Source organism: Capra hircus, chromosome 4, assembly GCF_001704415.2.
Source record: "Capra hircus breed San Clemente chromosome 4, ASM170441v1, whole genome shotgun sequence".
Classification (NCBI taxonomy): Eukaryota; Metazoa; Chordata; class Mammalia; order Artiodactyla; family Bovidae; genus Capra; species Capra hircus.
The window spans coordinates 51,250,338-51,388,057 of record NC_030811.1 but is presented as its reverse complement, the minus strand read 5'-3'; the positions used below and the strand labels follow the sequence as shown (position 1 = coordinate 51,388,057).

General features: G+C 50.8%; 11 protein-coding genes, 3 long non-coding RNA genes and 1 other non-coding gene across 16 annotated transcripts; 13 read left to right on the top strand and 2 right to left on the bottom strand.

Annotated features, from left to right (window-relative positions):
- Window positions 18,891-22,051, top strand: HOXA13 (homeobox A13). The gene is made up of 2 exons (XM_005679360.3): window positions 18,891-19,835; window positions 20,555-22,051. Exons 1-2 carry the CDS (start codon window positions 18,914-18,916, stop codon window positions 20,797-20,799), a joined length of 1,167 nt encoding a protein of 388 aa, XP_005679417.2. The 5' UTR covers window positions 18,891-18,913; the 3' UTR covers window positions 20,800-22,051.
- HOXA11 (homeobox A11) lies at window positions 33,780-37,516 on the top strand. Its single transcript, XM_018047092.1, has 2 exons — window positions 33,780-34,654; window positions 36,078-37,516. Exons 1-2 carry the CDS (start codon window positions 33,934-33,936, stop codon window positions 36,308-36,310), a joined length of 954 nt encoding a protein of 317 aa, XP_017902581.1. The 5' UTR covers window positions 33,780-33,933; the 3' UTR covers window positions 36,311-37,516.
- On the top strand, window positions 44,892-48,651 carry HOXA10 (homeobox A10). Its single transcript, XM_018047091.1, has 2 exons — window positions 44,892-45,893; window positions 47,097-48,651. The coding sequence occupies exons 1-2, from the start codon at window positions 44,927-44,929 to the stop codon at window positions 47,369-47,371; spliced, it is 1,242 nt and encodes a 413-aa protein (XP_017902580.1). The 5' UTR covers window positions 44,892-44,926; the 3' UTR covers window positions 47,372-48,651.
- Window positions 49,686-49,770, top strand: MIR196B (microRNA 196b). Its single transcript, NR_129632.1, has one exon. It is a non-coding gene; the product is annotated as a microRNA 196b (primary transcript).
- Window positions 50,357-56,847, top strand: HOXA9 (homeobox A9). Its single transcript, XM_013963366.2, has 2 exons — window positions 50,357-54,368; window positions 55,452-56,847. The coding sequence occupies exons 1-2, from the start codon at window positions 53,789-53,791 to the stop codon at window positions 55,688-55,690; spliced, it is 819 nt and encodes a 272-aa protein (XP_013818820.2). The 5' UTR covers window positions 50,357-53,788; the 3' UTR covers window positions 55,691-56,847.
- On the top strand, window positions 58,260-64,405 carry HOXA7 (homeobox A7). Its single transcript, XM_018047090.1, has 4 exons — window positions 58,260-58,784; window positions 61,897-62,075; window positions 62,420-63,007; window positions 63,980-64,405. Exons 3-4 carry the CDS (start codon window positions 62,629-62,631, stop codon window positions 64,318-64,320), a joined length of 720 nt encoding a protein of 239 aa, XP_017902579.1. The 5' UTR covers window positions 58,260-58,784; window positions 61,897-62,075; window positions 62,420-62,628; the 3' UTR covers window positions 64,321-64,405.
- LOC108635848 lies at window positions 66,799-92,284 on the top strand. The gene is made up of 3 exons (XR_001917969.1): window positions 66,799-66,866; window positions 78,990-79,093; window positions 92,112-92,284. It is a non-coding gene; the product is annotated as an uncharacterized LOC108635848 (long non-coding RNA).
- Window positions 69,053-73,684, top strand: HOXA6 (homeobox A6). Its single transcript, XM_005679275.3, has 2 exons — window positions 69,053-71,901; window positions 73,243-73,684. Exons 1-2 carry the CDS (start codon window positions 71,460-71,462, stop codon window positions 73,500-73,502), a joined length of 702 nt encoding a protein of 233 aa, XP_005679332.1. The 5' UTR covers window positions 69,053-71,459; the 3' UTR covers window positions 73,503-73,684.
- Window positions 75,162-78,138, top strand: HOXA5 (homeobox A5). Its single transcript, XM_018047088.1, has 2 exons — window positions 75,162-76,100; window positions 77,109-78,138. Exons 1-2 carry the CDS (start codon window positions 75,206-75,208, stop codon window positions 77,357-77,359), a joined length of 1,146 nt encoding a protein of 381 aa, XP_017902577.1. The 5' UTR covers window positions 75,162-75,205; the 3' UTR covers window positions 77,360-78,138.
- Window positions 88,353-90,661, top strand: HOXA4 (homeobox A4). Its single transcript, XM_018047089.1, is given in 3 exon segments — window positions 88,353-88,712; window positions 88,714-89,050; window positions 89,604-90,661. Coding segments are annotated over 3 exon segments (960 nt in total). The 5' UTR covers window positions 88,353-88,436; the 3' UTR covers window positions 89,951-90,661.
- Window positions 96,260-104,603, bottom strand: LOC108635847. Its single transcript, XR_001917968.1, has 2 exons — window positions 104,484-104,603; window positions 96,260-97,236 (listed from the first exon to the last, which is right to left on the bottom strand). It is a non-coding gene; the product is annotated as an uncharacterized LOC108635847 (long non-coding RNA).
- Window positions 104,591-111,397, top strand: HOXA3 (homeobox A3). Its single transcript, XM_018047086.1, is given in 3 exon segments — window positions 104,591-108,116; window positions 108,118-108,289; window positions 109,695-111,397. Coding segments are annotated over 3 exon segments (1,332 nt in total). The 5' UTR covers window positions 104,591-107,762; the 3' UTR covers window positions 110,501-111,397.
- Window positions 115,106-118,048, top strand: HOXA2 (homeobox A2). Its single transcript, XM_018047085.1, has 2 exons — window positions 115,106-116,296; window positions 116,932-118,048. Exons 1-2 carry the CDS (start codon window positions 115,918-115,920, stop codon window positions 117,669-117,671), a joined length of 1,119 nt encoding a protein of 372 aa, XP_017902574.1. The 5' UTR covers window positions 115,106-115,917; the 3' UTR covers window positions 117,672-118,048.
- Window positions 118,149-122,256, bottom strand: LOC108635846. Its single transcript, XR_001917967.1, has 2 exons — window positions 121,972-122,256; window positions 118,149-118,615 (listed from the first exon to the last, which is right to left on the bottom strand). It is a non-coding gene; the product is annotated as an uncharacterized LOC108635846 (long non-coding RNA).
- HOXA1 (homeobox A1) lies at window positions 122,331-125,071 on the top strand. Of its 2 annotated transcripts, XM_005679277.2 has the most exons (3): window positions 122,342-122,790; window positions 122,994-123,088; window positions 123,558-125,071. In XM_005679277.2, the coding sequence occupies exons 1-2, from the start codon at window positions 122,443-122,445 to the stop codon at window positions 123,051-123,053; spliced, it is 408 nt and encodes a 135-aa protein (XP_005679334.1). In that variant the 5' UTR covers window positions 122,342-122,442; the 3' UTR covers window positions 123,054-123,088; window positions 123,558-125,071. The 2 variants fall into 2 exon arrangements, with proteins under 2 accessions (XP_005679333.1, XP_005679334.1); XM_005679276.3 differs by having other exon boundaries at window positions 122,331-123,088.

Genomic DNA, 137,720 nt, shown 5'->3' with positions numbered 1-137,720 from the left:
AGGATGATGACAATAATAATTCTTAGAGTTGTTAGGCAGATTAATGAGTTCATATTTGTACAGTGATTAGCACTCTGTAAACACTCAGTGATTTTTGTCACATACCTAAAGCTTAATACAGCTGGAGACCCTGACTCCTAAAGGTGTCTAGCTAGCCCTAAATGCTTGTAAACTATTCTGAAAAAGAGACCCAGGATACCTGTGGTAAAAATATGCACAAGGATCACCTAGTTTAACTCTGGTCTTATTATTGATATTTAAGCTTGATAGAACTGTACTTGGGAATAAACTAATCTCTCTCAATCTTTACTTTCCTTCATTTGTGTTATATGTCCATGGTCACATTCTGAAAGGAAAACAAGAAAGAAGGAAAGAAAGGGAGGTACAGAGAGGAAGGAGGGAGGGAAAGAAGAAGGGGGAAGAAGAGAGGAAGGATCAGGTTGAGAAGGCCGAATTGTGATAAAAATTCTTATTTTTAAAAGTATTTCCCATGAGAATTAGAATAATAATGCCAAATGTTCAATAAATAATGCCAAACTCATAATTTCCTGGACCTTACAGTTTCTAGAAAATCTAGGTCAGAAGACATTGCTGGGCCAGGTCAGCTAGGTCTCAGACCTACAGAGAAGCAATGGCTGTAGCCACCGGATAAGCATCTGCCCACCAGCATCACAGAGACCGACTCCCACTTCCACATTGAAATAGGCCCTCCGCTCCCTGATAGCATCAACAGCACAGGTTGCACAAAACTCAGCCATTTCCCACTTCAAGACCAGGTATGACAAGGAAAGGAGCTTTCTTTCACTCGGCACTCAGTTGTATCTGACTCTTTTCAACCCCATAGACTGTAGCCTGCCAAGCTCCTCTATCCATGGAATTTTCCAGGCAAGAATACTGGAGTGGGTTGCCATTTCCTCCTCTAGGGATCTTCCCGACCCAGAACCCAAGTCTCCTGCACTGCAGGTGGTTTCTTTACCACTAGCGCCACCTAGGAAGCTCTTCTTTCACTCAAGCCTGCCTGAAAAGGTGAGGCCTGGATCCCCTTCCTCCAGCATCTAAACACGCAGACATTTGTCCTGGATTCAGTATGTCTAATGGTTTGGATTATGTGCTCTAGAAACTATAGGCTTCTCAAAGGCTTCATGAAGGTGTTCCAAGTGGAGGTTCAAGGCAGCCCTGAGAAGGTGGTCATGACCCAGCTGGCCAGAAGGCCAAAAAAGAAGAGCCTGGCTCCCATCCTGCTTCCCCAGCTCTCTGGAACTCTACAAAGATCATTTCAAGCAGAGCGCTCCATTTTTTTTTTTTTTTTTAAAGAAAGAAAGTGTGATTTTCTTTGCTACTCAAAAGGGGAACACAGTAGGTTCCTACTACTGTAGGAACAGTAGCTTCCTAACCTACTGTGTTAGCACTTTAAGAACTGAGCCCCCGCTCTGAGCACTCCACTTTTCCCCTGAGAAGTGCCCACTTCACCTAGGCCTAAATCAGTAATTCTCCACAGGGGGATGATTATGGCCCTCAGGGAACATTTGGCAAAGTCTGCAGACATTTTAGATTGTCACAACTGGGGTAGGGTCTACTGGCATCTAGTGGGTGGAAGCCAGAGATGATGCTAAACATTCTGCAGTGCACAAGACACCCTCCACAGCAAAAAATATTCCAGGCCAAAATGTCAATACTGCCTAGATTGAGAGATCCTGACGTAAACCAAAAGCCCACTGCCTTGGAGGAAGCAATCCCTCAGAATTCTCCAGCAACCTAGGCAGAGAGCAAATTGGAACATGGGGCTGGTGGGGAGGAGCCCAAGAGAAGGCTTTCTCGGGCCCCACACTAAGAATGCGGAGGTCCCAACATACTCCTTCCTCCTGCTTTGCCTGCAGAACACAAAATCCTGGCATCTGAAAAGATTAAACAAAACCCATGATTCCCAGCCCCTCAGGCTGCATAACCCTGCCCCTCATCTCCTATTTCCCTCCTGCACCCCCTCACTCTTGGAGCACAGTTGGAAATTCAAATTGCAATCTTTTACTGTCCAGCCCTCAAAGGCTCAGCCTGCTTCCTCTCCCAGGGACAAAGTCTCCTCAACGTCCTGCCTCCCTTTGAGATGAACCCCCCAACCCTGCCTCTCTCACCAACTGTAAGTTTGTCTTCCCCACCTCCCTCTACCCCGCCTTCTCTCTCTAATTAAACCACATCCAGGGTGTTGGGAGGGAAGGGGAAAGGATTCTGAAGACTTCCGTGCTGCAGGTTCTGGGGGCCTACAGCCTCATGTTTTTTTGTGAGGTGCCAGCCACGCTGTGATCATTAAACCCCACCATGGTGGGGGGATTTTCTTGCTGCTGTTAACCTGGGAGCCAGCTCCATTCTTGTTTATCAGACTTAATTCAGCTTGGTCAGGTTCCAAGTGTTGAGGTGGAGATTAAAGGCAACTGAAGAATCCAATTAGCTGCCCAGTCTTCTTTAAGCCAAAAAATCAGGTCACAAACTAGATCAAAGTGAAATTATTTCTTGACAGCTCTGTTCATTAAGGGGAGGGTGGGAGCTCATACTGGTAAGCTGGGCTCATTATGGGGATTGGCATTTTAAATACAGTTATCTCCCCCAAATTATATGTTTCAGAGGTCACAGGGAGAAACCGAGATTATCTCATGCGAAGTCTCTATTTGGCTAATAGAAAACAGCCGAAGAACGAGCGAGTATATAACTTCTAGGAAAAGACTTAAACAAGGCCCCAATTTTCCTGGGCCGGAAAACCAAATCTGGAAACTGGAATTGGCAACAATCACTCCCAGCCAGAGAATTCCTCCTCTGGGTGATCTAGAGAGCTGAGAAAGCTAATTTTTCCAGGTGGCCCTATATTCACCCACTTTCATGAAAGCCCACCCCTTTTCCTGGCTGGGTGCAGTGGCAAGGGAGGCCCCCTCGCTGCCCAGCCCAACCTCCCCCCAGCACCTGGACCCAGGCAGCTTTGAAGAGAAACCACTCACCATCTCTGGATTCTGCGTCCCATGCAGTGTCATTTCCAGCAGCAAGAGATTCCCGTTGGGCCTTCCCGTGTTTCTGTGGGCTCTTCTGAGGAGGCTGTAGAACATAGGAAGAGGAAAGCAAGGAAGGCCATGATCAGATTCATTTCCCATAGGAAGGATCAAATATCAAATTGCTGTGAGGGCATTTAGAAGCCCTCAGTTTCATGTGAGAGAAAGAAAAATTACACTCAAGAGAGCAGAACAGGACATGTGCCCTCCTTCTTCTGTAAGCACTGATTTTGGACTAAGGAAATCAGCAGAAACCATGGCTCTTCCCCTCCCTGTTCTCTTTTGCTTGCAAAATTCCTGCTTAGCTTCTCAGGCAACCAGGAACCTCTAGGTTAGAAGATAGCATTTTTAGGCTCTCCAGGTCACAACCTTGTAGGACACTGAATGTGGTTAAGTTTGTAGGGGTTTTTTTTTGGGGGGGGGAGGAGGGGTGGAATAGGTTGTGACCACTTCTGGAGTCTCTGAGGTCTGAACCACCAGTGAGAGACCCCTCCTCAAACTTCCCAGTCTCTCCATCTCATCCAAGTAGGGTCTGGGAGTAAAGTCACTTGTACCTGGAGGTCTGACCCTCTTGAGTGGAGTAAAGATAGGAGAGAGAAAGAGAGAAACGGGAAGAACAAGGAGAGTCTGAAAGCTTCTATGAGAGCTTCTGTCTGTGCCTCCTGCCAGGTTCTTGCTGTCCCCAGATTTCTAGCTGCTGCATTACTAAACAAGTCTGGGAGTCCTGAAGATTTTATTATGTGGAGGCATCCAAGTCATGGAATTTACTTTGGGGTTGCAGCCACTCAGGACCCCCACTAGGCTTTTCTTCTCCCTTCCATCTCCCTTAGCAAGAGCCTGCACCCTCAAGGGAGAGGTGGGAAGCTCACACCTTGCCCAATATTGAGAGATCTAAGGACCCAGACCCCCTGAGCTCAAGTAAGTGCAGCCCAAAGGGATTCCTCTTGGATGATGCATTTGAAGCAAAAGCAAATCATATATGTCTCCTGGGTTTTGTTTTTCTTCTCTGTGTATTTCCCCTCATGGGATTACATCATCCTTCTAGATCCTTCCACACCCGCCTATTCTCCATGCCGCGGGGCTAGGGTGCAACAGCGCTGCCAGGTCTTAGAAAATACACGCTGGATCCTACACGGATTTTCTAACGTGTCCCAGAAGATGGAATGAACGCCCAATGTTTTCGTTTTGTTTTGTTTTAAATCAGTGGCTAAAAATGAGTTTCAAAATCTGGTTTCCGAAGGAGAAATGAGAGGACACAAGCCCGAGGTTGAATGTTGCACTAAGTTAGCCGGGACCCAGTGATTCCCATAGGGCGTCTGCCGGCCTCCAGCAAAAGAGGAGCCTCCTGCAGCCGCCCCCGCCCGCCTCTCAAAAGGCCGCGCTTCAGGGGTTTCCGGGGATCGCGCTACCAGAGGTGCACCCAAGCCCTGGCACTCTGGCCAGAGCCGCTCCTGCTGCTCCACACGGCGGCCTTGTTTTTGTCCTAAAAGCCTGGGCTGAAATAGAAAGCTGGGGAGTCGAGGCTGTGGTTGGCTTGCACACGTGCGCCTTGGTCCCTCAGGGGGCCGGTCCCCGTCCTGGACTGCAGTCCCTGTGCTGGTCACTCACACTCGGCTGGCGGAGCCGCTGACTGGATATGGGGCCCGAGATGTACGTGTCGCGCGGTGGGAGGTGCCAGCACAAGGCCTGTACCAATTTCCCGGAGAACCCTGGCGCCACCGGGCCGGGTGGGGATGGGGGCGCGGACATGCCGGCCCGGGAGGGGGTCCGCCATCCCAGCTGTTCTCTTGGCCCCGCAGCAACCGGGACCCAAAATAGCCAGTTCACCCCGGGTCAGCCCGATGAGAGCCGAACCCGCACCGCTCCCTAGCAAGGGATCAGGGGCCCAGGGCCTCTGCCCAGCGGTCGCACTTTCACACGGAGCAGTCTCGCAGGGGTGTTGCGGGTGCGCGGATCGCGGCCTGAATGGAAGGTGCGGAGAGTGCGGATGAGACCCGAACGGCCGGGAAGAGCTGCAGCGCTCGCTCCTGCCCAAGCTGGGGGCTGTCCGCGGCCGCCAGGACTCCAGGCCACCAGCCCAGCCCCCTCCGGCTGCTAGGCCCGCGCGCCAGGCCCGGCCTCCAAGGGCTCCGGGCTCCGTACACCCGCGCGGGCCGCTCCGGGCGCTTCTCGGCCGGCGCCTTCTCTCTGGCGTGCCCCTGAACTTGGCACAGACGCCGCCCAATAGACACTTCGAACCACACGGGAGAAAAAGAACTCAAGAAAGAAACCACTTTGCCGTCATAAACGCTACGAGGCACTCTCCAAGTTTTCCTGGCTTCTCGTAAAGGTGGCTGAGGCCGTTTACAGTAAGAGCAGAATAATGTTTGCGACTGTACGACATAATTATCTCCAGACTTGCCTCTCCCCCGCTCCCAGCTAGGGTTTTCACCAGCGAAAGCGGCTAATGCATTTGCACACATTAAACATCTTGAACGCATAATTACAGGCTGCAGACAGCCTGAACAATAAAATATCTCGGCTCGATATTTTTGGAAGCCTTTTGCGACTGTGCCTGGAATAAATAACAACCGCTTCCTATGTCCTCAGCCATCTAAACTGCAGGCACCGTAATTTCAGAGCGCCCCCACCCCATCCCTTCTGGTGCTTTTGAGAAAAAGTGCCTGAGGTGAGGGGGGATCTGTGTATGGGAAGGAGGGTGCAGCTTCCTGGAGAGGTGTCCTGCCATGAGGGAGGGCTCCCAGGGCTCTGTGCCTGGGCAGGGGTGACTGGAATAGGGAGAAGAAAATAGGTTCCCAGCCGGAGGCCGCCTTCCTCATTTGAGGGATGTAAGTGGGGCCCTCTAGGCCTTACAGCCTCTGGACACTGCTCTCTCCATCCTTTTCCTCTTCAGAGGCTAAACATTTTGGAGAAGGAGCTGGTTATCACCTCCCCCACCTCGCAACCATCCTGAGAAAGGTGTCTTTAGATGGGACTTGTTCCTGTTACCTGAGAAATCTGCTGGAAAAGAAAGAGCTTCCTATTGAAGCAGCAAGATTGGGAGGAGGAAGCTGGGAGTGGTTATTTTCTCCCACCGAGGCCAGGGACGCTCTAGCTTCCCTTGAGTCTTACTTGCTGTGTCTGTAAAATGGAGATGATTATAATAACCACGGGACCTACTTCACAGGTTGTTATGAGGAAGCACTTAAAATTTTTTTTATTGCCATATGACTTACATATATAGCGAAGCATAAAAATCTTAAGCACCCAGCTCACTGAATTTTTATATGTGTATATACTTGTATAACTACTACCCAGATCAAGATACAGAGAATTACTAACCCCCAAAAGGCTCCATGAAGAAGCACTTTTAAAACTAACTTTAGTCAGCGATAACATTATTGTCTCTAACTCAAGAAGTCAACACCCTGGTCAAGTATGTGGAGCCTCTTGACCCTCAGCAACAAAAATTGACAAACCAAATATATACAGAAAGGATATTTACTATTCACACCACGGTTAAGGACTGTGAGAATCCCTGAACTGAAGGGTTCAGAGATGGATGGGTTTTTGTCTACAAACCCCCAGGCACACGGAGATTTGGGGGAAAATTGAAGATAAGACTTCAGTTCGTTTTGAGACCATGGGGTTCTCCTGTTGCTATGTGCAGCTGGGACTTTATATCCTGGGCTGGCATGCTCAATTCCAGGTTAGGGCAAGCCCAGCAGAAAAAGGCCTGAGAACCCCTCCCAAGGGATAGGAATCTGAGTTGATTCCTATAGGGGTAAGGTCTAAGTTTTGGGGTGTCTTATTTCAGTGTCTCCTCTGAGTACAAATTTAGTTTGATATGTGGAGGGAATTTCCTACAGGCGTGTTTGGCCGTGAGATGAACAGGGCACCCTATTTCCTGACAAGTGCTACCCCACTGGCTAACACATGAAATTGGTACAAATTGCAAACAATACAAGAGAATTTACAGCAAAAAAATGAATTCACATCTGACCCTCTGACCCCCAGTTTACGCCATAGGAAGCTGCTGTTATTGGTGGCTTGACTATCCTTCTAGCTCTTATTACACACACACCTCATTTTTTAAACCACACTGGTAGCCCTCAATATGCATGCTGCCCTGGCCTTGGATATTTTTCCCTAAGTAACTGTCCAAGACAATTCTCGATGACACATGTATTGGTTCAGAAAGTTATGTTCAGCCCTGGTGACTCAACCCAGCTGACATTCATGCTAACCTTGTGTGGCCTGGCACGGGGGAAGGGTCATTATAGCCTGGATTCTAGATCCTGACATACCTCTAAAGGACTTGGCAATCTGCAAAACAATCAGCTAACTTGGCTCACCACCCATCATTAGCAGCAACCCCAATCACTCCTTGAGTGACCAGAACCATGCTGGGGGAAATAGTCAAGGCACTGACCGTGGCTTTTGATCTACAGCTATTCTCTGGAGGCAGGGGAAATTGGAAGTGCCTCTTGGAATTTTTAACTATTTTGTCTAATAGCTATAAAAACTGTGCTCCCGTCATTAGCCCACCCTGGGTGTCTGCCTCCATCGATCCTATTTCCTCAGTCCTTCTTGGGGCCCAATAGGATGGCTCTCGTCCTGGTCCCCACCCAGGCCTGAGCAGAGGCAGGAAGGAACAGTGGGACCGCAGCCCCAAACCTTGGACCCCGCAGTGTCTGCCAGAAGACGTCGGAGGAAACGCATTTACCACCTAGGCGACCTTGACGGCAGCCGATTAAAGTTTAATCCGAGGTGTGTCCTCAACCTTGCCGTGTCATTTAAACACATCAAAGGTCATAAAAGGATTCCAATGCCATGAGCGGGTCCAACGCGGGCCTGCAGGGAGTCAGCGTTTAATTCTGATGGATTTCCACAGCCAGGATTGGGAGCACGGGGCGTGGCGGGGGGCCATAAGAAAGAAAGAAAAAGGTTTGCTTTCCCAGCGGGATTCCAGCCTTCAAAAAGCGGCGGGGGAAACCGAGTCTCCGGCTGGGGAACAGACAGCGCCCTTCAATTCCGATTAACTGGGAAGACATCTAGTGGGAAGAGGTCGCAACTGCAGCGGGGTCTCGCGAGCATCCTCGGCCTCTGCCTGCCGCAATCCTGACTACTGCTTAATTGTGAGGGTGGGAGGGCCGAAAAGAGAAGACCCTTTCTCCTTGGTCGTGCATTCGAAGCAGGGGACTATCTCAAAGTTTTCCAGTTAGGGCAGAAATCCCACTCAGTGCCGAGACACTATTTCTACCTCGGAGAGGACAGGTCCAGCTCTCACTGGCTTTCCAGTCTCCAGGTTGTGGTCCTAATCAGCCAACTGAGGCCACTTGGACCCAGGTTCCTCTGATTTTCATTCAACCCTTACTAGGGATCCTGAGCCCAGAGCCAATAGAGTGGTGGAGTGCACGTGTGGGCTCCCCTCCAGGACACTGAGAGACTCTGGGAACCACAGAGAGCGGCAGAGTTCATGGGAGGCAGATCCCCTGAAGGCCATCCCACCCAGTTATCTGCTTTGAGCTCTCATCACCCTCAACCTACTGGTGGTGGCCAGGCAGACTGCAAAACTGAGGAGCCCAGCTGCCCAGGTGTCCATCTGCCCAGCCAGATGCAGTGTGTTCTCACCGCATCTGTGTTGTAGAGCTGTTGCACCTTGCTCCATCTTCTTCTTCTTGCCCAGACTGCCTCATTTCTATGGAGGACCTGGTGCCTTTCAGGACCCTGGGAGAATAAACCCCACTATGAGTGCCATCTATTACATTAGCTCTCCCAGCTGCACCAGTACCTCTCCCTAACGTGGAGGTGGGCAGAAAGACAGGCAGATTCTGGGCAGGCATTCTCCTCAGAGATGCCAATTACAGCTTCTCTGTTGGCAGCTTCACCTGTTTAAAGCAAGGTCTTCTCCTCGGGCCCTCATGGCTGACCGCTTTAGCTGGATCTAAGTTTTCCCTTCTGCTCCACTGATTGTGGCACACATCATCTGAGAATTACTAGGGAGGAGGACCAGCCTCAGGATACTTTCCAGAGACAGAAGGACAATGCGTGCGTAGGTGTCACATTTCTGTGTGTGAATCCTGGGACTTCCTGGATCCACTGATAGACGTTCCAGGCGCTCTGGGGTGGGGCCTGAGGGGACAGTGATGATGCTGAGAGTTGCCCTCGATAGGAAGACCCTGTCTTATGCTCATTCCAGGGCTGTCAGAAATGTCCTCCTCCCTCCTTTTGCCTGCCAGGTTGCCTTCTCCAAACTCAGCTATGTCCAACTCTTTGTGACCCCATGGACTATACAGTCCATGGAATTCTCCAGGCCAGAATACTGGAGTGGGTAGCCTTTTCCCTTCTCCAGGGGATCTTCTCAACCCAGGGATCAAACCTAGGTCTCCCATATTGCAGGCGGATTCTTTACCAGCTGAGCCACAAGGGAAGCTCAAGAATACTGGAGTGGGTAGCCTATCCCTTCTCCAGCCAGTCTTCCTGACCCAGGGATCAAACCAGGGTCTCCTGCATTGCAGGCAGATTTTTTATCAACTGAGCTATCAGGGAAGCCCAGCTTACTATACTCCAGGGCTTAAACACTTCCTGATTCTCACAGGAGGGTTTAGGGAACCCTGTTCTTTGGCTTTGTGTTACCCTAACCCCCCCCCAAAAATGAAAGTAACTAGAAACGGTGGATGATACCATCATAGGCAAATGCTCTGAAGCCCTTTACCAAGGTGTTAGCCAGCCCTGTCACACACTGAAGTGCATCTTCTTCCCTGAAGTGCATCCCCAAAGGCGTATAAGAGGTATGGTTCTTTCTGCCTTCTCTTCATACCTCTTAGCTGGGTGAATCTTATTCCTCAGGTAGACAATCCCTTAGGTTTTATTGAAACTGATATAGACCATTAGAGCAGCAGTGAGTGGAGTGAGGTGGAGGGGAAGGACTGCTGCTGATATAACCAGCCTTAACTTTAGGGAATGAAAAACTGAGTCTTGGATCCTGTAGAAAATGAACTTAGGATCCAAGGGCCTGAAACAATCTGGGTCCGATGCAAGCTCTACCAGCTGATGTGTGTGCTTGGAACAGAGCTGACCCTTCACTCCCCTGCACCTACATGAACAATTCAGACAGCCCCCCTCCCAGCCCACTTGGCTAAGTCAGCACTAGACCCATGGCTGGATCCCACAGCCCCAGCTAGCCCGGTTTGCTCTGCTCCCAGCTCAGACCTTCGGGGATGTCTATTCCTCTGGGTGACAAACGAGTCTGTTTGCTCTCAGTGACATCAAATTACTTTGCACCAGCCAAGGGTCCCATGACCCGACATAACCCCACATTAGGTCCTAGAAATGTAAAGAAATATGGCCTTTTTAAAAGTGACTGAGAGCACGTAATTGCTAGCAGGCTCGAGAGGTTGTCCCAAGTATGGCTCAAGTCCTATGACAGGGCAGCGGAGACCAGCCAGAATTCCTTGCTTGGGCTCCCTATGGTCAGAAGGTTATGCCCACATTTAACTCTGGACTCTAATCAGTTTTAGAAAGCTCAGATTATTTTTATGAAGTTAAAGAAATTCCAGGGAGACTTGCAACCTAAGCATCTTTTCCATACCAGTGGCTAGGGAGGTGGGGTGTGTGTCGGGGGTGGGGGGGCCGGGGGTGTTGGGGGAAGTCAGGCTTCCGCAGAGAGCCGGATTCTGTGGAGCTTTAAAAATACGGGCCTGACTTGGGCGGCCATGGCTTGGCTTTTCGATGAGAATTATGGTTTCCTTGGAGAAGGAAATGGCGATCTACTCCAGTATTCTTGCCTGGGGAATCCCATGGACAGAGTCTGAGCCTGGTGGGCTGCGGTCCGTGGGGTTGCAAAGAGTCGGACATGACTTAGCGACTGAACACACAGACACACATAGCTTCCCTACTTTTTCTTTTGCACCTTCCCATCTCCCCTTTCCTCTGTCTCCTGGCTTTGCTGCAGTATCTTTCTTCCCTTCTCCCTCTTCCTCTGAATCTTCCCATTTCTGCAGTCTCCACCCTGACCTTGGCCGGAACCTTAACCCCCATGGTGAACTCCATCCTAAAATCAGGAGACCAGGGAGCCCTGAAGGAGCTGCCCAGAGATCTGGCAGGGATTGATCTTGCTGATGACCTTCAGGCTGCAGAAAGGGACTCAATGCCAGGGTCCCCAGGGGCTTCTGCTAGCTGTAGTTGGGGTTGCCAGAAAGGTATATAAAAATCTGTGCACATAATTTCTTCTCTTGTTTAATTTACACATCCCTAATGAGTTTAGCCAAATAGTTCTTTTCTCATGTAATAAGGAGTTGTTTTAGCATACATTAACATTTTAGCATCTATTATTAGCATAAAAATATCCCCGAGTAAAAGTGTCCCAGATATTTAACAACTCCTCAAAAACATTAAGGAGCCATAAACACTCCAAATGCAAAATAACCCAATACTCTGCCACAGAAAGAGTGACTGATATCCACTGAGACAAGCAGGATTAGAATTTATTAAGTAACTGGTTGGTGCAGGATTTTCAGATTCAACGGTTTGCTAGTTTCCATTTTTACCTTCTTGCTTTTTAAAATTGCCAACTCTTTAGATTAAATCATGTTTCAGAGGAGGATCATGTGCATTGTCAATTAGACCACCAAATTAAAACAAACCAAGCTACGACACCATTAGCACTTCTTTTTAAAACATATTTTACTGTTGAGATTTTTAAAAAATACACAGAATTGAATTTCTTCTTGAAAACTGTGGTTACTGCGATGATATATCAACCCAGAAAACCTTTCCCTTAATCATTAGAAATCGTTCTTTGCTTTCTAAAAGGGGAGGAGGTGTGTTGAAATGAGAAATGGTTATTTGCCCAATGAGAAGGAAATATACGTCAATTTAGGACATAGAAAGGACAGAGGCATGGTTTTCATCTCTCCCTCAAATCCTGATGCCGCAGTAGAAATCTTCAATTAAAGGATGACATGCTTATGGAAAAGGGTAACATAAGTGTCTACATACGTATTTTTGATGAAGAGACATAAAAATTCAGGCGAGATGCCCCACAAGCCACACTCCTTCTTTATCTAGATTTTTCTCTGGTGGACCCTCAAGTTCTTTCTAGATTGTAATCAGAACAATTCAAGTTCAAACACACTGACCTCTTACCGTCAGACAGAGGAAGGATTCCTTTTGTTAAGTAATTTTGTTCAACCTTGAAATTTATTTTCAGAATCCTATGTTGGGAGTGGAATGAGGTGATGTCAGGGATTTACTTTAAAATACTCCAGGAAAAAGAAAAGAGTGGAAGTGAACAGTGAAACATGAAAGGCAAAATGATAATAGGGGTTGAAACTAAGAGTTGGGTATATAGGGGTTCATTGTACTTTTCTCTGTGTTTGGAAAATTCCATAATAAAGTTTTTTTTTGATGTGTTAGGCAAAGGTGGAAAAATTATCCCTGCCAGGGGGCTCAAATAAAAACGTAGTCCATCGGGTAGCACCTGGAGTTACCCTTTTAATCTTCGTTTTTCAAGAATGGTAAACGACCTTGCTCCCTTTTTCATTTCTCCGGAATCAGCCGGCCATCCCCACACTTTCTTTCCGGCAATCTCCCTTTCTCAACCCATAAACTGAGTATCCAAACTCGAGGTTTGGGGCTGATTAATGGAGCTTCCGTACTCAGCTCCTCTGAACAGAGTGTAAATACCCATAAAAACTAATATCAAAAGTTTTTATTGAGCTGCTTCGTTTCCCTGAGCGTTGGGCCGAGCGGGGCCAGAGCGGCGGGGCAAAGGAGCGGCGGCTGAGCCACAAGAAATGTCGGCGTTTTTGGTTGGCTTGGCGCGGCCCCCAGAGCCTGCCGGAGTTTCTGGGGAGAACATCCAAACCAGGTAAATGCCAATCCAGGGTTTGCCTTCCCCTGGGGACAGGTGTATTTGGAAAACGGCGGCGGGTAAAGGAATGGTGAGTGGATGGAAAAATCAGCAAGGGTAGGGAGACGCCAGCCACCCCGAAATATGTCACCAGACTGGTCGGACAGGGTGAACTATTCTTCCTCAGGACTTGGTAGGATACCTGCGTTTCACCCACAGGACACTGGATGTCCGTGTTCACTGATGCGTGAATCTGTGAGTGCCTTATGAGGCACACGCATCCTTATGATTACCGCATATACCTTGCCTGTAAAAGTCTGATCACACCTCTCTGTTCTGAGTTCCCCTTTCTCGTGGCTGTGCTAGTGAGTTTCATCCCTTAGTTGCTCGATGCGTTAAGAATCTGCATCCCGGGTCGGGGACCTGGGAGTCTTTGGGGAGGAGCGAACTCCCGCGGGCCCAGGCCGCGTGGCCGCTGGTCGTCTGCACCGGTTTCTCGGCGAGAAAGCTGGGGGCTCCGTGGGGCCAGGTTTACTGTCCAAGCCCCTGTTTCCTTCAAACGTTCGAATGTCTTCAGTGTATTTGTTGACATAATGAATCCACAGCCCCCCACCCCCCCGCAAGAGCCGATTTCCTGTTTTGTTGTGGGGCCCGAGTGAGCTTCGAGCGAGGAAGGGGGTGGGGGCCGGCGGGTGGGACTTCTCTTGGGCTGTGGCAAGGCCGTACGGACAGCGTCGGGACGGAGATCTCTCGCCTCTTTCACTCCCGCCGCAACCTCCCGGGATTCCTCGGCCGTTCTGCGCTCTCCCAGCGGCCCGGCGGGGTGACGGCGAGCTCACTCCCCTGGTGGCGTGGGTCCCGGAGTCCGCCAGCTAGCTGAGGACTGCGCGAAGACGCTTTCTCCCTGCGAGGAGCGCTTCTCCGGGTTCCCTCTGCTTCTAGCGCAGGCTTCGGTCCTTTAAGGGGAGGCTGAGTTTCCAGGTCCAGTCAAGAGCCAGGCAGCGGCGGCAGCGTCGGGGGCAGGCAGCACTCAACCTCATCGTCACCCAGGCCACCGCCACTGGGCGGAATCACCCATCCATCCTGAGCCCCAAGGCGGCCGGTCTCAGAGGCGGGAACTCCACCTTCACTCCCAAGTTTGCACCAAACTTGCAGAGTCTGGGCGCCGCTGGCTGGCTGGCGCTGTGCAGAGGGTCCTCAAGGGAGCCTGGGAGACTTGGGACTAATTGTTCTAAAACAGGGATGGTGCCCCTCTCCCTGCTCAGGGACTTCCTGTGAGAACTAGAAAGGGCAGTTCGGGAAGTGGGGTCCTTCCTGACGCTCTGAGCACTGGTGGCCTTGAAGGTCTGGTTCTGGAAAGAACCCACCAGGCACAGCTGCTGCCTCCAAACCCTTACTTCCCTCAAAATTCACAGGATGAGGTTATTTTTCAAGACAAAGTAGGGGTCTTTGTGGATCTTCTTAGACCTTGCACACCCTCCCATTTTCACCATGTTAGCGTTTGGTCACCACAATGCCAAGTGACTTCCCACAGCCAGACACTGTTCCTATCACCTTGGGCCTTGTGCTGCCTTATTCATGTGTCAAATACAAAACACACACACACACACACACACACACACACACACACACACACACACAAACCTAAAGCTTGAGCAAGTGACTCAGGACATGCCATTTCTCTGCCTACTGGCCAGCATTGGCCCAAATTTCTTGAAAACCCACACCTTCTCCTTAAGGAAGAGTTCAGCTTCCACAAAACCCACCGAACAAAGCTGTCCCTCACCTGCATCCCAAAAAGTCCAGTTGATTACAGTTTTGGAAGTGCTGTCCTATTCAAGTGTTTTTCCTTTTCTCCGTTTCTCTCTTAGCTAGCCTCAGCTCCTCAGCCCTTTCCCCTTCTCTGGGTCTTTCTTCCTTTGCCATTATCTCTGAGCCCCTATCCCTTGTGCTCTGGGAGAGAGAGGGTTAAGATCTTCTGCAAATGCAGCTCGTAAAGCTGCTTGGATACATTAGAAACACATGAATATCCTGAAATACAAAGTGTCTTTAAAACCAACCCAGGAATGTTTATCCTAATGCTGGATGGATGCAGAGAAATAGTGCCAGAGAGCAGTGCTGACAGGCTCCTCGGAGTTAAAGTGAGAGCAGGTAAATTTCATTTGCTAGTGAAAATCAAACTCGATTAATACCTGGGTTTCCCTTTGTCCTCTTCTCTTCCAACCCTGGGAACCCAGGGCTTCATGGCCCAGGCTGGCAGCGAGTCCCCCCCCTCCATCACCCCATCACACCTCCCCCAAAATAACACCCAGCCAAGGTATTTTTCTTCAGCTCCAGAGCAACAAAACCCCTCAGGGCACCCCAGCCTGCCCTAGAAGGTCTGAAGCCATGTCTGCCAAGGGGCTGGTAAGAGAAAGGATATGGCAACTTCTGGAACAAAAGCTGCTGGCCTCTGATCTTGCCATTGCTGCCCACTGAGGGCCCCTCTATAGGAAAGCAGGGAGCACGGGGCAAAACCCACCTCCACTCTACCGCCCTCTTGCCCTCTTGCTCAATGGGCCATGAATCTGCTGTTTCCAGAACCCAGTGGGTGCCTTGGCTTTCCAGCCTAGCCTACAAAGGGTCTGAGGATAAAACTGTCATTGCCAAGATTCAAGTTGAGGCATCTCTCTGCAATCCCACAGGAATTCCTGAGCCTGGTAGACCCTCCCCCGCAAAAAAAGCAGAGGGACAGTTAAGAAGGTCTGGGCCAAGAGCTGGGCAGGCAAGAGTCTTGACCTTGCCATTGGAAAGAGTCTGTGCTTGCTTCCCAGAAGGCTCTCCAGTTCTTCACTGCCTTCCGACCTTTCCTCTTCCAGCAAGCTGGTTTGGTGGCTGCCTGGAAGACTAAGAGGCTAAGAAACAATATTGGGAACTTATAATGCATCTCTCAGCAATGGACAAGAAGATGGAGAGAAAGAGGTTTTCTTCAAAGTAAGGAGAAATTCTGGAAAACCAAAATTATTTACAGAGCTAATCCAAATTCTGTAAACCATCTCCACTAGATATAACTCAATATCTAATGGGACCTGCAGACTTTTAAAAACAGTGAAGGCGTGCCAGGACATCACTAAGTTGTCTGGTAGAAAAATCACTTCATGTAGATTGAGATCTAAGACAAGAAGGAAACAGGCAGGCTGCCTCCCCGTAAGTAATCACATCTCAAGAGTTTTCAAAAGTTGATATTTAGAAAAAGAAAATATCCCCATAACCTGATCACTAAAGATCCACCTCAAAGCGCAATAAATAATTCAGGCCTGCCTGAAGCCCTTCCTTAGCGGGGTCACCAAGCTTGGGTAGCAAAACCTAATTCAAGATGCAACCCAAAGTCTTCCCCTCAGTGCCGTCCCTCCCAGACAAACCTGCTTGGGGCTCCTCAGCAGAAAAAATGAAATCTTGTCTCACCATTTTTGGTGAGGAGGGACCCAGTTGGCTTTGGCAGTCTGTGGAGCTGGGACCCTTCCTCTGCATTCAGAGCTTGGTCTGCGGCGAATTGGGGAGAGTGCGGGAAGAATGTGGAGCTGGCCTTGGCCGCGGTGTGCACCGGCAGGCAGCTGCGCCATGCCATGGCCAGAGGTGAGCTGGCACAGGCGCCGGCTGGTGGGGGCTCTCAGAGCAGTGTTTTCGTTTTTCCGGGTCTGGCTAGAAGACAGAAGAGGCACGAAGCTCCGGCCAAGAGCAGGGCGGAGGCAGAGAAGAAGAGTCTGTAAACACTGCCCCCAAAACTCCGAGAAGGCAGTTTAAAAAAAAAAAAAAAAAAAAAACCTGGGTAACTAAACGGAACCAGAAACAGGAGGAATTCTAAAGGAAAAAGGAATCAGGAGTGAGGGGAGGTGGGCGGTATTCCTTTAGAAGCTGCCGGAGTCTCCAGGCTTGCAGGGCAGTTCTCACCATGGCTAGACTGCAACTTTCAACTTGACCTTGGCCTCCAGCCGTGTCTGACCTGTATGTAAAACAGCCCTCAAGTCCTTAGGAACTGGGCCCTCAAACCCTACCCTGTCTCTTTGTCATCAAGAGTTTTACAATGCCACTTGGAGGAAGGAAGGGGGGTGAACGGCCCGGAAAGTAACACAAAAATCAAGTCCCTACAGGGGCTGGTTCTTTAGGCTGCAAATGGCCAAGTCAGGGAGGAGGTAAACTGGGGGCAAATCAATATTTACCCGGAGCTACTAAAAAGGCAGGAGGGAAAGGGCACACTGGGTATGTGTATGGCAGGGGGGAGCGTCATAGAAGGTTTTATTGGGCAACACTTACATTGGTCCGGACAAACCCAGGATCAGGGTGGATGTGGATAAAAGCCGGAGCTCAGCCTCCTTGGTTCGGACACTTCAGGAAGATCAGAAACTTTAGAGAACAGACTGGAGTGGGGATGTTCACAGTGCCTTGAGCTTAGGGCTGAGTCTGCAAGCTGAAACAGGAGGCAGGTCCAAGCCTGGCTGTTCACCAGTCTGCCTGGGATGGGAGTCCAGCACTCTTCCCAACCCTTCTGTCCCGATAGAATGCACCCACTTTCACTTTGAATGCAAGTCCCCTTTCTGGGCATCTGAGCAACTCACAACATTCACAATTGGAGATGGAAGTATATGATCCCAAAGGCACAGGACCCCAGAATTCCTCACCAAAATGTGGCGGCCGCTTGGCTCTTCCAGCATCAACACCCCACCGTGCTCTCAGGAAAGGGCTGCATTCCCCAGGCACAGAGGGCAAAAGGCTTCTTCAGCTGGTTCATGGACAGAGGAGGGCCAGGCATCCTCTCTGCCGGCTGGAGACAGGGCTCTTTCCCAGTCCTACCTGGGGAAGGTGGGGAGGGAGATGTGAAATGGCCCCAAAGAGTCTCTTTCTCTTGTCCAAAAACAGAGTGTGATAGAGAGTGCCCAGGTGCCTGGAGAGTCAGCTCCGGCCCAGGCTCTGTGAAGCCTCATTAAACCCCAGAAGAGAGTCCCAACTCAGCACCCAGCTGGGGCCTGTTCCTCTTAAACTTCCGAGACAGGCCAGACTGGCCGGAGACAAGGGAGCACGGAAAAACGATGCTCAGAAATCGGTCTCTCCATCTCAAAGCTTCTGGAGGAAGAAGAGTTGCTACTGGGACAAAGTGAGGAACAAAGTCTGTATATAAATGTGTGAGTGTGACACCAAAGTACACTTGGTTGTGTATGCGCTTATGTCCGTGTGTCATTGTGATGGGTCATCCGGAGCCTGTGGGCCTAAAGGCGAGTCTAGGAGATTGCCCACCAACACTGTGGACAGAGAAGGGGAGAAAGCTTCTACATGCAGTCCGAGCTTTCCAGTGGAATGTCCTGGGACTCATGAGCCAGGCGCATCCGCAAACGCCCCGCCACGGCTCCCCGGAAAGAGCCAAATCGCGACGCTGTCGAAGCCGACAGCCGAAAGCGCAAATGTCGGTGCAGGCGTCTCGCTGCAGAAAGGCGCGCGGATACCTGTAAAGAAAACGGCGCAAGAGGCCCCAGGAAACACCCAGCCTGGTCTGCGCCACGCTACTTTACCGTCCCCAGATGCCCGCAGATTTACCTGACCTGTCCCCACCGCCTCTGGTCGTCACCCAACATCTCGCCCCGTCCCCTCCCCACCATACGCCGCTCCGAGCCCCACTGGGAGAGGGGAAGGGAAAGCGAACTGCGAGGAAGTCGCCGATGCCTCTCCTCCCCGCCCGCCATGTCCTCCGCCCCCACCCTACCGCACCCCCCGCCTCTCCCCTGGGTGAATGGTGCGCGGCCGCGCGGCGGGCGCTGGCGCTGGGGACGGCGCGGGCGGCGGTGGGGACGGCGAGTGTACAGGGCAGAGCCGGGCTTGGAGCCGCCCGCTTTGCATACGCCGTGGGCGGAGCGGGAGGAAGGGGGGGCCGGGCCAATGGGCGGCCGCCTGGCGCGACCCCGCGGGGCGCGATCCGCCCCCCTCGCTCGGGCCCCGGCCCCGCGCCGCGCGCTCTTCACTTCTTGGGGGCTTTTTAAAACAGCGCCACTGGGGTCTTCTCCATGCGGCTCGTGCTATGACAGCCTCCGTGCTCCTCCACCCCCGCTGGATCGAGCCCACCGTCATGTTTCTCTACGACAACGGCGGCGGCCTGGTGGCCGACGAGCTCAACAAGAACATGGAAGGGGCGGCGGCGGCGGCGGCGGCGGCGGCAGCGGCGGCGGCGGCTGGGGCCGGGGGCGGGGGCTTCCCCCACCCGGCGGCTGCGGCCGCGGGGGGCAACTTCTCGGTGGCGGCGGCGGCCGCGGCGGCGGCGGCGGCCGCGGCCAACCAGTGCCGCAACCTGATGGCGCACCCGGCGCCCCTGGCGCCCGGCGCCGCGGCCGCCTACAGCAGCGCGCCCGGGGAGGCGCCCCCGTCGGCCGCCGCCGCCGCTGCCGCCGCCGCCGCCGCTGCAGCGGCGGCGGCGGCGGCGTCGTCCTCAGGAGGACCGGGCCCCGCGGGCCCAGCAGGCGCCGAGGCCGCCAAGCAGTGCAGTCCCTGTTCGGCGGCGGCGCAGAGCTCGTCGGGGCCCGCAGCGCTGCCCTACGGCTATTTCGGCAGCGGCTACTATCCTTGCGCGCGCATGGGCCCGCACCCCAACGCCATCAAGTCGTGCGCGCAGCCCGCCTCGGCCGCCGCCGCCGCTGCCTTCGCGGACAAGTACATGGACACCGCCGGCCCCGCGGCCGAGGAGTTCAGCTCCCGCGCTAAGGAGTTCGCCTTCTACCACCAGGGCTACGCACCCGGGCCTTACCACCACCACCAGCCCGTGCCTGGCTACCTGGATATGCCGGTGGTGCCGGGCCTCGGGGGCCCCGGCGAGTCGCGCCACGAGCCCCTGGGTCTTCCCATGGAAAGCTACCAGCCCTGGGCGCTGCCCAACGGCTGGAACGGCCAAATGTACTGCCCCAAAGAGCAGGCGCAGCCTCCCCACCTCTGGAAGTCCACTCTGCCCGGTAAATGGCGCCCCCTTCTCAGCCCCGGTCCTCCGGTTCCGCCCCAGCTTCTCCTCCGCTCGCTCCTGGGTCACCCTCGTGCCACTCTGCTCTCTCCCTGGCCTGTCCTAGTGGTGCTGCACCCCTAGGAGCCCGACCCTGGCAGGCTGGCTCTGCCCTCACTGCCCTGGAGTTGGGCTGGTCCTGGCTCTCCCTGGGTGAGGGATGGCTGGGAAGAAGCTCGTGCGGACCCTCGCTGGCTTCCTTGCCTTCTGCGCTCCGCCCTCGCCAGCCCCTGACATGGACTTTAAGCATGGGAAATTGACCTGGAAATGGTTTATCAAATTGCCCGTATTCATTCTCTCAAAAGTGTCTTCAGTGTAGAAGCATCAAGTGTTGGGGCTTTGGCGATATAGAAAGGAATCAGGAATGGAAGTATTGTCCCCTGAGCCTGGAGGCTAAGATTTGAGCCGCTGGGCCAGGAGATTAAGCGAAGCCCCGCCGCTGTGCGGGCAGAGTGGCCCAGGCTGGGGTAGTAATTGGATCTCGGCGATTTCATTTCAGTACAGAACTTCCCACCCTCCCCACTGACCCTCCAGGTTTTGGCAGAAGGGCTGGATTGTACAGCGGGTGGCAAAGGGCAGCCGGGCACTGCAAGGCGGTGGCTCAGAGAGAGCTGTCGCCTGTGTCCTGGCCTGGATCCGATGCCTCTTTAACTTGCCTTCTTCCCTATCTTCCAGACGTGGTCTCGCATCCCTCAGACGCCAGCTCCTACAGGCGGGGGAGGAAGAAGCGCGTCCCTTACACCAAAGTGCAATTAAAAGAACTCGAACGGGAATACGCTACAAACAAATTCATTACCAAGGACAAACGGAGGCGGATATCAGCCACGACGAATCTCTCGGAGCGACAGGTTACAATCTGGTTCCAGAATAGGAGGGTCAAAGAGAAAAAAGTTATCAACAAACTCAAGACCACTAGTTAATGGATTAAAAGTGGAGCTAGAGAGCAACTTGAAGAAATTCTTCAGAACTCGTTGCTTTGCCCAGATAATGGTTATAATGCTAATAATAATTGAAGAATGGGAAAGAGAAAGAGACACTGGCATTTTGCTTTTCTAAGGGGGATCTCTTTCTCCTGTGGAATCTACAACTCTTTTAAAACTTAAAGAAATGGTAAAGACTGCCAGTTCTCCCGCCAACTCCGACAGACCATTAAATGACAAACTCTAGAGTCAAACATCAGCCCCCCAAATACGCAATTTCAGATAAGTTTACCCTTTTACTGAAATCTTGTAAGTATTTATGTGACCGTTATATTTTAGGACACTATGTTATGTGATAATGATCAATGATCGGAAAGTTGGTTACAAATGCAAGAGGCTGTTGTAAACATCTGCTTGTCTTCTGGGTCACCATTACCATCCCCTTTGCATGTTAAGTGACTGCTCAGGTAAATCTTAGTGAAATTCCTACCGTTGTTGTATATTCTGCAAAACCCGTCATGTATAGATTTAGAAAGGAAAGGAGAAGAAGGTACTGAAATAATGATCTTGGACTATTTACTATGAAGGGGCAAAGGGAGAGAAAGCTCTTCCGAGGATCGTTTGTCTTGGGAGTAAATACAACCATCGGAGTGAGCCTTTGAGGCCATAGGAGAACCCCGGGTTGGGAATGTCCTTCTGATAATAAGTTTTAATTGCTTATGACAAGGTTTTTTTGTGGCATTTGGACAATATTTTCTGCCCCAATATAATCTACTTTTCAAAGGATTTGATACGTTTAAAAATATTTAAAGCATCAGATAATTCACAGAATTCACTTTATGTCAGATCTTCTGAGAGGTCCCACCCTAACATGGTGGCCTTTGGTTTGAATACAATTAATTTTTCACGTAAATTGATATTTCCCAATATTTACAAACATTGGCTAGAGAAATATTTTGTTTTTATTTTTAGAAAACTCAAAACGGAAATCCATTCCCCCTGAAACATTTAGATGTTTACATTCTATATTTTTGATCTGTTAAGGGATTAGTATTTTTTCCTTGTTTATTGTGTTATGAGACTGCATTAGAAACTTTAGGGGTTCATCTTCACAGCACATTTTTAATCAAACAGTTATTTCAACCAGCACATTCATTTTGTCCATATTCACTATAAAATGCTATCTTGTAAATAAAGACATTCAGCACACTGTGAAAATGTATTTGTGCACCTGCTTTTCAAATATTTCTACTAAAAATAATAGTTTTTAAAAAGCCTTAGACCTGTAGATAGTTGATATAGTAGTATTAATTATGTTAATAAAATAGACACTGTCATTAAAATCTGAAGAAAATAGTCATTATTTTTCTATGCTAAACATGCACTTCACAGAAAGAAAAGGAGCCGGTGGTTTGTCCTATACAAACCAAGGACCATTCTTTTCTATTATTATTCAGCTTTTTTTTTTTTTTTGCTACAAATTTTTTAAGCAAAGGGAGAAATCCCCCACAACTAAAATCCTAAAAATTTAGATAAGTGCTTTAAGAAGGTTAAAGTGTCAGGTATTCTGAAAAGAAGAGAAAAGAAAGGAGGAGGAGATAGTATAAATTCCCAGGCTCCCTGTGGAAAATGAAAACCAGTTGTTTAGTATCAGTGATGCCCAGGCTGTCGTATTTTAAAATCTGATGTTGGGTCTGCATGTGTCTGAAAGGGCAGGTTTTGATATTTGTTGAAATGACAGGACTAGGAAAGGCCTTAAACCTTGACCTTGATGAAAAAAGACAATTTGTGACCTTGACTTTTGACAGCTCATGAATTGGCCTCAGCTGGATTAGTAGATCAAGGGCGCCACCTCGCGTTGACAAGCTTCCTTGTAATTCTTCAGCTTCAAGGGAATCAAAAGGTCTTACCTCCTTGACTCCTTGTTTTAGAGATTTAGTACTCATTTCTTTGGCACCAGATGGAGCAAATTTGAATATATGTAAGTTATACATGTGCCTGTATATATGTGAATATATATCATATGTGTATACATGTATACATTTGCATATTACTGCTTGTGTGTGCTTGTATATATATTTGTAGAATCTGTACAGATAGAGTATCGTTAATTACTGATGACCTAAGATGGTGTAATTTAAGGTGATTTGAGTGTTGAGATCCAAAATGTACCTTACATGATGAAGTTTTGCTCCTTTTCTTTAATGGCCAAGTTTGATTTGTATTCATAGCAGCTTCCCCTGCATCAGGTTTCTGCAGATCTGCTTTAAAGCTGTACATTTTTGTTACAGTCTAAGAGGTGTTCTTAAATAACCTTTCTTTCTTGGCCCTCACCCTCCAAGGTGGTCTACCATCCTAACTAGAGCTGTAAGGGATCTATACGGTAAATAAAAAGTTTCAGATGCCTTGCTAACTCTAGAGCTCTAGAGTTACATTTCAGAAATTCAAAGAAACTCACCTCTTAAGAGGTCAGTATGGAGAGCTTAAAGATCTCATAACTATAAAATGACCATAATATGGATGCAGAAGGAGAGTTATCCTGGATAGCTCTGAGTCGAGTGCTGTGCCTGGGTGGTGTGCAATCTTATACTGATGTTTTCTAAGCTGCCATTTGATTTATGGAAGAAATATATACATTTAATATTAACTACCATCAAAATTATACTGGCAATAACAATCATATGTACTACTTATTGACCCCTAATGACACATTGGATGATGTGTTTAGAGTCATAACTAATACATATGTATGTTTCTATACACATAAGGTGATGTTTTTGTCAAAAACATGCTATGCTGTGCATATATGCATTGAAATGTTGGTGGAACCAAGATCTTTAGGATGCAAAATTTTGAAATGAGGTGAATTTTCTTTATGTTAAGATGACAGTAATTGTGAATCGAGTAATCTTATTCATCATTTTATGGAAAACAATATCAGTTGATAACAAACTAGGCTGACGCTGACAGAAACTTCTCCAACCTGAAGACTTAGAACTCCTTTATAGATGGAAAATTATAGAAAGAATCTCTAAAGCTGTCTAAAAACAGCATGGTCTTGAAACATACACATGGAATGGTCTTGTGAAGTGCAATCAAGTTTTGCTGCCCTGAGGATTTTCACTCCACTTGTGGAAACAAATGAAAATGGTGCTTCAAATCAACCTCCCCACATCTTGTTCTACAGCACTCCATTTCTAAATGAGCTGCCACCAAGCCAGAGTAACAACTTTCTCCCAAAATGTTTAAAGTGGTGGAAAATCCCCTCAAAGCTGGATCAAACTGTGTGTTTACGAACAGCTCCAAAGGGGACTCTTCTGTTGATGGGGGATATTTTTCTTTAGATCTAAGAAATATTCTGAGCCTCAGGCCTAGGAAGAAGGCCAACAGCAGCTCTGCAGCAGGAATACCACCCTTTTCACAAGCCATCGCCACTGCAGGAACTCTGGGTAAAGTAGTTTTCTTTTTTTTTCTCCCTTCAGTTTTTGAAATTAATGACAGAAGATATTTCAGAGGTTGTTTTTCTCTTTCTCTCTCTTCTGAAACAGTTATTGATAATGTTGATTTTACCTTTTATTTAAAATTCTCATGGATCTACCAGATAACCTGAAGTAAGCATGGAGTGTGATGGTTCCCTAATACCCAAATACCAATTAATCTAAACCTTTAGAAAATAGACATCCAGGAGGATGCCAGCCGCCATATAGAAATAATGCCAGACACTGGGATAGCATTGTTGAATCCCTGATTCAAGTATATTTTTTTTCCCCAAAAGGGATACACTTTCAGAGTAAGAAATTATAATATGGAAACAACTAGACACCATTTCCATCTATCAAATTAACAATGATTTTTAATCCTGTAATGGACTGTCATGTTACCATTTTTTAAAATTGTAAATATGGGACTTTAAAAAAACTACTCTTTCCATCTGCTCTTAATACTGTCAAATTTATTAAGGTATTTTAAGTGGATGATTGTAAAATGCCACTTTGCATTTCACTACTATTTATGCCTGATGCAGAGCTTAAGCCATCTATTTTAACTGGTGGGGGTTTTTTGTTTTTTGTTTTTAACAGAAAACTAAAATTTTCAAGAAAGGGTGAGAAAATTATTCTTTTTAAAAATTCAACCTATTTGAGATATTTTCTTAAAACTTCGCGAGGCAGCGAAATTCAGCTGAGGAGGATAACGTATGTGTGCAGGTAGCTAATGACACATTTCACCGTATATATGCGGATTACATCCTGCTGAGTGTGTTTGGAGGGTTTGGTGAGGATGCGGGTTCTCGCTCCCCTCTGCGAATTCCCGAGTTTCTTTCGTAGCGGAGACGAAGACTGCCCGGGACTGCTAAGCGCCAGACCGGGTGGGTTCAGAGGCGCCCTTCCGGATTTGCGAACTTCTATGGAGGAGACGCTAGGGGCTCGCTGATTTATGCGCATTCCTTTAAAGTTGATCGAATGCGTGTCAGCAGCCCAAGACCTGGAGAATCAGAGAAATGTGCAGCGAGTTGCTCACATCCCATTTTTCATAAGCAGAGATGTAACGTTATCCAAGAGGCCTGGGGAGATTTATGCTTCGGTTTAGGACACGCACACAATAATTAAGTTCTCATCCGCCAGGCCGCCGTGTAAATAACAGCCGGCTTCATTCTTTATGAAAATACCCACTTACTGATCGGCTGTTTCAATCCTAGCGCATCTACCTACCTCCCGACCAATGTCTGAAAGGTGTTTGCTATTTTTAATTTGATTTTCAAGGGAAAGAAAAAAAAAAAAAAAAGAGGCTGGCACAGAAAAACTCCGTGGAAGCAGCCAAGGCCTCGCCATAGTTGATTTCATTTCTGCCTGGCTCCGTCGCGCCGCCGAAGAGCTGGATCCACCGGGAAGCGGTCATCACGGCGAGGCCTTGGGGATGTGCGAACCTTGGCGGGCAGTCGCGCAGCGGCGCGCGGGCCTCCCCCTACCCCTCCCTCGGTGCAGGGACGGAGGACGCGCGGGAGAGGCGCTGCAGCGGACCCGGGAAGCCACCCGATGCCGCGCCCCTCGTGGGCCGAGGAGGCTCAGAATCCTCCGCGCGTCGCTAAGAACACTCTCCTCAAAATGGAGGCGCAAAGCTTCAGAGAGCCTGCCTCGCCCGGACGGCCAGTGGCCGGAGGGGGCGTGCAGTGGGACGCTAGCCGAGGTCAAGGCCCAGGTCCCCCAGCCCCGCGCGGCGCCCCGCAGCTGCAGGCTGACGTCACCGCCGCCCGCGCGGGCCTTCGCGGGTCTCGCTGGGCGTTATTTGATGCGGACAAACCGAGTCCAACGAAAGTCTTGGTGCGGGTCCCTCTTCTCCGCTCCCGCCCCTCCCTTCCCACGAGAATAATCGGGTATTTAATCTCTCCCGGTCTTAATTCTTGGCAGCGTGGAAGGTGGTTTGCAACGGGAAATAAAACTTGACAGGAGCATTTGCTCTAAAAGGGGTTCTGAGACGGGCTTAAAAGAAACTGTGTTTTTCTCCACCAAATACTTCCGCTTTCTGAGCCCCGGCCTGACGGGTGGGGTGGGATCCGAGGGAGCCCAGAGCGAGCCGGGCACGTTGCGGACCCAGGCGGCCTAATTCGGGTCTCCGGCCCCGGGGCCGGAAAGCAAGCTCGGCCTCGCTGCGCCCCGTGCCTCGGCCGCGCTGGACTCGGCTGTAGGTCCTAGGTCCGGGGCTGCCCGCAGTCCGAGGCCGGGACGGGGCGCATGGGAGGTTGGCACGCGCGGGGGCCCGGCTGGCATGCAGAGTAGTACCCTGGCTCTGGCTGAGGGCGGCTGGGGCTAAGGGAAAGAAGACGGCGCTGGGGTGAGAAGCGGGGGGCGGGGGGGGGTGGATGGACTTAGATCGCTCGACTTAAGCTCCGAGCCTTTTGGCCTAGGGGAGATAGGGACAAGAGCTCGCGAAGGCGATGGAGAGACCACTGCTGGGGGCTTTGTTCTGGCTGCGGGTCTGCGGACAATGCACAAAATGGAGGGGGAAACCGGGTTGAGGGGCATGCGTGGGTGTCTGGGCTGCTATTGGGTGGGAGAAGTTGGAAACCTCAGAACCCCCCTCCTGGCAGCTTAGAGAGCGCTCTCCTCTCGCGCCAGAAAGGTCAGGTCCTCTGCGCCACCGCCGTCTCCACGGCCAGGGCTGGTTGCCGCGAGAAGGCGCAGGACACGCAACCGGCCGGCTGCAAGCGGGTTCTGATAACCGGAGATCGCGGACTGGAGGCAGCCCTTTCCTGGTGACCAACTCTTTCGCCTCCAGCCATATTGAAGCGGAATTCGCGCAGCCAGAGATGGCCCAGGCTCTGTTCCCGTCGAGTCCCAAAGAACTGAGCCCGAGGAGGCCTAGCCGGGGTGAGAGGCAAAACCTGCAAGCTCAGTCGAGTGGATGCGGCTGGATCTGAGTTCTGACCTCTGGGAGAGACAGGGAACCTGGCAGGGGCCTGCAGGCCCGGTGGGCGGAGAATAGGATGGGGAAGCAAGGAGCCTGCTGGGAGCCTCTCCTGAGGCCCCCCGAGTCCAGGTCTGCCCCCTCAGTACATGGCAGACCTTTGGTGAGAACTTGCATGTGCCTCTTCTCCTGCCTAAAATATGGGCCACGGAGTGAGGTGCACTCTGCCAAAGGTAAAACTCTCTGACTCCCAGCCCCACCCCCCACAATCCCTTCATTGTGCTGAAGAGAGGTGGGGGGTCCCTTCCCTCTGCCTGCAGCAGGTCATGACTTCAGGCCTAGTGGTCAGTCGCTTAAATCTGGTCCTCCTCTGAGCTTACTGCTCCAGATGAATCAAAGAGGCCCTGTAAATGACTGATTTTGTCTTTTTTTCACAGCATATAGAAAAGCAGGGCTTTATCCCTAGGGCTGCAAGTGTGGAACACGGTCTTCAGGGGACAGTAGGCAGAAGGATTGTGCGTGAATAGGTACCATCACAGAACTATTAGGGCCCATGGGGGAGACTCCTAGGGCAGGGTTTGAGGAGTCAGGGGTTAGCTCTTCTCCAGCCTGGAATATGAGCCATGGATTCAGGCTGAGTAGAACCAGAGGAGCCTGGGGGAACTGCCCTCAGTGGTAGCTGAAGCTTGGGGTATAGGAGCTTCCTGTGAGCCACAGCGTTCAAGACTAAGACATGCTCCAACCCCCACCCCAGGACCAGAGCTGGCCTTTGGGTTGAGCTGCCCTCTGGCTTTTGTCCTCTTTATTACAGATATACTTGGCTGGGGAAACCCCGTTTGGGGCAAAGTTGCAGGGAGAATGGAAGGCAGACACTGAGAACCAGGGCTTTGCCCTTCAGCCCCCACCCCCTCATCTGTTCCCACTCAGTAGGGGAAAAAAAAATCTTTAATGAGTCCACAACAATAAAATAAAAATAGTTCTTCTCAAAGGAGGTAACTCTCTTTCTCCCATCACCTTGGGACACACTAAATAGTAACCAGATTGCTTGGTTGTCTGAGACCCCCTGCTAAACCTGATGCCTCAGTAGCCACGGGAAGGATGTGGACTTCTTCAGATGTTTAAGGACCTTGGAGATTTAAACTGTGAGTCAAAAAAAGAGTCAACTGTAAGTTCAAGTTCAAGGCATTACCTGTTCCTGTGCTTTAGGGAAGGGAGGAAGAGCTTGGGGGAGGGGGGAACAGGTGTCTCTCCCAGCCAAGGAGATAAATTAACCCCTGCATCCTTAGTGACAGAAGGAGGTCTCTTGATATTTTATTGAAGCCTCAGTGTCTCCTCTAGAGAGTGTCTTGAAATGTGAAAAGTTGGCCATAATCCGCCAATAGACCATTTCCTAAGAATAAATTCTAGGAGATCTCCTGGGCTTTACCAAGGAAGACAGATAGATGTGCCTCCAGGGTATCTCCCACTGGGACACAGAAAGCCCTCAAATGGGGACCTGGCCTCCAACCCTCTGAAGGGCTTGATAGCCATTTTCATCCTGGGTCCTCCAGCTGGTTCTTGCACCTGTGTGCACTGTGCAAGCATTGCCACAATCTTTGCTATGGTTTTCTAGAAACAGGTGTGACATTTGGGAACAGAGGATGGTAGGGGCTCAGATCAGAATTAAAAAAAAAAAAAAAAAGGTATCTTATGTGATCCACAAACAACCAGAGATCTTTGGGAGTGAATTTTGGTCTGTCAGGTGGGCCTTGCCCCCTCCCAGGCCAGCTGCCATCCAAGATTGCCAGGCCTAGAAAATCAGGAGTTGAGTTCCAAGAAGAGAAGGGACTGTTGATGAGAGACGGAGGGAGAGAAAAAGAGCCTGGTAGGGCCTTGGAATAGAATGTTCAAAAGAAGGAGGTGAGAGGTCCAATTCAGACCCCTGGTGGAAGCCTGAACTGGGAGAAGAATCAGGAACCTAACCAGCTTCCAGAGAAACTGTGTTTTCCGAACCGAGTGCCCTCCAGTGGCACATTAGCTCTGGCTCAGCGTAGGGGAAGTATCAGAAGAGGCAAGAGGCCACAGAAAGGGAAACTTGGCTGGAAAGGGGCAGAGCAGGTGACTGGCAAGCAGGAGCTGCAGGGAGATAGAAGATAGAGACAGACAATGGTTAGAGAGGAAATGGAGTGAGCGGGCAGCCGGCTGTTGGCATTCATGTTAAGGGTTATGCACTGAGCAGTCTGAGGGCTGCAAGTGCAAGCGCCGAGACTTTGCATTCTCAGATTCAGGGACAATGAGCCGCTGCCAAAGTCCAAATCAGCCCCAAAGAGAGAAGAAGGCAGCGTAGGAGCATGATCAGTTAGGGATGAGAAGCCCAGAGTCTGGAGGCACTCCCTGCCCCCCAGTTCTATCCTCCCTTGGAGTGAACAGTTGTTAGGCTGCCTATCAAGTGACGGTCCTTTCTGCTCATCTCCCTTGAATGACTATGCTGGAAATGACTCTCCTCCCTCCCCCCACCACCAACACACATGCACACACAGGATAACTCCAGTGAAAAGGCTCACTTTGCCCTGGTGCGCACTGACCATGCCAAGGTTACCCAGCCTGGGCACTGCCAGCAGGCACCCTCCGGCTGCTTCCCAGACCCCTCGGCTGCAAGAAGAAGGGGAGGCGGCAGTGCTGGGTAGATGCACCTGGACACACTTTATTCCCATATCCCGCCTGGGAAGAGGCGTGGAGTGGAGTGCAGAGCTCAAGAATCTCCGGCAAGACACACTCAGCCCGCCTGCCGAGGAAGGTCTGGGAGGCGTTGCAGAATCCCCCAATCCCTGACTTTTAGGGCCAAATCAAATGAAGTTTGGAAAGACTTGGTCTGCTCTGCTGAGCAAATCGCCTCGTTAGCCGTTTCCGCCTGACGAGGCTGGCTCGGGCGCCAGCCTTCTCCTGTCCGGGTGGCCATCTCCAAACGCTGCACTGGGAGCGCGGCCCTGCTAGGGCTGCCTAGACCTTGAAGTTTGGAAAAACAAGAAGAGATTGAAATGGCTCCCTCCCTTCTCCGCAGACACACACGCACCGTCAGGCTGCCGCCACTTCCTGCCTTTGTTTTTCTTGCTCCAAAACATTTTTGGCCTCTCACATTAGCTGCCATGGGGCTCCGGGTTGACGATAAAAGGAAATACACGCTGAAGAGTGTTTTCTGGAGATGGTCCTGCACAGTGGAGCTTCTGAGAAAGAACAGCTCGTGGGAAATCAGTCTCCAGGGCCAATGTCACAGCCGTGCCCATCTTGGACTCCTCAAAAAAAAAAAAAAAAAAAAAACTCGCACTTGGCCTTCCAGGGCGGACTTATACCCCATCGGGTGTTCTCTCCAGCCGGGTGGGCTCAACTTGGCTGTTGGGCCTCCTGCAAAGTGGAAGAGTCAATTAGGCTCAGAGCAAAGTTAAAACCAAGGACCCAAAGCTCTGCCTCCCCAAGGTCTGGTCTGGTCCTCAGAGCTGCTCCCACTTCTGAACACCAAACACCTCCCCCCAAAAAAATATTCACAGCATGAGTATATTCCAGGCCAGAGGGGGAGAAGCAGGCAAAGCTGGGAACTGTGGGCAGCACTGGGGATCTGAGCACCCCCTCCTGTCCTTGCTGAAGAACTAAAAAGCATTCACAGCTCCAGGCAGTTTCCCTTCTTCTGGCATCAAAAGCTTTTATTCTCTACTATCTTCACAGCAGCGCCCCCATTTGCCCCCTTCCAGGCTGCAAGACCCTACCTGCACCCCGTTTCAGTTCTGCCAGTGGCTCCCAGAGCACCTTCCCTACCCCCCGCCTCTCCTCGGGAATTTGCCTTTGTCTCTTGCAGACACCCATGGGATCCGGACTGACCAGCACCCTCTCAGCTTGGCTCTCAAGAAAGTGGGAGGCACTGGTTCTGTGGAAGAGAAGGTCCCTATACCGACCTTTCTGCGGTGAGCCCCCCTCTCCCTGGCATCAAGGGGAAAACTGATCTAATTGGGAGAGGGGCTGTGTGCAGCCAGGGTTGATAGCCTGGCGTCCCCCGCAGCCACTGCAGCCGGTCTGCTCAGGCACAAGCTGAAGTTGACTGCCAACACTGCTATAAAACCCCAGGTCTGTCTAGAACTGTTTTCGGTTCTCCTAGACGCCCCCGGGCTCAATTATAGTCTTAAAAGCCCTAATACAAGTGCAAGAATTTGTTTGCCTTCACCCAGGGGCGGGGCAAGCCCCGCAGTGGTGGCGCCTTTGTTATGGCAAAGTCACTGAAACCCCTCAAGCATTCCTTTTGTTCGAGGGTCGGGGTGGCGGGGACTGGGTGGGCTGCTGGGAGAGAGTTGGAAAGAGCCAAAATCAGCCTGGGAATGACTTAAATACTGCTATTTGAAAACCTCGCCTTCTCCCTTTTATATTCAGTCTTCAAGAAAGAAATGCTGTAGAGAAATAAATATTTTGCCTTGTTGGTCGCCGATGGAAATAGAAGTTGTTGTTGTTGTTGTTGTTTTTTTTTTGCTGCAGGGCAATCCTGCAACTATGATTCCCAGCTTTAGGAGGTCTCAAGCTACCCTTCCCAAACGACCTTTCCCACCAGACCTTCTCACTCACACCGATACTGCCCTCTGCACAAGCCATTGTGGACAAATACGTCAAGCTGAAGATGCACAAATAATTTTAAGTTCAGCTCATGGATTCAAGGGGCATGGAAGTTCTTGCAGCAAATCCTGAATAAAGAGTTCATTAAACCAATGTGTCCCAGTAGTTTGATTTGTGATACGCAACCCCTGTAAAGGAGAGGGGTAGGAGCCACATAAACATGAATGCTAATAAATTAGTTCACTACAGAGTAATTACCCGATATTATTGATATTTACAGCGGGTATTCAAATGCAATGGTGGGCCATCATTTGGAGAAAATACATAATGAGAAATTTCTTTTCCAGTGCAATACATGATTAGATTTGTTATTGAGTCAGTTACAGTCAGCTCAGCAATAAATAAATAAATCGATGTTGACACTTAAATACCAAAGATCTTAGAATTTATACTCTAAATCTCCCCAAGATATATAAATACCTTCAGCTATTTCCTGGATGGGGAAAGGGAAAAGGTTATCCTTTTTCATTTTTCAACTTTCCTTCAGCCGCATCCAGCTCCTTCCAAGAAGATAGGTGTGGGGAGGCCTCAGAGCCCGGCCCCTCCCAGCTCCTGGCCCTGCCTGGCTGCTCTATGCCCTCCTCTTCTGCTTCTCCCGAATATTGTTCATTCAGTCCTGAAGGATGGCAAGCAGTTTTCACCATCTCAAGTTTCTGTCTTTCCTCTTCCCAAGAAAACCTAGACTCATCCTAGCCGCCATGACCTCTGTATCTTTAGTTCAGACCTAGCCTTTTCAAAGCGTTCTTTTCATCGAAGGTGCTGGGAGTTTCAGAAGGACATCTCTTTTCTTTGGCATTGTGTCCCTTCCGTGGGATGAGCAGCAAGAAAGGCCTCGGTCCTTTTGAGTTTCTGCCCTGCACATCCCTGGCCCTCAAGCTTTGCAGAGGAAAGGAGGCGCGCTACCTCTTTCTCAGCCACGGCTCCCGGGCCCTCGCCCCCTGCTCATTTCCCCCCACTCTCCCTGCAGGTCTTGAGCTCAGATGTGGGCTTCGGGAAGGTGCAGCATACCCAGGAGTAGTCTCCTCGGATGTCAGCGCCTGTGAAGCCGCCCAAGGCTCGCCTCAACCGCGTGGTTTCCCGAGTCCTCAGCTCCGGAAGACCCGGCGGGCGGATCAGTGCGCAGCGGCGCAGCCCCCGCGTCTCTGGCTCTGTTGAGTCCCTCCGAACCCCGGCAGACAGCGAGAAGGAGCGGGTTTCTCCAAGGGCAGGGCGTGGGGGTGAGGAGGCCGGCAGGGAGAATGAAAGGGAGGTGGATCCCGGGTGAGACGAAGGCCCTTCCGGGACCTGCGGATCCCTGACAAACCGCGGGGGAAGCCGCCCTGGTTGTTGGTGGTTTAGGGACGGAAGGCACTAAAGCGCTTCGGAAGTGACCATGAATGCGAGCGTGTAATCAAGTCACCGTGCAAATCGGGCAAGCCACGAGGCAGTCACATCCACGGCTGCGAACCCTGGCCCCGAAGGGGGTCCAGCCAAGATCGGAGGCAGAGGTGGTTTCCAGAGCAAGCCTGTGGGAGGGGGACAGCGCAGAAGGAGGTGCGAACGCGAGCCTCCAGGCAGATAGATTCCAAGACCACGCACGGGCCACGCAGCGACGAGCTCCCACCCGGCCACCCCCAGCCTGTGGCATCCCTCACCCGGGGAGAGGTGGGTGGCAGTTGAGCTCTCTCACCGCCCTCGGCGCACTCAAGGGCCAGCACCGTGCAGCTGAGCACAAGCAATTGGCACGGGGTAGCACCCAGCCTCGCCGCGCGCCGGGAGGCCCCCCAGCCAACATGAGTTACACCGGCGATTACGTGCTTTCGGTGAGAACACCGAGTGACGATCTGTTGCTTCCCCTGAGGTGGCTACAAAGAAAGGAAGCCGGGGAGGGAGGGGGGGAAAAAAGGAAAGGGGAAAAAAAAAAAAAAAAACCGGACTCGCTCGCAGCTTGTCAATTTCAACATCGGGTCACATGACCAGCACCTCCCTGCTAAGGATGGGGATAGATTTCCACGTCAGCTTACGTCTCCAAATTTCTACTTCACGGATCCGCTTCAAAGAGGCAGCTGCAGTGGAGAATCATGTTAAGCTCGGCTACTGCGGAGAGCCCAAGGTAGCCCAATGATGGATTTTGATGAGCGTGGTCCCTGCTCCTCTAACATGTATTTGCCAAGTTGTACTTACTACGTCTCGGGTCCAGATTTCTCCAGCCTCCCTTCTTTTCTACCCCAGACCCCGTCTTCGCGCCCAATGACATACTCCTACTCTTCCAACCTGCCCCAGGTCCAACCCGTGCGCGAAGTGACCTTCAGAGAATACGCCATTGAGCCCGCCACTAAATGGCACCCCCGCGGCAATCTGGCCCACTGCTACTCCGCGGAGGAGCTCGTGCACAGAGACTGCCTGCAGGCGCCCAGCGCGGCCGGCGTGCCTGGCGACGTGCTGGCCAAGAGCTCGGCCAACGTCTACCACCACCCCACCCCCGCCGTCTCGTCCAATTTCTATAGCACCGTGGGCAGGAACGGCGTCCTGCCGCAGGCTTTCGACCAGTTTTTCGAGACGGCCTACGGCACCCCGGAAAACCTCGCCTCCTCCGACTACCCCGGGGACAAGAGCGCCGAGAAGGGGCCCCCGGCGGCCGCGGCGACCTCCGCGGCGGCGGCGGCGGCGGCGGCGGCAGCGGCCACGGGCACGCCGGCAACTTCAAGTTCGGACAGCGGCGCCGGCGGCTGCCGGGAGGCGGCGGCGGCGGCGGAGGAAAAGGAGCGGCGGAGGCGCCCCGAGAGCAGCAGCAGCCCCGAGTCGTCTTCCGGCCACACTGAGGACAAGGCCGGCGGCTCCAGTACGTATAAAAGGCAGCGCGCCCTGCGCTTTATGAAAGGGGAGTTGGAAGTCTAGCGCAGCACCGCTGTTAAATTTTTATATGCTGTTTTATAAGCATATAAGGTTTATGAAGGGCCTTTAGGTTTTCCCCCAACAAAACTTTGTTATAAAAGGCGGGATCACGTGGCGAGTGCTGAAATTGGCCGTGAAATACCCACCGGCCAAGGCATGCCTGCAAAAAAAAAAAAAAAAAACAAAACACAAAAAACCTCCCTTTTCCCCTTTTTTTCCCTTCTCGGCTCCCAAGCCTAGCAGCTCGACCCCGCTCGGGGCCAGCTCGGGGCTGGGGAGCCGGAGGTGGGCGCCTGTAAATTCTCCTTGCAAGGGTTCGGGAGCCTTTGATAGCGAGGTAATCCGGAGATTTTTATAAAAGCCATGTGTTGCGCCGGGACTCCAGTCCCGGCCGGGATTCAAAGGCATCGCTGTTTAACGATGGCGCTAGGAGCGTGTTTAACAGATAAAATAGCCCGCTTAGCTCCAGCAATATATTAAAAGAAACAAATTAACCCAAAGTTGGCCTTTTTGTCCAAAGGAAGCCATTTTCCTTGGGCGCAGTGGCAATTACGTGTGCTGCCTTCTGTCCTACTGCATGTTACGATTGTTATTCAATCTGTCAAAAGCGGGTTTTTTCTTTACTTCTGGTGGTGTTTTATTGAAAGGGGTGCAAGTCGAGCCTGCCCGCAGCTCTGGGAAACCCCTCTGTCCTCCAGCCTATCGGGGACAGCACCCCAGCCCTGCCAGAGCACCAGGATGGCTGGGTGGCCTTGGTCCTTAGGGAAGGCCCGGGGTAGGGGGCTTCCGCTACCCCCTCCCCAACCCGCGGAAGCCAGGGGGCTGGCCGGGGAGGCAGGAGCTGATGGCCAGGACTTAAGCTGACAAAAGACCCGGCAGCTGCCCCCAGATGTTAACGAGGGCCGAATCCCGCCGTAGCCGGTAAAGTCTGGGGCTGGGGCCGCCTTTACTGCCTCGGGACTCGGCCGCCCAGGTGCTGGAAGGTGAAATGGTCGTGGGCGGCTGTTTGTTTAGTCTGGCCGGGCTGGAGGCAGCCGGCACCCCCCACTCGCTGCTTTGAAAGCGGTTTCCGCGGCACTAACTCGCCTGTTGCAGTGAGGAACCCTCCTTTCTGCTCCGGAGCAGAGTAAGCAGCTTCCCTGGGGGCCTATCTAAGGAGCTCGCTTTTATCCGGAGCTGAGCCTCCTCCCGCAGCCTTTCCCCCAGCCGGCAGTAAGAGCCTGAAGGCAGGGACCTAGTGGGGGGACCTTGCTTGGGCTTGGGTCAGGGCTTCCATTCCCTGAGGCCAGCCCTTTCCCTTCACTTGGAGCTCTGGGATGGATTGCAACCGTCACACCTGGCTCACTCCCTGCCTCTTTCGGCCTTCACAGGTGGCCAAAGAACCCGAAAGAAGCGCTGCCCCTACACCAAGTACCAGATTCGGGAGCTAGAGCGCGAGTTCTTCTTCAGTGTGTACATCAACAAAGAGAAACGTCTTCAACTATCCCGCATGCTCAACCTCACTGACCGTCAGGTCAAAATCTGGTTTCAGAACAGAAGAATGAAGGAAAAAAAAATTAACAGAGACCGTTTACAGTACTACTCGGCCAATCCGCTTCTCTAAAGGCTCCAGCCAGCTGGACCTGGGTGGGGGGCTTCATACACAGGAGATTATATGCAGATTTTGCCCTTGACAAGGTCAAGGCACATGGTGACTTTTCAAGAAAGGAGATGTGCAAGAGAGGAAAGGCAATACACGGAGACAGCCTGGAAGGAGGCTGCCCGGTGGTGGTGAAGATTTCTAATGATACTTGGATTCAGAGAGTTGTGCACCAACAACGAGAATGAATGGTTTGGGGCCTCTGGTGGTTCACCTTTGGAGACTGCTAGAGCTATGGGCTGGGTGTGGTCTCCATCAGGGACTGGGCACCCTTCCCAGCCCCCCAGGGAAAATGATCCCAACCCAGGACCCTCCACATGGAGCCTGGTCACCTCTAGGACCCCTGTGTCAAGATCGCCAAAGCCAATTCAGTTTGGGAAAAGGAGAAGAAGGAAAGGGGAGGATTCCTAGATGTCGGATTGGGGCTGCTTTCCAAAGCTAATGTGAAAGATGACTGGATTAAGAGGTTGATGCAAGGTGGGAGAGAGCTGTTGATCCTTGAGGGGAAAACTAATTTACCATCCCAGGTGGCATCACGGGCTCTCTACTCTTCCTAGCCACTCACCGAACTGTCCTAGGCCCGAGCTTCTAGCAGTTGACTGCCTTCTGCAACCCACCTAGTTTTTCCTACCGACGAGGGTCTTCGTCTGGCCTGCCACTTTAGGCCTAAAGCCTAGTGGCAGAGCAGACCATTCCCTGAGGTGGAAGACATCAAAAAGCCTAGAGGCTGCACCCAGGCCGCTGGCCCCCGGATCCCTGCAGGAAATGCCTGTGGAGTGCGGCAATTTGGCAAAGTCTATGCCACACTTAATTCAAGCTTGGATTTGCTCAGTGAAGCGGTGGGCCTGGCCAGCAGTCCACAGCTATAAGGGGCTTGAGTCTCCCAAACACCCAGTTTCCACGCCGCACTCTGCCCTTCGCCACCCCAGAACTGAGCTTGGAAGCTTTCGGTGACCTTCCAAGAGCTCAAGAGTGATTTGGAATTATTTTAAAAGATAAATATTATATTATATATATATATTTCCCTGCAAGAACCAAAGTGAATTTTAAAAGATGCAATGTAGAGGGGGGGAAAAAGATGATGAGAATATTTAAAGGCTCTATCTGTTTACAGTGTTCCACGGTTAAACTCACTCACTGCTAAAAATATTTGAATGTATGCTTCATACAGGGATGGTGTTCAAAAGACTTGTAAATAAAGGAACCATAACCTATTTTGTTTGAATACTTTTTTTTTCCCATTAGTTGATTGCCTTTGGGGTATTAGAGGGGATGGGAAGGGTGTTGGGAATGGTCTTTTTAATTTTTTGCAATATTTGAAAAGCATTAGGGAGATACTCTGAGGTAGTTCAGCCAGTCAGGGTCTGGGGACCTCAGCTGAGAAAGGTAGACACCCTCCCACTAAATCTCCTCTGCCTCCACATGTGAAGAAGCGTCTGGTGGCTCTGCATGTAAAGGGAGTAATGCCCTGTCCTCCGTTCTAGCCCACCTCGTAAGTCGCACCATGTATATAGGCGACGGGGCACAAGGAAAATAAAGACTGTGGAAACTTGAGTATTGGGTCCTGGTGTGACATTCCTCTCCCTACTCGCCTTTTACTGCCAAATGTCACCCCCACCCCCCCACCCCCCCACCCCCCCACCCCCAGCACCACTGTCTCCTTAGGAAAGAGGCAAGTTACGAGGCCCCTGAGGAAGTGGGGAGGTGGCTTATTCAGGGTTTAACTCCATTAAAGCCAGGCTTAGGAAGTCAAGGTGAATGACCAGGTCCTTTGGGGAAGTGGGGGTCTCAGGAATGAATGGGGTATCCCAGGGCCTGGAATATGGGGCTTCATCCCCTCAGACTGACCCAGCCCTGAGAGAAAGCCTTGGGACTTGAGTTGGCCAATGGGTCTGATCCCAGGCTGGGCTCACTCATTTCCAGACTAGAAGGCCTGAAGTGGAAACACTCTAGGGTGCCCTGGGGAGCCCTTCAGCAAGGGGGAGACTGGTCTGGGTACAAAGAGCAGACTCACAGGAGTATCTAAGGGCGCTTTCTCCCCAGCTCTCAGCTGAGGCTGCCTTTTCCCTTTGGGAAAAGAAAGATGCTGGTTTTCTTTGTTTCCTGCCTTTGAACTTCTGCCTTAAATTTGGACATCACCCATAACCTTGAGGGGCAGGGTGAAAGGCCAGTGCCTTTTGTTTGTCCACCCCACCCCCACCCTCCACCCTCCACCCCACCCACCCTCACTGCCTCCCACCCCACCCCACCCCACCCCACCCCACCCCATCCCACCCCACTCTATCCTATTCTCTCTCCCTAGCCACCCAGGCAGGATCAGAGAGAGCAGCAGAGGGGATGGAATTTGGAGACAGGCCCCAGACCCCAGACCCCCGCTTTGTTTATTTGTTTGTGTGTTTGTCTAACTGGCGCGACTGGGGAAATCAAGCTCAAAGGGAAATGGGACAGACCCCGAGATGAATGTCTAGGTTGATAGACACACAGAGGTGAACAAGGACTCTCCTGCGGGGCAGGGAGGGAGCGGACAGGGAAGCCCAGGATTTAAGGAGAGACTTCCTTTGGGACGGTTAAAGATTAACCAAAGTCTCAGAAGTTGCTAGGGAGAGTCTAGCCAGGAGGACTGTTCGAAGGCGGGCGGCGGCGAGCGGGCGCGGGTTTGATTTCTGAGCCCTATAAAAGCCCATCCTCCGATGGCTGTGACAATGTGGTCGTAAACCCGTCCGGGGCCGGCCAATTTGCATATTTGGAATGCGCCGCTATAAACCCGGCTGGGGTTTTGCAGCAATTTCTTAGATGTAAAAATGAGATCTCTTTAGCAGCGGGCTGGGCACATTCTCTCCTTCTTGTCTCTGCCTTGAGCCTGCTCTCCTCTCCCCGCTGCGGGCTGGAGTTCGGGCCGGGTCTAGGCGCTCGGCCGCCACGAGATGGCGCACTTCCGATCAATGTCAAAGCCGCCGGGGAGCGGGGAACCCCAGCGCGATTCTTGGCCTTTGTTTGCTTCTGATACTAAGAGCAGCACGTTACCTTATTTCACTTGTCCCGCTCTCCTCCGTATCAAAAAAAAGGGGGCTCACCTTCAAGAAGTGGTTGGTGCTGTAATTTAAAGCAACGCGCTTTCTCTAGGCCTCGCAGGCGTCGCGGCGCGGAGAAGCCAGCTGTCCCTTGGCAGTGATTTCGGAAATGTGTCAAGGTAAGAGGCCCCAAGTTTAGCAATTTCAATCTGGCTGGGGCGGGAGCGGGGCCGGGTGTCTGAGCAGGGCTGGCGAAAGTGGCTGGGTGTGTGAGCTCGGGGGTGACGCTATAGGCGCTCAACCCACCCCACCCCCCTTCTCCCAACGCTCCCTAAGGTTGGAAAGCAGGGGAGGCCCCACTGGAGAAGTTGACGGTTTTAACTCTCTGCGCCAGCATTTCACCTGAGGCGATCTTTAGATTTTGTAGAAATACTCAGAACGGGATGAACAGGGATGGGGAGCATCTTCCTGGCTGTGCTGGCATACAGGCTTATGGTGGTTTAAAAAAAAAAAGGAGATGGCGGGACTGGGGAAAGCAGAGTTTCTCCTCTAAACAATGAAGTGGTCAGCGACTGTGGTCACTGGGGCGGGCTTATTCCCTGGGGCAGAAGTCAGGGAAGTAGCTGATTTCCTACTAGGTGCGTTCTCTAGGTTTGCCCAACAGACTGGAGGTAACCTTTGTTCCAAAAAAGGCCAATTAGGAGAAGTCGCATTATATTTTTGAGGCTGCCAGAGAAACCTGTGTTGCTTATTTGGACTGTACCGCTATAAACCTGGCTGGAGGTTTGCAGCAATTTTCTTAGATGTAAAAATGAGACATTTTGCATATTTTGTGAACGTGCAAAAATTGTATTGGTAAATACATTTCCCCAAGGCTGGAAGTGGGAATAAACTCTGATCAAACAATCTCTCCATCAGAGTTGTCATAAAACAAGTTTAAAATAATCATGTCACTTACATTTCGGAAGCCAAACTCAAATTCCCTCTTTTTCTATATTTAAATTTTTTATTCCAGTGTGTTTTCATTAGTTTCTTGAAATGATTATTTTCTTTTTACAAATATACCGTGCATGGGTTAGTGGGGTGGGGGGAATCTTAGAGAAAGTAGATGCTGCTGTGTATGAGTGTATAATTTTGCCGATCACAGTCACCAGGCTTTATTGAGTATGGTCTCTCAAACTCTGCCAGAATAAAGCAAGGAGTGGGCGCCCACACAGTGCTCTTTGCAGCCTGAGCCTTTCCTAATATCGTTTCCAGGCCAGAGGCAGTTTATGATGGACAAAACTGAGGATACTGCAATTGAGGGGTGTATGTGAGGCATGTACAAAAAAAGTCTCCAACACTTCCCCCATCAGGAGAGAAGGGCCGGTTCAGTGGTTGGATTTAGAAAAAACTTTTAAGCAGGTTGTTTAGGGATAGGTTGTTTAGGGATAGGTTGTTTAGGGATAGGTTGTTTGATTCTAAGAAGACATCAAATACTGCATCCCTGAAAATGCTGACATTCTTAAAGACGAATGGGAGAATCAGGTCTTTGCTCCTTCCAAAATTTAAACTATGCGGTAAATACATGAATTGAAAAAGTCCAGAATTTTTGTTAAAGCCGAATATGTCAAAGTAGCATTTATTTTCCCTCTCCGGGGCTGCATCTCCACTCCACAGCCGATCAGATAACACTGCACCCAGAAAGCGCTGAGAGCAACCTCCAGATACGAATTGTTTACTGGCTATCTCAATCTCAGTGCCTGGTATTCTTTGTAAGATTTTTAAAAATAATATCAGTTTATTATTTCTCGTAGTTTGCAAGGGCCTACTCAGGAGAGGGAATGCAGTTTCTGTAAACTGCAGGGTAATTCTCAACAGAGGGCTTATTTCACTAGCCTGGCATTTACTTCAGCTCCATAGCTGAATGGGGTGTAATGAACCAGGTAGAAATGAGCAATATTTACTCCTAAATAAAATGTGGTCCCCGGCAACTGCACAGGCCTGGTTGAAGCAGGCAGACACTAGAGAGTTTTAGGTCAAAGGCATTCTGACCACCAAGAGAGAAATTCGGCAGTTGGGAAAGAGTAGGAAAGAGAGAAAAAGGAGGCAAATGGACGAGAGGGAGAGAATATCCAGAGGCCGACCATTGAATTGCTTTTCTTAATTTCTTGGGGGTGGGGAACCCTGGGAAAGCTGAGATGATCAATAAATGGAATATTTTATTGAGGAAGGTAACACCTCGGTGTTACAGTCTGGGGAGTGTGGAGCCTTGGGGGCAGTCGGGGATGCTGGGAGCTCCGAGACTAACTGAGAAGGCAGCAGGCATTTGACTTGAGCTTCTGTTGTGTGGATATCTTCTTGTCCAAACCAGCGGGGCAAGCCAATCTGTGTCCCAAGTGCATCCATAGGTTCTCCATTCACTCTCGCTCTCGGCTCAGCAGTAGAGGCAGAGTGGCCGACCTGGGCCAGAGAGAAGATCCCACACTGGCTTACTTATTCTGTTTTGTTTTGTTTTTCCCCAAGCAAGAAACAGCACAACTCAACATCCCATTTGGCTTATTAGAAGCGGGGAAAAAGATGCTAGGGAGAAACATCCAACTCTCCCCAAAGGTCCGTGAAGACTCAAGTGCCAATGCCATGGTCTGTGAGCTCACAGCCGGCTTTCCGCCTTCTCTGCTCTTCAGCTGCGGTGGCCTTCTCATAAGACGAGGCACCAAAATGATTATTTGTAACCTTGGTTGGAGTGTGCATGCTCTTGGATCCCAGTCAGCCTAGAAGGCCATTTGGCCACCCTACAGAGCTCTGACTAGACAGGGCCCGAGCGCCTACAGCCGGGAACCCAGCTTGTCTTACAAGTCAAACTAGCAGGGCTACTGAATTCCCACAAGGAAAAGGCTTTGGGGGGGGGAGGGGGATGTCTGTGAATTCCCTGGAAATGACTGGGTCAAATTGTGGGAATACACAGATTTGCATTTTTCACAGGGTAAGAGTCGGAACATGGCCTTAGATTTACCAAAGGGGGTCCAACTTTCAAAAATATTAAGAAAGACAAGTTTAGATCATTGTCTTTCACTTTATTTTATTTAGCCTCCACTATCTCAAGCATTTTTCTCCTGTGGCCACCGGCCCTTCTGAACCTGTGGCCTGGGAAGATGCTTTTTGCATAATTTTAACTGAAAACAACCCAGTCCTGGCCCACTTGCCTGCTGGGGCTCATTCTTCTCTAGGGACCCTCTCCTATGCTCAGAACCTACTTCCCCCTGGGCAGAAATTTCCTGATAGGCATGAACTGTACTAAAGGGCAAAGCCCCCTTCTCAGCCAGTCCTTGGCTTTGTGGCATTTCCCAGTAGCACTGCTGAACACAACAGTCCCAGTCAGTTTCACTCTCCTGACAAGCTGGGTAAGGACCAAGCCCATCTGGGGAAAGGTCCTAGGCTGCCTTACTCTGAAACTTCTGGTCCTCAAGTTCGTTGACCTCGTGGGCCTAGCCTGATGAAAATTTGCCTTGGCCTTGTGCGTTTGAGGCGTTTGAGCAATATGGAGAGCGAAGGACATTTCCTGATCTTGGCACCGATCCCTTACTTGATTCGGCGGCGATGCTACTGCCGCCTCAAGATCCTGTCGAATTGGAGCGAGTTGGCGCTCTCCTTTCCTACCTCTCTCTCTTTCCTCTCCCTCTCTCCTCTCCTCTTTTCCTTTCTTTCTCTTTCTGTTCCTCTCTTCTCTACCCCAGAGGCCCAGTCCGCGGAGCCGGTCTCCCCGGGGCGCAGAGGTAGAAGTGGCTGGAGCGCAGCGCAAGCAGTGGCGCGGCCTCCGGGTGCTGCGCGCCGAGCGGAGCAGCCGCTGCCGGCAGAGACCGCAACTGCGTGCTTACATCTCAGAAGCCAGCGCCGGGGCTCTGCCGCCTGCTCTCCCGTACGCTCTCTCTGGGTCCTCTCAGGCTCGGCTTCCTCCTCCGACTGGGTTCATACTGGGAAGAACAAGGCCAAGTGCCTGGCAAATCACTCGGGATGCAAGGGTCTTTCCCCGCCGCCGCCCGCCGAGGCCTGAGCGGTCTGCTTCCCGGGATGCCGGCGTCAAGCCCGCTGCAGGGGCCGGAGCTGGCGGAGCGTGCAGGCCTGGGGCATCCTGGAGAGCTCTAGCCCTAGCCCGCAGGCCCGGGACAAGGCAGCGACGTGCTGGGCTCCCTGGATCCGGCCGGAAAAGGCCGCGTTTCCTGAGACAAGTATGAGGCCCACACTTGGGGGGTAGCGCCCTGAGCCGGCCCTTTCCAGTTCACCGAGAGCGCGGTCCCTACGACCAGGGAAGGAGGAGGCCTGGGTGTCTATTGAGCAAAGGGCCTGGCCTCCGAACGTGCCTATAACTGGGCCACAAGCCCAACAAGGCCTCACAGGGAACGGATTTCCTCACCGCGGGCCTCGTTAAAATGCTCACACCACGGGCGTGAGGGCTGCCCCATCCGTGGGTTTGGAGGGGAGGGGGGAAGAGGGGAGGGGACAGAGGCAGGAGTGTGGTGACACTGGTTCTTGTAGCCTCCGTGTGCGAATGCCAAGGCTAAAGGGAGAATTCGAGAATTGGGTGGCAGAGGTGTTCGTTGGCCTACCCCACCCAAGTTTCCCCCTCCAGGTCTTCCCCTCTGGGTAAGCCAAAGACCCTCAAGATCAACACTTTTTTCACTTCCCCCCAAAAGGCGTATGAGCTTGGAGGCTGCAAGGGTGATGTGGCTGTGGGGTGCCTGGACCTGGCTCTGGCCTTGGAGTAAGGGTGGGGAAGTCTTTCAGCCAAAGCTGTCAGTCGCCTCGACCCCTCCACTGATGCCAGCCCACCAAGGTTCACCAACAGGAGCTGCAGAGAAGGCAAGCCAGGTGAGCACACCATAGGCAAAGATCCTAACAGGATCAACCCACTGGCGGAGGAGGACTGGAGCAGGTTTGGGGCTGAGAGGCCAGGGCACTGCATTTTGGGGAAAGTTCGGTGAGCGATGCTAGAAAGAAGTGGCTATTGCCAGCTTCCATTCTCCTCTGGATTTCGGAAACTTTGAAAATCCTGGTGATTTTAGGACTAGGTCCCCCACATTGGGATAGAGCTCCGGGTCTGGGGCTGAATGGGAAGAACTTGGGGCACTGAGGCCCCCCTTAGTGTTTTAAGAGTGCACCCAAGTCTGGTGGCTGATTCGAAAAATTAAAACAGGGAGCCCCAAAGGAGGGCCGGGGTGCGCACCATAAACACCCCACTTGTTAACTGCATGGGGCCCAGGGGCCCTTCAAACAGACCCCAAAGGAGGGCGCGCGTCCGGGCATGGGCGGAGCGAGCCCAGGGGCCAGGCCCCCCACCAGCCACGTTGGGGCAGCCCCCGTCGCTTCTGGCCTTTGGGTTGAGGTATCGGGTGTGCGTCTTGCGGCCCATCAATACAGATTACATATTTATATCAATCGCGGGCTTGGAGGGCGCCCTCGGAGAGCGGCCCCGCGCCTACGAAACCAAACTGGGAGTGGTCGCGCGGAAACTCTGGCTCAGGATTGGCTGCGGGCGCCCGCCGCGGTGCGGGGGGATTGCTAATCGTATTCAGCATGTTTTGCACAAGAAATGTCAGCCAGAAAGGGCTATCTGCTCCCTTCGCCAAATTATCCCACAACAATGTCATGCTCGGAGAGCCCCGCCGCGAACTCTTTTTTGGTCGACTCGCTCATCAGCTCCGGCAGAGGCGAGGCTGGCGGTGGTGGCAGCGGCGCTGGGGGCGGCGGCGGCGGCGGCGGCTACTACGCCCACGGCGGGGTCTACCTGCCGTCCGCCGCCGACCTGCCCTATGGGCTGCAGAGCTGCGGGATCTTCCCGGCTCTGGGAGGCAAGCGCAATGAGGCGGCGTCGCCGGGCGGCGGTGGTGGCAGCGGGGGCCTGGGTCCCGGGGCGCACGGCTATGCGCCGGCGCCTATAGACCTGTGGCTGGAAGCGCCCAGGTCGTGCCGTATGGAGCAGCCCGAAGGGCCGCCGCCGCAGCAGCAGCCCCAGCCGCCGCCCCCACCGCAACCACCCCAGCCCCCGCCGCAGGCCACCTCGTGCTCTTTCGCGCAGAACATCAAAGAGGAGAGCTCCTACTGCCTCTACGACTCGGCTGACAAATGCCCCAAAGGCTCGTCTGCCGCTGCAGAGCTGGCCCACTTCCCGCGGGGCCCGCCGCCCGACGGCTGCACCCTGGGTACCTCCAGCGGGGTGCCAGTGCCCGGCTACTTCCGCCTCTCTCAGGCCTATGGCACCGCCAAGGGCTACGGCGGCGGCGGTGGCGGCGCGCCGCAGCTCGGCGCCGGCCCGTTCCCCGCTCAGCCCCCGGGGCGCGGCTTCGACCCGCCACCCGCGCTCGCCTCCAGTTCGGTGGATGCAGCCCGGAAGGAGCGAGCCCTCGATTCGCCGCCGCCCCCCACGCTGGCTTGCGGTGGCGGCGGCGGCGGGGGCTCGCAGGGCGACGAGGAGGCGCACGCGTCATCCTCGGCCGCGGAGGAGCTCTCCCCGGCCCCTTCCGAGAGCAGCAAAGCCTCGCCCGAGAAGGACTCCCTGGGTAAGCAGGGCGCGCTGAAGGGCTCCGCAGTCAGGCGGGCTGGCAGACAGGCAGACCCAGAGAAGGGAAGGAGCAGAGAGCCAGGAGTCCGCACAGCAGCCGGCCGGCCTTGGCCCGAGCTTCAGGCAGGCTGACCTTGTGAACTTGCTTTTTTAATATTTGGGCGTGGGGACTCAGTAAAAAATTCATGTCCCGGCTTAGCTCCCCACACTCAGACGTTCTTTGCTCTCGCCTCCCCTCACTCCGACTGGAGTCGAGGACACCGGCGAGCAACTCCCCTCTTGTGCATGCCCTTCTCCGTGCCCCGGAGCACCCAAAACCGAGTCTGGGCCCAGCCTGCGAGGCGCGGCCCACGCGGGGGGGAGGGGGAGGGAGGGAAAGTGGCTCGCCCGCAGATAGCGCGGATGTTTGTAAGGCATCCAAAATAAGCAGCCGCCAGCACCAATAAATAAGCCCATTAACCGGCGAAGTTCGAGTTTACGATCCCCCTTGCTTTTTTCAAACTTGCTTGAGGGGCGGGAATCCTCGTTGCGGGGAGAAGAAAAGACAGATCCGTCCCGGACGCCTGGGCCCTGATCTGAGAGTCAGAGTGGGGTCATTTCTCTTCCCCTGGAACTCGAAACCGCCCAGACTGCACGTCCCTGGCTCCTGGAGAGACGTGAGGGAGGGCCCTTGACCCCAATCAGTTTTTTGTGCCTTCTCTAGCTCCCAGCTATGCCCTTCTCCCTCTCCTCAACAGGCCTTGGGTAACCACCGGGCTGGAGTGAGACACAGCCACGTTGCCCGCCCCCCCTTCCAAGTGGGCACTCCTGTCCCCCTAGCCTGGGGGTTGCAGGAAATGCTTGTCTGCCTTGGGGCGAGAGGCAAAAAAAAAGGCGTTAAGTTCAAGATATACAGCCTGCCCTCCCAGTCCGTTCCTTCTGCAAGCGCATGGCAGCTTTGTGCTAAAACAGGTGTTTGGGGGGGAAAGTGGAGGAAAATGTAAGAGAGTAGGTGTAGATGGGAGGCCCACTCGATTTTACACATGACTTTTGGAGGAACTGCTCTCCCTCGGCAAACTAAAAGGGGCGGAGGGGGGAGGGATAGCTCTCTCTGGGTGACTCAGGGCATCCCTCATATTGTAGAGACGACCCGAATTCCCCCTTGCGTGCACCCCGCATGGCCTCGATTTAACCTTCCCCTCTTTATTCTCTCAAATGCCAGGCACTTCCAAAGGCGAAAACGCAGCCAACTGGCTCACTGCAAAGAGCGGCCGGAAGAAGCGCTGCCCCTACACCAAGCACCAGACGCTGGAGCTGGAGAAGGAGTTTCTGTTCAACATGTACCTTACTCGAGAGCGGCGCCTAGAGATCAGCCGCAGCGTCCACCTCACGGACAGACAAGTTAAAATCTGGTTTCAGAACCGCAGGATGAAACTGAAGAAAATGAACCGAGAAAACCGGATCCGGGAGCTCACAGCCAACTTTAATTTTTCCTGATGAAGCTCCAGGCAATGTGGTTCTTTTCGCGTCCAGAGACCCGTTCTCCTCCCTCTTGTCTTCGGCTCTGCCCAGGAACTCGCACCTGTGCCGGAGCCCCCCATTCTTCCCTCCCACACTCGCCATCTCGCTGGCCGTTACATCTGTGCAGGGCTGGTTTGTTCTGACTTTTTGTTTCTTTGTCTGTTTGCTTGGTGCTGGTTTATTTGTTGTTTTCTGGGGGAAAAAGCCATATCGCGCTAAAATTCTATAGAGAGATGCTGTCTTAAGTGTCAAGTGGTGACGGGGATGGTGTGCTGTCTCGGGGTTCCACTGCTTGAAATGGCCTCTGTCCTCCGCGTGCAGCTGGTTTCCTGCGGGGCCAGCGACCTAGCCGGAAGGCGGAGGTCCCATTGTAGGCAGCTGAGGTGTCTGGCCTGAGGTCAATGGTGCAAGGAGCCGCCACCGGGCTTGCCTGCCTGGAGTGCAGGGCTGTGTTTAATCAGGGGGCACAGGCCCTTGGCTTTCTTTTCTCTTTTTTTCCTTGGCAAAGAGAAGGGCTTGCAGAAAAATGTACATGCAGGTTGGCAAAAGGGTTTGACTTTGGCTGATTGGTAAAATTGAGAAAGTCAGAAAGATTCATTTCTTCCTTCCCCTGTAAGATAGCTCAGCTTTAAAATAAGAAGAAATGACCAGGAGAAGGAAATGTCTCTTCCAGTTTGTGTAAGGTCTTGCATTGAGGGACTAAATTATTTCAGTTACTTTGAATTTCCATGTCCTTCTGGCTGTAGATAAATAATAGAATGTAGTTTTGTTTATACATGCAGATTTAGTGCATTTTTTGTCATTAAATAATTGTTACCACTGGTAACATAAGACAAGCACACCACGATTCTCCCTCCTCTGCAGAGGTTTCCCGCGCCCCGTTCCCCCACTTTTCTTTCCAAAATCCACAGAAGCCGAGGAGGGCTGGAGCAAGCGGAATAGACTAGAGAAGGGAGACATTGCTGGGTTTCCTTTATACTGTGAAGTTACATGCATAAAAGGGTCAAACCTGTAGGTGCAGAAAAAGAAAAAACTATAAAATACAAATCTGTATAAATGTCTATTATGAAAAATTGCCAATCTTGTTTTATGCAAATGCATTCTATCATTATTATAAATGTTAGTTCTAGCTCTATTTACTTCTAATCTTAAATCAGAATAAATTAATATTGTAATGCTGCTGTGCGTGGAAAAAAAGATGATGTTTATGTTCTTATAGAAGAATAAAAGCTGTGGAATGAAGCTTTTTAATTTTACCTCTTTTTTTTTGACTTCTTATCTTCACCTTCCACTTTATCCCGTCCACCGTTTTTACAACAGGAGGACTAGCCCGCGCCCCCTGCAATTACTTTAGGCATCTATTTAAATATTACCTAGACGGTCGTAATTTGTCTGGGCCCTATAGCCCTGGTGCCGTAAGGTTTGTCGGCTTTTGTTCAGTTTTATGACTTGCTAGTATATCTGGATTGTGGCTGTCTTGGACCAGTGGTTTCAGTTGAGAGGGGAGCTGCATAGACAGAGGAAGCCAAACAGGATTTGTTTCGGGAGCCCCCTGGGAGGTTCGCAGAGGCTGGCTATTTCGTGGGTCTCTTGGTCCTCGATGACCCCCAGCCTCGGATTCCGGGGAGCAGGATGGGCCCACAGCGGGTCACTAGCGTCCGCGGCAGCGGTTAGGTAGACCGCGGCGGGGCTGCATGGGTCCTCCCGCCCCCAGCACGGCCTCCCCCACCTGGTCGCCCTCGGCGGGGCCACGCGTTTCCTGCTCGCGGGAGGCGGGGGGTGGGGGGGGGCGCGACAGCAGGGGGGAGGGGGCGCGGGAGCGCGCGCCCCGGCTGGCTGGCTGGCGGGGAGGGAGAGAGGGGGAGAGCGAGTGGCGGGGAGCGAGCGCGGGAAGCCGAGGCCAGACAGGGAGCCGAGCTCCGAGCTGTCCCTGGCTCATGCGAATCGCCCTGGGCTGCCGCCGCTCGGCGCCGCGCCGCCTCGCTGAGCTGCAAGATTTGGGAAACAAGCGCGCGCGCTGCTCGTTCCCTCCTCTCTTCGGGCTTTCTCTCCTTTTTCCGTTTTCCTCTCTCCTTTACCTTCCTTCTCCCAGGTTTACTTTACCGGGGCCGGTGGCTTCTTCCTCAGTGATGCCTTAACGGCAGCCCCGGGGGCACTCAGCGGCAGCGGCGGGCGCAGGTTGGCGAGGGGCCAGGCCCGATCGCAGGGTTCTCACTTGGCGGCGGTGGTGGCGGCGGCAGTAACGGCGGCGGCGGCGGCAGGCGAGGCAGCTCCAAGCGGGCAGCAACAGAACTGGTCGGTGATTTAGGTAGTTTCCTGTTGTTGGGATCCACCTTTCTCTCGACAGCACGACACTGCCTTCATTACTTCAGTTGAAATCGTCTCCAGGTACCTGTGCGCGCGGAGGCCGGGCCGGGCCGGGCGGGGCATCCAACCCCTGGTCGTGCCAGGCCTGCGGTGGCAACCTCGGCTTATCCCGCATAGGAGTCTGGACCCTGCCTCCTCAACGCTCTGCCAGGCTGCCGGCCTCATCCCCCTCCCACCCCCCTACCTGGCCTGGAGCAGGTACGGTCAGGTTACCTGCTCCTTCGCAGACGCCAGGGGCGTGGTAGGAATTCTGAGCCCCGGGCCATTCAAGGTCAGGGGCGCACGCCTCTGTCCTGGGCCTCTCCAGCTGCCGGCCTGCGCCTGGCCAGGGACTCCGCCGTTCTCCTGCCATTCACCTCCAGCCCAATCCGGGGTACCAGATGAGGAAAGATCGCTTTGCCAGTGGAGATTCAGCCTAAACTAGGAAGCGGACAGGGCTGACAGGGGCTGGGATACTGGCCTTGTCACTTACCCTTCTCTCTGTAAACCTCTGTCTACTCCCAAGAGCTGCCTTTGACTCTTTCCTCCTTCTTTCCTTCCCTCCTTCCTTCCTCTGTTTTTCTTGTTTGCTCTTTCCTTTTTTCTTCCGCCTTCAGTCTGTGTCCAGTTTTCTTTCTTTCTGTCTCCTCCCCAACTATTCCTTTGGGAGGAACCCGGGGGAGAGATACAGGGCTTGTTTGGGGAGAGCGGGGTGGGGGGTGTCTTATTTTTCCATGCGCTTTCAAGCAGAGGTGGGAATCTGCTGAGGAAGAGCTGGAGGGGCGCGGCTGTCTAGGGCTGTGGATCTCGGCCTGGTGTGCCGTGGCCCAGGCAAGGCCTCGGTTATGATCACGACCGGATGGCGGCGGCCTGGCGTTCCTACTCCGCGGGTCCTGAACGGCAGCCTAGGCGATCTGATTGGGGGGAATTCGCGTCGTTTTGTGTGCCCATTCCGAGGGCAAGGAGGCCTTCGCTGACTTCATTGGGGAGATGAGGCTGAGTCCTGGGCTCAGCCAGGCTCGGTGGAACGACACGCAGGGAACTGCCACAAGGCTTCCTCTGGATTCCCGGCCTGCTGGTCCAGACTCCGGCGTTAATCGCGATAAGGGAGCCCCGGTAGGGCAAAGATTGGCTGTTTGCTTGTCAGTAGTTTCTATTAGGGTCAGAGGATGTCAGATATGACATCCTTGTGGGGACAGTACTAGAGAAGGGAACCGTTCCAGTGCCAGTGTGGTTCATATAATAGGGGAAAGGAGGCCTAAATTCTAGACGCTGTGTCCGCATTCCAAGTTGTAGTCCACGGTTTGAAGCCAGTGAGGCCATTCTCATTACCGGGAACTGAAAACAATTTCCACCCCTGGGAATCCAACACACCTAGGGGCCTTCAGGCGCAAGCACACGGAACAGTGCTTCCCTTCCCAGCTCCAGCAGCCCGGAAACTATTTTCACTGCCCAGCCTGCCCTCCTGTTATCGGAGAGGCTGTCACAGGATATTCTCCTCAATTCCTCTCTGCCATTTTTCAGGACTTGAGTAGTGGATTCGTTTTGGAGGCCAAGGTTTTGGAACTCTCAGGCTAGAAAAGGCAGTTTGTAATTACACCCATTTATTGTTTCTTTATGCACACATAATCTCTTTCACCTCCAAAATAAAAGCAAACACAAAAGCCTGAATATTCTCTCCCCAAACCTGTAGGCTAAATAGGAATAATAATATTTAGTTTTGTGATTTCCCCCTTTTCCTGGCACCAGTAAGGAGTGTTTAATTCTCAACGCCGGATAATTATTTAGAAGCCATTCTATTTGGAAAGTCTAAGGTTATTTAAAGAAGCATAGTCTGTTTTATTTTACACATATTTTACTAACAATAATTGGTGTCTTCTCTGGTTACCGAAAAAAAAAGGAAAAGGCAACCAGGCGTGTCCAGGCTGTTTGCAGACAATTACAATTAGGAGTCAAGGTTTCCTCCAGAGTTAATTTTTCTTAATGAAAATCTAAGGGGTCGATATTTAGGACACCCTGGGCTGCGGTGGGGGTGGGGATACGGCGGAGGAATTTACAAGGAAAGTAAAATATTAGGGAGGAGGGGGCTGAGGCGGCCTGGACCGGCCACGTCGGAGTTCATTGTGTCGGCCACTTCCCTCTTCCGGCGCGAGCAGAGGAAGGGGGCACCCAGTGGCTCTCTGCGCGGCTCCGCAGCCTCATTCTCTGGGAGAGCCTGGCATTTGCGGGTTTTCGCCTGGGACAGGGATGTATCCGGGTTTGGGGGGATTACTGGAACTGTTGGGGAGGATGAAGGAAATACAGAAGATGGAAGCGACCGATGCCGCCCGCCCGCCCTCCCCGCCAGGGAAGAGGGCTAATGAGAAACACACTCTTGCAGGCACAATGTTCACACGTGAATTTAATTACCCCCTTTTAGGAGTCGCCTCTTTCTGTTCAGATTGGGGGTAGGTTTTGTTTTGTTTTGTTCCCCAATTAACATACAGGCCGAGGTCTTTTACCTCTGAAAGACGCTAAGGAGTAAGAAATACCTTCCTCAATTTGGCCAAGCTAAGAAATAGGATTAACAGTCAATGCCCTGTGCCCCTCCCTGTTTTAATTTCTAGCCCTGGACTTGATCTGCAGCCCGAGTTTTGGGCCTTGTAACTGCCGAGCCGTGGGTCGGGTGGGTAACCTAGGCGGGTCCGGGATAGTGGTCAGAAAGGAAGGAGCCCAGGACTCATACGGGGGCCTAGAGGCTAACCGCTCCGGTGACGGCTTCCCAGCTACTAGAGCCAAGGGGTCTCTTAGGCGGAGCTGCTTTTTCGCCAGCAAACTCGCCTTTCATTGATCCTGCTTCGTGTTTTTTCGCAGTTCGGGTTCAGGGAATGCGACGAGGCTTGCAGAGCTCAGCATTAGGGCCTCCAAGGTCGGCACACACGGCTGGGACGCCTATTGGGTCCGCCCGGGGTGTGGATAGCGATTCCGGCGGACCGCGAGCTGGGCGCGCTGGTCGTGCGTGTACGCGGGGATGGAGCCGAGCGCGCGGCACAATCAGGTCCTCAAATCCGTGGCCCCAGGGTAGACTGGCCACTCTCTCCCTGGCCGCTCCTCGGTGGGGCCCTCGCTGGAGGCTCAGCAGCGATTTGGGGAGCTGCCCGGGCGCCCTGCGCTCCAGTCGGGCAGATGCCGGAGGGGAGTTTACAATTGGTGCTGGCTTCTCGGTGGCCTGTCCCTGTCCAGCGCGCTCCGGCAGAGGTGGCGGTGGCTCAGTCTGGGATGGATACTGCGTTGAATTTGACTTTTCTCGACCAGCCCCGGGTAAACTCGCATCTCTAGGGACCGCAAGGATTATTTACAGGGAGCTCGCCAACCAAACACAAGTCTAATTTAACCTTTCCAAGTCCTCGTAAATTTTTACAGCTGCGAGTCACGAGGAGCCAAACGAATCTGTTGGTCGTTCCCAACTTCCCACCAGCCTGTGTGGCTTCTGAACAATAACTCCTTATGAAATATCATAAATATAGATTTAAATACAGTAGAGCGAGAATGCGATTTGGCTGCCTTTTTATGGCTTCAATTATTGTCTAATTTTATGTGAGGGGCTCTGCTGGCCGCACTCGCGCGCGGGACCCGCGTCTTGCTGATGGCGTGATTAATTGTGATATAAAATAGTCCGCTTAAGAAGTGTGTGTCTGGAGGTGGCGGGGTGGGGGGGGGGAGGGAGTACAGAGGCAAGGCCAGATTTGATCTTTTAATCTTCGTTGGCCACAATTAAAACAAACCCGATCGCGAAGCGCCACGATCCCTTTGCATAAAAACATATGGCTTTTGCTATAAAAATTATGACTGCAAAACACCGGGCCATTAATAGCGTGCGGAGTGATTTACGCGTTATTGTTCTGCCGGTCGGGCACGTGACGCGCGCGGCCAATGGGGGCGCGGGCGCCGGCAACTTATTAGGTGACTGTACTCCCCCCCCCCCGGTGCCACCAAGTTGTTACATGAAATCTGCAGTTTCATAATTTCCGCGGGTCGGGCCTGGCCGGCCAGGCGCGGGGCACGGAGATGGCCACCACCGGGGCCCTTGGCAACTACTACGTGGACTCATTTCTGCTGGGCGCTGATGCCGCGGATGAGCTGGGCGCGGGCCGCTACGCGCCGGGAGCCTTGGGCCAGCCCCCCAGGCAGGCCGCGGCGCTGGCCGAGCACCCCGACTTCAGCCCTTGCAGCTTCCAGTCCAAGGCGGCTGTGTTTGGCGCCTCGTGGAACCCGGTGCACGCGGCGGGCGCCAACACGGTGCCCGCGGCCGTGTATCATCACCATCACCACCACCCCTACGTGCACCCCCAGGCGCCCGTGGCGGCGGCGGCGCCGGACGGCAGGTACATGCGCTCCTGGCTGGAGCCCACGCCCGGCGCGCTCTCCTTCGCGGGCTTGCCCTCCAGCCGGCCTTATGGCATTAAACCTGAACCGCTGTCGGCCAGAAGGGGTGACTGTCCCACGCTTGACACTCACACTTTGTCCCTGACTGACTATGCTTGTGGTTCTCCTCCAGTTGATAGAGAAAAACAGCCCAGCGAAGGCGCCTTCTCCGAAAACAATCCTGAGAATGAGAGCGGCGGAGACAAGCCCCCCATCGATCCCAGTAAGTGTCTCCTTCCAGGCCGGCCACCGCCTCCACGCCGGCCACCCGGATCTGCCGGCCCTCCAGCTTTCTCCGGAGCCTGAATTCGCCTTCGCTGGGAGCCTCCTGAGCAAAGGCCGGGAGCCAGAAGTTGCTGTTTGGGAAGCCTCCTCGGATGGGGCCCCCCCAAGTCCAGAAAGCAGTGACAAGCCGGCCTGCCGGGCTTCGGGGGAGGGGAGGCGGCGGCTGCCTAGAGAGGGGGCGGGGCAGGCGCTGCGGGACGACCCGAGACCTGGTGACCCTCTCCTTGGCTTGCCCGGGACCAAGACAGAGATACTCTGGGCGAGATTCTTCGAAAGCGACGCGTCAGAGAAAGCCTTTTGTGCGGCTAGATTGTCCGGGAGCGGCGGTAGCAACTGCAGCCCGGGCAGCCTGACCCGGGACTCTGGGGAAGACGGCCGATTCTCTCCACTTCTTGCTTCAGCCAGTGGCGGCGTAAACCCTGCCTAAGATGCGGCTGCAGGCGACCGGGACGCGAGAGTCCCCGTGCTAGATTTTTCAAATAAACTGGAGAAGTGATCTACGGCCTTGGGGTGCCTAGGGGCGCCATACCGGCCTGGCCAGCTCCCACAGCCTTCCAGGGAGGTCAAAATAAGGAATGGGGAGAGTAGATGGAAAGGTGGGAAGGAAAGAGAATCAGTGAGAGGGAGAATAGAATATTAAGCTTGCTAAGGAACACATGGCAGCGTGGTGTCCTCCTGTGTGGCAAGAAAGAGAGCTGTTTGCAAATTTCACTTCTTACACAACGTGTGGAGAGTGGGAGGAAACAGAGGAGGGGAAAGGAGGACAGAGGAGGAGAAAGAAGGGTCCGGGTGGGACGGGGGGCTGGTGGGAGCCGAGGTTTACAGGCGTGCAATTGTGACCGTCCCTGCGTCTGTCTGCCAGGGTTCCATTGTATCCGAGGCTCGGCTGCCTTCCCTAACCAGTTCAGCAGCGTCCTGCACTTTGGCTGAAGACCCCAGGACTTTTCCTAGCCCCCAGCGGAGGGGGGTGGGTGTGCTTATTCACCTCCTAAATCCCCCAATCTCTGTCCCCCACCCGCAGGTAACCCGGCTGCCAACTGGCTCCACGCTCGCTCCACGCGGAAGAAACGCTGCCCCTATACAAAACACCAAACGCTGGAACTGGAGAAGGAATTTCTGTTCAACATGTACCTCACCCGGGACCGCAGGTACGAGGTGGCCCGACTGCTCAACCTTACGGAGAGGCAGGTCAAGATCTGGTTCCAGAACCGCAGGATGAAAATGAAGAAAATCAACAAGGACCGAGCGAAAGACGAGTGATGCGACTCGAGTTCGTTTAGAAAAGAGAGAGTGAGCTAGAGAGAAAGAATTGCCCGTCCCTTTCTACCCCCACCCCACCCCACCCCACCCCACCCCAGCCTCCACCTAGGCCTCCAACAAGGCAGTTGGATACTCCAGGCCTCAAGTCCTAGGCAAACCCTGTTCAGGCTGGTTCCTTGGCCTGCCACTTTGATGGAGGAGGTATTGTAAGCTTTCCATTTTCTATAAGATTAAAAAAAAAAAAAAGCGGGGGCATTAGCGCTGATGGTTCTATGTGCTAGCTTGTATATATTAAAAAAAAAAAATCTACCTGTTCCTGACTTAAACAAAAAAACTACCTTTTTATAATGCACAACTATTGACGGCGGGCTGTATAGTTTTTAGACTGTGTGTAGTTAATTTAATTTGCTCTTTGTGCGGCAGAGCGATCTGCCCAGATACTTGAATACTGTGTTTTATTGTGGTAATTATGTTTTGTGACTCAAACTTCTGTGATGGGTGATGCACCCCTTGTGATTGTGAAAGCTAGAATTCGATTTGAACTCAGGTTGTTTATGAGGGGAGAAAGCAGTTGCATAGAGTATAGCTCTGTAGTGGAATATGTCTTCTGTGTAACTAGGCTGTTAACCTTTGATTGTAAACTAGCTGTAAGGATTTCCCAGTGACATAAAATTTTAAAACAAAAAAAGAAAGCATTCTCCGGGATGCATAGATTCATGGTTTTCTCCATTTTTGAAATGCGGACATTTTAGTTTCTACATGCTCTCTAGATCTATCTTGTCCATTGTATATATATAATCCACATATTAAAGAAAAAGTAAACAAGCTTGAATATTGTTTTTGCACCAAACAGTGAGGAAATTTGGAGCTATACTACGTATGTGCAGATGGTTACTACCTATGGTTTACGTTTAATTTTAATTGGGGAAAAAATGAATGCTTATTGTAATGGAGTTAATTTTATTGATAATAAATTATACACTATGAAACCGCCATTGGGCTACTGTAGATTTGTATCCTTGATGAATCTGGGGTTTCCATCAGGCTGAATGCACACTGTATATTTTGCAATAGTTACCTCAAGGCCTACTGACCAAATTGTTGTGTTGAAATGATATTTAACTTTTTGCCAATAAAATATATTGATTCTTTTCTAATTTTTGTGGGTCAGCTCTTTGCACCTTCTTCTCTGGGGCAGGGGAGCCTGGGTAGTCTGGGGGGTGGCAGGCCGGCTGAAAGGAAGGACAGAGCTCACTTGTGTCCCTGGCTTGGGAGCATGAACCTGCAGCAGCCAGACCCAGGCGGCCCTCCGCTCTGCCTCCCTCGCCGGCTGCCTGGCGACTGCAGTCTGCGAGCAGAGGAACAGTGGACAAGGGGCGGAGAGGCCCTGCTCCCGGCTTTGTGTCCCGTTGCGGGACTGCGGGGAGGCTTCAGAGAAGTTGGCTGGGCTGGGATGTCGCTTACGGCTGTCCAGTGCCTGGGAATGACCATTCTTTCGTCTTGGCGCCCCAAGAATTTCCCCAAACCCGGGTCCACCGCGACTGGAGGGGGCCCTGGATCGTCCCTGGTGGGGTGGGTAGGGGAAGCTGGGAAGGCAGTGGCAGGACTGAGAGCTGCCTCCTAAGGCCTCTACCAGGAGGGAATCTGAAGCCCGGCCGCCCCAACGTGGCCGCGGGCACGGACAGTGGCGGCTCCCAGGGGACTGGATTTTGCCTGCTCCCCCGCACCCCCCCCCCCCGCATCCTGCCAGGCTAGCCCGCCCCCGAACACCTCTCCCAAGCACAAGTCCTGACAGAGGCAGAGCCCGGGCAACCGACCAGCCCCAAGCGCCATAAAAGAAAATGAGGGCTGTTACCGTTTATGGGGTGTAAAGGGCTGCGGGGGGAACGGCCACAACTTGGAGGCCCGAACGGCTTCTAGATGTGGCGGAGGGTTCAGCCTCCTACCCCACTTTTCTTTTCTTGCCTCCCCGCCCCCCTGCCCTCGATTTCTGCAAAGTTATATGTGTTTGGGTGCGGAAAAGGGGAACGGGGACAACGGAGGATGGGGCGTCCGCTCACCCCCACCCCCACCCTGCCGCCAGGTTGGGACGCCCTCTGTTGTTGCAGACAGAGGAAACTTCAAAGAATGGGCAGTGAGGGTGTGCCATAAAGGCCGGGTCTGCGAACTGTCTGGAATTCGGCCCTTAATGGGTTTACAACTGTCCAGCCCCAATTAAGATTTTCCACCAAAGCCCTTTCATTTGTTGGCTCTGTCTGCCGCCGATAAACCGGCTGCGGAAACAGCTCTTTTTTTTTATGGGCACTGCCCTCTCGGCAGTGTAGATTCCGGGCTCCGTGCAGACCCCCCGGGGATGGGCCCTTGCCCGGCTTGGAAAGTGGTACCCCGGACCGGCGGAGGCTGCTGAGGAAGTTCAGCCCGGGCGGTTGGGCTGCAGTGTCAAGGCGCGGCCAGCAGATGGCAGTATGGCTCCACGCAAGAGGCACCGGCGCCGCCATCTCCCGCCGGCGCGACCCTGGGAAGTTCCTAAGATGTCGACTTGATGCAAGCTCTTCTGGAATGGGAGGCCCGGATTTGAGCGAACGGCGGTCGTATATTTTCGGTGCCGCTCACGCGTGGCCAGAAGCCTCGCTGGGAACAAAAAAAAGCAAGCGGCGGGGTCTCGCCTGACCTGCACAGGTTGCGCCCTCTTCGCTCCGCTCCCCATCCTGGGCAGGGGGCCTAGCGCTGCGGTGCTGCCGCTATCCCGAGGCTGCGGGGCGGTAGCTCCAATCGCGGGGACCGATCTAGGGTGACCGTTCCCACCCTGGGACAAGCCTCGGGGCCTCACGACACTCGGAGAACGCGACCGACCGGCGGACAGACACCAGGACTAAGGCCTACAGCCCTTGGACCTGGTGACCCTCCAGAGGGCGCGCAGAGGGCATACACAGTGGCCAAGGGTCCTGCGGCGACCCGAGAGACCCCCCGAAGGCTGCGTCCCGGTGCAGGGAGAGTCAGCACTCGCAGGCGAGCCAGGACCCCGGGACTCGGCCGCCTTAAAAACGTCACGGTACAATCAGGCGGCTGAGAATTGGGCGTAAAGGCATTCTTGGTAATTGTCTAGTGTGGGTCGGGAAGGATGGGGAATCCTGGGACCCGGACCAGGAACTGCTTTGGTTATTCTAAAATACATGATATTTAAAATAGTTATATTTACATCCCAGCTCCAGGACAGGAGTTCACGTGGTGAAAGCCGCCCTTGCTATTTCCTGGGTAGTGGAGGCACCAAGGCTACTCTGGCGTCCGTCCCCAGCTTAAGAGGCGAGGAGCGGGAGGGAGGGAACCCCAATCCCATTCGAGCCGACCCTCGACCCTGGACGAGGGTATATGCCTCAGACCCTAACAGGGGGAGGCCGGGTGCGTTTCTGCGTTTGCGAGGATCAGCCCTGGGTGCAGAATGGTTTCAGAAGGAAAATACAAAAGCAAGCAGAGAACCGCTCCGAAGCACTCCTGAGCCCTGTGAATACGCCACGCAGTGCGTTTATTTGGGTTGTAATAATCTCCGCCAAGCCCACAAAATGTTTACAACCTACGTCTCGGCGCTGTACACGCTGTAAAACCCGGTACTGCGTTTTTTTGTCTCCTGGGCGTCACTATCCGTCTGTCTCGCTCCCCTCCCTTTTCTGTTTATATACACACGTTGGTATTACAAACACACGCCTTCATTATATCTCCTTAATACATAAGATTTTACAGCCTTTGGTGAAAGAGGTTTTATAACTTCCCCAAGAGTCGCCAGTGGCCGTGTCTCCAAGCCGCAGATACAAAGCTCGGTTTACGTAACTTTAAATAAACGGCGAAGGAGCAGATCGGTGGTCACCGGTCACGGAGGGCTCAGGTAGGTGCAAGCCTGACCGGAACTCGGAGGCCTCGTGGACTGCCCAGGGTAAGGCCTCTCTTGCCCTTGGCCGGCGGGTGTCCGGGAGGCGCGCAGACGGGACCCCGCGTCCTCCGGAGCGCCTCTGCACTCGTCAGGGATGAGTCTCTGTCAGGGCTGCGATGGAAGACTGCGCATTGGGTGCATAAGAGGCGCGCAACCCGAGCGCGGGGTGCGTGTGGCAACGTTTATAGAAGCAAATCTTCAGCCGCCCAACTTCTGGCAGGCTCCACTCACCGCCCCAGAGCTGAGTTTACCTTCTTAGCTGGATTTCAATATTGAGGACTGTTTGGTAAAGAAAAGCAAGGGAAACACTTTGCTAGCTAGGTAGGACCCCAGCTCCAGGAGAGCCCTAGGAAAATGTCTTTATCTAAAGACCACTCGGCTAATAAGAAACCCGCCTTCACGTGGCCTGCTTCAGGTTGAGCGTCAACGAGTATTTGTGTGAATATTATCACATTTAATCCAGCGCATGTGTCTGTTCGGCCAAATAAATAGAAAGCCGGAGGCTCAAGAACACGCCTTTAAAGAGGCCACATTGAAAGCCTGGTGTTGTCCGGCTTTTCCGTTTTAAAACGCCGCTGCAGAAGGCAAGAGAGGAGAGAGAAGCTCAGAAACGAAAGGGAGGTTTCAGCACCCGTGGGGCTCGGCCGGGTTGGCTGACTTGGGCCCAGAAAGACTGAGGCCTTGCTGGCAGTATCTGGATCCTCTTTGGCCCAGGAGGAGGATCAGTGCGTTCTGCCAGGACGGCTTGGACCTGCTCCCAACAAAACTCGGGCAGGGATGAGCTTGTGGCACGGGCTCCCAGACCCCTTGGCTGGGAACGGGCCCTTTCCTGCGCTCCCAGAAATTGCTCCCCCTCGGCCTGTCCGGTCGCCCCACTAGGGCAGGTTCTACTACAAACGCCATAGCTGTTGGCTGCTCCAGTCCCCGGAGTCTAGACAGACGGCGGCGGCGGAGCCGGTCTTTCTCTTTGCATCTTGCTCTGTGTCACCCGAGGAACAATTTATTGGTCTAAAGCTGTCTAATTCCGCTTCTTTGATCTCTTAGCTTTTTGTTTGTTTGGTCTTTCTTTAATTTTCTTAGGTTTTTATTTCCTGCCAGAAAGTAATGCTATTTGGAATATTTGATTTTTTCATTCCTACCAGTCTTACCCCCTCCATTCCTCAACGGGGACACACTGTCACCCTGGTCCTCCATAAAGGGCATCCCTGGATATTGCCACACCATGGCCCCTGTGCCCCCAGGGGGAACCACCAGGCACCCACCTGCTCAGACAGCCCCCACTTCCCCACCTATGCCTCAGGCAGTCCACTAGGCCAGAGCTGGGACTCCATTTTCATCCAACCGTGAACCCTCCTGTCACCTTTTGTGCTTCTGGGACCCCTGAAAGTGTGCGGTGAACGGGACGGCCTGAACCCTCTGAAAGTGATGGGAAGTGCTTTGTACACAAGGAATCAAACTCTATAACTCAGAGGAGAATTTCCGGGGCAATTCCATTGTGAGGTCGGGTTTATGGTGTGCAATCGAGCTGAGCAGTAAAAGGGGTACTGACCCGGCCGCTGGGCTTCCATCGAAGTCTGGTCAGTTTATGAGGCATATAGGGGAAGGGTCGCCCCACTACCCTCTAGGGTGCTCCAACCCTGCGCCGGAGATTGGAGGCTTGGGAAAGTAAGGTCTTAGAGTGGGGGCCCTGGGTGGGAGTGAGTGAGACTACTTTGTGCTTCAGTTTTGGAAAAGTAAAGCCAGTCCTTGGAAAGGTAAAGCTGCCAGAGCTGGGTGGCCTTTTGGAAAAGGTCTGAAAGGGGAGGGGGTCTCGTCTTTTGTTTGGAGGTCTCCAAAAGAAATGGAGAAACATAGGGGTTTCGGTCCCCAGGCCCCTGGGGCCTCTCTTCTCTTCAAATTGGCTCTATAGCATGTTTGGCTCCCAGGCATCCGGGCCCAAGAGAAGGTAGCCGAGGCCCAGGGATGTCCCCAGTGAAGGCTACCAGAAACCTTATAGTAACATTGGCACCTGGAAAGGTGTGAGCCTGAGGTCCCAACAGGCCGGGCGAAAGAGATTTGGAAAGAGATTTGGTTCCCTCTGAGCGAAGAGGAACCAAGAGTTGCCGGAGGACAAAAGAGTGTCCGGGCATGTCTTCGGCTGCCAGAGGCCAGCCAGGTGCCCAGGAGAGAACGCACAGAGCCTGACGGGCCAGCGGTGTTCGGGAGGAGGGAGGGAAACCTCACGTTAATAAATCTACTGGCAAATGAGGCTCATTAATAGATATTTCACTGTTTCCTTTAGGCGGATAAACAGTGCGCCGCCGATTAAGGAAAGGAAGCTGGGAGAACTTGACTTTATTCCAACCACATGGTTCCAGTCAGCGGTGGCCTTCTTGCGGCAGCTGAAAGCGACGCTGCGCCGGCCCCATCTGGATTGGAGTCTAATTCGGCCTCTGGCCCACTGGACTTGGGACGGGGAACGTAAGCAAAGAGTCCATTTGCCCAGAGCTGAAACTTGTCCGCTTGGCCACCGAGTAGAGGGCCGGTACTTGGGAGCGCAGAGACCCTCCCTGGGTTGGGTAGAGTGGGCAGAAAAGAGGGGCAGGGAGGACCCGCCAGCTTGGTCCAGCGTCCGGGAATAAGCAAGGAAGGGACTGCGCCCGGCCGGTTCCACGCGGCCTCTGCCGGCCAGGGGTCCGGGCTGGCGGCGCGCGGAGCCTCCACTCGGTGCCTTGGGAGTCCTTTTCCCGCGGGATGCGCGAGGCCGGCTGGGCGCGGACAGATTCGTTGGCCACATATTTGAGCCTCTTTCCCTTCCATTCTAGGCTGCCGCGGGCCCAGCCGAGCGAGACCACCTGTGAGGACGGCTGAGATTGGCGGAGGCGGTCATGTGGGCGGTCACGTGCTGCAGCGAGCTCCGTCCAAAAGAAAATGGGGTTTGGTGTAAATCTGGGGGTGTAATGTTATCATATATCACGCTACCTCGTAAAACCGACACTGAAAGCTGCCGGACAACAAATCACAGGTCAAAATTATGAGTTCTTCGTATTATGTGAACGCGCTTTTTAGCAAATATACGGCGGGGACTTCTCTGTTCCAAAATGCCGAGCCGACTTCTTGCTCCTTTGCGCCAAACTCGCAGAGAAGCGGCTACGGGGCGGCCGCCGGCGCCTTCCCTTCGACCGTACCGGGCTTGTACAATGTCAACAGCCCCCTCTATCAGAACCCCTTCGCGTCTGGCTACGGCCTGGGTGCCGACGCCTACGGCAACCTGCCCTGCGCCTCTTACGACCAAAACATCCCGGGGCTCTGCAGTGACCTCGCCAAAGGCGCCTGCGACAAGGCAGACGAAGGCGCGCTGCACGGCTCGGCCGAGGCCAATTTCCGCATTTACCCCTGGATGCGGTCTTCAGGTAGGCGCAGCCGCTAGGCGGGCCGGGTGGGTGGGCGGACTGGGAGCTGGGAGCTCCGGGCTGGGGGCGCGGAGCGCGGAACGAGGCGGCTGCGAGCCGCCGGCCCCGTGACTCCTGGCGGCGCTGCCTTTCTGGTTTTAATTAGAGCCGAGGCGCCATAGCATGGAGAGCTCCTAGCATTGTATGTAAATGAGGCTCATAAAACTTTTTATGGCCCAATTAATGGGTTCGATCCTCGTAAATTTATTTAACTCCATTTGCCTTGGAATCTCAACATTAAGTTGGTTTGTTCGCTATTCTCGTATCCTCTCTCTTTCTCCCTCCCTTTCTTCTCTCTCCCTCCTCCTTTTCCTTTCAGCCTGGCTTTTCTTCTCAAAAGCAGGGAGAGCTAAACCCTTTTGGGTCCCTCATGCGCTCCTGTGCCAGGGGCCATTTAAAGGCAGGGAGGGACGGATGGGTGGGAGTGGAGGCAGAGAGCCCAGTGCCCTAGGAAGGTCTGGGGATGGGGGCGCGGGCTGCTGGGGAGGAAAGGCGCCCTTGAAGTGAGGGCCGCCGGAGAGGGTCTCCCACTTGCCTAGCTAGGCGGGGAAGCGGCTGGCTCGCCTTTGAATGGCAAAAGCGCAGCGTCTCCCACTTGCCCACACTCTATATTTACAATTTCCCTTTGTCAGGGGGAAGCAGGACATTGTGGAAGCCTAGCCGGCTGGAAAGAGCGGTTGTAAAGTTGGGATTCTGCGCCTTCCCCCCTCACAGAGCTGCCTGCGCGTCTGGCCCCGCAGTCGGGGTCTTCCGCTAACACTCCCGCTCCTCCCCCAGCTCAGGTTGGGGGCGCAGGGTGGAGGGGGACTCGGACCTGGGTCAGGGCCCGGATTGAGGTGCGCGCTTCTGAATGGCAGCCGGGTTGATGCCCTGGCCTGTGTCCCTGTCGGCTTGTCTGTCCGTGTGTCCATGTGTCCATGTGTCTGCTCACAGGGCCGGACCGAAAGCGGGGCCGCCAGACCTACACGCGCTACCAGACGCTGGAGCTGGAGAAGGAGTTCCACTTCAACCGCTACCTGACGCGGCGCCGCCGCATCGAGATCGCCCATGCGCTCTGCCTCACCGAGCGCCAGATCAAGATCTGGTTCCAGAACCGCCGCATGAAGTGGAAGAAAGAGCATAAGGAGGAGGGTCCGGCCGCTTCCGGCGCCCCCGAGGGTGCCGCGCCCGCCGCCTCTGCAGCCGCCGCCGCCGCCGCCGCCGCCGCGGACAAGGCCGACGACGAGGACGACGACGAGGAGGACGACGACGAGGACGAGGAGGAAGAGGAATGAGGCCCGGCTGCCCCAGGCAGTCTGGAAAGCGTCTTTAGAGACTGATTTTATTTACAAAAGTGAAAAAAAAATAATAAGAAAATGTTAAAAAAAAAAAAACCCCACTCCCCAACCCGCGCCCAATCTACCCCATTACCCACTCCAGCTCCCAAAATTTTTTGGACTGAACAGTCACCAGACTGGGTCCCGTTGGGGATCCCCTCTGCCTCTGAGGACCCCCAACAGACACCCCCAACCCTAGGCCGACCAGCTTTGCGCTGGCACGGTTAAAATACTACCTAGCACAGGCCTCCTCCGGGAGAGGCACTCCCAAACTACCTATGGGCCCAGCCCCAGAGGGGCTCCACTCCCAGGAAGCCCAGAAGTGTCCCAACACTGTCAGACCCCCAGCACCTCCCCCGGTACCGGCAAGGACCTGATTCTCAGTACTACCTACTCGCCCCAAACTACCTATTTTGTGCTCGATGGCTCGCCTGCTACCTAGTGCCGAACCCTCCCCCCTCCTCGGCCAGGCCTCTGCTGCTTCCGGCTAGTAGCCTTTGGGGTCCCTGAGGCTGCGCTGACAAGGCGCTGGGATCCGGGGACCAGGGCATTGGCTTCTATTTAAATGGAAAAATAATATATTTATTCCAAAGCATTCTAAGTGCTACAATCTAGAATTCTCTTTCTTTGGTCTGGGCACCTCATGTTCAGGCCCATCGTCCCCTCCTTCTGGAGCATTCCCAAGCTAGCTGCCTGGGCCTCTGGGTTCGCTTCTGCTTAGTAGGACTGCAGAGATGCTCCCAGCTTCCCTGCCCCCACCCCTGGCCCCTGTGTCCCACTGTCCAGCTATGTTGAATATGTGTATCCTGACTTTTCCTGCAATGGCAAATATTGTATATTTGAAAATGAATTTTTTGGGGGTCATTTATATAGTCTTGGAGCTCATTTGTAAGGCAATGTCCTGACTTGGGAAGGATGTGTTAATGGGGTGGCTTTGTAGCATGGTGTGTTGTCTTGAGCTAACTCTATAGCTGGTGAGTGGACTGATGCCCTCACCAGTGCCCTTCATCTCCTGTGTTGTCCTGTGTCCCCCTCATCCCTCTCAGCTCTAGCCTGGGCTTCCAGGAACGGGAAGGTACATTTTCCTACACTTCCCATCTTGCCCAGTTAACAGTGTTTTATGTAACAGAAAAATAAAGATGCTTGATGACAAAGAACTGTGGACTGCCTTATCTGGGAGTTGCAGTGTGCTGGGGAAGAGAGGGTGAAGCATGTCTGGAGAGCAAGCCCTGGCTAGGTCTGTATGGCCAAAAGGGCTTTGGGACAGCAAAAATGGAAGGATGGATAGGGTTCAAGTGCTGGGTGTCAAGTATTAGTGTATACGCCTGTTGAATCTCTTTTCTCATGGATTGCTATGGAGATTTATATAGGTGTATGTGTACCTCTTTGTGTGTTTTTGTGAGTCCACAATTGTATGTATTTCTGTGTCCATAATTGTGTGCACACATTTCTGTGTGTCCATAATTGTACATTTCTTTGGAGATTTTTGTCTGGTTTGGGTGTGTATACAAACATCTTCTAGATCCCTTGAAAGCGGAAATCTTCGATTATAGTCTGTTCTATGAACCTCCCCCAGACTCTCCGTGGATTCCACCCTTTCCTCTAAGGTTATAGAGTGGGTTCAAAAGGTATACCATCCTGCGACTGATTCCGAATTCCCCAGGCCCGGGAAAGGACGCAGGATTCAGGGCCTCTGGTGCCGCCCCCAGCCTCACATTCAGGAAAAGCGAGGCGGCCCCAGAACCCAGCAATGAAGCTAAGGGGTAGAAGGGGCACTGGCCGCAGACCCCGCTGCGAAACCCTGACAGGGGCCTCTGGATGCGGAAAAATGAGGGGCTGGGAAAGGGGCGAGGGGCGGTGGGAACAGCGCAGAACAGTGGCAGCTCGGCGGGCGAAGACCTCCACTCCCGTCTCCTGCTTGGGTTGGACCGGCTTCTTATTACTCTTTTAATAAACCCCTGGCACAACTGGGTCTGTAAAACCTGCGTCCCTGAGTCGGGGCCGCCTCAGTGGTAAGATGGCGCCGGTGTAGGAGCTGCCTCCTCTTAGTGATGGGGAAAGGGTCATAAATCCGTTGTTGTTTATGAAAATTTACAACTTTGCAATACAACTTTATGAGTTGTTCGGCCCTTCCATTGGCCGCTGTCGGTCATGTGGATGGGAACCGTGAACATGAACTTTTTTATAATTTCCCTTGCGAGAATAGAGCCGCATTCTTTTGCTCCGCTCCGTCCTGCCTGCTTCGGAGCTCAGCCTTCCAGCCAGGCTCAGCTGTGCTTTGTCCAGCGATGGCGAGCGAGACGAGGCTCCGGCCCGGCCCGGCCCGGCCGCTCCCGCTGGAGGTGGGGTGTGCCCAGTCCCCGGCGCCGCGGCGGCCGCTTTGCAACTCGCAACCTGGCTAATTTCCTGCGTCCTCTAGCACCACGAAGGACAATTCGTCTCCCCAGGCTGCCCAAGCGACAGCTGTCAGAGGGACTGGAGCTTCTGGGAACCGCCATCTGAAGGTGAGACACGTGGGGAGATAGGAGCAAAGGTGGTGAGAAGGCAGCGGGCGCCGGCGGCATTGGGAGAGGGCACCCCAGGGCGGCGCTGAAAGGGGGCAGACCTAACCCTCTCCCACCCACTCACCCTTTCACACACACACCCCCATCTCACACACACACACACACACACACACACACACACACACACCCTCCCTCTCCTTTCCCGCGCGTGCTCACCTTGGCAGTCGGTGCCCTCCTTCCTTCCATGCCATAGCTCCCTGGCACGGGGCAGCAGCAGCTGAGGGCTTCTCTCTCCCCTTCCCCAGCGACCTCGCAGAGCCCCCAAAAGGAAATGACCCTGCACCCTGCGTTCCCCGCCAGCCTCCCGGGTTTGGATTTTTTTTCATTCATGACCCAATTGGCAGGATTGAATCCCCCCAATAACTGGAGACAGTTCCCGAGGTGGGAAGATGGTAAGAGAGGAGGGCAAAGTGAATTCATCGACAGGCGTTTTTATCACAGTACCTTCTATTCCTTGGGAAGTGGTTTCTAGAGAGTAAAGGTAGAATAAGCAGAAAACCAAAAACTTACTAATTCAGCCAGAGTCTTCTGCTGAGTGCCTGCTTCACTTCGCGTGGTTTTCCGATGAGAGGGATGTCTGGAGCGTGCGGGGAGAGGGAACAGGTTCGTGGGTGGAATTCTGTGTTGAAGGAGAGGATGGGGTTAATTGTTGGGTGTTGCTTGGCGGGAAGTTTCGGTGCAGAGGATGTAGTAGGGTTATTGTGAGTGGCAGGGGCCGCAGCTAAGGTTGAAGGAAGGACACAAATCGAATCTGGGCGATAGGGGGACACCCCCCCCCCCAACCACCTCGGCGCAGCGGGTTGACTGGCGACAGCGCTCCGCATCTCCCGAGAGAGCTGGGAGAGGACTGTGCAGCCGCCTGCGAGGAGGCGCGGAGGGTGCAGCGGGCGTGGGCTTGAACGAGCGCCGTGGCGCAAAGCTGACTTGGCTTAGGTGAACCTTGGCCAGATTTGTCCCGGTAGCTTCCTGGGACAGCGAAATGACCCTGCGGTTCTGGGCCCGAGTTCTTTTTGTTATTTGTTTTATTTTGGTGGTTATTGTTTTCCCCACCTTAAGATGATGCCTTGGTATGCATTCGATACTTGAGAAGGGGCTGTGGACGTTGGGGACTACCACTCGCGTTGGGGGTGGGGCGGGATGCGCTGGGGCGGATAAAGCGGCGTATTTGCATCGCGGGGTCGTGGGCTGCCTGACTGCGGCTGCCGCGGGCAGATAATTTATTGCGACCGCGCCGGGCGCTCGCTGCTGCCACGCTGTGGCCGTCTCCGGAACCGACGCCAATAGCAGCCCCGCGTCGTGCAGCCTGGCGCGACTGCTGCGCGGGCCCCTCAGAGATTTCCAAGCAACCCTAGGAGAGGGGGGCGAGGGAGGACCTCAAGGGCGGCCTCCCAGGGCCTGACAGGCCGGGAACCTCCCCCGCCTTGACCGCCCTTGACGGGAACTGGACGCCTGACTAGACTCGGGTCCTGCTCCCACCCAGCAACCATGGAGACTGGTCGCACAGGCCGCCTGGCACGTCATGGCTGCTTCTCCAAACTGCGCGTTCCAAGGCGCCCCGGGGGTGCACGCTGGTTTCGGGAAACGCGCGCCCGCTTTGGGATTTAGAAATTGGAGCTATCACTCGTAGTCCTGGGGCCTGCAGGCCTGACTGGCTATGGCAAGGAAGGCGGACTTTGGCTCCACGGGAGGGCCTGTGACAGGCAGAGGCCGCACCTGTGTGCTATGGGCTCTGGCCTGGGCCAGCGAGTCCAGTGGACGCGGGGGCCCCGAAGGATCCCGCCGCACGACAGCAGGCCTCCCTCCACACCCGCGGAGGTCGAGGAGCTCAGTGGGCAGCCCAGGGAAAGGGCGAAGTGTGAGGCTCTGCTCCCCATCCCGTCCGCCTTGAAGAGCAGCTGAAAGGTAGGTGGGTTTTTTGTGTGGCTTTGACCGAGAAAAGAGCCCTGGTGGCCATTCTCACCTTCCCAGGAGAGGCTCCCTCCAGCGTCTGGGGCTTCTATTCTTGCCTAAAAGTAGCGCTCTCTCTCTCTCGCGCTCTCTCTCTCTCTCTCTCTCTCTCTCTCTATATATATATATATATATATATATGCAGCTAATGCTGGTTGGAGAAATAAATTGAGCAGCTGCCAACATGATATGTACCAGCCTTGGCTAACAGCTAGAGATTTCAGTGTAATATATTTTTTCCATCTTAGTGCCTATAGAAGCTAGAAATACTCTGTTTTTGCTGTTAGCTGACAGATCAAATATTTTGTTGATTGAGACAATGATTAGATCGAGAATCCAGGTCAAACCGTAACAGATACTAATAATAGTAGTCAATTGCCCCCAGCCCCAACACTATGTGGAACCTAGAGGAATAAACCAGAAATGATAAATATAAACATTTATCAACATCTCCAAATGATTATTTTCATCTTAATAACTTGCTTGAAATCACTGTCATCTGATGGCGTTGTTTAAAGAACTCAAACATTTTCTTCTAACACAGCTTTTTAAAAATCCCTTTAAAAATTTCGACTCTCAAGTTTTAATTTTCATCTATCAGTTCCTTTTGCTAAAGAAATTTGAGGGCAAGTTAAAATTATATCCTCTCTTACTAGGCCCTTATTTGTATATTCAAAAGAGAAACTTTCCCAGGTTCAATTGATTGGGGCACAGGCAGAAGGCTTCTGGGTGCAGCCCCCATTCAGTGGGCAGCAGCTGATTTCAAGGATGCACCATAGTCTCTGGGGAGGCCAATCAGAGCCCAGTCTTTTCTCAAAATTTTTTCCTTGGGGGAAGTGAGAGGAAAAAATTGAAAAGCAAGGAAGAGATTAAGGAAGTCGTTGCCAGATTCCTAGGGGGCCCTTGTCAACCCCCCTCCCCCAAGTTCTGAACCCCATCAGCCTGTATTCACCAGTTTTACAGATCTTATAAACACCCTCCGGAAATTCAGCCAAATCATATAAATAAGTCTTTCTTCAAGCTCCACAGAATTGAAGACTTTAAAGCTAATTCAAGGGTTTTACAAGCCTAACAAATACAGTTGTAAAAATGCCACTGGAATGATACCACATTTTACAAAATGAGATTGATCTATGCGCTGTAAAAGTCAACTATCTTGAAGGCACAGCTCTCAGGCAAGAGAGCACAGCCCAGGACAGGCTTTTCATGTCCTGTCTGGGGAAAGCCAGGCCTGCGACTGTGGTAAACGCAATTCAGATAATTTCTGGAGCTGGGGAGACAACTGTTTCTGGTTCTGGAGCCACAGTGGGTGGCAGGTTCCCCCAAAGTCCCAGAAAAGGCAGGAAAAGGGGATATCCCAGGACAGTGCCCTTTGGACAGGTGACCCAGAAACCAATCACATTCGTTACTGCCACCGCCTTGGGCCAGCAGAGCTGCCCTCTCTGCTGGGTTGAGCCAGGCACCCTGGGTCACTAGCAACTCTGAAATGAGGGCAGAGATTCCACATCTGGATCTGTCTCATCTCTGCCACCCTGCGCGGAGCACAAGAGGGGAGCAGGTCCTAGGGCTGGCTTTGGAACTCAGTCTCACAGCTGTTCCTCTGTAGATTCCTTTCTTGTTGAAACCAGTGGTTTCCAGCCTCTGCGTTCCTGGGTTCAGAGGCAGCCAGAGCGGGGCTCACAGCGTGTGTGTGTGTGTGTGTGTGTGTGTGTGTGTGTGTGTGCCTGTGTGTGCACGCACTTTGAGGCCAGGCAGTCGCTGGCCATTGTAAGGAGGCCTCTCGAGACTCAAAGAAGACATGTTGTTGTACGTGGGAGTAGGGGGCCGGCAGGGGAAGAGACTAGCCTGATCCTAGTCCTGGCTGGCTCGAGGTGAGCCTTTCCCTTTGGTGGCGAGGCCTAGGCCCTTGGTGGGAGTGAGGAAAGAAAGAAGGAGATGATGCACCGATTCCTAAGGCGTAGGAGAGAACTGGGGCGAAGGCCTGGTTTCTCAAATCCCTTCTCCATCTCAGTAACCCGCACCCACGGGGAGAAGAGTGCAGGGGGAGGGGCAAACTCAGGGCCCTGCCGGTACGGCAGGCCCGCCGGGGTACAGCCATCCTTGTCACCGCCCCTCCCGGCGCGGGGCTGTCAGGTTTCCTGTTTGGAGAGAAAAACCAGCAAAATCCAACAAGGCAAAAGGGAAGGAGGAAAGAGCGGGCCTGTTTGGGCCTTTTCGGCGGCCAGGACACCGGTGCCCCTACCACGGGCCGATCCGCACAGCCCTGCCCGGGCTGTGCCCGCCGCCGGCGTTGGGGGAGAGAGCCCGGCGGGTTGGTCGTGCGCGCCCATTAATCTGCCGGGCGGGCGGGCGGCGGGCGGGCGGACTGGGGGCTGTTTGTAACTTTGCTGCCTCGGTCGCCGCGGTCCCCGGGGAGCGGGCTCCGGCGCTCGCTCCCATTGGCCGCCGCCGCGTCAGCTGGTGCGATTTGCTGCTGTCGCTTTTGGCGTTCGGCCATCCAGAAACAAACCAGTTCGATGACTACTAATAGTTATAGCCAGATGTACTAATACACAACAAATCACAGTCCTGCAGAGGGGCGCGCAAATGAGTTCCTATTTTGTGAATCCCACTTTCCCCGGGAGCCTGCCCAGCGGCCAGGACTCCTTCTTGGGCCAGCTGCCCCTCTATCCGGCCGGCTATGACGCGCTGAGGCCCTTCCCGGCCTCGTACGGGACGTCGAGCCTCCCGGACAAGACGTACACCTCACCTTGTTTCTACCAACAGTCCAACTCGGTCCTGGCCTGCAACCGGGCATCCTACGAGTACGGGGCCTCATGTTTCTATTCTGATAAGGACCTCAGTGGCGCCTCGCCCTCGGGCAGTGGCAAACAGAGGGGCCCCGGGGACTACCTGCACTTTTCTCCCGAGCAGCAGTACAAACCCGACAGCAGCAGCGTGCCGGGCAAAGCCCTCCATGACGAAGGCACCGACCGGAAGTACACGAGCCCTGTTTACCCCTGGATGCAGCGGATGAACTCCTGCGCGGGTAAGGTGTTTCCCTGCAGCCCCTCAAAGAGTGGAGGGAGAGGGGGAAGAAGGCAGGGAAAGAAGGAAAGAGGAGACAGTAGAAAGAGGACATAGAAAGAAAGGAGGAAAGAATGAACAAAGTTTCTTTGGTTTTTAAAAAAGAGTTTTTTTTTTTTTAATAAAAAACCCAACCCATTCCCAGTGGGACAATCAAGCTGTGAAAGAGTGAAGGCAGGGCCCCAGTGCCCATGTAAGGTGACACCTTAGGGGAGCGTGGGGGGGGGGTCACTCCATGCTATGTGAGACCCAGTGGGGGCAATCTGAAGAGAGCAAGGCTGGATGGGAGAGTGTGCCTGCCCACCCCGCACCCTGTAATACCCAGTTCAGTCCCCGTAGTTGTGATGGCCTTCTGCACCCGTTCTGAGAATGCCTCTTTCCCTCACTGTCTCCTCACCTTTCTGCCCTTCAGAAACCCATCTAGAAAGAGGCCCTCGTTTGGACCCTTGCAGTGTCTCCCCAAAGCCTTGGAGGGCCACATCCCCAGCATCAGGATTTTTTAGCTGTCTCCTCCCTTCCCTCCTCCCCCCTCCACTCAACTGCTCACTCACAGCCAACTTCTGCCTCCTTCTGAGGCCCTGAGTCTCACACACTCAACTTAGGGGGAGTCCCCAACCCATGGGTCTTTTTGGCATCAGAATAGATAGCCCTACATTTTAGAAGCCCCAGATGGCCCATATCTCCATCTCTTTGCCCCTGATTCCCAAAAACTCCACAGGGAATTCTTGGAGAAGGACGGAGCCTACTGCGGATTTTAAAACTTACAGTCTTTTGCTTTAAAATTCATTTGTGTTTTCAAGAGCTCTGCTTTTCTCAGAAGGGCCAAACAATGGGAAGGCATTTGCAAAGATCTAAGAGGGCTGACCATTTAAAAATTTCCAAAAAGTATATTGTGTCCTGAAGTGTTGACCACAGTAATAACTCCACAGAGGTCAGTGTGTGAATTCGGAGTGTGTACCCTACTCACAGGCTTCCATACCCATCAGTTCCAGACACACACTTTACCCCCACAAAACAGACTTAGGTGCCCAGATTTAAGAATGCTGTTCTATTCTTTTTTCTTGTAAAATTTTTACTGAGCAGATTTTGCAAAAACAATCATTTCCCACCCTAAGTCGTTTTAGGTGGAAAGTATCTCGCTTGGTATGAAATAATCTTCTCCCATCCGGTCCGCTTTTGGCCCCAGACATAGTGGGAGAGGCAGGTGGTTTCCAGCCCCAGAGGCCAGGGCGCGGGGCTCAGGGCTGACTGGTCAGGCTGCCTGGATCCTGGCTTACTGGCGTCCGGCCATTTCTGCCCGCAGGTGCTGTGTATGGGAGTCACGGGCGCCGAGGCCGCCAGACCTACACGCGCTACCAGACGCTGGAGCTGGAGAAGGAGTTCCACTTCAACCGCTACCTGACGCGGCGCCGCCGCATCGAAATAGCCAACGCGCTCTGCCTCACCGAGCGCCAGATCAAGATCTGGTTCCAGAACCGCCGCATGAAGTGGAAAAAGGAAAATAAACTCATCAATTCCACACAACCCAGCGGGGAGGACGCTGAGGCAAAGGCAGGCGAATAGACGCCTGGGCAGGGACCAGGCCTGCGCCGCAACCTCCCTTGGCTTTGCCCCCTTGCCTTCGCCTGCTCCCCAACTTTTCTTCCCGCCTGCTCTCATCCGGGGGGCTTTCGAAGCTTCAGGGGAGCCCGGCGCTTTGCAAACGCCTCAGCATTTATTTCTTACAAGGAAAAAAAAAAAAAAAAAAAACCCACACAGCCAATCTCAGCGGTAGAGCGAGGCGCACTGCACACACAGTCCCGATCTCCCAGGCTGCCCAAGGCGGATCCGGATCTCCGGGCCCGCCCTGAATCCGTCCCCGGCTCTTGTATTAGCGCCTCTGCACGCCCCTGAGCTCAGGTCGCGGGGTTGCTGGAGAGGAAAGAACCCGGGGACCGAGCCCGTTTTGGTGTCTGGGCGTTTCCGCCTCAGTTCCTCGCCAAGTCCGAGAGATCTTGATCACCAAATCAACCCCGACCACTGGGAAGAGGGGCCTAAAGTCTGGGGCCCCAGCTCTGCCGTGGCCTTCCAGGCCGTCCCCAGACAGGAAGACGCGCGAGGAACAAAGGGGGACCGAGAGAGCCTTGTCTCTCAGCCCCGCGCGCAACCTTCCGTGGAAAAGAAACAGCCTCAGCCCAGCCGAGCCAACCTGGGCACGGGTGGAACTTCACAGCCCTGGAAGCGACTGGGCTCCCCGAAGGCTCTGAGCTCCGGATTCCGGCTCCCCGCCTCCGAAAGCGCCGGCGCTGCCACCACAACAGCTTTCAGGACCTAAGGAGACAGCCCAGAGCCATGGGAGCAGCGAGAGTCCTGGTTTTCAAACGTGCCAGGGGCGCCTGAGATGCTTGGCCTCCAGCGGGGAGAATCCCCCGCCTCGCCTTTATGCTATATTTGTGATTTACTTTCGTCTTTCAGAGCCCAGAAAGATAACCACGGAGGTACTAGGCACTGCCACAAAATGCTTTCATTAGTGCCCTCATTTTACTTCTGGAGGTCTAAGCAGGACCCTAACAATTCGGCCCACGTATCCCCAGCCCCAAACAGCTTCTGTGGCTGTGAGGAGCCTGGGCCCACTCTCTGGGTTCACGGAGAACCCTCCGACTTGGGGCCGGCTTGGCTGGAGGAAAGGGACTGGGTGGTGAAGATTCTCCAAGCTGGATACTCAAAGCAAATCAAGTAGCAAACTAATGACAGGAGAACCATATTTACACGCAAGAAAAATCGACTCTGGTTATAAAAGTGTATGGAATTTGACCTCGCCTCGGAGAAACACTACACAAAAGCTATCTTTAATAGACGCCTGTCATTTAAGAGCGGCAGGGACACTGCCCCTCACGCGCTCGAAAAAACAGAGCCATAATTGTAACTGCTGCTGCGGGTAGGATTTATTTCTCCAATTGGCTAAATGGCCACCCCCCGCTTCCCCGAAGGTGATATCTGTATTTTCAAATTTCAGAGCTGTCGGCACGACGGGCAGAACAGACCCCTATCTCGCCACAAAAACAAGAGGGGCTACACAGCGGGGAAATAAAGTTGTTGTAAATAAAATTCAAGTCACCATCTTCCCCCAGTCCTCTGCATCCTCGCCGGGCACGCGATCGGCAGCTGACGGCCTCACAATTGGTACATCCTAATGGAACTGCGAGGGAAATGCAATAATTTTGCCATAATGGGCTGTAACCTCAATTCGACCCCGGCCCTCGCAGCCCCGGGTCGGAAGCGGAGCGATGCGCTCTGCCTCCAGCGGGTGGCGCTCGAGTCCGACTGAACGACGGCGGCGGGCGGCGGGCACGCGCCTAGGGCGCGCGCGCCACCCCTCTCGCCTCCACCCAACTCCCCCATTAGTGCACGAGTTTACCTCTAGAGGTCATCAGGCAGGATTTACGACTGGACAACAAAAGCACGTGATTCGAAGTCGTACCCCATATTTGGGTGCCTACGTAGGAGGGAACCAAGTACATGTCCCAGTCATTTCCATAATTCATCATAAATTGTGCAAGGGTGCTATAGACGCACAAACGACCGCGAGCCACAAATCAAGCACACATATCAAAAAACAAATGAGCTCTTATTTTGTAAACTCATTTTGCGGTCGCTATCCAAATGGCCCGGACTACCAGTTGCATAATTATGGAGATCATAGTTCCGTGAGCGAGCAATTCAGGGACTCGGCGAGCATGCACTCCGGCAGGTACGGCTACGGCTACAATGGCATGGATCTCAGCGTCGGCCGCTCGGGCTCCGGCCACTTTGGCTCCGGGGAGCGCGCCCGCAGCTACGCGGCCGGCGCCAGCGCGGCGCCCGCCGAGCCCAGGTACAGCCAGCCGGCCACGTCCACGCACTCGCCTCCGCCCGACCCGCTACCCTGCTCCGCCGTGGCCCCTTCGCCCGGCAGCGACAGCCACCACGGCGGGAAAAACTCCCTGGGCAACTCCAGCGGCGCCTCGGCCAACGCCGGCAGCACCCACATCAGCAGCAGAGAGGGGGTTGGCACGGCGTCCGGAACCGAGGAGGACGCCCCCGCCAGCAGCGAGCAGGCGAGCGCGCAGAGCGAGCCGAGCCCGGCGCCGCCCGCCCAACCCCAGATCTACCCCTGGATGCGCAAGCTGCACATAAGTCATGGTAAAGCCAGCCTTTTCCTAAATCCAGCCGCGGGGGTGCGACTCTCGGTCCCCCTCCCATCTCCTTTACCGCCCTCTCTCTCCCGGTCTCTCTCCTGGTTTCCCCTCTCCCAGCCCGGTGGAGCCTCTCCCCGCCGTTCTCCTTCCCCTGCCTTCCTTCTTCCTCCTTCTCTTTGCAGCGCTGGGCGCTCATGAATGGGGGGGGGGGGGAAGGGGGACGTTGGCCAGGCAAGTTTAGACGTTGAAAGAGGGGCAAAATGAAAAACAAACATATCGAACCCCAGCGCCTCGGAACGCACTGACGGGTCAGGCCAGTCGAACAGGGAGCAGAGGGGTAGAGGATGGTAGTAGGGGCCGTGAATCGGGCTTGTCAGGGAGGATAATTTATGAGGAGGGCTACGCTGGGGAAACAGCGTTACTAATTAGAGTCCCCGAAAAGGGGCTTGGTTGGGGGGGGGGATCATCGAGGCGAGAGCTGGCGAGATTCTGAAGTTTGGGCGCAGCAGGAAGAGCAGGAAAGGAAAGGGAAGAAGGGGAAAAAAAAAAAAAAAAAAAGAAAGCAGGCGCCCCAAGCGTGCAGGCTGGAACAGGAGGCGCCTCGCGGGGCTGGAACTTTGAGGGTGACCTGGAGGCCACTTGGGCGCACAGAAAAGGGCCTTGCTTTGGTGGGTGTCTGAGTGTCGGGCAGCCTGAGAGGGCTGTGCCCTGCCTCGGGACGCCAGAGGCAGGTCCAAAGGGCAAGAGAGGGACGGGGGAAAGCCGGGCGATCCTCCGGGGAGCGGCTTCAACCTCGGATAGGCCGATTGTTCCCAGAGTCCAAACCGTATTGTTTTCTCTCTAGGAAGGAAGAGGGAAGGAAATTCGGGAGGGGTGGGTGGGCGGGCGAGGAGGGAGGACTTGTTGAGCTTTTTTCCCGTTCCCTGTCCAGGACCCTGGCAGTTCCAGCTGGCGGACTTTTTGGTAGCCAGAGGCTGAGTGGGTGGCTAAACCGCTGACTTTTCTGTTGCAGACAACATAGGCGGCCCGGAAGGCAAAAGGGCCCGAACGGCCTACACGCGCTACCAGACCCTGGAGCTGGAGAAGGAGTTCCACTTCAACCGCTACCTGACCCGCCGAAGAAGGATTGAAATAGCACATGCTCTTTGCCTCTCGGAGAGACAAATTAAAATCTGGTTCCAAAACCGGAGAATGAAGTGGAAAAAAGATAATAAGCTGAAAAGCATGAGCATGGCGGCGGCGGGAGGGGCCTTCCGCCCCTGAGTATTTGAGCGTTTAAAGTACTGAGCAGTATTAGCGGATCCCGCGTAGTGTCAGTACTAAGGTGACTTTCTGAAATTCCCTTGTGTTCCTTCTGTGAAGAAGCCCTGTTCTCGTTGCTCTAATTCATCTTTTAATCATGAGCCTGTTTATTGCCATTATAGCGCCTGTATAAGTAGATATGCTTTCTGTTCATCTCTTTGTCCTGAATGGCTTTGTCTTGAAAAAAAAAATAGATGTTTTAACTTATTTATATGAAGCAAGCTGTGTTACTTGAAGTAACTATAACAAAAAAGAAAAGAGAAAAAACACACAAAAAGTCCCCCTTCGACCTCGTTTAGTGCCAATGTTGTGTGTTGCACTCCAGTTGTTTAACTGTGCATGTGAGTGGAAGTGTCCCTGTCTCAATAGCTCCAAGCTGTTAAAGATATTTTTATTCAAACTACCTATATTCCTTGTGTAATTAATGCTGTTGTAGAGGTGACTTGATGAGACACAACTTAACTTGTTCGACGTGTAGTGACTAGTGACTCTGTGACGAAAACTGTGACTCTGAGCGGTGTGTCCCTGCGTGCCTTTGTAGGACCCTTTGCACGAACTCTGGAAGTGGCTCTTATAAGCGCAGCTTCAGTGATGTATGTTTTTGTGAACAAAGTTACAAATATTGTCCAAGTCTGGCTGTTTAAGCAAACTGTGATCAGCTATTTTTTTTTTTTTTGGTATTTGTTTTTAAGGAAAAAATACTGACTGGAAACAAAAAATAAACTTTCTATTGTAAGTTCTCTTGGTCTGGTTTGTGCCAAATAGCAAGCGGCTCTTTCTGCTCTACTGTCTGTTTGATGTGGGGAGGCAGTGAGTCTGTGGCTACCTGAGCAGCCTTCTTGTGCAAGGGGACCTCAAATCAGCAGCCTGACCCGCGGCCTCCCTAACTCTGACCCAGCAGAGAGTTAGGGCAGGAGGTAGAAAAGCCTTAGGTGCTTGCAAAGCCTGAGATTGACCTGCCCATTTCTGAGGAAACCAAGTTAACTGGCTGGGTACGAAAAGAAAAAGGAGAAAAAACCCAGGGCTTTGTTAGCGGCCCTCAGGGGCCCACACAGTTGCTGCCTCTCTCTGAAGGCCATCCTAGGCCTCCACTTGCTGAAAAGGCTGCTGAGTCAAGCTATGGCCCCCAGACCCTTTACCCCTAAACCACCCAGGCACCCTTTCCCACTCCTCACCCTCCTGAACCCAGTTGGCTTCTTTTGCTACAATTAATTTGCTACAAATGGAAGGTACTTACCCCATCCTAGCTTGAGTGGGAAACGCCTCAGAGCAGCTAAAGCAGCAACTAGAGATTTGCACATTTACCGACTGCTTACACTGATGTCGTCTTTCCTTTTAAAAGTTATAAAACAGTAAACTTTATAAGCCCCAGTTCCGGCTATATGACATTTGGGTGCCAAATGAATAGGGTTTTGTCTATGAATTAGATCGTAAAATCATCCATAGCACAGACAGATCGGCTCACTGGCTATAAAACGTCACGTGGGGCCATTAAAGTAAGTTTTATGGTTTTGGGGAGTTGACATCCAACATTATATACCACATAACATATAATCTCACTGACGCTGGACTCCATTTGACTCTTTTGCAGGCTACGTGTGCCGCCTGGTCATTCAAATTGTCAATTTTAGGCCCAGAAGTGTCCAAACCACAAGTTCTCAAAACTCTCTGAAAAATGGCTACCTCCGAGTTAAGGTAAGCTCGTCCCCTGAGCGCTTTCAAGTTTATTTGTACTCTGAAAACTTTCTCCATCTTTCTTTCTCTCTCTGGTTCAGTTAACTCTGGGGTTGCCTCAGAATTCCAAAGGGGAGAGCAGACTTTCCCTCGGCTCAAATGAGGAGAGCCAGGAGCTAGCTTCGGAGGCACCACGGTGCAAGGCGCCGGTGGCCGCGCCGCATCCCCAGGCCTAACTTTAATTGCTGCACCAGCGCGGATGTTAATGACTTCCGCTGCTCTCGCCGGCGTGCAAAAAGATGATTTTTGTGTGTTAGTGGGCCTGCATGCGGCGACTGGGCAGGGTCGCCTCCATCCCGGGACTGGCGGGCCGGGCTCTGCGGGGTCTGCTGAGCCCTGGGTGGGGGCTGGGAGCCCCGGGGGGGCGCGGGCCGCGGGCGCCGAGGCCGCGCTGCGCCCGGGCGCGCTGGGGAGTTTGAAAGAAAAGGCCGAGTAGGGCCGAGGAGAACTCTGGCGGGATTCCTTACGGGGCTGTGGCAATACGTCTTCGCGGGCCGGGGTCATTTGGCAGCATTGAATCGAGGCGACGGCCTTCGGGGCCGGGTCGCAGGCCGGCTCCGTAGAGCCGGAGGGTGGCAGGGGCCGGCGGGACACACCTCCAGGCTGGGCCCCAGGGTTGCCAGGCCGAGTCCAGGCCGCGGGCATCTGCGGGACGCTGGGGACCACAGGTCCCCACCTGAGGGGAGGGCTCAGTATCCCCTCCCCCCTACACACACACTCGGGATGAGGCCCTGAACCTTGTTTGCCTGCACGTTCTTTTTATTTCGGTGAGATTGTTCTCACCCGCCTGTGAGTCTAAAGCAATAAACTTTATGGCCGGATTTAACTTTAGTCTTTGAATCCCCAGTCTAAATGAAAGGAGTTACAGCGCTTTCTTTTCTTCTGCCTTCCCTTTTTTCGCCCTCTCTTCTTTCCTTTTCCTCTCCTCCTTTGCAGGATTAAACCATCCAGGCACAGGACCCTCAAAAGGCAACTTAGCCATCTCCCTAGATAACACTTGAGATTAGAGAAATTTATTCCCCCTCAATGTACAGGCAAACTCTCTGTTGCAAACTGTGCCCTGAAGTTTGGGGGGAAATCGAAGTGTCTTCAAGGCCCAACTTAAAAGCCCCCAGAGCCATTAGGTTGTTTTTCCTCACACATCATAAAGGGTAGCTTAGGGGAGAAATTGGTCGTTTGTCAGTAGGAGACTTCCGCCTTTCTTTTGTTAGCTGCTCTTTCTGTTTGATCCCAGGAAATTTACATAATCTATGGTTTCCAACAGTTCCCAATATTGCACCAATGGGTGAGATAAATTTTTCCTGGGTACAGTTGCAGCTTGGTTTCAGCCACCCTTTCTGGACCCAACCCCCTACATTCTTCAGTGGCAAAGCCATGACTGGGGACCCTGTGGCCTGTCCTGGGTTTTTTCTCTGAATGGGTACCCACAAGGGATTTAGCAGATTTTCCCCACCCTGGATGAAGAACTAAGCCAAATCCCCCAGTCCAGAAATGAAACAGAAATTGGGATCTTCTGTTTCCAAATGCTTTTCTCCTTAGGGAAGTTTTCTGCAAGTGCTGACTGTAAAGTAAAGTCCTTCAAGTGGAAACATTTAGTGTGTAATTTGGAATTTCTACAAATTTTCTTGTGCAGAGGCCACTTTCACTCAACCTAAGTCCAACAGATGTCCCCAAACTCAGAGGTCCAGAAAGCAAAACCTCAGAAGTTTTTTGAAAAATTGAAACCCTCCCACAAGTCCCACTCCTTTTGAGCAGTGGGAAGGCAAATCTCTGAAGTCCTTTCGTGTAACCTATTAAAGTGAGCATTGATAGTTCAGCACTTAGGACGATGGGTCTGTATCTTAGTCAGAACCAGAATACTAACTTTATTTGGGTTCTCTTTTATTATATTATGTGTTTGTGAGAATTCTGGAGTCTTTGTTCTGCTGCTGTTTCGGGTTCTTTAATGGAAAACACTGGGTTAAGGTTTTACTTTAGTTACTTATTTGGTGATCCTGCATGAGTAATTTCTTGGTAACTAAAATTAGTGGCAGAAAAAAAGAGGGATAGTGCTCCTGACAGGTTCATTTAGGTAACTTGCCTGCAGGAAGTGTCCATACCACTTCGTGATCACATCCCACCCTGGGGTGTGGGAATGGTCAGAAAGGCTCTGGACCAGTATCACACAATATGGGGAAATCTTTCCCATGCATTAAGAAAAAATATGGGCTATAAATATTGTCAGCTTGCTTAATTCTATCTATTGTAATTATCATGAAACTTTAGAGTTTAAGAGAGCTGGCTAACGCACATGGGGTTAAACGACTTAAAAAAATAGAGCATCCAGTCAGACCTATGTGAGCGGTATCGGAGGAATTTTTTTTCTTCCTATTTTCATAGGAAGCATCATAAAGAGGATGGCTGGTTATCTGCTTGTTTTGTAGATAAAGTTGTTTTTTTCTTGTGCATTCTTTTGGGGTTGTTTTTGCAGAGGAACTTACCTAGGAAAAAAAAATCTCTGCCACACTGAGGGTTTTATGAAGACATCTAGCCTCAGCCGATGGCTGCAGTGTCTGTCTGTGATCCTAGCCTTGTAAAAGGAGAAGGCATAGGAAATGTGCCGGGGCCCATTTGTTTCTACAGGCTGAAGAGACAATATTTCCTGAACTATAAATATAATAGGAAGCTTCTGGTCACACTTACTTAGGGGTTTGTTAGGGTTTCCATGGTCTAATTTCACAACATTATGCCAAGATTCCTTCCCCCCCCCTGCCCAGCTCTTTCCCCCTGCTTCATTGTTGGCATTGTGAGAGAACAACACAGAAATTTTTACTAGAAATGGAGTCATGTTCAGTTGTTGAGATGTGAAGAGTATTATATCCAAACAATTAATGAAGGGAGAGCAAATTACATCCTGAAAGATAGGCTATTAAAGAGGAAAACAATTCTTTCATCTTAAAAGATGCCCTTCAAAGCCTCTCTCCCACCTTCACTCTGGTGTCTGTCTGAGGTTTGCCCACCATGGAGAGTGCAGAACGTTGTGGGCGCCATGCCTTTGGCTTCTAAGGCAGAACGTTTTTCTAGACAATGACAAAACTATACACGGGGCTTCCAGACTGGGCTGAGGGGGTCTGCCTAGGCTCCCACCCACATAGGAGAGGGGAGCCACAGTCCTAGCCATTCTAAACCCCAGGACTGGAAGGTCTGCTTAGGTCTGTTTTATTTGGTGTTTTTCCTGCAAAGAAAGCTACCTTTCCCCCACTAGTTCCCCTCCCCACAAACCAGTCTTTTCAGTAATAATATTTGTTATGAAGGTTATTGGGTAATTATTGCGATTTTGTGAAGCAGCCCTTGCTGGAGGTGAAGTCTGTCATCGCCTAACAAATGACGCCCGTGCAGTTCACTGCCGGGTTAAGTAAATGCAGAGAAGATAAATCTGCACACCCTAGGAATCGCCAGCAGAGCACGCTTTAGTACAAGTTCACAGTCAACTCTCCTGCCTGGGCCAGCTCTCCCAACAATTAGGGCTGCGTCTTTATTTTTAAATAAAGGAAAAGTCTCCAGCTTCCATTGCCTGTTTTCTCCCCATCTTCTTTTTTCTTTCACTTTTTGCGAGGGTCCCCTCGAAAAAGTCTTCTGCTCCAAATTTTCCTAGTAAATGTAATGATGAGTGATTTTAAAATAATCTCATTCCTATTTAAGTGATGACAAAAGGAGGCAGGAGGCTGATTCAACAGGAAATACAGTTAAAAACACACAAAAACATCCAATTTGCCCTCTTATTCCAAAAGGCAGTGGCAGAAGCAGGGCATCCCTGGGCTCCTCCGGTTGTGGAGGGTGCTTCCCCTTGAAAGAAGAGGCATAGATTTGTGTATCTTTGTGGTTGTAACTGCAGGTCAAAAAGTTGAGGGTCAAAAGTTTACGTTGTGCAGCACTCTTAGTCATCTGCCCAGACAGAGTTTGATGTCAATGTTAGAGCTGCGATCTTGACTATCAGCACAAAAGATAAAATGGCTCGGAGTGACGCGTGTATCACGGTATGGACTCCAGGTGAACCCTAGTGGCTGAATGACCTCAATTACGAAGGAAAGGATAGAAAATTCCTCTTTTTAAGAGTAATACATGCTGTATTTCATCTTGAATTATCACTCCCATTCTAAGGGAACAGCAGCAGGTAAATAGGCATAGATTATTGAAACACCAACACTTAGATGCTGGAGAATCTAGGAATCTGTGGGTTTGTCTCAAAATAAAAAAGCTGAAAACTCAGTGGACCTTTAAAAAAAATTATGTAGGAAGTTGCCAATGTTCCATCATACCTTCAAAGGGAAAAGAATGGAGAAGGAAACTTCCTCTCTTTGAAAACTGTGATGTTGATGGGCTAATTTTTTTTTCCTTGTTAGTACCTATAATGATCCCTAAAAAGTGTGTGAAAACAAGGGCAAACACAGGCACTGCTTGCAAAATGTATCCTTTGCCATTTTCAAGCACAGAATGCTTTTTTTCTGAAACTTCCACTCACTAAATGCTAAGAGCTGGGAAGGGGAGAAAGGAAGTGGAAACCCTCTACCTCCCCACCAATGAGAAAATGCTTATTGGTACCAGGAAAATATTCCTGTTGTCAAACGTTTTCTTTATGCTTATTGTTAACCCTACATTGAAAGGAAGAGAAATGCTACAATTTATGGGTGAATAAACTGTAAATAATATGCCATTTGGAAGGTGAAAACCACAAATGCCAGATTACTTCATGAGACCACTGTGACAGACTTCTGTTCTCCAGAAAATACTCCTTAAAAATACATTTGGAATAAAAGTTAAGGAGAGGGGAAGCAAGCTAAGGAGGGAGGGCAGGAGAATAGGAAAGAAAGGGAATAGTGTGTGAGGGAAGCCAACTGGAACCATGCCTTGTGTGTGCGTTGCAGCTGGAAAGCTAAACAATATTTTATTTTTCATGCACCTATATTAACCTTAAGTGCTGGTGCCATTAGCATCTATTTTCTGGGGGACATGGTTTCCTTTTCTATGTATTGATCTTCAAGTAATCTATGAAGGGAAACAGAAGAGAAAGATGAAATTTTTTCCCCTAGGTTTTTCTTTTAACTTTGGAGATAAGCTAATTCAGCTACTCAGAATATAGATCTTTGCAGGGACATTTAAGATCATCCCACTATAATCTGCTTGATTGGATTTGCTGGTGCCAGGTACCTTCAGTGGTATAAAGCAAATATTTCCCAAACACTGCCTTCCTGGAAGTAGTCAGATTGTTTCCACTGTGCAATGTGTAAAGTTTTCACTCTGGCCAAGAGCTTGAAGCCAAATGGGGTTATGCCAGATGAGAACAGAGGAAAGGGAACAACTGTGGTGACTGCTGTTACAGCAGTAAGCACTTCACCACATCTGGGCCAGTGAGATGAAGAAAGCAGAAACCCCCTGTATTCCTCACAAAGACAATTATGTGTCTCTTCTGGAAAATCTTGTTATTGGTTAAAAACGTGCCACACCTTAGGAACATGTCAGCTTCAAAAAACTACAGACACCTCTTAGCTAGTTTTTCAAGTCAAAGAAAAGGTACCTGCAGAAGTTATCACTTTTATTTTTTTTTTAGAAGTTATCACTTTTAGAGTGCTTACTTTTTTTAATTTGGAGGATTTAATCTTTAGGCCTCTGACACAACCCTGGTTAAAATTTATATCTAATCCAAATATGAGTTGCATATGCCTTATGCCTGGGTTGTGTTCATTAGTATAAACTACTGTTAAGGAAATTACCCCCAAAACAATTGATTATCAAATGGCTGATAAAGTATTGCTTCTCTAAAATCCTATCGAGTATAGGTGGGGGGGGGGGGGGGAAGCCCTCAAATGCCACCATCAGGCATTCTGAAATTCAGTCTTTCTTCCTGAGCGCTCCAGAGACGTGCTTCAGATAGCGAACAGTCAGTCTGAGGAACTCTAGCTCTAGAGAACAAAGGACAAATACAGTCAATACATTCCATAACGTTTACATTTCCTTTGCTTCCCCCTCACCCCCACCCCCGCCTTGATTTTCCCTGAGAAGGAGTAACCTGGGCAAAGCACCCTGCTCTCTAAAAGGCACTGTATAGACCTTTTAGAAGCGCAAAGTCCAAGGCCGAGGTGAACTTCAGGTCAGCGCGTCTAACAAATATGAAAATGTCGGCTGGTGAAGGGCGCGCCTTGTGATTTAACAAAGACTGTCAATGTGTAAGATTAATAAGAAACAAAATGCACACGATGTCACTGTTCGGTCACTTTGAAACTTGGGACAGGGTTGCATTCAAGAGGGAAGGCTGTTCCAAATATATTCAAAATAATTCAAATCAAATTCAAACTAAGCTGCAAAACACTGCCTCCCTCTCACCCTCCCTCTCCCTCGGACTCCCTTTGCTTTCCTTCTCCATTTGGGACTTGAGGACATGATGAAAAGTTATTTCACTTAATGGGATTTTAAGAAAGCTTTCATTAGGAATATATGTTATCCCTGTATATGGAAATGAGGAAATATGCTTACCAGTTTCCCAAGAAAAGGATAACGCTTTCACCGTGCTTGGGACTGGAGCCAGTTGGTGTGCGAAGATTTGTATGCTCCCACTCTGCTTGATTTCAGGGCATCCCATCTTCTTTTGGGCAAGATTCTGCCGGTGAACTTCAGTTTATTTATTAATTGAGTTAGTTTCTTCCTGGCTTTATGTTGGTGTCTTGAATCTTGTGTGAAGGCAAGAGATTTTTTTGTTTGTTTGTTTTTTCAAAAGATTATTTCATTCAGTGGAATGATGCTATGGCTTGCAAAGAGAGATTGTGGAAGGATCAAAAAAGGTACTGAGATTGTTTATTACAGCCATAAATCTTGCAGTAAAATGTCAAAATGTCGGTGTGCGAGATAACACTTGGTGGTCCTGGCTCCGTTTGTGTTTATGATAGGAACCACAAAGACAAGTTACAGGCCTTGGGGGGATTCTGTGTAAGCCCATCTTCCTAAAGGAATAGAGCCACACAAAACACAGGCGCAGTTAACTCGTTTAGGTTAACCATATACAAAACAGTGCCTGAGCCTCCTTAATACTTTTAAATAGAAACTGGGTAGAAGGTTCTGAGGCTAAACAACATGAATTTTGTGTTTTAGTGTCTGTAAATAATATTGAACAGACATGGTTAAACCCTAGTCTGATGACACAAGGAGGGAGGCAACATTTCCTTGTCAGGTTTTTCCTTCCCTGAAGCTCAGTGAGCAGTTTTGCTAATTACTTTATGTATGTATATATTATTCGTTATATAGTATACATGTGTATATATTATTTTTCCTTGCGGTACAGAGATATTGGTTTAGGCAGTTCTATCACAGGCTAGATATTTCCCTTGAGTCTAAAGAGGATGTCTAAAGATTACACTCAGTGTTGATTTCTGTCTGTGGCTTAGGTTTCATTTGTAAAAATTTTTAGGACACCCCATGTCGATGGACAACTCTCTTCAAATGTAGAAAACCTCTTTGTACCACTTCAGGATGACTGCAGCTAGAAAGCTAACATGATCCCTTTTTTAACCTCTTTTCCTAAATTAGTTTAAAGATTAGTCCCATATAATAGGCTTTATGTGGCCAGGCATTAAAGACTATCCATCAAATGGATATATTCCAGCATTTAGTAACTCATATGAGTAACCCATATAAATGAAGATAGAATTGACATTCCTTTTGAAGTGTCTCCAGGCTTAGGCTGTAACTTTTCCTTGTCTGCGTTCTAGACTGTTGTGAGAAGGCTGTTTATATTGCTCCGAAAAATCAACTAAGGTGCACCAGCTGAAAAATACTTGCTTTGCATGCCAGTATGAAAGTATTTTTAGAATGGTGACTATGGTACTTTGCACTGCTTTAATCTAGGCTTAAAAGAGGATCTAGGTGTGTCTATTACTCAGAAAAGGAAAGGGAAAGTACATACTTCGAGTAAGGCATCAGTATTTACTTCAAAGATCAACATTAGGTGGAATTAATAAGTAATTTATTTGTTAATAATGGCATAATTAGTTTACCCATCAAATTTCAATTACCAAATGGCAGGCAACAGCCCTCTCTCTCCCCTTTCCAGAGCTACTGACATCGTTAATATGCTAATTTTCAGCAATTCAGAAATTATAGATTATCTTTAAATATAACTTTAAAGTCAGATACAGCCTGGAAAAGCAACACCCGAAGACAAAATTCTTAGCGGGAAAAGACCCGTCGACACAATGCCTGTGATATCCTTAGTTTGTTTTTGCTTGGAGATTGTTCTGAAGTAGGAAATTGTTGGTCTCAATGGTGGATTTTGTGAAGGCATCGTCGCTTCTATCCCCACCCTTGGGCCACTTTCTCACAATCGCACCTACTACATTCGAGCATATTTAATTCTGAATCGACACTTCCATCAAATGAGACGCTATTAGGAAATTCTTGTTTTTCTTAGGGAAATAACCAAATCAATTCTGCTTCTAAAAGGAAAAAAAACTGCTCATCCGGTTGTATTGGAGTAGTCTTGTTTCAAATCTAGGGGCCGATTTCCCTCAGCTGCTTACCCACCCACCCTTTTTGGCTCCTGCCTGACTTCTCAAACAAGGTACAACGGTCGCGGATGCGGTGAGCACGATGTGGGGAAGGAATAAGTTGGTGAGAAAACCGGTCTGTTGGCTCCATTCGTTTTATTCCGGGGCCAGGATGAAAAACGGAATACCAGCCCCCTCGCCTCGGTCCCCACGCCATTCCCGCCCCTAGGCGGCCTCGAACTCTGGAGGACTCCAAGCCTGGGGCCCGAGGTCAGCGCTGGGCCGCGGTCGCATTGCTGCCCCGAGGCCTAGACCAGGGCAGGCGTAGGGCTCGGTCCCGGCTTGCGAGAGAACCAGAAGCCTGTGGGCCCCGAATTGCCAGCGGGACTCAAAGTTGGCGGGGTTGGAGGACCAAAGCGCCAGCTCCCTCCCTTCGGCTGAAGTGGGGCAACAGCATCCATCACCCGCCCGCGCGCTTCCTGATCCGGGTCCGCGCGCGCGGCGCGCACATTGGCGGGGGCGGGTCACGTGGAGGTACGGGGCGGGATGCGCGCCGGCCGGGACGCGCGCCGGCCGGGACAGAGGGCGCGCGCGCGCGGGGGGGAGGAGCGGCGCGAACTTCGGTGGCGTCTGCGGCGGAGGGAGGGGGAGGGGTGGGTGCTTGACAGCGGGGGAGGGGAAGGGAGAGGAGGAAGGGGGGATGGGAAACGAGGCAGGAGGGGGAGGGGCCTCGGCGAGCCCAGAAAAACGACAACGCGAGAAAAATTAGTATTTTTGCACTTCACAAATTAATGACCATGAGCTCGTTTTTGATAAACTCCAACTACATCGAGCCCAAGTTCCCTCCCTTCGAGGAGTACGCGCAGCACAGCGGCCCCGGCGGCGGAGACGGCGGCCCGGGCGGGGGCCCCGGCTATCAGCAGCCCCCAGCGCCCGCGGCCCAGCACCTGCCGCCGCCGCCGCAGCAGCCCCAGCTCTCCCACGCGGGCGGCAGTCGCGAGCCCCCGGCCTCCTACTACGCGCCGCGGGCCGCCCGCGAGTCCTCCTATCCCGCGGCCGCGCTCTACCCCCGCGCATGGGGCGGCCGACACTGCCTACCCCTATGGCTACCGCGGTGGCGCCAGCCCCGGGCAGCCGCCGCAGCCCGAGCAACCCCCGGCGCACGCCAAGGCTCCTGCGCACGGCCTGCACGCGAGCCACGTCCTGCCGCCGCCTCCCCCGCAGCAGCGTGCGGCGGCCCCCGCGCCCCCGCGGCGCTGCGAGGCGGCTCCCGCCACCCCGGGCGTCCCGTCAGGGGGTAGCGCCCCCGCGTGCCCGCTGCTCCTGGCGGACAAGAGCCCGCCGGGCCTGAAGGGCAAGGAGCCCGTGGTGTACCCCTGGATGAAGAAGATCCATGTCAGCGCCGGTACGTGGCGCCGCTAGGGAGGCGCGGAAGGGTGGGCTGGGGCCGAGCCGGGTTCCAGGGTCGGGGCGGGGGTCAGGGGGAGAGGCCCCTAGGGGAAGAGGGCCTCGGGAGGGGAGCACCCAACTGGCCCAAGCTACAGTGGGATGTGGGTGTGTGAGGGCCAGCCAGCCGCCTGATTCCAGTGTGAGAACCCTTTTGTACCTGGGGTCCCTTTATCTGGAGATTTACGAGACGACAAACTGTTAGGGCAGTAATTATAGCCCCCATAAATTTAATTGCCCTGGCAGAGGCTTCAGGCCATGTGTCTTTGAAGCTTTTCTTCAGCCCCAATGCCCAGCACTATTCTTTATGGCTCTCGGGTGTTTCCCGTTGTCAATAGCCTGTGAAACATTTTCTTTGCCGTTTTATGTATCTTGCGTGAACTTGGTGTCAGGTTATTATATAATGATGATGTCCAATTGCTCTTCCCCACCCCACCTTCTCTTTCTTCTTCTTTTCCCTCTCCTCCACTCCCTCCTCCTTGGCTTTCTCCTTCGGGGTTATGGGCTTTCAGTCAACCCCAGTTATAATGGAGGGGAGCCCAAGCGCTCCCGAACCGCCTACACCCGGCAGCAGGTCTTGGAGCTGGAGAAAGAGTTCCACTTTAACCGCTACCTGACCCGGCGTCGCCGCATCGAGATCGCCCACACGCTCTGCTTGTCTGAGCGCCAGGTCAAGATCTGGTTTCAGAACCGAAGGATGAAGTGGAAGAAAGATCATAAACTGCCCAACACTAAGATGCGATCCTCCAACTCCGGCTCGGCTTCAGCAGGCCCGCCAGGAAAACCACAAACTCAGAGCCCGCATCTGCATCCTCACCCCCACCAGGGCGCCTCCGCACTCACTCCTCCCTCTATGTAATCTTCCAGAGCTCTAGACCAGTTCTGTCCCTCACCTGATTTTCTCCTCTCTTCTGCCCCTTTTCCCATCCACCCGTCCCATCTGGACTACACCAGTCCCATCTGGACTACAACAGACCCCCAAACAAAACTCAACTTGGAGAAAAGGATAATAAAAAGAAGATGTTTTGCGGGTAAGAAAGTGTGTGAACTGCTTGCCACTGAAGAGAAGACAATGACCAGGATGCTGGCTGGTGGAACAACCTGCTGGCCTGGACAAGGCTGCCAGGTTTGGGTACCTGAGAAGGACCGCTTGGCATCAAATACTTTTGAGATGGCTGAAGCCAGTCACACAACTCATGTTGACTGGGAACATGTACATTTGTTGCAAGCAGAAGAAAACAGACCCTTTTCCTACTTTCCTTACCTTCCCCTCCCTCGTTAAGGCAGCTCATAAAAGCTTGTACTGAACTGAATAAATGAGTAGCCACTATGGACCTCACAAGATTATTTAATTTTCAAAAATGTATAGATCTTGATGGTAGATGTGACACATTAGTTTCCCTTTCATTTATTTAAAATATTGCTATGGGGATATTGTCTTATTCTGAGGCACAATCTTGGAAGGGAGAGTGCGTTTAGTACCATGTGCAGCTGTACAAATTGTGGTGTGGCTCTGTAGAAAGCCATGTGCTAAGAATAAACTCTGTTTAAGAAACAAATTTCTAAGACATATTTGTGTGTTTCCTACTTTTAATTAAAGAAAAGTTCTCTGAATTGAAATGGTTGACCTTTTGTGTAAAAATCTTGTAGATGGTTTGGGTTGCATTCACTCGGACTGACTGCTCACATAATTTGTTCAACTTGAGGTGAACTTTTTTTGTCAAGTTTGACCCACTGTGGGAAAAGTTCCAAAGAGCAGGAAAGCTCTTGAGCTCTGAGAGGGCTCCTCTTCTTCCCAAACTTGGCCAGGCTTTCAAGCTTCAAGTCTCTGTAAGGCATAGAAACGTGTCCTTCTCTGCAATGAAAGGTGAAACCGTGCAGTGCTGTGGGCCCACGAGTTTCTGCAGCTGTTCTACATGCTGAACTCTGAGCACACTTGGAAAGAAGTGGTCCCTTTGGTATTTATTGCACCTTCACACTTAATCTGCCTGTTTCCTTGGAGATAAAAAATAGTTTGTGCAAAGAGTTGAGATTGTTCTTTGTTGCTTGGCTGTTTTTAAGGTTCTCTTCACTAACTGCAACTTGGGATTTTTGTTTGTTTGTTTGTTTCTTCTTTTTTTTCCAAGCAAGACCTTTAAAAATAAACTGAATTTTGCTGGTACACCCTCCAAAGTTTCTTCGGAGGAAAGAATAATGACACCTTAAGCATAATGACACCTTAAGCAAGGTAGATCTGGGAGTATTAAGTGTTGGAAGAAAGCCAAACTCTGAACTAGGGACATCTTCCTTAAATATCACCAGATCGCACTGTGCAACCTAGAGATCTAGATTCAAAAGGCTGAAATCAAACCCCACTTCTCAGTCTTCATAGCCCTAGTATCTGCTTACTGATTTACAAATTAGTAAAGAGGATTTAACTTGATTGTCACTGAAGGGAGTACTCTCCAACAAGATTGAGAACACCAACAGCCCCTAGTCCCAGAATATTAGAACTATCACCTGACCTTGAATGAGTATGGTTTTTAGTTCATGTAATAATTTTAGCAGTGATGGGAAAGGGGTCTCACCCACCTCTGCAGTATCAAAGGAGTTTTAACCACATTTCCCCATCAGAGGCTAACTACCCGTAGCCAGTGGTCAGTGCTGTTAGACCTTCCTCCTCAACTGGTCTGTGTGCCACAGGCAAGGGTGATCCGATTTCTACCTGGGAACAAACCAGGTCTTAGAGGAAAGTGGACACCAGTCTCTGAGGGGCCTCCTCCTCCCCAAGAAAATTCAGGAGCAAACAAATAAATTCCTCCCCAAGTCAGGCCAAACCTGGCATAAAGTGCATTTTATAAGGTGTGAACAGTGAACGGGTGCCAGGGAGCTCTGGAAGCCCTGCAACTGCCGCTAAAACTTATTAACCCTCCCCCTACTACATGCACTTGTAAAACGAAATTAAATCATGCTGAAAATAGCAATTTTCCCAGGAATCATTAATCACCTCATACAATAAATACTTCTTTGTAATTCAACAGCAATTCTGAAAGGCATTCTCTGGGAAAAGTCTGTGGAGAAGCAGGGATCTTCTTGCAAATAATGTGGTCTCGGGCAAAGACTCAGCATCTTGGCTGTCTGCTCAAAAAATGCATAGACTCTTGGTGGAAATTGTGTGTCGAGCTGCAAAACCTCAATTGGCAGATTATCATCATTTAAGGTAAATTCTTCTATTTCTCCTTGGTAGGAAAGGAGGGATACGGGGGCATTCATTAACTTCATATGGAGGCACTTGTTTGGGGGTGGAAGGAGATTTTCTTAATCTATCCAAGAAAAGAGAGAAGATCAAGATTGTTTTTCTAATATTCCCTGACGGAATGTCAGTTTTTGCCCAAGCTGTCTTGATTATTAAGGTATTGGTAAGGTTTACAAAGACAAAATTACCCACAATGATCCAAATGATTATGTCATTTCTTCAAGTGATTTACCTGCTTCAGCTTTGGTCTTTAAGGGAGCTTGTTATAACAGCTTAGAAAATCTCACTTTGTGTTTCAAAATCCTGCATTGTCTGCCTCTTGCTAGGGCAACCATAAGAGTTCACCCAGAGGACAAATTTTCTATCTCATTAATTGTGTGTTGTTTTTTTTTTTTTTACGTGAGTTCTATGGGCCCCACAAACCCTTGACCTTTAAAGACAGTATTTTGTGTAAGCTCTGTAAGTCTCCTACCAAAATGACCCTTAAACATGTTCCCTTCTTTTTCTCTTTCCCCCTTCTTCCCTCTAACACACACTCGTCAGTTTTAGTCACAGAGCCACACTGTGCATGACTCCTAAGATAAAAGTTTTGTCAACATCTGAAATCAACCTAAATCGGATTGGAGACACTTTAATGGTCACAGTTTGAATTAAGTACTTAACACTATCCCTCCTGAAGAAAAATGGCACTTTGCAGGCTCTCTTTCCTAGTTTTGCTGAAATCTACAATATACCCGGTGTTTTATTACAGCAGGAATTCAACTGTGACAGGCATAGTAGAGTACTTAATACCCAGGATGGAGCTCCTGGGAAGATTACCTAGATATATGGTGAGTGGGCCCTCCAGACAGCATCTCTGACTTTATATTCAGCTGTCCCAGGATGCCCACACTCCCCCCACCTCTCAGCCTCCTCCCCTTGGAGTGGGTATCACTCTCTTTCCCTCTATCCCTTTCCATACCTGGAGCTTCCAAACTGTGCTGCTTTTTTCACCACTGCCTGTCCTACTACCCTTTCAACACAGAAACAGATAAACGGTTCTTTGAAATGGAAAGAAAGAAAACCCCAAAGAAACCTGGGACTTCCGGTGTGGATGAGTTAGTTCTGTGGGGCAATAGGCTGTTCTTTGTACTTCCTTAGTCTCTGCATCCCTAGCTGCGGTCAGGTCAGGTATGGAAGAACTCAGTCTCACCTTTCCCAACAGCTGCTCCTGTTGCCCCTTCTCTGTACTATACATCAGCCTGAGAATAATTCTGCTTCCTCTTTCAAAGAGTATGGGCTGGGAGGGAGAAGGAAGAGAGTGTGTTCTGACTCCTTGACAGTAGCAGGGAGGCTGCAAGGGCTGCTGTGAAGCGTTTTAGCGTGAAACTTCAGTCTTGGAACTCTGGCATCTCTTCTTCCTGAGGCCCCAAACTCCAGGATTAACCACTCTCCCCTATCCCCACTTTCAGGCCAGCCCTACTCTTTCTGTGATTGATTTCTGGGGCTAAAAGAGATACCTTGATTGAAAGAATGTCCAAGGTGAAAGAGATATGGATGCCATTTTGGTTCAGAACTGAGGCAGCTGAATGCTTCCCTTTTAAGTTCTTTATATTAATCAGTATGTAGCTTGAATAGAGTCTTTGGTCTTATCTTGGATGGGGTGAGTGTACAGACATCTTTTCTCTGCAGAAGCCTCTTCTTCCTGGAATGGACATGTGCATCTGGGCTTCACTTGAAACTGAGAGGTGGGGGGCGCCTCAGGTGTCCAGGGGCCAGGGAACAAGGGTGGCTTCTTTCCCCACCAAAGCAGCTGGGGAAATTATGTAACCAAACTGCTGTAGCCAGTGTGCTAAGACAGGTGGGTTGACCTCTGGACTCAGGAGGGAACGGATGTCAGGGCATATCTCACTGTCCACAATTCTCCTAGTCCTGAATGACTATTTCTAATATGCTAGCCCTGAGATTTCTGTAGGTGATTGCTGCCTCAGAGCCCGTCAACGGCGTCTGGGTTCTGGAGGCCTGGGAACTAAAAATGCCAAACAAGGACCCTGGTTGCAGCAGATTAAGGTGTAGTGCCTGTTCCGGGGAGATATTGAAATTGTAATCTTTGTGGTCACGTGACTCATTAAATAATTAATGTGGATCGTCAGGAATGGATTGGAGTCGTCAGGCCCTCACTAGGAATGAATCTCAGAAGTGAGTCCCCCAACTTCCTATTTGATTTTTTAAAAAACACACACCCTCAGATTTATATCCCAAAGCTTTTTAACTGCTTCAGAAGGGGTGGAGAGAGCCCGTCAGCGGGCAGGACCCGGAATTGGCCGACCCACGCTGGGTCGTGGGCTCTTTCCGTAGGGTTTCTGCGAGTCTGGGGAGCGCGGCGCGACCGGGGAAACGTGAGTTTGGGTTCCGGATTTCTGCGGTCACATCTTGGCTTTCGTGATGAAGTGGGACTGATGCTCAGACAGTTGGTAATGCTCTGATTCACACTGGGGAAGGCTGCAGAGATACCACAGGATGGGCGCGCGGCTTTGTTCAATTTTCCCGGTGTTCATAAATCACCCGCGCCCGGCGAGCGAGGGAGCACGCGAGCGCCAAAAACGCCGGAGAGAGAGGCCGCAGCGGCAGCGGCAGCGGCAGCCATTGCAGGGGAGAGACCTGGGCAGCGTCTCTTTGTGACTCATTAGTCTGAACGATTTATGGTGGAAAGGCAGCCATGAATATTTGACTTGGGGATAAGGAAACAGCAACAGTAATAATAACCATAATAATTACAATGCTCCTAAGAGTCAAGGGGTGGGTGGGTGGCGGTGGATGGCGGCATAGTGGATCTTTCTGGGACTATGTTGGGTGGCAACTGCAGGGTAGCTAAGCCCCACCTTGCTTAGGGTCAGGCCACTGTCCCCAAGGCCAGGGGGCACTCCCTTTGGGGACACAGAGGACAAGTTTGAATAGAGGAAAGGGGCCCAGCATAGATTCGGAGTTCCAAGTGCTTGATGGACACTGGGGGCTGCAGGTCGACGTGGTGGCAGAGAGCAGTTAGGGGCTGGTGTGCATCCACTTGTTCAGTGTGTTAGGGGTCCATGAAGCCTGAGGGTCAGGGGACTTGTCGGCTATTTGGTAGCTCCTTTTGACACTCTTAGCAGGATTGCATGGATGCAGGACAGCCACTGGGGCTGATTTGGGCAGGCTGGAGTGCAAGGAGGCTGCCATGACCTGGGTGAAGGGATAGTGGGACAGGAACAGGGCTGTGGAAGCAACTGGACCTCAGAGTCCCAGCCCAGCAGAGAACTTCCCTAAGCCAGGGACCGAGAGCCCAGGAGGATTCTTTGCCCCTTCTCAGTGTCTTCCCCCTATCCCCCAAAAGCTGGCTGACCATTTCCCAGTTAGAGAGCAAGAGAGGGCTGCAAATATCTGGAGGGAGGCGGCAGCAGAATTAGGGCCTGGAAGGACTGGCCGCTGCTGTGCAAAGGGAGGCTGGATAGGGTCCCCACATGGGGTATTGTCTAATACCTTCGTCCTCCCCAACTTCCCCCACTTCCAGCAACCATAGCTAGCCTACTCAGAGGGACTGGGTGTTGTGGTGATCCCGCCAGCCTACTGGGACCAAGAGAGAGGACGCCCCAGGGCTTGAATGAACCAGAAGACAAAACCTTCCAACACTGCCCCTGGCCCATGGACTGAGCTGGAGTCTGATTTCGCGCCAAACAGAAATGAACACTATTAGTGAGGTTTCAGGAGAGCCCGTGATTGAATGCTCCCGGGCAAGGCTTCCCTTTGTTAGCAGAAGAAAATAAAGCGTGCATTCACACTCCCAAGTTGAGGTGCGAGAGCAGCTCTTGCAGCAGAGGGAGGGCACCAACAGAAAGCCTCTTCCACTTTCCCGTCTTCCTCCGCCTGCCCCCCCCCCCGCCATAAAAAGACAGAAAAAAAAAAGTGTGGGTGCGGAGATGGAGTATGTATTTATTTTACAAAAATAAATCACCACCTTCAGGCCATTTGTAGACCGGAACCTTTCGAGCAATGAGTACGCCACATGGACGAGTGTCCTGGCGACTCTTCCGTGTCCGCGTCACCCCGGGGGCCACCCGGGCACCCGCACCGCCGGCGCCGCCAACTCTGCTCCTCCAACTCCTTTCTTCCGCGGCCGCCGTTCACCCTCTGCTGTTTGTTTGTCCGCAGAGCCGCCGCATGCCGGAAACGGGGAGTCCCTGAGCACCCGGAGCTGGACATACTCTCGGCTTCAGCCTTGGCCATCTTTCGAGGTAAGCGCTGCGTCCCAACTCTTCACCGCGCCGTCCCTCGCACTGCCGGCCCTCGCACCGGTGAAGGAGTTTACTTTCCCTGGCAGCTGCCACCCCTTGCAGCTGGTCAGTATTGAAAGAGGTGCTGGTCAATATATAACTTCGGAAGAGTTCCTTCAGCTGCACGCCCCGCCAGCGAGGGCTTCGGCGACAAAGCTCTGCCCCAGACCGGCTTCATGCAGAAGGGGCGGTTGAAGAAACCAAAGATGTGTGTTCGTGGGGGGCGGGGGCGGGGGCGGGGGCGGGTGGGGGCTCAGAAGGGTGTGTGTTCCTTCGGGCATGCCTCAGAGGAACCAAACCGCCCCACGGAACAGCAGGGCCAAAGCCAGTAGAGGCCACGGGCGCGGCGGTAGTGGTCCGCTCTCCTTGTAGACTGTTCGCGGCGCTTGCGGAGCCTGGGAGTTCAGCCGTTGTGGTCAGCCTCAGCTCTGCGCGCAGAAAACGTGCCTCGACGCCTTGCAGTTTCTCCTATCGTCTTGCCTTTCCTTGGCAAGAGGGAAGTTGCTGTATTTCAAATGTGTAGACCATCGTTGGCAGCTGGGCTTCTCGGTTTCTTTAGCCGGACTGATCCACTGATCTTCCTGTGGGAAAAGCATGGGTTTTCTGTCTCGTCGTTTTCTTTTCCTATTTAGACCAAGAGAAAACTCTTTAAAATTCTTTCCAAGTTCTGGCTTAATTTGTTCTCTTAGTTTGGGATGCAGGGAGGTAATTACTGTGGTTTATTACCTTGTAAAAGATCCATAAATTTCGTGCCTATTTGGGGGAGGGGCCGCTGGAATAGCTTTCAAAAGCGTGGGATGAAGGAATGGATTTGCTTTGTTCTTTCAGGAATTATTTATTTTTAAAAGTTTTCTGAGATTTTTAAAAAATCTTCTATTCCCTAGGCCTCAGTCTTCCCTAAAATCTGCTCCTACAGTACATATCAGGTTATTAATTAATTGAAACACTATTCAGCGATGCTCTAGGGCTGATAAGGTGTTCTGGATACAATTATTACTTTATCAGATACGAAGTAAACAGAGTAATAGTAAAGCTGGTACTTTCTCAGCTACTGTATGTTTATTTATCCCAAGTATAGATAGAGCATTTCAGGAATTTGTAACTCAGATGTACTTAGGATTTGCATTTCAGAACATAACAGAACCACCGTGTGTGTAAATAGTTGCAGGGGTCTGTGGCCATGTGTATAAAATGATAATATACATCCAAGAGAACTTGGAGCCCATTTGTATCGTAATTGCACCCACAGGAAATATCTAATGTTAAATAACGATCTATAACCTGCCCACCCCCCCACAGTGGGCTAAGGGCCATACCTGACACTGAATAGAAAAAACCACTACAGTTAAGTAAAGGGAGAAAAATGTTAAGTGTATTTTTGATGGAGAAATCAGATTACAGTGTTTGAATACAGATATAGCTAATCTGCCAACAGCCTTGCAAATATTGACTAAAGCTCTGTATCCTTGGTCACTTGCTCCTTCTAAGACAACTTTGTGCTATTTTGGCTCCATTGCATGGATCTAGGGCTTGTGTCCGAGCCCTGGCCAGGTTGAGTGGAGGAGTCAGTAAAGGGGGAATTGGCAGCTGGGTTTCCCAACCTGGGCCTAGATACTTGAACATCTCTATTCTTGTTCTCTGGAACAAAACGGAACCATAAAAGGCCCATAACCTTGCTTCAGGGAAGTGGGTTTCAGAGTGATGAAGGAGGACTCTCAGCTGCTGGTTCCCTGGGGGCTTGCCCAGACCAAGATCTCTCTTAGGGAAGCCATTTTCACTTCAAAAGTTAAACTTCCTTTGACTTGTTCAGATTTTTCCCTTCATATCCCACCCAATCACCCCATCCCACTCCAAGTCATTAATGTTAATTGTTAAACAGCAGTTGAAGCATTAACTGGGCTGTTAATAGAGGTATAGAGGCTCCTAGCTGAAGCTGAGATGCTGCTGGGCCTTGCTGGCGTTAAGGCATTTCTCTGAAGCAGGACCAAAGACTTCTATCATTGATTTATTGCCTTGAGAGTTTCTGTTTGTTCCAGACTGCTCTGAGAGTTCTAAAGGGGACCTCTTCTCATTTTTGAGTTGAAGCCTCTGCAGAAACTTTAGTTGGCAAGGGAGGGAGTTTGCCAGGCTATCTGGAGAGCTCAGGGTGAAATTATACGGATGGATGGGGTAAGGGAGGCAGAGGACAGTGTATTAGTTGTCTGAGTCCTTGGGAAACCAGAGAGTGCTTTTGAAAAGAGCTTTTGGGCCTGTCCCCTACCCCCCAAACCTGAGAGAAGTTGGTTTTCACTTTGGGTTCTCACTTTGTAGCCTGTGACTTAGGTCAGAGCTGGGAAGGTTCACATAGGGGTTCTCTCCCAGCTATCCCATAGACAGAACCTTATCCCGCTTAGGCCAGGACTTACTTCCAAGGAATTAGGTCTCCTCTTCTTTTATTGCCCTTCTCATTTGGACACCCCCATAACCAGGCCTCTGCTGAGGGCCTTATTTTCTCACCAGGCCCCTTCTGTCCCTCTGCAGGGGAGAAGGGGAGGGAAGGAACCATGCACAGCTTTCTGTAGCTGCTACAAGTGAGCCCTCATGCTTAGAGAGTCATAGTCAGCTGACGACCTACTTTCAAGGAACAAAAGAATATGACATGAGGATCTTAACCACCTCAGAGCATTCCCCAAGTTTGGAAACAAAGACCTGAAAAGAAGGAGTTTTTAGATGGCTTCTGAGAACATGAAGTGTTGAAGTCAGTGGATATAGCCCCCAAGCAGAAGGCAGGAATTAGAGTGGGATGAGGAGGGGGAATGCCAGGCTCCTCGTGAGTAGTTGGTTCCGTTCAGTTTCTGATGGTGGACAGAGTTGTCTTGGAAGAGAGTGGACACACTTGTCTGCAGAAAGGGTCTTAGATTGTCTTGTAGGTTAATTCAAGGGATGCCAGCAAACATTGGTGGTTTTTTTTTTTCCCCTCTCTTGCAGAGACAATTAGATCATTTCCCCTTACATTTTTCATCATTAGAAGCCTATAATTTCATGTATCACTCAGCTATGCACTAAGGAAATGTGTAAGTGCAGATTTGGCCTGGACACTTGGTCACTCCAGATTTTGCAAACCCTGACCCACCATTCTAGAGCCAAGCATCTCTCTTGTAGGGGGCTCCTATCAAACACAACCAGCTGGACTTGGAGGAGGTGCTTCGGCCTTTTGTCAGGTAATTATGGGCCTTTTGGGTTTCTCCAGTGGCTGTGGTGTATGGTGTGGGTGTTAGCAAACTCCATACAATGGCAGGTCATTAGGGAGTCCACTGAAGAGGCCAGTTAGTACTGGGTTTTCTTCTGGAAACAGGGCCAGCACCTTTTGCCTTTTGACATACTGGCCAGTTGGCCAGGGGAGACTGGAGTGCTTGGGTGTTTTGGGTTCAGCTTGTGTGTGAGTGGGAGACTGTAAGGAAAGTTCTGCGGACTATGAGAATGGGGACAGAATTGCTGTTCCCTTGTGTTGACTCGTGTGTAGAAATGAAAGTGGAGCTAAGTGGCCTTGTGTGACTGTGTTGGGATTGGGGGAGATGCCCCCAGTAGGAGATGCCCCCCCTACTGTCCTGGATAAAACTTCCCCATTGCTGGTCAAGGTCCCCCAATTCACCTCCCTGAAAGCTAAATGTTCTGATTGGAAACGTAGTTCCTTCAGTGATTCCCTATTTCAAATAAAAGGATTTAAGTTGACGTATGACCACGTGAGCACATAATACAGCACATTATTGTGGCATTTGGAGCGGAGACCCAGATGGGCTTTGCCTGTGATTACGTTTTCTAGATTCTCTACAGAGCGAGAGCTTTCCCCCACCCCCACGCACCCACCTCCTCCTTCTTCCCCTTCTCCGGAGAGCGCTCTCCTAGCGGGTTGCAGTTTTCAGCGCTCATGGAGCGGTTCTGGGCGAGCTAGCCGATGGGACTCCAGGCCACACCGGGAGAATGGAATTTATTTTAAGGTATTTCTGTTGATTGTTCATATCTGGAGTGAGTTATGGCTATGAGAGAGATAAAGGTCAGGCGAGGAGACCCTGGTTCATGGACAGGACCCTCAGCGCCTCTCTTCCTTTGTTTCTCCCTTAGAATCGAAAGCATTTGAAAGATCCCCAGCAGCGCCACAGAGTGAATTTAATTCCCTGGCAAGTGTTGGGGGGTGAAAAGGAAAGAGCATTTGAGGGCTACTAGGTGGGCCTGGTGGCCTCCAACACTCGAGTGGCTTTGTCCACTGCAGCGGGAATTGAGTCCCAGAAGCTGAGCCCCTGGCGGACGGGAGTCTTGGAGTACTGCCGGCTCGAGCCAAGGTGGCCCGAGCGCAGCTCACAGCTTGCTGGGTGGAACTGCCTGGAGAGGGTGGGGGCTGAGTGAAGGAGAAGGGGAATTGCTCCCTGTTTAGTCGTGTTTGCTGGCTAGGATGGAGGGTGAAAGCTGACCTGGACAGCCAGAGCAGCTGGGAGAGAGAAATCAATGAATGTCCAGATGCGCTGCCATTTTATTGATGATGCTTCGGGCCACTTTGTTCAGTGCTAGGTGGTTGCACGCGCTTTCCCACTTGCCAGACTGAAGGAGCCAGACGCTGAGGACTAGCCATTGTTTGCCTGAGTATCCTCTGCCTGAACAGGGGTGGAGAAGGACAGCTCAAATCTAGGAGAGGCTTGGGCTGGGGGCAAGCATGTTGAATGCCCAGAAGCTCTGTTTTTCTGATATTCAGGAGACAGAGAAAGAAGGGAGCTGGAGCTAGCTGAGCTTGGTAAGACACAAGGCTAGGGCGCCCCCTGTTTCACCCCCAGCCAGCTAGGAGAGTTGGAGAACTGGCCGGTGTGCCCTGGGCTGGAGGGAAGTCTGAAAGCAAAGTCTACAGAAAGCAGAGGCAGACATCTTCGGAGTCCCAGGAGCGGTGCTGTAGTCAGAATGGGGGCAGATGAGAATTAAATAGTGTGCTTCCAAATTACTGGGAAAGCCCGAGCTAATTGGGTTTTAGGGACCCCAAAGAAAGGATGGAAACTCCCTAAAAAGGTGAGGGAAATTTCACTTTCCTCTGCTCTTGAAGTTCTTGGAGCAGAGAAAAGGGATGCCTGCAAAGGAGCTGGGAATCAGATCTGTGTCCTGACTTAAAAACAAACAAAAAAACCCAAAACTTTCCGCACTGGGAGAAAAAAAAAGAAATCAAATCAGATTTCCCCTACTTGAGTGAGATTTACTTCCCCAGACAGAAGGGCTGCTTCAGCCCTCCCCACTACTGGCCGAGGCACTAACCATGTTTAACTGAGGCCGTTTCAAGTGCTCTAAAACACCCCTTGGAAATAAAATGTAAGCTTTAATTGCTGTTCAATTACTTGTCAGCATTTCATATGATTTATGACCCAGTTCTGGCGCATTTTTGACCCAGTTAAAGACTCATAAATAATATAGTTTCACTAGAAAGAATGAGAGAAGGAATAGAGGTTTGTTAAACGCATCTTTTTATTGTCGCTTCAGTGCCAGCAAGTGGAATAAATATCTAAGGATGGACTACCGAGCTGGTTCTGTATAAAAGTGTACACAGACAGAAGCCAATAGAGGTGTTTATAGAGAACTGGTTGGTTTTTCCCGCATGGAAAGAGCCAAAGCCACTCCATCATAGCTAAACTATAGCCATTAAAAAAATAAAGGCTAGTCTCCCCCTTTACTCTCAAAATGCCAACCTCACCCTGAGAAGCAAGCTTATTTCCTCATTGATTTTATTCCCCAGTCTGGGATTTCTGTGCCTCTTCTAGCCAACAGTTATTCCCCACCTTCCTTCTTGGCTGCACAGCCACCCACAGGCTCTCACAGATAAGTTCATAAAGATACTCCTGTAAAGGATAGAAAGGCACCAGGGCACTTCTGATGTTCCAGACACTCTTCTAGTGCTGAAAATATGTTTTCTTCTAGTCTTCATGGGTGAGAGATGGGGGCAGGGAACAGGGCTTAAGAGTACTGGGGAAGCCAAGGGGTCCTCTCCCCAGAGAGAACCTCAGTGGTTTTGGCGGAGCCGAGTGAATGGCTGCGGGATTTACTTAGGGTGCTTGGGCAGGGGCGGAAATCGACAGGCGATATTTTCCTTTTAAAAAAGCAGTAACAAACAAAAATCCTTCAGCTATTATACATTATTATTTTTAATCAGTTCGCCCGTCTGGCTTCAAAGGTCAGTCCTTTGGATTTTAGCAGAGAGGCCTGGGCCCCAGCAATCTGCGTGCCAGGTCACCAGACCCTAGTCCTGAGGTCCGAGCCCCACTGCTACCCGCTGCCCAGAGGAGGTCCTGGCCCAAGCTCCCGCCCTGTCTTTCCCTGGGCTCCCTGCTCGGCGGCTCCCGGCCCCTCTGGGCGCCGGCGGAAAGGTATGCGTCCCGGGTGCCCCAGCCCTCACCTCGGCGCCCCGGGCCGTCCCCTCCCTTGGCAGGTTCTCACGGAGAGCGGGCCTCCCGGCAGCTGGCTTAGCTGAGAAGGCGGTGAGTCCGCGTCAGCAGTTTGGAGGAGAAAGTGCGGGTTGATTATTGACCCACGCCTTCTTTCTTCAAATGCTACATCCGACCCAGCCGGTTTGAAGAGAAAATGCCGCCGAGCGGATTTCTGCGGCAGGCTCTTGCCTCCTACGCTGCCTCGCTCCCCCTTTCAAGTCGCGCTGCAGCAGTATGCCATAAGGAGCAAGTGTTTGCTGTTTTGTGCTCTGTTTACAGCTTTGGGGCGCCGAGTCATAAATCTTGCCTAGCCATAAATGACAAAAACCATTGGTATGCATGAGGCCACCCTGGCCCGGAGTGCTTTTTGATTTCTCCCTTTTCCCTTGGCTTTGTTTTTGCTCTAAGGTGACACTTTGGCTCCCTGACAGTTTAAACATACTACTTATATTTTTAACACCTTCCTTTGAGAAGGACCGGCCGTTGACACCTTGGAATTGCACGAATGCTCCATTTCTCTCTTTTGCCACACACACATCCTGACAGAGTTCACTTCCGTATCTGGGAAGTTGAGGGAGGCATTAGGAGGGAGAAAGACTATCCTCCTTAAAGTTTTGGCAATATTGCTGGGCATGTTGGGCCTTTCCTCTGCTCAGCGTCCCTATCTGCCACTAATTAGGGCAGAGAATATAGACGCGGTTTCCTACTGGGGTCGGAGCTATCTGTCGTAGCCCGAGAGTGAGCCGCGTGTTTGTACCGTGAAATGGGTACAGAAGGGTTGGACACCTAGAATTCTAACACCTTTGTGTGTACCTGAGCCCAGAGCAGCCCGTTTTACTGCCTGGACAAACCTATCTCCCTCAGGCTACCTCCCTCCCGGCCGCCAGGATTTCAAGGATTTCCACCTGAAAAAATATAACCAAAGAGAGCGCAGTTGGCTCTGGGGGAGGACTCTCAAGAAAGGAGGCCCTGTCCCAGCCCCTAGAGACTGGCTTTGAGGTTCTCAGCTTGGGGGTGGCAGGTGAGGTAAACTGCCCAAAGTCTGGGGAACTCTCTTCTCCTGGTTCTCTTCCCTTTGCCCCGCAACTGGAAATGTTCAGAGCATGGGGTAAGGTAGTTTCTCAAACGGATTCCTAAGAAATAGAGCCCAGCAAGAGAGCCCCTTTGTGAGAGCCGTTTGTCCCCATTAGCATAATTTTCCTGGACTTTAGTGACGCTTAGGAGCGGGGAGAGGGAGGGCGTTGGGGGCTGGGGGGAGACTGCCCTCCCCCCGCCGCTGCCGAGCTCCCCCTCTTGCTCGCCTCCGTCCCATCCCCCACGCCGGCGGCGTCCCCCCCACCCCGGCCGCCTCGGCCTCCCTTCCCGCCTGCCCCCAGCACCCCCACCACACCCCCCGACCAGACGCTGCTCCGCGTGTAATATTCATAAGAAACATACCCAAGTCGGTGCCACTAGCCCAGGCAGAGCCCCGCGCCGCGCTAGTGCTTATCTCCGGGCCGCGGCTGCTGCCCTCGGGAAGGGCAGGGGGCGGGGGTGTGGGGGAGGGGAGGGTGGGTGGGGTGGGTGGGAGGGGGGGTCCGAGCCGCCCCAGTCCGCCCTGGGCTAGCCGTGCCGGAGCAGCGAGGCGGCCACGCTCTGCACCGCGACGTCCGGGCCTCGGGGTCTCCCTCCCGCCCGCCGTCTCGGCCGATGCTGAAGGTCGGTGCCCATCCCGCGCCGAGGGGACCCGGCCGGGCCGCCGAGCCGGGCCGGGGGCCGGAGCCCGAGCCTGCGCCCGAGCCCGAGCTCGTCAGAAGTTAAGGTAAGCAGGGCTCCAACCGGCGGCTCTCAGCGCTGAATGGTGGAGTTTACGTCTCGGTGATTTATGGCTGCAGACTTAAATCTCGGTTCAAGAAGAGTTCACAAGCCGGAGCTTCCTTCCCGGCAGTGACTGATACCCTTACACTTCGAGTTCAGGCCGCTTTCCCATCCCCACCCCCACCTCTTCCCTCTCCCAAGCCCAGCCTCAACTTTTCGGGGTTAGGAAGGAGAGGAAGGGCTGGGCGAGGGGACGCGGGGTTTCTTACCCGCCTTTCCCGCTTGAACTCGGGGTGAGGGCAGGCCGAGGAAGGGGCGGGAGTGGAAAAAAGAGCGGTGTCTGAAGGAAGGAGGTTGAATTTGGGCAGATCTTCCAGAGAGACAATAGGGCTTGCTTCCTGCAGTCAGTTTAGCCTCCTCAACTCTCAGTTCTTGTACCTGAGGGTTATTCTCCAGAAACGGAGCTTTTCAGAGGAATCTCCTCCCATCTCCAACCTTTGCTTGGGGGTGCCAAGCAAAGTTTCCTGGCTGGCAAATTTCCAACTTCTTTACCAGGTTGCAAACTTTGGGGGCTGGATTGGGGTAGAGAGGAGGTTTGTGGATTGTGTGGGCCCCAGGGTGGGCCTCAAACAATAGGAAGGGCTTTAGTGGGTGAGTTCACATTTTGAGATTGTGGAGTTTGTTGTTTGCTCTTAGAGGTTTAAAGGTATTTTAAATTATTTTACAAGGCAATGCATAACTTGACGAAAAGACTTAAGTAAGCCGCAGGCGGGTGTAGCCTCTGATAATGGATTAGCAAGTCACTTGAAATATTGCATGTTCAAGATCAGCTTAATTTTGTTTTATCTAATATCTTGCTGTTCAAGTGTCTGGAGTAATTTTCTTAACCTGACGTTTTATTTTCAAAGATACAAGCCCAGTATCTTAAAAATTTATAATGGCAGACATTAACACTGCCAAATGTAATTGGAACTATTTTCAGTGAAAGAACAGGAAACAGGGACATTCAGTTGCTATTCTGTTTTAAATTTTATTTTATTCTTTATTTACTTTTGATCGTGGGATCTGTAGCTTCCTATCTGTTTCCAAAAGAGAAACGGTACAGGCTTAAGATCACATACAATAACTCTGGATAAGGGATGCTGTAATTTTTAATTGTGGTTCTGGGAAATTAATTGTGCCTGTTTTCCAGATGGTGGTCAGATTGTTGGTTTAATAATGAAATCCAAAAGAGTCTATTATTAAAACCAAAATTATAATCTTTTACTGGTAGATGCTTATTACAGTTAATTTTTTTCTAGTTAACAAAGGGTGTGCTATTTCTGGAAATCTTGAATAACTCCAGGGCACAAATACACATAGTTGAGGTATGCAGTGTAAACCCTTTTCTTCATGAATTTGTTATTGTAATTTTCTTAAATGGTCAGAGAGACTAACATTCTGATTGCATGGTGGGGTGGGAGGCGGTGACTATATGAACTCACATGAAAGTTTTCTGAGCTGAGAGCCAGAGGTTGACCATGCAAAGCTGAAAACATAAAACATAGATTTCACTTTTACAACATGCTTTCTAAATGAAAAGGGATTGAGAAGGCTTTCAGTTGCTTTTTAGCTTTCTAGGTTTGTCCTTTACTTCGTATTTCTAAAGCAGGTAAATAGGCCAAGTAGCACATAACAACAACAATAACAGAACACAAAGATCAGAGAACTCTGGCAGGATTTTATGGCTTGTGCTTCCATCCCTCGTCCGGAGCCAAATGACCCCCATACATCAAATTACATAGCAGTTTCTAAGACAGAACCTATTATCGTTAAGTTGGAAGGAGAGTTCAAGCGGTGGTCATGGAGATGACGCTGGTTTTTCAGGTTCCTGATGGTTTTTTTTTTTTCTCTCTCTAATCCATCATGTTTTAACAGGTAGAATTTGATAGTTGTCCTGAATAACAGGACCTCAGAAAGTCCAAGGCAGGAGGGTCTGGGGACTTCTGTAACAGGGGGAAAGAGGTGGGAGTGGCCTGCTGGGACCTGCCTGAGAAATAGGGAGAGGGAGGAGTAAAGAACTGTTCAAGATTTGAGTTTTACTTTCTGGAGAGGATCTTGTCTGTCTCTTCCCACCCGGAATGTTCCATCCAACGTTTTCTCTCCCCTTCTTGACCACAGAGGTCTCATTAGGAGGAGGTAGGTCGTATCCTTACACAAAGGTAGATTAACTGTCTAACAAGCTCAGCTTCTGAAATCAACAAGGGTCCAGTCGGGCTATTGCCTGAAAAGATTTTGTGCGTACCTCTCTTGGGTGCTGAAAGGTCCAAGAAGGGCCTGGATGGGAAGTCACCCCGCGTCATGGTTCTTTTGGCAAATATTAGTCTTAAAGAAAATACTGGAGGAAACGTTGGTGACCCACACTCTCCTTTGCCCCTCCCCACGATCTCCAGAAGGGAGGAATGCAAGGAGCGAGCGGAGACCCCAAGTTTCTTCTTCCCTGGAAAATAAGGGATTCGAATCCTGTTCCTTTCTAGCCCATCAGGCCTTTCTCCTTTTGAACTCCAGCCCCGGCTTCCCAACCTCTCTCTCCTCTCTCCCTGGAAAACCCCCCAACTCCAGACGCAAGTTAAGCAAATATTTGTAGCTGCCAGTAAATTCCAGCGGCTTTTTATAGCGCGGCTCTCTGCGCCCGGGGCCAAGTCGTGCTGCTAAATATTGCTGACCACTTTTTCTTTTATGGCTTTCATGTCACTTAGCTATTGAGAGTAAGATGGATTTGCGCGGAGCCCTCACGGCGCTGCGATTCTCGCCCCCCAGGTCTGCGCGGGGCGGCCATTGGCTGCGGAGCGTCACGTGACCGCGGGGGCGTGCCAATGTGCGCCCTCACGGGTGTCAAGGCCCTGTCAGAGTGTGCGATCAAGATTGTGAAACAACGCGATGCAAAAAGCGACATACTACGACAGTTCGGCGATCTACGGTGGCTACCCTTACCAGGCAGCCAACGGGTTCGGTTATAATGCCAATCAGCAGCCGTACCCGGCATCCACAGCGCTGGGCGCAGATGGCGAGTACCACCGACCCGCCTGTTCACTCCAGTCGCCTGCAAATGCCGGGAGCCACCCCAAGGCGCACGAGCTGAGCGAGGCCTGTCTGCGCACCCTGAGCGGTCCGCCCAGCCAGCCTCCGGTTCTCGGCGAGCCGCCCCTGGCCCCACCGCCACCCCAGGCTGCGCCCCCTGCCCCACCGCAGCCTCCAGCCCCGCCGCAGCCCCCTGCACCCACCCCTGCCGCGCCCCCCGCCCCCCTCTTCAGTCTCCCCCCCTCAGAATGGCAGCAGCAACCCCACCCCCGCCAGTGCAGCCAAGAGCCCCCTACTCAACTCGCCCACCGTGGCCAAACAAATCTTCCCCTGGATGAAAGAGTCTCGGCAAAACACAAAGCAGAAAACCAGCGGCTCCAGCTCAGGTAAAGAGGTGCCTTCCGCAAGAGGGCCCTCCGTCCTGGCTTCCAGGCCACCTCCAGCCACAGCCAGCAGGGTCTGAGAGCACTGGAATATTTCCAGAATTCACTACTCCTCCTTCCCCCAACCCTCAAAGGTTTCCAGAGTCTTTGCAACTAGGGAAATGATTGGACTCTGTGTGCCTGAGAAACCCTAGAGGGAGACTTGATGGGAGTCTTTCTGGATCTCTCTAAGAACAAGTGGGCCCTAGTGACTTTGGAATACCTCCTTGTAGAGTTAGGACCTTTGGGCAGAACAGGCATGGACACCACTGTTTCTCTTTTTAGCACATCTCCTCATTTCTAGTGAAACAGTGGTGCCTACCCCACAAGGAAACGTGGCAGAATAAAAGCAGGCCTCCAAGTCAGAATCAATGGTCTGCCTATAATCAGAACCTATTTTAAATTTTTGCTCCAGCAGATGGAGTGGCTACCTTACCTCTGGGAAGGCCTTGCTCAGACTTAGTACAATGAAGGTCGCCAGGGATTTCCTGGGGGAGGGGATTCAGACTTATCATCCTAATGGGAACCACATGGTCCTCCTGGAACCAAATTCCAGGACAGGCTCTGGGTCTTGTGCTTCCCAGCATCTTGGTTTCCTATGCCACTGCCTTCTCCAGTTGCTAGTGCTCTGTTCTGAACCTGAGCATCTGGAGCCATCCGGAGCCAGGAATGGGGAGTGGGGGTTGGTGGGGAGCAGGGAGAAAAGGAGGGTCGGGATTAGTGGGCATAACTGGGGCATAGTGCTTGGTGACATGAAGAACCCTAATTAATGGCATCCAGCACCAGATGCCAGGGCCTCCCCACCAGAAACGGGATCTCTTTTCAATGCGATCTCCTTCTCTGGCCAGAGAAAGCCTTCCAGATTGGAGCTTCCACTCTAGTCCTCTTTACTGGACAGATTAAATAAGAGGCCAGTGGAGGCAACTGTCCAGTCCTTCAGTGAGAGTGATGGAGGGAAGGTTTATTGAGTGTATATTAGGTGCCCCACATTCCAGTTACTGTGAAGGGAATAAACAGGATGAGACCTGCCCACGCAGAGCTTGTAGTCTGATAGGGCAAAGGATCAGGAAATGAACCAGAAACTGAATAGCTCCAGAAGGGAAACAGACTAGGAATGCAAACAGGGCGTTCTGCTTTTTGTTCCTTGCCCCCTCGGAGAGGCTTATGACTTGCAACTTTAGTCAGTGAGAAACTGCTGACACTGTTTCCCTACCAGGACAGAAAATACTACCTGAGTCCTTCTTCCTCTTTCCGGGCCCTGATAGATGGAGGGATCTTTGGGGCCTGGAGGAAGGAGGGGCCTAGCTAGGCCAGGGGCTGGGCGGGGCAGCCCCTGATGCCACTCTTCCTCTCTCCTCTGATCTCGCAGGGGAGAGCTGCGCAGGTGACAAGAGCCCACCTGGGCAGGCATCATCCAAGAGGGCGCGCACGGCCTACACAAGCGCACAGCTGGTGGAACTAGAGAAGGAATTTCACTTCAACCGCTACCTGTGCCGGCCGCGCAGGGTGGAGATGGCCAACCTGCTGAACCTTACTGAGCGCCAGATCAAGATCTGGTTCCAGAATCGACGCATGAAGTACAAGAAGGATCAGAAGGGCAAGGGCATGCTGACGTCATCAGGGGGTCAGTCCCCAAGTCGCAGTCCTGTGCCCCCGGGCCCTGGCGGTTATCTGAACTCTATGCATTCGCTGGTTAACAGCGTCCCATACGAGCCCCAGTCGCCCCCGCCTTTCTCCAAGCCCCCTCAGGGCGCCTATGGGTTACCCCCCGCCTCCTACCCTGCGCCCCTGCCCAGCTGCGCACCGCCGCCGCCTCCACAGAAGCGCTACACGGCGGCAGGGGCAGGCGCGGGGGGCACACCCGACTATGATCCACACACGCATGGCCTGCAGGGCAACAGCAGCTATGGGACTCCACACTTACAGGGAAGCCCCGTCTTCGTGGGGGGCAGCTATGTGGAGCCCATGAGCAACTCTGGCCCGCCCCTCTTTGGCCTAACTCACCTGCCCCACGCCGCCTCGGCTGCCATGGACTACGGGGGCGCTGGGCCACTGGGTAGCGGTCACCATCACGGGCCCGGGCCAGGGGAACCGCATCCAACCTACACGGACCTTACCGCCCACCATCCTTCTCAGGGAAGAATTCAGGAAGCCCCCAAGCTCACCCATCTGTGATGGTGGGCTTGGGGCTGCGCGCCAGGAGAGTCCCCCCCCCCCCCATCTTTCTTCATTTGCTTTTTCTGTTTTGTTTAAGGTTCTTTCTGCACCTCCCTTTCCTCTCTTCTCCACCCGCCCCTGCTCTCCCCCCCACCCATTTTGTTTTCTTTGGTAACACGTTTTTATGGTTTATGTGACGTAGCAATCTTGGTTGCTGGAATGGCTGTCGGTATCAGTAGCGATATGTATCTGCTCCCACCCCTCGCTGGGCCGCTGGCCTCGCACCCTTTACCTTCTCTACTCTTTGATCAGAAACAGGGTATATGAACAAATTTTCTGGCCGAGTTGTTCAATGTGAATTTGTTCGTACATTATGGCTCCCGAGGGGAAGCAATTAATTTCTAGTTTGTTTTTTTTTTTATTGCACTTGTAAAGAGCGAGAAAAAAATCAAAGGCGCTTTGAGACAGGGGCTCCCTGTACAAGGATGACTAAGTGTACGTCTTTCCGTGTGTGTATGCTGGTGAAGTCAGATTTATTTATATTTTTTTTTGCAAGCATTGAATAAGTTTTAAATATTATTTATCCCCATCCGTCTGTATTTATATTAAAGAAATTCTGTACCCTGATTGTTCAGGTTTCTTGGGCCTTTTGTTCAATGGTGTATTGGCGTACATAGAAAAAAATTTTATTCGAAAGGGAAATATAATTCCTTTATAAAGATGGTAATGATGCAATAATACCAGAGAGGATCCAGCTTTTGAAAACAGTGATTTAGGTTTGTAACATCCGGCGAAACTGAAAAAAAAAAAATCTGTAAACGCGAAAAATGCTAGATTTGTTTTGAGAGTTCTACATTCCTTGCTGCTCACATTCTGAGAAACAAAACAAAAAAATAAAGTTTTTATTCTGAATAATATCCGTGTTCAGAAGAGATTCTTTGGCCCAAGAGAAGGGTCTGCATGGAGTCCTTGCGGAGGCGAATGGGAGGAGCGGGCCGCGGCAGCCCTCCAGCTCCGGCGTGAGGCCTGGCCAAGCGGCTCGCCCGGGAGCGCGGCGAATTCTCGGGGAAAGCAGCCGGAGCTTCTGGTGGCGGCCGCTCTGGAAACGCCGAGCTGCCAGCCCGCTGGGCTGCCCGGTTCCCAGCTGCCACCGTGGCCAGCTCAGCACCGTGACTCAGAGGCGGCAGAGTGCTGAGTGCGGAAGGAACAAAGACGGCCCATTGAGACGCGGCGGGGGGCGCACAGGTGACCCGGCAGCCTCGCCAGGGAGTAAGGTAGGGCTGTCTTCTCCATGATCTTTCTCGGATCAAAGCGGACCAGCCAACGCCTTAACTTGGGGAGTCGTCGGCCGCGCTGAGGATGCATTTTCTAGGAGCAACCCAACGCTCCGCGGATGCTTCGCTGTTCCTTACCGCGCCAAGAGGAAAGAATCACAGCTAAAATCGCCCCTGGGAGTGGGCGGTTCGAAAGAGACTATGGTTCACCCACGACTCCAGCGAAAGAACGGCTGAACTCCGAGGAGCCTTCTCAGGTCCTTCCATATGAGTCCTAGCATTGGCTTCTTCCCGGAATATAGGATTTGGCATTCTCTGGATATATTTCCTCTCCTTCTTCCCTCCCTGCTTTCCTTTTATGGCCCAAGGGGAGGTGGGGAGAGAGAGAGGAGATTGGTATCTTTCTAATAAAAATGCAGTTTTACAAGTACTTATTTTATTTGATGCTACAGGAGCTAAACATTGTATTTCTACTGCTGGATTTAAGGAGGGCTGCCTACTGACTGGCTGGCAGAGGCAAAGGCAGGCACAGGAAAGGGAAATATTTTCATCTTCAGATTAAAGAATTGCTCAGAGAAGAAACCAAAATCAGAAAGTGCAAACCTTGGAACTGCATCTCCATCAGCAACTCCCCCCTCCAAAGCAGGAAGTGAGGAACCACCTGTGTCTGGGTATCAGGAGCATCTGATGTGAGAAATATAGCCCCCATCTCCCTGGATTGTATCTTTCAGAGGCAGAGATGGGAAATGTCGCCATTTTGTTTGCAATCCAAAATATACATCATCATGGCCTCTATCTTTCCCGTGAGAAACTCCTGAAGATGAGCTTTCAAAACAGGCAATGGAGCCATTTTAGGGGTACCTACTGGGCCTGGAGGATCTGCTTTTAGGGAACCTCCTGAAGTCTTAAAAAAAAAAAGAAAAAGACTGGAAAGATGCAAAGCCAGGCAGCTGTAAAAGCCCTGGATGTTTCACTGCTAGAGGTGCTTCCCCCAAATCTGTCCTGGAGCTCATGCTACATTTTTTTTTCTTTTCAAAAGAGTTTAGGATGTGGAAGAAGTAGATTTTGCTCTCTACCCAACTCCAACATCCCTGCTGAAATATGGCGCAACTCAAATGCAAAGTTGGAAAACCAGTCTTTTCTCCAGTGAGGACTGTAGCTTCCACCCTTTTGCTTGTTCAGATATGAATACAGTAGGCTGAGTAGACAAGGGAGTCTTCTGTTAAGTAATAATTTTAGAGAAGTGTGTAAAATTACCTGGGAGAATACAGGAGGAGGGGGGAGGGGAGAAAGAGAAGGCAGAGAGAGAGAGAGAGAAAGCTACCCATCCAGAGAGAAAAAAATCTTTCAGGGATACCACTATTTGTAGTTTGTAAAATCTGCCCTTTAGCTGAGGAAGAATTGGTTTGGAGGCGTCCACCTTCCCTCAGGGCAGATTTTTAAAGTGAGATTCCAATATGATTTCCCATATCTTGCCAATCAAGACATTTCATTTTTACTTTCAGAGAAAAAATATCAACCTCAACCCCTGTTTTCTAGATATTAGAAATATGTATTAAAATATCTCCTGACTTAAAGTAATAGATTTGGGGAAGATTTCAGTGTTGAGTGGTTAAAGAAAAGGGGGGGGGTTCTTCCAGATGGTATTTGAATTAAGGCCGCTGAGGCGAGCAGAAAGCTCTCACCCACGCAGCCCCTAACAAAGCCTAAGCGATATGGGGGCAGCGTTGCTTCCTCTCCGCATTCCCCCTCCCCTTAACTCCTCAATATTTTCTGGTAAAAGCAAATGCTTAAAGCCACCATCCGAGTCCGCAAAGCACCCTTCCTAAAAGCAGCCCTCTAACTCTGCCGCCAAAAATATCTTTTAAAAGACTAGTTTTCCTTGTTTACTTGCGTTTCCTGCTCTCCTCTTTGCTCGGCCACATTTGATCTTGGAAAGAGCTCGAAGCTGAAATGTGTTCTTAAGGGCCAGAAGCTGTCAAGGCTTTTGGTGAGCAAGATTGATCGCACCCAGACTTCCTTCAGAGCTTTGTTTGGAATAAAAGCAAGAAAACTGAAAAAACCTCACATTTTCCAAAATAGCATCTCTATCTGTAAGGCATTGCTCTGGGCTAGTCAATGACGGAGACCACTTTCTATCCAATTTCCAACCCAAGCCCCCTTTGATGCCAGCCTCAGAGATGGAGTCCTGTCCTTGTGGTTTGGTCAGCCTTTCTTGTTTTCTACGTAGATTTTTCTCTCCCAACAATCTCTCTCCCCCTGGCCATCAGAATGATTTATTTTCCTGCCACTGATGCCTGCCGGCCAGGGGGAGTCTGATCACTTGGTCCATTTCAAAGAAGCAAAAGCGAACCATCATCTTCGGTGTGGGGGAAAAGAGATACCTTCAGATTGCTCTCTCAGCCTCCTTCCCTTTTTCTGCCTTGGTGGATTTTTGCAGTTATTGTTTGGTATCTAAAGGTGTTATCTTTTGAACCCTCCAGCACAGTCCAAGATGCGCTCAGTCTCAAGTCTCCGAGTTGGAAAAAAAAGACAGTGAACAGAGAAACAGAACCTTTATAATTCCTCCTTGGGTCGCCCTCTCTCACCCGCGGTCCTGTTTCCCACAACAGACCCCGAGTGCAAACATCCCTGGTGGCCAAGAAGCGGGACAGTTCAGGAGACGATTCTGGCTGCCAAGGAGCACTCACTGCATCTGAATCAACAAGCCCCATCAGAGCGACAAGGATGAGGAGAAGAAGGGAAGGAGAAGAAAAAGAAAAAAAGAACAAGCAAGCGCCTTCTCCCTCCGTGCTGCTAACTTCCAACAGACTTCCTCGAAATCAGAAATACTTACCGCACCCGAGCCCTACGGGTATGAAACCCAGAATGCCAGGAGCCGCACGCGCCTGCTCGGGGCGGCATTTCTTTGGCTGGTCGCCGCCCTGGCTACGGGGATTTGGGCACATGGATCTGGGGTTGCTGTCTCGCTTGGCACATGCCTCTATCTTTCTTGAGCCACTCCTGAAAAGTTGATGGCGCAGGAGGGTCGGGAAGCCTGGAGAGCCGCCTCCCGTTTTCCGCTTCCCGCTGGAGCCAGATGCGAAGCTGTCGTGGAAAAGCCGGCTAACAATGGGCCGGGGTCCGGGGTCCGGGGGGCGCGGACTACGGCTGGGCTTTGGGAGGGGGAGTGAGGGCCTGAGGGAAGTGGGGGGAGGAGAGGTGGACAGAGGGGAGAGGGAGGAGGAAGACGGAAGAAGAGGGAAAAAAGAGGAAAAGAGGGAAAGACGGGAAGGAAAACAGAGGCAGATCAGTTCTGAGATCCAGGAACTGGTTTTAGAAAAAGCAGAGGAGGAAAAGAGAAATAAAAGGGGGGAGCCCCCTAAATAATCATCCACTCTTTTTCTGTCCCCGACGCCCCTTACTCCGTCTCATCTCCCCTCTCCCTCTGCTTCTTCCTCCTGCCTTAGCAGAACTTGTGTGGCTGGGATGCGTGGCCCTCGGGTGTCAAAACTTTGAAGATTAATGGATTACTTTGTTAATGACTGCAGGCGTCAGACTGAGGTGCTTAAATGATTTGTGAGGTGCGAGGCGTCTTCCCGACAGTCCCAAACAATGCGCGGAGTGTGCGGGGGAGGCAGAGGGCGGCCGCCGGCGGGACCGGCAGCAGGGCTCAGCACTCGCACGCACTCACACACTCACACACACTCCCAGGCGCACACACCACTTCGGTGTGGATCGGGAGGCAGGCAGGCACCTTCGCCCTCACGCACTGCCACGCATCCCCAACCCACACCCACATATATGTATTTTTGCCCTGAAAAAAGTGTAAATAAAGCCTCGCTGGCCCCCAATGAGGCGTTCCTTCCCGACTTTTTTGGATCAATCAAACAGACAGTGGCTTCTTTTGATTAAAGCCCAAATTGTCATTGGGCAGAAGCAATCATGTGACAGCCAATTCGGTCCAATTTCAACCTTGTCTCCATGAATTCAATAGTTTAATAGTAGCGCGGTCCCCATACGGCTGTAATCAGTGAATTAGAAAAAAAACACCCCAGCAGCGATCTTCTATGATAGATTTTTTTTTTCCCCCTCTGCGCTCGCCTTTTTCCTGGGCCTTGCCCCCCCAAACCCCTCCAGAAGAGGGAACTTTTTCTCCGAGGGGGCTCCAAGGAGAAGGCCATGAATTACGAATTTGAGCGAGAGATTGGTTTTATCAATAGCCAGCCGTCGCTCGCTGAGTGCCTGACATCTTTTCCCCCTGTCGCTGATACATTTCAAAGTTCATCAATCAAGACCTCGACGCTTTCACACTCGACACTGATTCCTCCTCCTTTTGAGCAGACCATTCCCAGCCTGAACCCGGGCAGTCACCCTCGCCACGGCGCTGGCGGCCGCCCCAAGCCGAGCCCCGCGGGCAGCCGCGGCAGCCCAGTGCCCGCCGGCGCCCTGCAGCCGCCCGAGTACCCCTGGATGAAGGAGAAGAAGGCGGCCAAGAAAACCGTGCTGCCGCCCGCCTCGGCCGCCGCCGCCACCGGCCCTGCCTGCCTCAGCCACAAAGGTCAGTCCAAAGACTTGGCCCCAGGTCCTGGGACCCTCTTCCCCTTCTGGGTTGCCCTGAGAGCGGTTATGGGGGAGGGGAGCGTGGGCTGGGAGAGAAGGGGGAGAGGGAGAGATGCTTGGCTGCTTTCCCTTCCCCTGTGGGCTCAGGAGTGGGTTTGATGTGGAGACAAGGGATCCACAATGAGACATATATATATTTTTAAGAAGGGGGTGGGGGAACTTTCCCTAACTTGTGTAATGTGGGATGATTTATTTGAGTTGGAACTGACCTCCTCTTGTCTAGTTGTCCTAGAGTTTGGCTTTTTGACAGTAATGAAGAGTGATAGATCGCTCTTGCTCAGCTAAGCAGCTGATGCATTAATTATAAATTGTGGTGTGGCTAATATAAAGTTTGCTCCCGGATGGAGAGGTTGGGGGGAGCTACAGGCAGGAATCTGATGGAGGTGGAAGAGATGGGGTCTCCCCAGGCTAGGCTCCCAGGAAGGGCAGCACAAAAGCTTTACTGCATTCAGGGGCGGCCATTTTGTTGCAGTTGATCTTTTCTGCTATATTTATTCTCCAGTGGAATAACCCCAATCGGACCCCTCCATCTCCAACTGTGCGTGTGTCTCTTGTTGGTTTCCCTTTCCTCAGAATCCCTGGAAATCGCCGATGGCAGCGGCGGGGGCTCTCGGCGCCTGAGAACTGCTTACACCAACACACAGCTTTTAGAGCTGGAAAAAGAATTTCATTTCAACAAGTACCTTTGCAGACCCCGAAGGGTGGAAATTGCAGCGCTGCTGGACTTGACTGAGAGACAAGTGAAAGTGTGGTTTCAGAACCGGAGGATGAAGCACAAGAGGCAGACCCAGTGCAAGGAGAACCAAAACAGCGAAGGAAAATTTAAAAGTCTCGAAGACTCTGAGAAAGTGGACGAGGACGAGGAAGAGAAGTCGCTCTTTGAGCAAGCCCTCAGCGTCTCCGGGGCCCTTTTGGAGAGGGAAGGTTACACTTTTCAGCAAAATGCCCTCTCTCAGCAGCAGGCTTCCAATGGACACAATGGCGACTCCCAAAGTTTCCCAGTTTCGCCTTTAACCAGCAATGAGAAAAATCTGAAACATTTTCAGCACCAGTCACCCACTGTTCCTAACTGCTTGTCAACAATGGGCCAGAACTGTGGCTCTGGCCTAAACAATGACAGTCCCGAGGCCCTCGAGGTCCCCTCTTTGCAGGACTTTAATGTTTTTTCCACAGATTCCTGCCTGCAGCTTTCAGATGCAGTCTCGCCCAGTTTGCCAGGTTCTCTCGACAGTCCAGTAGATATTTCAGCTGACAGCTTTGACTTTTTTACAGACACACTCACCACAATTGACTTGCAGCATCTGAATTACTAAAAACATTAAAGCAAAACAAAGCATCACAAAAAAAAAAAAAAAAGACCCCTTTGACCAGGTGGTTTTGCCTTCCTTTATTCTAATTTTTATTTTCTTCTTGACTTACCCTCTCCCTCTTTTAAATGTTGGAAGATTTTTCTGTTTAGTGATTCCCTTGACCCAGTTTCAGAGTCATCTTTTCTCCAGACTATTTTGGAGTTTTAGTTGTTTTAAATCTAATCCAACAACCCTCTATGTGATTTCCTGAAAGCAATATATGAGGCCTGCAAGAAAGTGATCATATAATTGTATCTTCACTTTCTTTTTATTTTTGTATTACGTTAGGGTGCATTGTCATGCATATTTTTGGTAGAATAAATTCTCCTTTGCTATAAGTAGCTTTCTTATTTTTTCCTCCCCCTCTTTCTCAAGGCTCATAACAGTTTCTTTTTCCTCTTTTAGTCTAACTTGGTAAATAAAATTCTGGTCACAATCCACTTTCTTTTCCAATTTTAATATATTTATTGAATGGGCATGTTTAAAGTCTTCAACAGACAGAAACAGCAACAAAAAAGGAAAGCCAGAAAAGGGTTAGGGCTTCTGAGAAATGTGTTTTGCTTTTTTTTTTTTAAGGGAATGGATTAGGTTTTCAACATAGAGGTTCAAGCCATAGATTTAAATTGGCAATAGAAACAGGATTGGGCAGCCTCAGAGTTGGGCCAAGCCCAAGTTTTTGAAAGTGGAGAAATAAAGTGCCTACAGAAACCTCCAACTCCAAGGAGGAACATGGAGTTTCTTTAACAAGCTACCAGTCTCCAGGTCAATTACTAAGTTATCAACCATTCATTTATTTATACATGTTTGTTTCAAATATCTATATCCCAACCCCCTCCCCCACAAATTCCCAAACATTTTCAGTGTGGTTGATTAGTCTCCCAGCTGTTGATGGGTCCAGGCAAACAGGTCTAAAACAGAAAAAAAAAAAAACAAAAAACAATGGTTACTAGCTGGAAAATGCACTTCAGAAAGGGTTCTTTCCAATCCTCTGGTTCAGTCATTCTAGGATTCTTTTTTTTTTTCCTCCAGGGTCAGAAAAATCAATATTTCATTCTTAAATCTGTTTACATGGCAAATAATGGATCATTAAAGCTTTGAAGTCAGGTTAGCAAGATGAGATTTAAAGTGGAGTGTTTCTACACCCCAGGTTATAGATTAACCCAGTTTCTAGAGAAAGAGAAAAAGCACTTTAAATGAAATATCAATAAAATGTGATCTAGGGATGTTGCTGGGTTGTTCTTTTTTTTTTTTTCCCCTCCCTTCTTATGTCTCCCCATGTTTATTTTTCCCTTACTGAGCTCTGTTCTGATGGCTACTTACCGTGAGAAAACGCAGAGTGTAAGCAACATGTGTGGGGGGTGGGTTGATTTAAGAACCTGGCTCTTAATAGCAAAGGATTGGAAGTTATGAGGAAATCGCGATCTTTCTCCACGGGTTTACTGCCTGCTTTCCCCACCTTTTTGCCCCCTAAATCCTGGCAGCGGCGGAGGCGAGTGAGGACCCGGGCAGGTCTCCTGCCCTCGGCGCGGAGCGGAGCGGAGCAGGCGGCCGGGCCGCGGCCAGGGCTAAGCCGCTGCTGTTTGAGATTCATCCTCCACTCATAAATCAAACGCTTTCTATGAATGAGAATGTCATCAAAGAGATCAATTGCAGGAACACATGCACAAATAAAAATCCTCTTACGTATTTGCCGGGGATCCCCGTCCGAAAGCATTAAGTTAGAAGCCGTTTAGTCATAATTCATTTTTATTGCTCTTTTAAAACAACAGCAGCTTGGCTGAGCTGTGGATGCCATGAACAGCTCCGGGCCTCGGCGGCGTTTTGTCTTTTCCTCGCTCCTTCCCTTTCTAGTAGAGCCATGAAAGGCGCTTTGAGCCCAACTAGCGGCTTGCAAGAGGCCGGGCTCGCCTTTCATCCAGTCTTCACGGGCGGTTTAACGAGTCGTGGGGTGCTGGCCTACTTGCCCCACGGACCTCGGGTCTCCTACCCGGCGGAATGAGCCCTGGGATTTCGTGGGGGTGGGGAAGGAACCGCGCTACGAGCCCGGGACGGAAGCCCCCGGGCTCGAGGCCAGAGGAGGCTGCCTTTGTGAGCCGCACGGGGAGAGCGGCGCTCTGGGCGACCAGCTTGGGCGGAGTCGGCTCCGCCGCGGGAGCCTGCCTGCCCGGAGCGGTGCGCGGAGGCGGGTCGGTAGCCCGCCGCAGTGCAGCGTACTTGTGTGCGAGCGAAAGCTTATGTGTGATCCCAAGAAAAACATTCCGCCCACGAAGGCCGCGAAAAGAAGCCCGGAGGGAGGAAGAGAGGTGGAGGGAGAGGAGCTCAGAGGCCCAGAACTAGCAGAGGAAGGAGAGAGGTTGCAGACTGGAGTGACTTTGTGGTGTAAGCCCTGCGGCGGAGGGGGTCGTGCAGACCCGGGCCGAGGAAGCCAACAAAGGGACAGGAATGAGGCAAGAGCCAGAACCTACCGACGAGCTTCGGCTGGAAGAGCAGGTCGTCCGCAAAGCCAGCCTGGACCCCCTAATGTCCTGTCTCCTTCCCCCCAAGAGCCCCTTCTCTCCCCCTTGGCTGGACGCCTGGCACTCCCAAGGAAGCCACCTCCAGGAGGGCCTCCTTGCCTTTTCCCTTCTCCAGGTGCTGAAATCGGGGGGCAGGAGTGACCTTTCCAGGCCTCCCTCTTAACTGTGATTGGGGATAGGTCACAGGTCACAGGAAAATACCTTTCAAAAGGAAATGTTTAGGAAAAAATGCGCCCTCGCTTCTGAGGGAATCCACAGTCAAATGTCTGTCCGTTTTCCCTCTTGGGGAGACAGATTAGGAGGGAACTTGTATAGGTAGAGAACAGGACACAGAAACCTGAAAGGCTAACACCTCTGCAATGTGCCTGCCTCAAGCAAAACTTCCTTTTTTTTTAACCGGGAAGGGAAAGCTGGAGGGGAGTGGGAACCCCAAAGCCACACACAATCAGATAAATTTGATCCCCATGTGGTGAACATGGTCAGAGTCAAATCTGTACAGCATTGGTTGCAAAATTCTTGTATGATGTCTGGACTTCTTTTACCTAAGAATGCATCAATTCTTGGCCTCTGTTTGGCCTTTTCTCTCTACAAGCCAAAGGCTGACACGAGGCCTAATAGTAAAGAGCAATTAACGACCCCGTGGGCATCGGGGTAAGAGGAAGGTGATGGAGAACAGGAACGCTGTCCTGGGATGACGCTCAGATTTGCACGTGTCTCTCTAGGGGTAGACTTGCAGGTTTACACAAGGAACTACACACAGTCAGTTACAAAAGGGAGGAGGTGTTGCTGGGGAAGAAGAGAATGTCCTGTCCACCATCAGCCATCTGTCCCCCGCCCCTCCCACCTGCCAGCTCCCACCCCTACTTGAATGGGAGGGTGTAGATAAAAGAGGCTCTACCACTTCTAATGTCCCCCTCCAGAAAACGAAACCTTGCGGGGGTGGGTGGGGGTGGGGAAGAGGAGTTCATCGTACTTCGCCGGAGCTGTGGTCTCACCCTTTGAGGCCCGGGTGGGAGCCTGCAGGCTCCTTGTTCCTAGGGAGCCGGCAGATGGCCTGCAGCGCAGGGCCCGGCCCCCACGCTGGCCACGTCCGCTATCGTCATCTCTCTCTCCCCTCCTCCTAGCCCTCAAAATCCAGCGGCGGAGTTGCTCCCCGTAGGGTTCCCGGAGCAAAGCTAAGTGGGGAGGAGAAAGGGGCGGAGAGCGAGGAGAGAGGGAGGGCGAAGAGCCGGGCCACCCCTAGCCTTGGCCAGCAAGCCTAGCTCCCAAGGCTCACCCTCTCTCCCGGGCGTCGAATTACAGAAGCTCCCGGTTGCCACACTAATAGCCAGAGGGTGGGGAGGATGGGGAGGTGCGTGTGTGGCGGGGAGGTGCGTGTGTGGCGGGGGGGGGGGGGGTGGGGGGGCGGCGGGGGAGGCGGGAGGAAAGGAGGCTTCAGGACTCTCCTTGAGGAAGGGAAGTTTCCTTTCTTGCCCTCATTCCCTCCACGCCCACTTGGGTTCCTCCGAACCAGCCCTCTGCGTACTTCCCTCTCCATCCCGACTTTAGAGACCTGGTGGCCTAACCATGTCCTACGCCACCGTTCTCGGTCCTCCTCAAGGAACCATAGGAGGGACGGAAGCCGGGAAAGCGACCCTTTCAGTTCCTGGCTTTCCGGGCTCGGCCAGTGTGCTAGTGGCCGCCCAGCGAGCTCCTCCTCCCCACTGATTCCCAGCCCGAGAGATCGCAGAGCCTTTCGTGCTTCTCACCTTTTGCCAATTAATCTTTCTGGGCTCGGTGGGGAGGGGGGCGGTGACAGGGGATGCCTTCCAGCCCCCACCTCCCGGAGGGGGGAGGGCGATCGGAGTTGGCGCGCGCAGAAAGCAGCTTCTGCTCCCCTTCGCCTTAGCGCTCCGCTTCTGCCCCTGCGGCCGTCGCAGCTGCTGCTGCCGCCCAGGCTGCCTGGGGGGGCGACTGCGCGTCACCTAGACTGGGGAGCGCCGGGGATTTAAATGCCACTGAAACGGTGATCCATCACTGCAGGAGCCAACAAACTTTCTCAGGAGGCTCCGCCATTGGCTGATAGAATCACGTGCCCCTCCCGTAGCGCCCTCCGCCCTCCCGCCCCCCCTCGTGCGCACTGTACATTCATATCATTTTTCTTCTTGGGCCCCATGGAGGAAGTGAGAAAGTTGGCACGGTCACCCAGGACTTCGCAGGACCCGGTCACTCAGTGACAGATGGACAATGCAAGAATGAGCTCCTTCCTGGAATACCCCATCCTCAGCGGTGGCGACTCGGGGACCTGCTCAGCGCGAGCCTACCCCTCCGACCACGGAATTACAACTTTCCAGTCGTGCGCGGTCAGTGCCAACAGCTGTGGCAGCGACGACCGCTTCCTAGTGGGCAGGGGGGTGCAGATCAGCCCGCCCCACCACCACCACCACCATCACCACCCCCAGCCGACAACCTATCAGACTTCTGGGAACCTGGGAGTGTCCTACTCCCACTCGAGTTGTGGTCCAACCTACGGCGCGCAGAACTTCGGCGCGCCTTACAGCCCCTACACGTTAAATCAGGAAGCAGAAGTAAGTGGTGGGTACCCCTCGTGCGCTCCCGCTGTTTACTCTGGAAACCTCTCATCTCCCATGGTCCAGCATCAGCACCACCACCAGGGTTATGCCGGGGGCGCGGTGGGCTCGCCTCAGTACATTCACCACTCATATGGACAAGAGCACCAGAGCCTGGCCCTGGCCACGTATAATAACTCCTTGTCCCCTCTCCACGCCAGCCACCAAGAAGCCTGTCGCTCCCCTGCGTCAGAGACCTCTTCTCCAGCACAGACCTTTGACTGGATGAAAGTCAAAAGAAACCCTCCCAAAACAGGTCAGTCTTGCCATTCCATGAATGCTCCTTTATGATTCTGGAAGGAGCTGGTATGCTTAGTTTCCATGGAAAATTAATCATGTTTTTTTTTTCTTCTTAAGAAAAGTTCTTGCCTCCCACTTCTGTTATAGGGTGTGGAGAGATTCCCCAGGTGCTTTGGGGGCAGAGGAGCATCTGGGACTGTTGTGTTTCCAAAGGGGCTGAATTTTAGAGGTTTAGGAAGTGGGTAGGTGTGTGTGTGTGTGTGTGGAGAGCATTCTGTTAATATCTCCAGGCTCCATTAATCATGGTCTGACCATGCTAATGGTTGACTTCAGTTCAACACCTTACACCTCATCACTCACCCTCCCAAGCCCGGATTAGGTTGAGAAAGTCTTGATTCTCCCTTTTACCTGAAGGTTGCTCTGAAGCGTGTAGGGAATCTGATATGATTATAAACATTTTTACCTTTTCCTCTCATTGCCCCCAGGGAAAATCGGAGAGTATGGCTACGTGGGTCAGCCCAATGCGGTGCGCACCAACTTCACCACTAAGCAGCTCACGGAGCTGGAGAAGGAGTTTCACTTTAACAAGTACCTGACACGCGCCCGCAGGGTGGAAATTGCCGCGTCCCTGCAGCTCAATGAGACCCAGGTGAAGATCTGGTTCCAGAACCGCCGAATGAAGCAGAAGAAACGAGAGAAGGAGGGTCTCTTGCCCATCTCTCCAGCCACTCCGACGGGAAGCGAGGAGAAGGCTGAGGAATCCTCAGAGAAGTCCAGCTCCTCGCCCTGCGTTCCTTCCCCGGGTTCTTCTACCTCAGACACTCTACCTACCTCCCACTGAGGCTGCCCCAGCCCCACTCAGCAGCCAGGGCTACTCCTCACGCTGGGACTTCTTACCCAAAGCACATTCTTAGCTTATCTTCTTTCCATTTACAATCTCTCTCTCTTCCTTTCTGATCCTATCTGGGGAACTCCTGGCTGGGGATAATGTGTTTCCAGAGAATTCTAGATGAGAGACTTGATGTGGGGGTGGGGGGAAAGGGGTGTTAGCTCCCTAATGCAGCTTGAGCGCCAGCATCAATTTTCTGATGGCCCCTAACACCCCTACTTTTAAGAGATTTCGAATGAACCTACTGCTCCTTTCAGATATGCCCTTTGGAAAATAGTCTCCTTTGCCAGCAGAAATATATCAGAGGGAGGCCTCTCATCTTTTATCTATCTGTATATTTACAGTTCTCTCCTACTTTGCCCTGAAAGTAGGCTGGAGAGAGAGGAGAGTCCAAGAGCTCATGAGGAAGAGATTCTCTATGAGCGTGTTTACACAATTAATTCATCCCTTAATTTAATTCCATGTGTGTGAGTTTGCTGGTTGTAAATACTTTGTCCTGAAAGATTTATCTTTATACAGATTTTCTAGAAATGTTTAGATTAATGTTTAGATTAAAACAGGGTGGGCAAACTCTCAAAGCTGGTACAACTTTGTATGTGATTATAGGTTAAAGAATAAAAGTTCTCACTTAAAATCAATCAGATGCCTCAGAAGGTAGTCTCAGTTTGTTCCTTCACTGAGTTAAGAAGGCCTGCAGAATACAGGGGTCAGAAACCTTGCTTCCTGGGCTAAATCTCCCCCCATCCCCAACCCTTTCTTGTTTCTCTGGCCACACTCTATTTAAAATTTGTGCTGGGTTATCTGGGACCTAAAAGTATTATTCAAACCAGCTTCTTCCTTCCACAGTTATCTTAGCTGGATATGATGTATTTTCAGCTCAATTGTTAATGTGATGGATGGCACAATGAATGTATATTTTGTGTGATTCGTGAATAGTCTTTTGCATGTCGCACAACGTTTTGGTGTCCCTAAAGTACCACACTGAGTTCTATCAGTTATCCTTTTGTGATATTTCCCATTTCGTGTACAATCATGAACAGCTCTGGGATCCCGGGGTGGTGTGATCCAGAGCAGAGTTTACGGGTCTTAAGATGTCTGTAATAAATATATTCAAGTTTGAGATATGCTTCAGCATGGCTACAATTTGCTGGTTTCTCCAAAGTTGGCTCATTTCATGTGGGGAAAGGGAGAAGCGTGGTGGTGTGTATTTTCAAAGAGGTGGGCCTTTTCTTGAAAAAAACGTAAAAGCTTTTCATCTTGTAGCTGAAGCTTCCCTTATGAGTGTAATTGCACCTAACACTGTCTATGGAATAGGTTGGTTTTGTCTAAAAGAGCAGCAGTTGCTATATTATAATCAAGTTTATCATGGAAAAAAAAAAGAATGGTGAAGAAATTTATGAAGCAGATCTATTTTTGAAACAAACATGGATACTTCCTGGGTCAAGTGCTAACCTTTTCACCTCCAACTCAATGTTGACATATATATAAACAGAATCTCCTTCAAAAGCTGAAACTCTTCAGTCAGTCTTTCCTCACATCAGTGAACCAAGAGATTCACATTTAATTAGCTCCAGTATAAAGCTGTTTGTGAATGAGGTCCCCACCCCACCCCTCTTCCTTCTTTTTGGGTTGTCAGTGTGCCAAAATATTCCACTGTTTAAACTCAGTGTGGTCTGTACTGAGTAAACCCTGCGTCCCTCTTCCAGTTCCTCCTGTCAATATCCACTCCTTCCTGTCACTTTTTAAACCCCTGCTCCCAATTCCTTCTGGGTTACACATCTCATTCCCATCAGATTCAGCTTTGATTTCACAGCCCTCATGGCTTTAAAGGGTCTACCGCTCTAATTTCATGCCATATAACTCAGAAAAAAATATTAATTTTCTCTAGGTTCAACAGGTTCTTCCAGGTGAACTTGTGGAAGCTGCCCTGAAGTTGGTCGATATTCAAGTTGCTTCTGACCAACACTTGTATCTGCTGCTCTCAAACAGAGGAAGCCTGCAAAGAGTTCTAAGTGACCCTGCTCCCAGACCTGTTACCACGTTCCCTTTACTTTCACACAGTTTTGGAGGCTGTAATTTAGCCCCAAGAGCAGAGCAGAAATTTTACAGCATCACAAACAAATACAGACATATGACATCCTTCCTTGCCGAAGGGTGTTTTACAAAGGATGAGTTGGGGTTCAGGGTGGGAGGGGAGAAATCCTACAAAAGCTTATAAAATGCAGGCCTCCTAGAGCATCCTTGAGATTTCCTGTAGTTCCCTGTCAAAGGGAGCAAGCCTAGACTCTGAAGGCACGGTTGCTGCGGCCATATCAAGAGCACCCGATACCCGGTGGCCCCCCCCACCCCCGGCTCCTGGGTTTGGGGGTTGCTTCTAAAAGACTCAAGTGGATGGAAGAGAACTTCAAAGTCAGTCAACTCTTTCTTTCATTTCCCGCCTGGCCATATACAGTATCTTTTGTTTATTAGTATAAGACCACACAGCAAAACAGATGGCTGGTTTTGAAATACTTTAATGTGTTAAAGTGTTATTTGCATGCCACTGCCGAGATTTCAATATCTAAAAGCGGAGCCGACCCACTGGAATCCCAGAGATTCCAATCTTCAAGGTGCTGGTTTGTTTTAATGTAGCTGAGAGGAGAACAATGAATTATGGTAAAACATCCCAAGCTTTCTCTAGGTCATGGAATAAATCAGTTAACAAGCAATGCATTTAGGAAGCATTAATATACCTTTCAACGAGGAAAACATTTGTATCTTTTTAGTTGTCCCTATCGATTAAATCAAAGGCACTTAACACATCTTATTTTAAGGTCTCTCTTTTCCTGTTTAGGTCTCTGAAGAGCACAGTTAGCTCCTTGAAGAAAATGACAGCCATGGTAACTGAAATGACAGAGGATAGAAAATACAAAATAACATTTTACTGATAAATTTTAAAAGGACAAGAGTCTCAGTTAGGGACTTGGGCTAAACGCAGTAGAAAATTCCACTTTTCAAATGCTTTTCCTCTCTTCTCTCACCTTCATTCACGGTACTCCAGAAATTCAGGGTGTCCTCAAATGGGACTGAGTTGAAATTGTGCTGTGACTCTGAAGTCTGTTCTCTGCTTCACCTTTGAAAGTTTACTTTTGGAGGCTATTCAGATGCCCTGGTGTTTTCCTCTGGGGCAATCAGATTCAAACCGATCAATATTTACTCAGTCTGAAAGGGTTGTTGAAAAGGCTGCTAACAACAAACTGCTTAGCTGCTCACCCCTGTTTAATCTCAGGTTCACCGAAAGTTCAAGAAGAGATGAATGCAGTGATGGGTCACTTTAGAATGAGTCCCAGCGGTTTATCTGAACTCTCCGCTAAAGGCAACAATTATAGTTCCATCCCTCTTTGAGAAAGGGATAACTTTCCTATTATTCTTTTGCTAAACGGTGTTTACTAGAAACTTAAAACACTTTCCTCTGCCTTCCTGGCTTTTTTTTTGGTGGGGGGTGGGGGGAGCGGCACATGGAGACGGGCTTTTCAGCGGCCCTCCTGCCACCTCCTCTAGCTTTCTGCCAAGCCACTAGCTTTCATTTGACTTAAAATAAATTACACTGAATATTTAAAAAATGTTAAGTTAGCCTGACAGAAGAGATCCGATTTATTTCAGATGCCACGAGCTATGAAATGAAACTCTTTGGGCCATTAGAGTTTATCTTCTTTGTGAAAGTACAGGGCAAGATTGAATTGAAATCCATTTGCGTTTGAGTAATATCAACGATCAGAGCCCCAATATCCATCTGAGATGGCTGTTTAGACAGGAGTGGGGGGAGCAGAGGGGGAAGTGACTTGAGCAGAAGCAAATACCTCAGGTGGAAAGTCAACTTTAAAACTGTATGTTTCCTAGCACACAAACTGCTGAGATGAGAAAGGAAGACCCAAGGAACCCAGTGGGGAATGGTGGGAGAAGATGCTGGACACTGAAGCTAATTGCTACAGCTCTTCAGAGGTCGAAGTTCATGTAATCACTGCATAAATGCATACTAAATAGGGATTTATTAAGCTTTTCTAATGGCTGAGCACGTCTGTGAAGAAAAACGGTCACTGCAGATTGTGTTTCTTCCTGAAGAATAATCATCCTTGCAGTTGAAGTCTGAGTAGGAGTCTGGGTCTTTAATTTACTATTTTGAATGACAGGCAACACTTCTGTTTTAAAATTTTGAAATTGGTACATGAACAGTATCTTTGTTTCTATTGGCTGGGACTGAACAATACCTCTCTCAGAAATGCTATGGTTTTTCAATACACACAAGAACATGAGTTAGCATGCCCCTATCAGATAAGCTACTCACTAGACAGTTAACTTTGGTGACCCTCTGCTGTAAGTAATCACCTTTTTGCCTGCGTTTCTGAGAACACCTAGAAGTTCTGTCTTAGGAATTCTTGTATCTAGGTGACCAGAACAGAAAGAAATCCATCTACCCAAACTCCCATTTTATGAATCTGAGATAAATCACCCAAAGGTGTATTGATTTGCCACAGAGCCCATAATATCAATATTCTTACTTCCCAAATGAAAACCAGAGTGGCTTAGCACCTGAGGTCAGTGCTCTGAATTCTAAATTCCTAATTTTGTTTCTTCCTATTTTATTCAATATGATTAGTTTCAGGCTGGATATTGTTTAAATTTTTTTACTTCTGGCTTACTAACCACACACTCAGTCAAGTTTTTTTTATTTTGAGGCCATCAGGATAACAGAATCTTTGAAACAAATCTCCCAGTATGGCAGATGGAATGTTTTTGCCCACTTGTTTGAACAACAAAATGTTGGGCTACTTGCTGTTAAACACGTGTTCTTAAAATAGAAAAATAGAGGTAGAGCAGGCAATGTTCAACATACATATTTTGTTGTTGTTTTTAAATCTATACTAGGGAAGAGTAAATGAAAGAGGAGTTGCCTGAACCCAAGTTCAGCCTCCCTTAAATTGCAAGAGGTATCACTCGAAAGGGCTTAGAGATGCAGGAACATTCCCGGGGGTGTCTTAACCCTGACTCTTTGTGTGTGTGCTTGTTTGTTTCTGTTTGTTTTGTGGCAGAGCATATCCTCCTAAATTGTTCTGGTCCAAATTTCTTAATTTTCTCCGAGACTCACTCATGAACCTAAAACTCAGACACAGATACACACACACAAGCACACACTCTAAGACCAAACAATAAACATCAGGTTTCCTTGCATCACAACATGCCCCGCTTTCCTTCATCAGTGGGGTCCTTCTGATCTCAGCAGAACTTGCTGCCCAAAGAGACATCTATGCCTGTCAGTGTTTGAAGAACTGAACTGGAATCCCTAGCGTTTTAGAGCCTTATTTTAAATAAAGCCAATTATCCAATATAGCTGCCTTTCGGGCTGCAGAACTGAAAACCAAATATCAATCAAGCAAAGCTGCTCAGTAGACTCTAGCCTATGGTCCGTTATATCAGGCAAAATAGTCTAGAGATTGTGTTTTTGGCTTATTTCAAATAAATGAAAAGACCAGTTTTTTCAACATTTTAGACACATCTAACATGTCTCCATTTTAAAACATTCCATTATATTTTTCTTGTTAAAAATGTGTTTGTCAAACGTCTAGTCACAGGGCTAATCAATAGAAATCAGATTGTTTTACGTTTTCCTTTTAGGTTTGGGTGGTTATTTGGTTTTTAGGTTTTTTTTTTTTTTTTTCCTAAGCACTAAGCAACTGTTTGCAACAGAAAATAAAGGAAAAATTATTGAATGGCTTTTTTCTTTTTAAGTCGGGAAACATTTTAGCCGCGCTGGACATTTCACAAATTACGACCTGCTGCCTTTTAAAAGAAAAATCGCCCAGACCCATAACGTAAAGGCAGAAAGCAATGACTTAAGATGGTAGGGAACCTTCCCTCGCTCCCACCCAATGTCAGCAATCTTCTTGGACAGGAATTTTCCATTCTGAGGAGCAAATGAGGTCCTTGCTTCAGGGCTCACAGGGAGCAGCTGCCTGAACCTCTGGGAGAGCTTCGCGGGCGCAGAGACCTGGCCTCCGGGGACCGGGTTGGCGGAGGCCGGGGAGGTGGGGGTTGCCGTCCGGTCTCCGCGGGCCCGCGGGGGTGGAGAGAGCCCAGACGTCGCGGCTACTACTACTTTCCCCCCCGGCTTCCCTGCCTTCTCGCTCTGAGATCCGGAGCGAACGCCGCGGCTGCCTTTCGCGTCCTCGCGGGACCCACGCGGATCAGGAGGCAGCAGCAGCGGGGTCTCGGGGTGTGCGGGCGCTGCCAATCCCGGCCGAGCGCGCGCGGGGTTGACAGTGAACGCCGCGGGAGTCGGGGCGCGTCCGCTGCGGCGGCCGAGAGCCCCGCAGTGCCTCTAGGGACCATCTCGCCTCCAGTCTCCTCCTTCTTTCCCAGCCAGCACCCCTGCGTCTGGGCTCCTGGGAGCGAGTCCCAGGGGCTGAGCTGCGGCCTACGATGCTGCAGGCGGCCGCCTAACTCCTCGCGGCCTAGGTGAGGGCCATGTGTCCCGCCCGCGAACCCCCCCTGGGGTGCTGGACAGGACGTTCTCCCCGAGGAGAAGAAACCCAGGTCGGAAGCCTAGGCTTCACCTTTTGATTTGAAAGCGGAGGGAGACTTTACTCCCGGCCTGTCTCTTCTTTCCACATTTTCAAAGTGTATTTAATTAACATATTAATTCCCCTTCTGGTTCAATTCAGATGCTTTGAGGGTAGAGGTAGGGGTTTGCAGGTGTGGTGAGTTTCTAAATAGTTCCTCAGTAGTGAATGTTCCTAGAAAGACAAGTACTTCTCTGCTCAGGGAAACATCCTTGGTTCTCAAATGTCGTCTTCTCATTAAGTTGTAGAGTCAAACCCCGCCTTGCTTCTGGTCTCATTTCTTTCTAGAAGGTTCCCTGAACTACATCCCACTCTTTCAGCTGAGTACCTCAATACTCCATCTTTTGTTATAGAACAACTAACCAGAGTTGTATGTTAGTCTTGACTCTCCCTAAGAGATCTTATGCTTCCTGAGGGCAGGGCTCTTGACGTTTAATAATGATGAAATAGTCTCTTGGGAAAGTGCTCTGGACTAGAATTCAAGACACCTGTGTTTACTCTTTTCTCCTTCACAGTATAGGGTTAGGTAGGATACTTAATGTTTCTGTGCTTTGAGATTCTGAAATTAGAAAATAAGATGTATGCTTTTGTTGACTTTTAAGTTATTCTCTAAAATTTATGTGATTTTTCAGATTTTTGTTTGTGGTTACCCTGAGCCAGGTCCTATGTCAAATACTTTACAGACAGTAATTCGGTTAATCAGCCCTGAGAAGGAAGTATTTTATTATTTTGATTTTCAGATAAGAAAATGGAGAATTCTAAGATGTTAAGTGACTTGTCCAGTGAATCCAGAGCCTAAATTCTTATTCATTTTGTTGTATTGTTTCCCCAGATAGCTAACCACATAAGTCCTCTACAAAGAGTTATCAGATTAGCAGTGTTTGATACAGATACTAGCATGGATGATTGCTCACTGGTAAAGAATTAGACGGAGAAGGCATAAACTTTAATATCAGATGTATATGCAAACTGTGGCTGTACATTCTTGGGAAAATTACCAAATGGCAAATATTTGAATGAAAGCAAAGCTAAAGAGAGGTCAAATTTTAACAGTTCAGTCTGTGAGAGGATTAAGAATAAAAGTTTTTTTTTTCATATCTTACAGTAATTGGTTAAGGAAATTATTTGCAAGGAAAGATACCACTTATATTCACAAATTATGTCTGTGGCATGCCTAACATGTGGACAAAATTCAAAATATTTAATGTAAATTATAGATGTATTGTCTCTATGAAAGCTAACATCCATACAGCTGGAAACATTTGAATGCATGATGTCCCACACCCCAGTTTTCATTTGTTTATTTTATATACCGAAAATCCAGTCACAATTTGCATTAAAGAAAAAAGGAAAAGAATAATTCATCCTCACCCATAGGGGTTATTCCTCCTGTTATCTTATCACTTAACACTTGCTGACTGAGAATAACAAGAGGAACCAGATTCAACAAGCACTTAGAGGCATATATTATGAAGCCTGCTGCTGCTGCTAAGTCACTTCAGTTGTGTCCGACTCTGTGTGACCCCACAGACGACAGCCCACCAGGCTCCCCCGTCCCTGGGATTCTCCAGGCAAGAACACTGGACTGGGTTGCCATTTCCTTCTCCAATGCATGAAAGTGAAAAGTGAAAGTGAAGTCGCTCAGTTGTGTTCGACCCTCAGTGACCCTATGGACTGCAGCCTACCAGGCTCCTCCGTCCATGGGATTTTCCAGGCAGGAGTACTGGAGTGGGGTGCCATTGCCTATTTTGAAGCCTAAAGAGAGCCAATCTTTAGAAGCCAGTTATTCTCAGAACTCAGTTTGCATGAAGTAGGGCTGAGTTATATGTAGAAAAGTGCTACATTTGCTACAATTTACTTCCTCTTACTTTTCTAACTTCTATAAGTGAGCAAGGGCTTGGCATAATTACAAACATTACAATGTTACTGATGTTATTTAGTTTTGAATCATATAATATAAGGTAAGAAGAGACATTAGAAGACATCTAACTTGGTTTTTCCACTTTCAGGTGAAGAACCCAAGGCCCAGAAAGGTGCTAACAGGGCTAGTGGTAAGAAAAAAATTTACATATATCCTTAATATGTACTTAAGTGGGTATTAAAACTGGCAGGCAAAAGTTAATCTCAAGCTGGATATATTTAATAACATTAATGATTACTATGTTAAGTATTATAATTATAATAATTAACTTCAATAATAATTAATTGCCGAAGATCCAAAAGTTATTAAGAATAAGTAGGCTTGGATAACTAGATATATGGCCAGAGGGTTTCTTCCTTCCTACTTACTTCTAGAATCCTACACAAAAGGTGTAGGATCAGATCCTTCCTATCCCATGGATAAAGAACTGGCTGATCCATTTTATTTTTTCCATTTCAGAAATTTTTTTATTGAAACAGAGACAAAATCAAGAAAAGATCAGGCTTCTTAATTGCCCTGCCCAAGCCACTCAGATGGCACGGTAACTCCTTGGTTGTTCCCTGATTCAGGCACCATGGAAGTTGAGAGCTTTCTGGTTCCTGTGAACCATAAGGCCTTTATTTGCAATTCATTATCTTATTAATGTATATACACTCCTACTATGAGAGAGATCCAGACTTTAGCAAGTTGTGACAACTTATTCTTTTTATGTTAATATTTATTATTCATTTTCTTAGTACCAGATGCTGAGCTAAGAATTTTATTTGTATTATATCTAAGTTAGTCTTTATAACAGCCTTGTGATGTGGGTTTTTTAAATTTTTTTTTAATTGGAGAAGAATTGCTTTACAATGTTGTGTTGGTTTCTGCTGTACAACAATGCAAATCAGGAGTAATTATACATATATTCCCTCCCTCTTGAGCCTCCCTCCTCTTCCTCTCCTCCCTCCATCCCACCCCTCTAGGTCATCATGGGGTGCCAGGCTGGGCTCCCTGTGTTATATAGCAATTTCTCACCAGCTATCTATTTTACACATGGTATATATGTCAATGCTACTTTCTTCATTCGCCCCACTCTTTCCTTCCCTCATTGTGTCCACAAATCCATTCTCTGTACCTGCATCTCCATTCATTCCCTGTAAATATGTTCATCAATACCATTTTTCTAGATTCTATATATATGCATTAATATACTGTATTTGTTTTTCCCTTTCTGAATTCCCTCTGCATAACAGGCTCTACCTCACTAGGACTGACAAATTTTTGTTCTTTTTTATAGCTGAGTAATATTCTACTGTATATATGTACCATATCTTCTTTATACATTTATCTGTTGATGAATATCTAGGTTGCTTCCATGTCTTAGCTATTGTAAATAGTGTTGCTATGAACATTGGGGTATATGTTCCTTTTTCAAGTATCCTTTTTTCAGGGTATATGCCCAGTAGTGGGATTGCTGGGTCATGTGGTAGTTTTATTCCTAGTTTTTAAAGGAATCACCATATGTTCTCCATAGTGGCTGTATCAATTTACATTCCCACTATCAGTGCAAGAGGGTTACCTTTTATACATGTCCTCTTCAGCATTTATTGTTTGTAGGTGTATATATATACCTACTGACTGGTGTGAGGTGATACTTCTTTGTAGTTTTGATCTACATTTTTCTATGATTATCATCTTTCTCTTTGTTGAGCGTCTTTTCATGCCTTTATTGGCCATCATGATATCAGTTTTATTATCCCCATTTACAGATAGAGAACAGGCTTTCCTGGTTGCTCAGATGGTAAAGAATTTGTCTGCAATGCAGGAGACCAGGGTTCAGTCCCTGGGTTGGGAAGATCCACTGGAGAAGGCAATGGCAACCCACGCCCCTATTCTTGCCTGGAGAATTCCATGGACAGAGGAGCCTGTCAGGCTACAGTCATGGTGTTGCAAAGAGTGGGACATGACTGAGTGACTAACGTACACACAGAAGCTTAGAGAAGTTTCCTCAGTTTCTCACCACTATGTAGTGAGTGGTCAGTAAAGCTGAAATTTATAGCCCATGTATTTAATTCTCATGTGTTGAAGCCTCATATTACTCTCATACGTGACAGTAATAATGTAATTAAGACTAACCTTGAAATTAGTTTCAGATTTAAGATGTTTATATTTTAGAAGCCTAGTGTCAGATTTTTATAAGCCTATATGTACACTATGAATGATCTTAGTTCTGTTAAAAATATATAATTATGCACATGCATAGAGAAAAGTTAATTTTCTATTTGGGGTTTTATTCCTGATAGAATTAAAGCTCTCAGAAAAACAATGATTTGCTTGTAATACTCATAGCCTAGTAAAGAAATAACATGGTTCTATAATAGCATATGGATACAATTGTTAATAAAGAAAATAACCCAGTTACCATCACATTCCTCCAAATATAGCTTTTTTCTATAGTTCAGTGTTTGACCTCATCTATACTTTACTTGGGCTACCCTGGTGGTTCAGACAGTAAAGGATCCACCTGCAATGCAGGAGACCTGGGTTTGATCCCTGGGTTGGGAAGAGCCCCTGGAGGAGGGCATGGCAACCCACTCCAGTATTCTTGCCTGGAGAGTCCCCATGGACAGAGGAGCCTGGTGGTCCAAAGGGCCGCAAAGAGTTGGACACAATTGAGCGCCTAAGCATACCACATACTTTACTTAAAGATGATTATCGTGTGTCACAGTTTTGAATTCTGCTTTTCCCCCTCTTGAAGTGAAGTGAAGTGAAAGTCACTCAGTCGTGTCCAACTCTTTGCAACCCCATGAAATTCTCCAGGCCAGAATATTGAAGTGGGTATTCCCTTCTCCAGGGGATCTTCCCAACCCAGGGATCAAATCCAGGTCTCCTGCATTGCAGGTGGATTCTTTACCAACTGAGCAATCAGGGAAGTCCAGTTTTTCCCTCTTATGTTATATCATAAACATCTGTGTTTATGTGGTATAATTTTTATTTGATATTTAGGTAAAACAATGAAAGTATCATACTTATTATATAAGACATTTTTCTTCCTTTTCCTTCCTCCCCCGCCTCCATTTTTTTTTTTTTTTTTTTTTTTTGAGTAGGATTGGCCAGCATGTAAACCTTTTATGTTTGGGGAATTTTTCACTATGAGCCAGGAAAGACCATATCCTTACTTTCTCCATTTCCTCTCCTATTTCCAACATAGCCATGGTGAAGTTACGGGAGATTGTATCCAGCAGCAGTCAGGCCTAGTGGCTTGGTGGCATCAGGGTTTGTGGTGAGGGTAGTTGTCTCACCGGACTGGCTGTGTGGATGTTTAGCTCTGGCTCTGGCTGCCAAATATTCCATTTTTCAAGTTTGATTTCCAGTCTTCCTAGCAATTTTCTGAGCTATCCATGTGTCCCTTTTCCAATTAAATAACCAATAGTTAGTTTCTGTTGCTTATAAAGAAGAATCCTGATAATGTGCTATGTGACATAGCAAATAATGGTGCTTTGAATTTTTTTAGAGATTGTGACCCATGGCCTGGGATTGTGGGAGGGAAGTTGGACTATATGGTTTAGAGAGTATCTATGTAAGATGGCCAGATGGCAACTTCTTTTAGTCCCATTTTCTCTCCTTCCCCAGCTTTGGACTCTTTTAACACACCCTTTTTACCTTGTGAAATCTGAACAAGTACATGAGAAGAGCCAAAGTTGGCCCCTTGTTTGTCCACCAAGAAAACAGAAATTTACCTAATTGAGTTTTAGAACAGAACTTATTTCCTACTTTATTTTACAGCTTTCCTATCTTATCACCTCCAGTAGTTATTCTGAGGCTGAGCCTATATGTAGGAGAGTAGCTGACACGTATTGATGGCTCATGTTTTGCTAGGCACTAGGCTAAGCACTTGACTTGGATTGTCTCCCTGAACTCCTGTCCACAACATTATGGGGTATAGATATACCCCATCCTGTTTTAAAGAAGGAAAAACTGAGAGGAGGGGCCACCCAGATAGAAAATCGAATGACACTTATTGTTTAGCTTTGCAGTCTGATTCCTGAGGACTCATTCTTAATAATATTGTATATACTCTTTCTCCTGACTTGCTCGACTCATCCCATTGTTCTTTTTCTTACCTTTCCTCTTTCCCATCCTCTAATTGTTTCTCTCCTATTTGAGAATGACACAAAGGCACCCCATGCAGTCTCCAACTGAGCATCTGTAATTGTGGGAGGTGAGGGATTCGGTACCTATTAGTTGCAGGTGCCCTTGAGAATACCTCTAGTTTTGCTTTCCTGGCTCCGGGAATTCCTCTGGCTTCACCTCTTCCTGACCTCCATCCCTCCTCCCACGTGGAACTTCTGCTCTTTTGTCATCTGGTTTCTTTCTTGCTGCCTTCTACTCAATCCTGTCTTATGACTCTGCTCCTTCGTTGATCAAAATGTTTATTCAGAGATGATGCAAAATTTTAGAGAGAAGATGCCATCTCCTTTCAAGGAGTTTACAAATCATAATGAAGTATATAACTTGATTTATGTTATATAACATTTTAAATTAATATTTTTATTAGAATTTAGTGATACATTTAAACTTTTAGGATTTTATTATAAAAGTCTTATAGAGTAATTGCAGGTGACATTCTTTTCTCCACAAATTGTGTAACTTGAGAGTAAGCTTTTAATTCTGGTTGGGACTGTGATCAACATGTCATTTGAGCCAAATGCTAAGGTTTTATGATGACCTTTGCCGGAGAAGACAAGATGTTGGGGAAATGTCAACATAAGCTTCATGCCCTCTATTTGTCTGTGACAACCAAGGGAATGGAAAGAGGAGAGGGTCAGAATTGTATAAATTTGGGGATTTTAGGGTTTTGTGAGTTAGAAAGGATGAAAATGAAGGATGAGATAGATGGAACGGATCCTGGTGAAGTTGTGTGCTTAGGAAAAAAAGGATTTAATTTGGGGAAAATTCGATAGATAGAATCTAGGGATGCTACCAAGTAAGACAGGATTCTTATGGTTTCAAGGTGATCCAGTGCTGGAATATGTGAATGACTAGAGGAACTTTAAAAAAAAACCCTGCTTTAAAAAAAGAGCATAGAGTTAGGAACAACTTTAAAAGCAAGATAATTTAATATATCTATTTAGCAATACATATATGTGGGTATCTCTTTAGAAAAACCTTTCCTTCTAATGCCACACTACTCACATTGTTCACTTGCCTTGAATTCTGTACAAAGAGCCAATCTCTTTCTTGTCTCAGGGACTTGCAA

Excerpts from the sequence above, each read along its gene's own strand:
- HOXA13 (XM_005679360.3), top strand. The coding sequence starts at position 18,914 with ATGACAGCCTCCGTGCTCCTCCACCCCCGCTGGATCGAGCCCACCGTC. Across the intron at positions 19,836-20,554 it reads CTGGAAGTCCACTCTGCCCG|ACGTGGTCTCGCATCCCTCA; the intron begins GTAAATGGCGCC and ends CCTATCTTCCAG.
- HOXA11 (XM_018047092.1), top strand. The coding sequence starts at position 33,934 with ATGATGGATTTTGATGAGCGTGGTCCCTGCTCCTCTAACATGTATTTG. Across the intron at positions 34,655-36,077 it reads GGACAAGGCCGGCGGCTCCA|GTGGCCAAAGAACCCGAAAG; the intron begins GTACGTATAAAA and ends CGGCCTTCACAG.
- HOXA10 (XM_018047091.1), top strand. The coding sequence starts at position 44,927 with ATGTCAGCCAGAAAGGGCTATCTGCTCCCTTCGCCAAATTATCCCACA. Across the intron at positions 45,894-47,096 it reads GCCCGAGAAGGACTCCCTGG|GCACTTCCAAAGGCGAAAAC; the intron begins GTAAGCAGGGCG and ends CTCAAATGCCAG.
- HOXA9 (XM_013963366.2), top strand. The coding sequence starts at position 53,789 with ATGGCCACCACCGGGGCCCTTGGCAACTACTACGTGGACTCATTTCTG. Across the intron at positions 54,369-55,451 it reads CAAGCCCCCCATCGATCCCA|GTAACCCGGCTGCCAACTGG; the intron begins GTAAGTGTCTCC and ends CCCCACCCGCAG.
- HOXA7 (XM_018047090.1), top strand. The coding sequence starts at position 62,629 with ATGAGTTCTTCGTATTATGTGAACGCGCTTTTTAGCAAATATACGGCG. Across the intron at positions 63,008-63,979 it reads CCCCTGGATGCGGTCTTCAG|GGCCGGACCGAAAGCGGGGC; the intron begins GTAGGCGCAGCC and ends GTCTGCTCACAG.
- HOXA6 (XM_005679275.3), top strand. The coding sequence starts at position 71,460 with ATGAGTTCCTATTTTGTGAATCCCACTTTCCCCGGGAGCCTGCCCAGC. Across the intron at positions 71,902-73,242 it reads GCGGATGAACTCCTGCGCGG|GTGCTGTGTATGGGAGTCAC; the intron begins GTAAGGTGTTTC and ends TTCTGCCCGCAG.
- HOXA5 (XM_018047088.1), top strand. The coding sequence starts at position 75,206 with ATGCGCTCTGCCTCCAGCGGGTGGCGCTCGAGTCCGACTGAACGACGG. Across the intron at positions 76,101-77,108 it reads CAAGCTGCACATAAGTCATG|ACAACATAGGCGGCCCGGAA; the intron begins GTAAAGCCAGCC and ends TTTCTGTTGCAG.
- HOXA2 (XM_018047085.1), top strand. The coding sequence starts at position 115,918 with ATGAATTACGAATTTGAGCGAGAGATTGGTTTTATCAATAGCCAGCCG. Across the intron at positions 116,297-116,931 it reads TGCCTGCCTCAGCCACAAAG|AATCCCTGGAAATCGCCGAT; the intron begins GTCAGTCCAAAG and ends CCCTTTCCTCAG.
- HOXA1 (XM_005679276.3), top strand. The coding sequence starts at position 122,443 with ATGGACAATGCAAGAATGAGCTCCTTCCTGGAATACCCCATCCTCAGC. Across the intron at positions 123,089-123,557 it reads AAGAAACCCTCCCAAAACAG|GGAAAATCGGAGAGTATGGC; the intron begins GTCAGTCTTGCC and ends CATTGCCCCCAG.